Genomic DNA, 144,179 nt, shown 5'->3' on the forward strand with positions numbered 1-144,179 from the left:
GGTGTGCCAAGTCATTTATTTACTGTAATTTCGCATGCCAGTAATACATTTTACATTTACAGGAGCCAGCGTACAGAACCCCAGACTGGCAGCAGGCTGAATGGGACCAGCAGCCGGGACCCCAGCTAGCAGGGGCTGGCAGACAGAACCCCAGACCGGCAGCGCGGGCAGCAGATGGAACCCCAGACCGGCAGTGGGCTGAGCCACTCAACCTGCTGCCAGTCTGGGGTTCCATCCTCCGGCCCCGCTCAGCCTGCTGGCAGCCTAGGGTTCTGTCCATTCAGGCTGGCAGCAGGCTGAGCGGGGCCGGCGGCTGGGACCCCGGCTGGCAGCAGAGTGCCACTAACAATCAGCTCGCGTGTTGCAGGTTGCCGACCCCCCTCTAAACTCTCAACCCTATTAGACCGGGCAACATCTAGATTAAGCAGTTTTTCTCACCCCCCCCTTGTATATTGCAGTTCATAGTACACAGGTTCCACCCTTGAAACCTGGGCCAGGCCCCTCTGTTGGCGTCTTCAGTCTTCTCAGTGTCCTTGCTACTGGCAGCGTAGGTGGGGGAAGGAGAAAGACCAAGCATGGGGCCCCTGTGTTCTGTTTTATATCTTTAGTCCATGTGCTTGGAGAACACAAGTCCAGGGCCAGGCGTGCCTGGTGCGCATTGCTGAGTCCCCAGGCAAGGTTGAGCAATTCCCCTGGTGTGGCCTTATGCAGGTGAGTCATTGAATTGTAGCTCCCTTGCTGGACAATGGCTGTTTGACACCTGCCCAGGCGCTGGTTACTTTCCTTGCTGTTGTCTCTGGGGTGAGAATATCTGGCCGATTCCCCAACTTATGGAATGTGTTACTGACATCATACAACACAATCTCATAACTTCATGTGCACTGATGATATACATATTTAGATAGAACAGTGACGTTCAGCAGATCATAACCTTTCCCCTGATACCACACGTGGCAGGCTTTATATATAAGATCACAATTATATATAAATGAGGAATATGGAGGTTACAGTGAATATCATAATGCCACAATATAAGTCCATAGCATGCCCACACCTTGAATACTGTGTGCAGGTCTGGTCGCCCCATCTCACAGAGGATACATTAGAATATATCTTGGAAAAGACAGAGAAGGGCAACAACATTGATTAGGGGGATGGAACAGCTTCCAGACAAGGAGTTTAAAAAGACTGAGGCTGCTCAGCTTAGAAAAGAGATGCCTAAAGGCGGGATATGCTAGCGGGCTATAAAATCATGAATGGTATGGAGAACGTGATTATCTACCCCTTCACATAACACAAGAATCAGTGGAATTAATAAGCAGCAGATTTAAAACAAACAAAAGGAAGTGCTTGTTCACATAATACAAAGTCAACCTGTAGAACTCGTTGCCAGGGGATGTTGTGAAGGCCAAAATCATAATTGGGTTCAAAAAAAGAATTAGATACCTTCATGGAGGATAGGTCCATCAATGGCTATTAGCCAAGATGGTCAGGGACAAAACCCTGCGCTCTAGCTGTCCCTAAACCTCTGACTGCCAGTAGCTGGGACTGGACCACAGGGGATGGATCACTTGATAGTTGCCCTGTTCTGTTCATTCCCTCTGAAGTATCTGGCATTGGTCACTGTCGGCAGACAGGATACTGGGCTAGATGGACCACTGGCCTGACGCAGTACGGTCGTTCTTATGTTCATTTCTGTATAACTCTGTTGGTATCTTCCCAATGAAATTCTACAGTTCTTTTCCACATGGGGAACAAAGACACTAAATTAACCGGAAACAAATCATTCACTACAAGTTAATTACTCAGCTTTTGTGAGCTGGACACATCCCGCAGGAACAACTGAGCTGAGACCAACTACATTTCTGTATATACATCTTCTGTATAGTGAAGACTGTTTGTTACTATTGTACTGTCCTATATCTGAGCCTATGACCAAAATGTGAAAGCTTCTGTATCCTGGGCCATTAGTGATCCCCTGAGCAAGCATTTCATTTCCAGTTTGTGCTTCAATAGAGAGACCCTCCCCGCCCCCGGGAATGCAGCAGCCTTCAAGATAAATGTTGACTTAATTCCTCTTGTTATGGAGAGAGACTATTAGTTATGTTAAATGCCAGCATGATCTGCACTGTACAGGATGCAAAGACGGTACAAGGAGCTTACACTGACCAGCTGGAAGACGATTGCAACAGGGAGTGGGAGCCTTTCCTTTGGACTGGGAAAGAGCGCATGGATGTTGTCCACACAGGGGAAGTAAAACAGCCACTCACCCTGTGAAGACGTTAGGAGAAGAGGGTGGGAAAACAAAGTGCACCAGCTTCCCCAGGAAGAAGGCAGCTGCACACATGGGGTGGGTGTATGCTTGCATGGAAAGGGAGGCAGATTATCGGTGAAGAAGAATGGAATCTGGACTATTTCCACAGGGGCATGACCACACGCTGGGCCAGTTTAAGTGAACCTGGGTGAGTGAAACTAAGCTGGTGTTTCATACAGAGCTTCCATGCAGCAGCTGGGAATATGGAGTCTCGTCCCAGAAACGTTGAACACGTGCCCCCACAAGAGCAGAGATCTGCAATTTTCTGGAAAACAAAAGCATCTGCCTGAGTTGGGGAAGTGAACTTGGGACTCTTTGCTTCTCGGTACCTTTTACTTATGGCAGACTGGTCATTTCCTGCTGTGCGGGGCTTTCTACTCTAGTTCCATTACGTGTCCCAGGGATTTTGGAACAGGGGGAGACAGATTCTACCCTCCTCTCAAGCCTTGCTCATATATCCAAGAATTCATCCTCCATTTCCAAAGCCTTCGACAGTGTCGAGTAGCTGAGTCAAGTCATCAGTTTCTTCCAGAGGCACGTGCTAGGATGGGGCTGGCAATACCTTCTCACCCCCAGGATTCAGCAGCTGCTGCTTTTCATGTTTGACTTCATTTTTACTTTTAGGAGGGGCTGAGGGAGAAACAAGGTGGGAACGAGGAGGACAACTGTCCTTCCCTGCAGTGGGATATTGTCACTATTCTCTGTAGGGGGTAGGTTCTAAACATTTACCACCCACTGTGCCCTGCATACTGGCAATTTGCACTGGTGTACCTACCTCTGTGCAGTCACACCTGTACAGATGTGCTGCACTGGCAAAAAAAACCACAGGCCTACATCAGTGCAGCTTAAGCTGGTAACACGCCAAAGTAAACTGTATCAGTGTAAACTCTGGGGCAGCACGTCCACATCAGGGGGTTGCAGTAGTGTAATTACGTCAGTGGACATTTCCTTAAAGCAGATAGGGTCTTAGAGAGGGTCCTGGGAAAGCTGAGGTTCTGAAAGGCCTCTTTCCCTTTCACACCATCACAGAAGCGGCTATTGAAATGGGGGCGGGGGGGAAGAGGGGGCGAGAGAGAGAGAGAATGAGAATGTGGTTTACTGTTAGTTTGGAAAGCTCTCTAAACCAACATCATATCCTGAACACATTTGGTTCTGTCATCTGGAGCAGGAGAGTTAACTTGTGAAAAAGAAGAAAAACCCACCAACACTGACTGCTACTTTAAAAAGCAAACAGACAATATTTGAAACAAATCCAAAGTTTTATTTCATACACATACATTGACCACATGGGATGGCGTGTGCACTACATCACAACTTCAAGTTTCCCTGTTTAAAAAACAAAACACAAAACAGAAAAACCCACTGACATTTACACTGACCCTCTTCCTGAAAACAGATCGCTTCTTGGGTAGGAAGATGCATCCACCTATTTGGCTGATATGACATAATGTACATGTAGCAACTCACCACTGCTATGAACAAAGTTGGGGGGGGGGGGAAGGAAATCACATTCCCCTATATAGGATCTTTTTATTGGAAAAAACCTTCAGTATATCAAACAAATTTATACCATGTTGAATATATAGAATCAATATATTTTCAATATTGAAATATTTTACGTTTTTATGGGGGAAAATTTTCTTGGTAGGTAAAATTTCTACTTTGCTAGTGAAAGCGGGTCTGTGTAAATATAAATACAAAGGTGAGATTTTTCTGGTTGCGTCCCCAATTAAAAAGAATTTAAAAAAATCAGAAGTAGTAACTGTAACAAAAGAGATACTGAAAGAATGTTTTGGTGTAATTTAAAATTGCGTGTAGCATTCTTTTAAAGAATTTAAGTTGTAAAATATGTAAGTCATTAAAAAGTTATGATAAAATTTCATGCCAGGATTTGAGTACTGTTCCGGGATTAGTGAGATTTAGGGTCTTGACTAATTAAGCAGTGCTTCTTTGTCAGTTATAGCAGATCTTATTAAAAAAGAACAGTTGCAATATATTTACATTGTTTTACCAATACAAGTGAAAAGAGCTGTAGAGTTACTCATTGGTCAAATGAAACCTAAGCTAGTCAAACATACAGTATAAAGATTGAAATACAGGATCTCGTATTTGAAAGCTAGCAAGGCAAGTCATACACCATTTAGCTACTGGTTGTATTGTATAAATATTCCCAGATGTTGAGACTCAGAAAGAGAGAGAGAGAGCTCAGTGGTTTGAGCATAGGCCTGCTAAACTCAGGGTTGTGAGTTCAATACTTGAGGGAGCCACTTAGGGATCTGGGGCAAAATCAGTACTTGGCCCTGCTAGTGGAGGCGGGGGGTGGCTGGACTTGATGACCTTTTGGGGTAGATCTCTATATACATATACTTGCACTGTTACAATAAATGGTTTTTGCTACAGAAACCCTTCTGCCTGTATACAAGGATGTAAGAGTAGAAAAAAGTTAGTCAAAAAACATTTCCACTTTGTTATGGGCTGTAAGATTTTCTGACAGGTACCTTAAGACTCTGTTGTCCTTTTAAATACAAAAAATTGAACTCATCCCTGATTTAGAACATCATATTAACAGGGTTGCCATGGATCTGGAATTATCCTAAATGTATAGCTGCTGGGTTTTTGAGCAAAAATTAAAGTGTTCCAAGGGTTCAGAATAGCATGAAAAGCTAGAGCCACTCTCACCCCCACACCAGTGGCATGGGATCTTATGAACAGCTCCTCTCTGATTGATGTTTAGGTTTGAGGCATATTGGTGTCTTTGCAATCACAGCAGTCCTGCTTCAGGCCAAAGGCCAGAACAGAATTTTAAAAGCAGTAGAATCTCCTCAAGGTAGGCTTTGCCTTTCATGTTTGAAGTCACATACTGTACCTGATACTGTAACCTGTCTTTCTGAGCTCTTTATGGGGCCATTTCAGATGGTCTCAGCCTCCACCTGAAATATTAGGTTTTTATGGTCTTCAAATTGGTATGTTTGTAGCCTATGGGCTTGTCTTTTCGCTCTCCATCTGGTTAGGACAAGTTTCCTAAAGCTGATTAAACAAATTTGTCAATTTCAGGCTACATGTAAGCAAAGCACTGGGTGCTTCCACCAGCTTCCATTCTGATGGTTTGGCTTTGCCCTGATTAGCAGGGCTCATCCAATTGATTAGAGTCACCTCTCCATCTTTCTTAATGCCTCATTATCCAGCTTGGAGGCTTTAATGGAGGCACACCTGGAACAGCAACTCAAAACATGACGTTTACAAAGCAAGGAAGGTGCAAGCTTCTATCTTAAGCTGTTCGAGGTATGTCATGTCGATATACCACCCTGTAATTGGGTGCTCTATTTAAAGATGCACCCGATTTTCTTCACTCTCATTTTGTTTCATGATGGGATGTTAAAGTGGTAAGAAATACATGGTGAAAGCTCACAAAGGGCTGGATGGTTAGTGACCGGATAACGGGAGCCCAACACATTAACAAAAATTTCAGTGGTTGACAGATCACCCTTAGTCCGTCAGTATGGAGTCCTCTTGCTATTATAACCATATGCCCATTTGCATCCTGCATGTTGCCATTGTTTGGGTACAGAGTGCTATGGCCCTTCTGTTATTAAAAGCATGTTCTGAACAATGAGTGGGGAAGACGGGGTTGAAAACAGTGGTCAGATTCGATGGCAGAGGGAGTTTTGTAAACACTGGGGTTTCGAGCCAACAGATTTGGGAAAAGAGACCCAGCGAGGGCAGTATAGGGGAAGCAAAGAATTGCACAGGGGTGGACAAGCTTGCACTGCCTTCCATCTGAGGTCCCCTCTGAATCAAGCCGTGCTTGGATCAATCACTTAGCACAGTACAGCAGCAGGCCTGCTGGGTGCTGGTTCAGTCACGCTGCTTAAGGGACATGGTTCAGAGAAGACAAGCTTCTGTGAAACATTAATATAGATCAAGTGATACTAAAATCAAGAAATATGGGTAAAGAGAAGAGGCATAGAAGAGTAGGGGAGGACCAGAGAAAACTTGGGTCAACACAAATGTATATCATTTTTCTTCTTGGTTTTATCCTATGACCTCCAGGGATCTGAGTGACCCTAAACTCCCCGTATAAACTGTTCTGATTTCAGGAATAGCCTTCTCAGTAGCTGGCAACCCTACATAACATGAGAGGTATTTCAGGCACATCTAAGGCATTAGAGTAGTTTTCTCTTTGCTGTCAGAACATCTTTTGTTTTTTCTCTACAGCGTCTTCCACCAGCATGTGGCTCTAAACAATATAAGTTTCTAAATGGATTGAACACAGGGATATTTTCATGCACTATTACTTAAAAGTAGTCACAAAAATATGAAGCACCAATCACAACACCTGATTTACTTTTACTTGCAGAATTGAAGCTACCATATACAAGTGTTAGAAGTTGTGGTAATAGGTTGCAAGAAACACACAGACAGACAGTGTTCACACTGCAGATGTGAAGTATCACTGACTAAGCCCTTGCTAACCAGTTTAGTTTATCATCTTTTGAGGAATCCCATCCATCTCTGTGCTACTCTAATGCAAAAAAACAAACAAAAAAAAAAAAGCACAAGACTGAACGTTTAGTAATATAATAGTAATCTAGCCTGTTGCGATATTTGACAATTCAATTTAAATAAGAGCATTATTTGGAAAAACCCAACGATAATCATTCCAATGAGGTTATACAGAGCCTCAGCCTTTACCTTGCTCAGCACAAGTGTCTTTTTTAAATATGGATCAAACAAGGGTTTTTTGTTGGCTTTTCTATTTTTTTGTGAGCAGAAAAGTGACACACACAATCTTTATATATTTTTCTATCTCGATGACTCTGCAGATCTCAGATCTTCTAGCTCATGATGTAGATCTTATTCCCCCAAAAGGTGACCAGTTTCTTTAAACATGCACATCTCCGGATCTCCCAGCCTTGTTATTTTTTAAATTCTGTGGACTAGAAAGTTGTCCACATTGCTAAAAACGCTACATCAGTGTTCAGAGCGGGCTGAGTGCATGTCAGGCTCATGGAGGGCTTACAGAATTGCACAGAAGAACTTCTTCTCTCTAAAGGGGTTTTCTGAAGCTGGCACCGGGGTCAGTAGAGGGTCTTCCTTGGCATGGGCTTCGCAGTACGCCATCAAGTCTGCCGCTGCTTTTGACACCTGAAAATAAATGCACTCTGTATAAGCCTTGGATGAACTACGTTGTCTGGAGCTCCTCCACCTCAGAGCACACAAAGGAGGGAGCACTTCAGCAGTATGGAATTAAAGTAGGGTGACCAGATGTCCCGATTTTATAGGGACAGTCCCAAAGTTTGGGTCTTTTTCTTATATAGGCTCCTATTACCCCCACCCCATCCTGATTTTTCACATTTGCTGTCTGGTCACCCTAAATTAAAGCATCTTATTTGGCTGAATGGAAGATGGGAAGTTGCCTCAACTTCCCACTTGCTCCTTCACTGTACTCACTATCACTCGATGGACTTTCTAACTAGGCCTTACACCAATCACAGCACTGTCCTTGTTCACTACTTGGCATTCATATCGCCCCTTAGGTAAGAGTGACCGTAGAATGTAACTGGCTAGGAATTGGAAGTACCTCTGAACTCTAAGATGCATTTCAGAATGGTGCACCAACGGGGGAAGTTCCCCTTTAACTGCACGACTCTTCTACTTTGAAAAGGATTGTTCTCTAGCAGCTGTAATCACCGCCAAACTTTAGCGCCAAAGTGTTGTCCCAACTGCACCGGTCACTTAGGGCATGTCTACACGGCCATTAAACACCTGCGTCTGGCCCATGACAGCCGACTTGGACTCATGGGGCGCAGCCCAAGGGGCTGTTTAATTGCAGTGTAGACTTTCCGGCTCAGGCTGCAGCCAAGCGCTGGGACCCTTCCACCTCCCAGGGCCCTAGAGCCAGGGCTCTAGCCTGAACTGGACATCTACACTGCAATTAAGCAGCCCCAATCCAAGCCCCATGGGCCAGCTGCAGGTATCAAATTGCAGTGTAGACATACCCTTAGGGCCAAAGTGGAGATCTTTGCTCGGGTTTTCTTCAGTCCTTATTCATGCAAGTGGAATTTGCCTGACTAAAGACTGAGGGAAGACCTCCAAACAGGATATATAATGTAAACTGAACTTTCACCCTTCCTAGATAGCCTGTGCTGATAGCCTGTGCTGTAACAACTGGAACCTCCATTGTTTTTCTTCCCAGTATGGAGTATTTGCATTTACACTATGTTTGTGCCCAGTGAATAGAAGGACGTGGCTTCTTTCCAAGTGTAAAGAATGCCCTTACCAGGAAGGCAAGGAAGCGGAATTTGTCACTTCAAATGTTCTCTATTCTCTAAATACAGACCTTGGCTGGAGTGCCCCGCCCAGCTGAAGGCACATCATGACTTTGCTCACCTTCTGCTATAAGGCAACAAGTCCGCAGACCACTCTGAATGTCAAAGATCCTCTCCTGGGCTTATAAATGGGTTGGGCACCCCCTCAGCACTTGCACAGGTTCAGGGTCCCAAACTTTCATCTGCTCCCTGGAGATTTCCCAATTTAGTCTAAACTTAAGAACAATTGATGTAAATCTTTGCACAAGTCTCTTTGTAGGCGGGTTGTTACTATGGTTATTTTACCCTGCAAGACCTCCTGTCTCCTCTCCTAGCTCTTAGATTCCACCTGTTCTCTTCCATATTTGGAGGCTAGGGGACCCTCCACCTGATCTGATTGCCAGCTGAGTAGGCCTCCAACTCCTATAACCTGAAAACCTACTGCAAGGCCACTCTCCAGCCAACCCTCTATTGCTAGGAGCAGATACAGATTTTTGCACATGTAATCAATTCTGAAGCCCAGTTTATTTGCGTGTGTTTCAGGAACCTGATGATGTCAATAAGAGGTCAGGGCAGGCCAGCTGGGAGATTGGACATAGTAAAGAAGATCACCTGATCAAATGGTAACTTGCAGGTCTCTGTTTTATTCTTCAGTATTACACTGAAAGTACATTTTTGCTGTAGCATGTTTGATGTGCCATGTGTGCAAATCCCAAACTTACACACAATAAAAAGGCATTTATACATCAACTATACAAAGTGTGGTGTTGATTTCTTTTGCTGCTAAGATGGTTTTCATTTGCATCTCTTTCAGGCAATCCAGCCTTCTAGTTCGTTTCCCCCCCACCAAGCAGCCTCTTTTCAAGGCATTTAACAGCTAACACAAACCTATTAGCAAAGACTTTAGGAGAAAACCTATGCAGTCTGCAAATCCAGTTTTATCTCCATTTGGTTACAGGCAGGTTTTTGATCCATCAACACATTTTACCTGATTTGATCTTACAAACATCCACTCAATGCAGGACACACTCAACTGCAAATAGCTTGCAAGAATACATGGAACAATATTTATTCACGATTTAAGAAAGGGCAGTGCCACGTCATTTTTATATCATGTCGAACCCTTCCAGTGGAGGGTTGTGGTTGCTATGATAAATATTGGTGGAGTCACTGACTGTATACGGTTATCTATTAAGAACATGAAACTGGCTCAGTGGACGCTCTTGAGCAGCTAGGAGACATGATCAAATGCTGAAGTTCAGATATTGGTATGTCACACTTTGGAATCAGCTACGTTTCCCTTTAGCAAGCTGGAATGCTCCAAGACTCTGCTCTCAAAAGGTTCAGGTTTCTAGAGGCAACTTTCCGAGCCAACTCAAACACAGAACACAGTTTAAGCAGCAGAGATACATTACGTCTTTCAAAGCCTGCACGTATTTGGGGGACAAGATTCTTAATATTTACCTGAGCTGAGCATGAACAACATGCAGTTGCATGCATCAGAATGGTGCTTAAGCAGCAAAAGAAAATAAGTGCCTTAGCAGCATAATTACCCTTTTGTGCAGGCAGCTCTTTATCTGGCATGCACCATTACGTGTCTGTGCCCACACATTCAATACAGACACCCAGTTTGGGATGCTGGCCTTTAAAAAGGGAATCTGTCCATGATCACAATTGTAGCATTCATCATGTGCTACGGGCTTTCTGGACAAATCAAGAAGGGACAGCTCAACTCCTGAGGAGCTCACAGTTTAAGGACAGAACTTAGCAAATATTGGAGGGGCAGAGGCAGAATTGTGCCCACTTACTACAACTCAGATGGACAGTCTAGGGGCTCATTATTCCAGCGTAACAACATCCGGACCAGCACTAGAAGACCTATATGCAGCCAATGCAGAGGAATCCCTCCCCGAAGGGATCACTCTCCTTTTCATTGAGAAAGAGACTTGAAAGGATAACTTTGCTTTTTGTTTTGTTGTGTTTCTCTGAGCAAGTCTGGGTACACCACTGAGCCCAATTTCATGCATTAACCATGTTATCCAAAGAACAAAGTCTCTGAAATACATTAAATGAGACACTCAGCTGCAGTCATCTTCAAACAGTACCAATTCATCATGAAAGAGCGTCCTCCTGTTTCCTAAAAGGCCATATCATTAGGACTGGTTTAACAGAGTTTCCCAAACCTTCTAGTTTTCCCGTTGGGTACAGTTCATGGTCACACCAGCGAAGTATCCACCACCAAAAAAGAAAGCTAGGGAACTGTGTTACCATCACAGATTTGAAGACAGAAGGACTTGATCATAATGGTCCGAGATCCTATAGAACACAGGCCCAGATTTCATCCAGTGAGATTCCTGGATCTACCTGACATCATTTAGAAAAACCATTCAGTATAGAGTTAAAGCCTCCGTGATGGAGGATTTACCACACCCCTGGCTATGCCATTCCAGTGTTTAATTACCCTCACTATTAAAAATAAAAATTTCCAGTGTGAACTTGCTTACTTCGACTTCCAGCCATTGGATCATGCCTTTGCCAGATTAAAGAGCTCTCGAATATCAGATCTCTTCTCCCCGCGTAGGGTAATTGTAGACCATGATCAATTCAACTTAATATTTTGTTCAATAAGTTAAATACACGGAACTCTGGGACTTGAGGGACACGAGATCTCAAGTCTATAGCTTGTGTTTTATAGGAAGTCAGACTAAATGGCTCCAGCAGTCCTATCTGGCCTTAAAAATCAATGACTTGGAGTCTTAGCTGCAGAAGACTCATCATGGAACCACAAAGAACATGCTAGTTACCCAGTTGCCTTCCACCAGCTTTACCTTTATTCTGTCAATGTTGGCCTCCATTTTCAGCTGTTCCACCAGCTTCCTGGCTTGTGCTATGCTGGCAGTGTTGTTGCTGGCCATTTGAGTGCTGGTTGTGCTTTTCAGATGTGCTGTGGAAACAAAGTGAAATAAGTTAATACATCAGGGAACTACTAAACTGGATTTGCTGCTGTCATGGTATATTTCCCCAATCTGAATCTTAGAGTCCAAAAGTTGGGGTACCAGCATGAATTCCCCTAAGCTTAATTACCAGCTTAGATCTGATAAGCTGCCACCAACCAGGACTCTGACTGCCTGGTAAACTCTGCCCCCCCCCCAAACCCTTGCCCGGGGACCCCCAAGACCCAGACCCTCTGGATCTTAACACAAGGAAAGTAAACCCTTTCCCTCACCGTTGCCTCTCCCAGATTTCCCCTCCCTGGGTTACCCTGGAAGATTACTGTGATTCAAACTCCTTGAAACACAACACAGAGAAATCAGGTTTGTTCCCCCACCCCTTCTCTTCCCTCCAGGTGTTCCCTCCCTGGGTTCCTGGAAAGAGAGACAGATTCAAGCTCTGTGAATCTAAAACAAAGGGATTCCACCCTTCTCCCCTCCCTTCTCCTTCCCTGTTAAGTACAGACTCAATTCCCTTGAGCCTCAACAAGGGGAAAAAGTTAAACAGGTCTTAAAAAGCAAAAAACTTTTAGTAAAAAGAAAGAAAAAAGTAAGAGTTATCTCTGTAATTTAGATGGTAAAAGTTACAGGGTCTTACAGCTTATAGACACTAGAAAGAAGCCTCCTCCCAGCAAAAATACAATTTAAAATACTTCCAGCAAACTACACATTTGCAAATACAGAAAACAATTAAAAGACTATAACCGTCTTTTCTACTAAATACTCACTATTCTGAATATATAAGAGACTGTAGCATGGAGATTGGCAAGAAACCTGGTTGCATGTCTAGTCCCTTCCAGGACCCAGAGAGAACAAAGCAAAACCCAAAAAACACAAACAAAGGCTTCCCTCCACCGAGATTTGAAAGTATTTTGTTTCCTGATTGGTCCTCTGGTCAGGTGTCCAGTTCACTGTTTGTTAACCCTTTACAGGTAAGGGAGACATTAACCCTTAACTATCTGTTTATGACAGCTGCCCTGGCTCCGATGTGCACCACTGCCACCCAGAAGCTGCTCTAGGTAAGCGGCACTGGGCCAGAGCTCACACCCCAACTCCCTGCCCTGAGCCCCCTGCCGCATCCTGCACCCAGCTCCCTGCTGTACCGCGCACCCCTCCTGCACCCCAGCTCCCTGCCCTGAGCCCCCTGCCGCATCCTGCGCCCATCCAGCATCCAGCCCCCTGCCCTGAGCCCACTGCCGCATCCCTCCTGCACTCAGGTCCCTGCCCTGAGCCCCCTGCTGCACCCCACACCCCTCCTGCACTCAGGTCCCTGCCCTGAGCCCCCTGCTGCACCCCACACCCCTCCTGCGCTCAGGTCCCTGCCCTGAGCCCCCTGCTGCACCCCACACCCCTCCTGCGCTCAGGTCCCTGCCCTGAGCCCCCTGCTGCACCCCACACCCCTCCTGCGCTCAGGTCCCTGCCCTGAGCCCCCTGCTGCACTCCTCTTGCACCCCACACACCAACTCCCTGCCCTGAGCCCCTGCCACACCCTGCATCCCTCCTGCAACCTCCGGTGACAGAGAAGGGTCAGTGTTGGGGAGTGGACTTTGGGGAAGGGGATAGAAAGGGGCAGGGAAGGGGTGGGAAAGGGGCAGGACCTCATAGAAGGGGTGGAGTGGGGGCAGAGCTGGGGGCAGCGAGGGTGGGGGTGTCAGTGATGCGGTCCTTGGGCCAATGCACTATACCTCATGTGGTCTTTGTGGTCATTTGAGTTTGAGACCCCTGGTCAAGACAGTATTTGGTCCTGCCATGAGGGCAGGGGACTGGACTCGATGACCTCTCGAGGTCCCTTCCAGTCCTAGAGTCTATGAAAACCACTATGACACCAAACCAAGTTAAATCTGGATTTGCCAGTTGGCGTTAAGTGAGAGAAGCAGGCCCACTGTTTATATCCTTACTTGGACGGTGATTGGAAAGGGAAGAAGATTTGGGGTTGGAGGCAGGTGGGAACATACTTTAGTTTTACAGCTCTGCTGGGGCTGTCTCTTCAGTGCTGTAAACATCAATCACCTTGTTGTTCCCCAGGGTAGATTTTTAAACTGCACTTAGCACTAAGTTGTGCTGTTAACCCTGCTCTTTTGGCTAGTGCTGTTGTCCTGATGCAGATCAGCTGTGAAGCCAAAGGTGTTTTCACTGTTTGTGCATGCAGCAAGCTTTGTAGAGAGCAGATTGTTTAATCAGTAATTAAGATTTTCACTTCCAGGTGGGTAGGAGAGAGAAGCATCACTACTAATGGAGAAACTTCTCTTATTACCTTCCCAATCAAAACAACAACGCTATAATTATGCACGGAATGCAAGCAAGCATTTCCTCCAGTCTTGGAACAAAATAGCACCTACTATAAAAGCCCCTCTCAGTTTCAACTTCACACGACAGCAAACGGATGTTTTCAACAAGTTCTCTAGTCGACAGCTTGAAGTGTCTTTCAAGTTGCCTGTAGCAGTAATATCAGTCATTATAGGTTCATTACACTGTACTGAAATACCAAGCTTTACTATAAAATAATTAGGAAATATACATCCGTGCATTTAAGTAGCTGACTATAATATAGTGATTTCTAGAGACCGACACGGTGCATTGGTCTAGCATTGCATTGTCCGCACAACGAGTGAGCATTTAGATGCAAAACAGGATATTGTCACTTCCTGTTTCTTTAGGGTTTCCTACAAAAGGATAACTGCACTTGTTCATTATGTTGCCAAGTCTACACTGTCTCTATGAAGCATGCTTTTCTAAGCTGGCTCTGCTCACACTGGGCAGAAAAACGGTGTCTGTGTCTTTCCAGCAAGGGCCCCATTTAAGCACGATTAGTACTTTTCAAGAACATGATCAATGTAAGAGATGGGACACAGCTGAAGTGCATTGGGCTATCCCAGGCGGAGCTAGGAGAATAAACCGACTTTTCAGATTTCTGGCAGTTCCAAAAAAAAAAAACAAAAAAAAAAAACCCCACAATCAGTGTGTGTCCAACTGAAACTGAAGTTCTTGGAGAACTGAAAGATTTCATTTCAGGTATTTTAATAAAAATGAAGGGCTCAATTCACAAAAGCTGAGCAGGAGGAGGAGGAAAGGCCACCCTTTAGCCCAGTGGTGAGAGCACTCACCTGGGATGTGAGAAAGCCAAGTTCAAATCTCTGCTCCTGCCCCCCCTGAGGTGTGTGCCCAAACCACCAGGCTATTGACTATTCTGAGCTGTCTCTCTCAAGCTCACAAGCTGAAAATGTTCCACTTGGTCTAAACAAACAGTCACTGGAGCTGGGATTGGAACCCAGATGTCTCCCAGCTAGAGACAGAGTGAGAATGCCGGACTCTCTCCTAGCCAGGTATTTTATCCTGTCTCCGTGGACACACTCACCAGGAGTCTAGAAGGAAGGCATTCTTGTCTATGAATTTCTAGGCTAGAAAGACCAACCTAAAGTCAGCTCCGTATTCTCTGCGGCCCATATTCTCCTTCGGAGAGATAATGAGTAAGGGGCAGAGAGGCATTTCTTCAAAACATCACCCCTCAAGGGGTCTCCCGCTGGCTCTGAAAACTGCCAGCAGGTCTAGTTTTGGCCATTTAGCCTGAGCCAGCTTAAAGGGGAGGATCCAAGTGTGCTCACACTACAGCACTTGTGTTCAATCCTTCAACTGAGGAACTCATCTTGGGGCCTGCTCAGAGACACCCAGAGCCCAACATGAAGCCGCTGCAGTGCAGTTCCCATTCAGGCCTGCCCGGCTAGGATACGCTGGGGTAGCAACCAGGAGCAAGCAGCAAAGAAAGCTCATATTGGGTTTGGGAAATGGGCGGGCTTAAGCCCACCCACAGCTAAATGACCCTCCCCCAGCCTATGCTGAGGATCCACCGAGTCCAGGACTCAGGCTGGTAGGCAGGATGCATGTTTCAAGGAAACAAACTGCGAGGAACAGCTCTCCACAAAAACCCCTCATGATCCCCAGGCCATCTCCCCATCCAATCTATCCTTTGCACTTAGAATTAAGTAACGAAGTGTTTTACCAAAACGGTCTTTTCCGTGAGTTGCTTCTCTAGCGGAAGGTCTGCTGATCTTCAATAGTCAATACCTTTAAGGGGAAAAAGAGAGAGAGAGAGAGAGAGAGAGAGAGAGAGAGAGAGAGAGAGAGAAACAATTTATTAGACTGACACTTTCCATTAGATCCATGTCACTGAATGACTAATGGTACAGAAGTTAATTGGAAACCAAGACACGTCAAAATATCATTCAGAGGCTCAGCAAGCTTAAAAACTCAGTTCAGAAAGGCAGAATGTACAGGGGGGTGGGGGTTATTGCAAGACACTTGGCGAGATGACGTATTGATTTTTATTCTATTCACTTTTCCATACCGCACCAGGGGTGAGACTAGGAGGGCAGAGTTTCAGGATTTCAGACAGAAATTCCTTCCACTTGCCTCATGCCTCACATAAACATGCCTGATCTAGTCATAAGCATCAGAGGATGATTGATAGGTACACTGACCAATCAAATACAGATTCCAATTCACTAGACTAGGAAGAAAGTTCACTACATTTACCTTATTTACAAGGCTTTTGAATTCACTTGAGTCAGGAACGGACTGAGAAACGTTGCAAGAGGAAAAAAAATATTTAAAAATGAAGGAGATCTATTACATGTACATTCAATTGATATTACACTGAATACATGACGGGGATCTGGTATAACCTTGTCAGTGGCCTCAGCTGGGAAAGCCTGCATAGCTCAATTATGCAACCACACTCCTGCTATTAGAACTGTAATATCATGCTACAGCACCCCATCGTATATTCTATTTTATCTATATTGTGTGATATGCACACAGATTAGAGAGAGACACACACAGAGCTGTATAAGGAAATTATAAGACGACATTTTAGGAAGCAAGATAGACTTCTGAGATTTAATGTAAGTTGTTAAGCCCCTTTAGACAATACTTTATACAGAGTTACAACAGCAGTTGGACTCTTCCTCACTGAATTGCAGAGTGCATTCAATTCTATTAGACTTGTAGCTGAAAGATGGCTTGTTGGAGATCTGCTTGGAGAAGTGAGCCCTTTAAGGACCAGTGCCCCCCCTAGTTTCCCCATTTCACTGCGTCCTGCCACGCCCTGGAGCAAGCACTGCTTACACTTTACCTCCTCTGTTGATTTAGGAGCCTGGAATGCTGGAAGGAGTTCTCGGTTACAGAGTCTGCCTTTCGTACAAAAGTCAGCGTTTACACTAGCTAATCTATGTGTACACTGACAAATGTTGTTGCTTTGTGGTTAGCAGTGCACGCTGTGACAGAGAAATACAGACAAGAGATGGGAGGAAACAAGATCCCTTTCCTGTGTAGCTGTCTGCGGAGTTCAGAGCACAGGGCAAGTTCATTTAAACTTTAGACTTTCTTCTCTGACAGAACTCCAGGTTTGTAAGGAGGAGCAAGTGCTTGGCCAATGTAGATAAATGGATGATAAAAATGAACTAATTGGCCACCGATGCGTTCCTATGTGCCATTCTATACAGTGCAATAGGCTGTACAGGGCAGGCTTTTTTAAGCCAATGAACATTGGCTGGGATCTATTTTGGATAAAATTGCCCAGTATCATTGTGACAAGTTTTTCATCAGCTGCTAACATTTGAATGCCGTGTTCCCTAGCGGAACCTGCACTACAGTGGTGGGAGAAGCCATTCCTGTCTATCCCACAGGGAAGACCAAGTCATTTCTACTGCAGTTGCATCTAAAGGTCCCAACCAAGCTCAGGTTCCCCTTGTTCTAGATCCTGTCCAAACAAGCAGCAGCAGCATAGTGGCTATATTTCCAATATCTGAAAACCAGACCTCACATGCCACCTCTTGTCCCCAAGGGCCCACTCGCACCTCTCCCCACATACCCCACCCCCAACTCCAGCGTGAGGAGCCCCAAGGGACTTGTGAACCCCAGATCCAGCAGGCTGCCTGGGAGTAAAGGTGAGAAGAGTGCTGCAGCCACACAGGAGCAGCCCAGCAGCCCCCTTCCCAGCGCCGCTCTGTGCTGCCCACCCAGCAGCTCCCTTCCCCGTCCCTCTCCGTGCTGTCTGTCCCAGAGCTGTCTGAGAGCACAGCCAGAAAAAGCTGTGAGGGAGGGGCAGCTCGCCTCCCTCCTGGGGAACGTTCCCAGCCGCGAGAGCTCCTTACCCCACTCGCCATGGGCCCCTGCACTCTGTTGTCCGCTGTAGTCCTGCAAACCATGCTTCTCAAAGGGGCTACCTGCTGCCCAAGCTGTGGCATGCATCCTGCCAAAGGAGCTGCCACTTCAGGATTGAGCAACAGGCTGCTACTATTCCCCCGCCCATAGTAACCAGACTTTTAGTGTCCGGTCAGTACAGCTGACCGGACACTGCTAGGTTCCCTTTTCAACCAGACTTTCTGGTAAAAAACTAGACATCAGATAACTCTAAACAGGAGGCCCTTCCTAGCCCAGTGAATTTACAGTCTGAAGACACAAAGGTAGAAGCAAAAAAAACACACAGAGGCACAGAGAAAGTGACTTGACCAAGGTCACACAGCAGCTCAGGGCAGAGTTGAAGTCAGGTCTGACTCCCAGTCCAGTGATCTAGCCACTCCCTCCCAAGCACCCTGAGCACCTCAGATGAGAAGTGTTCCTGTAGACACACACAGAGTATTATTACAGCAGTTCCTTCACAGCACAGCGGGCCGCTGAGGGTTACAAAACAGATTCAGTTACAACCCAGCTGGCTCATAGGATCTTACCTCTGCTAAGAACTCACCAGACAGGCAGATGTTCTCCACAGATGCTTGGTCTAAGAGAATCCCTTTGAGCAAAGTCCCTTTTCACTATTCTTGAGTTGGGAATATGAGATATTTACTTTCCACACCATGAAAAACTATACACCCCTACTCCCTTTAAAGAGGGGAGAAAGGAGACTTGGAACTTGGCATGTAAATAGTCCTCACTGAGAAACAAGCTGGAAGGCAGAGGTCACCTCAGGTGGGCCACAAAAGGAAGGCAGGTTTGTTAAACCAGGCAAGTAAAATAAGCAGCAAAGTGCCCTTGCCTGTGTTGTCTACAGTCTGGGGACAGAACTAGAGGGAAAAATATCTCTGTCTATGCCATCCCCTAGGGAGACCTGCACAGTCTCCCCAACTCACAGGGTGATCACGCTGTGATCACAATCCCCTCCCAAGCTGCAGCTTCCCCTCAGTAGGGCAACCTCCTCCCTTTATATCATTTACTGCAGCTGGAGGACCCTCCATCCAGGTCTGATGCTTCTGCCATTAACCCCTTGCTGCCCTCACCCAAGGCAGAGTTTGTGCATTTCATCACAGTCCATAGCTAGGTATGGGGTGGGGGACAAGCGTGCACAGAGAGCAGAAAGCATTAGCTTGCACTTCAAGATACACACCCTTGAAAGTGCAGACTGCTGAGAATGTGCAATAGCCACAGATTGGTGCCAGCTTGCTCTACCTTTGAATGTCTTTTCTCATTATTTTTTTCCTTTCCACTTTGGGGGCTGCTCCTGGCAGTAGAGTCCAGGGGGTGCAGAAGTGCACGATAGTAAAGTTAAAGTACTTTTGTAAGTGTTTGCGAGATTGGGGGCTGCTGTCGCAAAGTCAATCAGAAAAAAATTAAGGGACCACGTTAATTCAAATTTCCACAGCCGTGCTCATTTAGCTGTGTTGCATTTTTATTCTTCCCTTCCCCCTTCTGAAATATGTAGGTGAGCATGTTACTGTTTGAGTTGCTAAAGTGAAGAGCCTGGCTTTGCAATGCTCTGACTGGTTTCCCTAAGAAAACAGCAATGTTAGAGGGCCAAACCTTGCTGGCCCTACTCCCTGAAAAGCCCCATTGGATTCAGAGCGGTTACACAGGCGAAGGTGAGTAGGGTCTGCTAGAGAAAAAGAATTTTATTTGAAGAAGCTCATAGCTCAGTGATCAAGGAGGCATCAGAAGTAAAAAAAAGAGTGACAGAAAATCAATGTATTCTGTACACTATTAAAGAGCTGATCACCATGCGTGAATGCCATTTCTCATTTGATGGCACATAAAAAGGCCTTGCTGTTGAACTAAAGCTCTCACCTCCGCCTTCATCATCCCACCCTGATCCTTCAATTTAAAATGCAGGCAGACCCCAGCTGCAGGCAGAGGCTGCGCGGAATCCCAAGAGACGATGGCCAACCAGAGAGTGGGGCTGATGGCGGGAATGGGGGTAGGAAATGTCTAGAACTACAACTAGTATAAGGGACGGTAACATCTCAGGCAGAAACAGGGATTAACGTTGACTTGAAACTAAACAACATGGTTCATTTTGATTTTCCTGCCTGAAAATTCCAGACATCAAGTTCTTTCCATAGAAAACTTTTATTTCAATGAAATCCCATTTCCCAATGTGAAAATGTTTAGTTTGACATTTTTCTTCCAGCCCCAATTGTAAATTGCAGGACTGGGGCTTCAGATAGGACACTAACATGAGCATTTTTAATTTGAGACCATTACCGACATGCCTTTCAAAGTGTATGACTAGAGATGAAATTAAAAATTTAGCAGTTGGTAGAAATGTACTTCTGCGCAGAGGCTATAAACCAGAGACTGGGGCGGAGAGGGAGAATTGCAAAGAAGTTAAGTGAAAGAGCTCCCTGTTGCAGGGAGCAAAATTGTGATCTGAATTAAAAGCAAACAGAAAAACCCACTATTTCCATTCCCGGGATCTTCCAAAGCTAGCAGTGACCCTATTCCTCAATTAGGAAAATTTACAAATTTTGCAGCAAGCGATGCTTTCATTCACTTTTTTCTTAACAAGTATGAGCATGCAAAAGCAGGGCATTCTAGGCAATTCCCAGCTTTTGCGCTCATCAGTTTCCTCAATGCTTAGATAGAGATTTACCATTTGAAACAACACCATCCTTAGCCCATGAGGGGAGGGATAGCTCAGTGGTTTGAGCATTAGCCTGCTAAACCAAGGGTTGTGAGTTCAATCCTTGAGGAGGCCATTTAGGGAATTGGGGTAAAACAAACAAAAAACTGTTAAGGACAGTACTGGTCCTGCTAGTCAAGGCAGTGGACTGAACTCCCTGACCTTTCAAGGTCCCTTCCAGCTCTATGAGAGAGATTATATATATATAGATGTTATGTAGCTGGGGAGGTACTGCCCAAAGCATTCTCCAAGGCTTTATGGTATGTGGACTGCAGGCTAAGTAAGGATGAGGTATAAACTATTTACTTGCAATATTGTCATTTGGCCACTAGACGTCTCTGTATGCCTTGCCAGGGTGCAGTCCCTGGTAAACAGAGGACACACAACTAGAGCTCAACCTATGTGGAAGCCTGTGTGTCTGTAGTTTGCAGTTGCTTTGCTCAATAAATGCATCATGTTGAAGATGGACTATGACTGTGTATCTTGCCAAGAAGAATTTGGGATGGTGCAGCAGCTAAGGAAGATACCTTAGCACTAATTACTTCCCAGTATGAAACTCCATCAAACACAGCACATATACTGAAGTCGTGCACTGGGGCTGGGATTTTGCTCTCAGTAATTCATCTTCCCAGCAAATTTTTGAGATTACAAGTTTTTAAGCACTAATCATATACAACCCAACATGTTTAAATACCCATCTTTTCAACCACAATTTGCAATGTACACTTTTCATCTTATACTACTTGGATTTAAATTGCTATTTTGACAATACCAACTGTACTTTTGCAAAGCTTTTCATTCTTATCAGTTCAGGTTCACTTTAGAGCTTTTCCAAATATAAGTTTGTACATTATTTTCAAACCAACCAATCACACAACTATGCACAAGCATACACCTCTAGGAAACCATGGACAATCCTTGGTCAACAAGAAGTTCAGATACAAGAGCGCTCAATGAAATTAAAAGGCAACAAAGTACAGCTGAAGAAAAATGCATAATTACCCTGTGGAACTCATTATTGCTAGATACTGAGAGCAAGAGCTTAGTTAATTAAAAAAGAATAGACATTTATACAGATAAGAGCCTGTACAGTCACATTAGACAAAGAATATTCCAACTCATGAGTGTTTGGAAGAAACTTCTCCGAACATCAGGTTATTTCATAATTATCCACTTAAGATTTTTGGCACCTTCCTCTGAAACATCTGGTGCTGGCCACTTTCAGAGACAGGATGTTGAACTAGTTGGACCATTGGTTTGATCCAAAGATGGTCCAAATACAGTGCTATGTCAGCCGCCACTGGGTGGATTTGCAAGTAGATTTGTGCAGAAACAATAACACAGAGATTAATATTGCACAATGTGTGTGCATGCGTGAGTAGTCAGGTATCCCATTTGTGTTACTGGGATTTGCCAATATCACTTCCCTGCTTGTAGTTTGACAATACACCCCACCCATTATCTCTAATAAGATTCTCATAGCACAAATGGAGTAATTATGCAGGACAGCATTTCTAGTGGTAAATTGGGACCAATTTAATCACAGCCAAAGGGGAGTCAAGAGAAAATCCAAGACCAATAGTTTACCTGAATCTTAAGAAAACATATTAAGAAGCAACTTAACTTTACAGCAGTTCCTGAATCCCAATGTGGAATGAACTTTTTTATATCTAATATAAATAATAAAACCACATTAAAATATAGTAATATCTACTATATAACAAAGAAAGGAATTTTTCTTCTTTGCAGGGAAAAGAAAGCTTTTAGTGAAATTCACAATGGAATACAGACAGCCTCTTATAGCTGCAGTTTAATGAGGCACACGTTTTGGATAATGGGGTTCTTGCCTTGGAGACCGCAGGTTAATGAGTGAGGATACTGTTTATTTCCATGATAATGATGTTTATAAAGTATAGTATATAGGTACTATGTCCCTGTGGTATTACACTTTAATTACAGCTGTGTATTTCTCAGGATTGTTTTGTTCCTTATCCTACGTACACAGGGATTGTGGATTATTTATGGCATTTTGTAATGGGCTGGATTCGTCTGACAAGCAAAACACAAAAAACTCAGACACTTCTCCAGGCCCTAAAACTTTCCAGCTGGGTTAGCCTCCCCAGTGCCTACAATCAGAAGAGCTAACCGATTCATCTGAATTTTCCAGTTTTTAAAAAAGGAATAAGGAAGCTTTGTAGACTTGAGCAATATTTTCCCTTTTGATGCTTTTTTGGCTCCAGAACTGCAGACTGACCACTTGTGTTCAGAGGAAAAATACTTCCATCTGAACAGAAAAACTAAGACTTCCCCCCCCAAACTACAGTAGCTGGAGATCCTAAGCCAGGCTTGATTCATTTGACTCCTACGTTTCTGAATTTATTTCATACCATACTTTAGAGTTTGAAAATACCCGGTACTTAAAATGGTGCTGTCTACCAACACCTTTCATGTTGTTCATTATCCTCAGGGTAACACCCTTATTCGGCCATTTACACTTGTTGCCTTCAAATTTAAAAACTACGTTAACACTTTGTCATTGCCTTTTAAAGCCCCGATCCTGCAAATAAGCCATGCGGAGCCCTACAGGAGTCAGCGGGTCTTAGCCCAGGTGAAGGGGTCCACCTGCATGAATCCCATAGGCACTGACTTCCCCCTACCTTCGCCCCAGGCCCACCCCCACTTCACTCCTTCCTCCAAGCCCCACCTCTGCCCCTGCTCCGCCCCAGACCCTGCCCCCACCCCACTCTTTCCCCCAAGGCCCCTCCCCTGCCCCACCTCTTTTGTCCCTGATCTGCCCCCTCCCTGCTTCTTCCCCTGAGCGCACCCTGTAGCTGTTCCAGTCTTCCCTCTCCCTCCCAGCATCTCCTGCATGCCACAGAACAGCTGATTGCAGCAGGTGGGAGGCGCTGGGAGGGAGAAGAGTTGACCAGCGGGGCTCCGCTGGATGGGAGGCGATAGGAAGGGAAGGGGAGATGTTGACCAGAGGGGCACTGGCGGATGGGAGGCACTGGTAGGGTAGGGGAGGAGTTGACCAGTCGGGCGCCTGCTGTGGGGGAGGCGCTGGGAGGGAAGGGGAGGCGTTGACCAGCAGGGCACCGGCAGATGGGAGGTGCTGGTAGGGCAGGGGAGGAGTTGACCAGTTGGGCACCGGCTCACGAGGGAGAGGGGAGCTCGCTGCCATTGGGTGCTAAGAACCCACTCATTTTTTTTCCATGGGTGCTCCAGGGCTGGAGTACCCATGGAGTCGGCGCCTATGATGGCTCCTATTGCAGGATCATGACCCAATGCTTCAATTCAGCAAGGCACTTAAACCCATGACATCATTGGCAATATTCATGTTTTAGACTCTGATTCAGCAAGTTCTTAGAACTTGGATAGCATTTTACCTACGGGAGATGATGATTAGGGCAGCCCTCAGAGTGAGCATTAAACATGGGGCCCATCACTTACTCTGTTTATCCATCTTTGCTATGTAGCCGTCCAGCAGATCAAGCTGTTGTCCCTTTGGAAGTGCCTTGGCTTGATTCTCCCTTCCTCAGAAGACATTTGTACTCAGTCCATCATTTTAGGACTAACGCAGAAAACCTATTTTCCCCCATAATAATTGTGAATTGTTTGTTTCCGCCTTTGTTTCATATTGCACTGATGGCCCGTATCTCCTCCCAGCTGGATGGTGGTTGTAGCCTAATGCATCTTTTCTGAACGTTAATCAACACTACATTCCGTCATGGGATGGGAACATACTGCAGGCGCAGAACAGAAAGTCTAATTTCATTTTGATCCCAAACCACTGGAGACTTTTTAAAATCAATGGTAGATTAATTTACGAAGTTGCCTGCTACTCCCTATCCAATACAAGTCTGTAGAGTGTTAAGATTCACTGAGCTACTCTAGCCAATAAGAACCATGCCTTTCTCTGCATCTTCCCCTCTAGAAGAACTCAGAGATGGCAAAGAGAAATGTAAATAGGTCATAAAGTCAATGGTGCTATGCTCATTTACATCAGCTGAGGATCAGGCCCCTGTGAGTTGACCGAGTTCGTAATCGAGTTTCACCAACTTCCCCACCTCCAAGAGATGGTGCCAGAGATACTCCGGGGTGGGCAAGGCCACCACAGCCCACACTAGGCAGAGACTCATGGGAATACATGCGGAAGGCAGTACCCCAAGTGCTGAGATGCTATCTGCTTTTGTGCTCCCTCCAGTCCCCCTGTAGCAAAGGGGCCACGGCTAGCAGTGCCATTAACCTGCCTCCCGCTCAGCTCCCACCCATCACTCCTCTGCAGGCTCAGAGCTGCAGCAAGGTGACTTCATGGTGCATTTTACAGCGCAAACTCTACTGTTCTGAGAGGTGAACGTGCTACATCGACCAGCTATTCCTTTGACTCCTGCCCTCTTCCCCGGCCCTGTAGAGCAGATCTGCCCCAAAGGAGGTGGAGAGAGGCAGTTACTAGATGAAATGCTATCACACAGCTCCTTTTCCCTCGCCTGGGAGAGCAGGCTCTCCTCCGCACAGAGTGAATGGGTGGGAAAACATGGATCGCCTGACTTTAAAGTGTCTTGGAACTGGTGGGGTTTGGACTGCGCCATATCCTGGGTACTGCCCAGAAAGGACAGGTGGCTTGGTCTCTCCCACCAAGGGACAGTCACTCCAGATTTCCTTTCCTGCTCAGTACTTGGAGGGTGGTGAAGCACTGGAATGGGTTACCTAGGGAGGTGGTGGAATCTCCATCCTTAGTGGTTTTTAAGGTCAGGCTTGACGAATCCCTGCCTGGGATGATTTAGTTGGGGATGGGTCCTGCTTTGAGCAGAGGGTGGGACTAGCTGACCTCCTGAGGTCCTTCCATCCCATATCTTCTATGATTCTATACTCAGGGAGGATCTGTAGCTTCCTTCCCGGCAAGGCCCAGGGCTGTTTCCTTTCTAGCTCCTTGTTGGCCATGGGCTTATTTTTGTGGCTGTGGATAGTTACAAAGTCTTATTCATTGTATGCAGGGTTGGGTCCTTGACAAACTTTGGCTTTATGAGTCAGCCTTGCCACTCAGTTACTCTCTGGACTGACATCTGTATCTCCACTGCAACAAGTAGATACACTCTGGATTTACACCTATGTAAATGAGTTCAATACCATGCTGTACGGAGAGTCCAACGGTAACTATGTTTGGAAGGTTTTCTCCCAGAATTCCAGGTTCCAGCCCCCATCTTCTAAGGACTGGCTCAGCTTACCCAGAAACCACCTTACCTGTTGTGATCAGGTCTAGAGAGGAAGGAGAGCCCAATGGTTAGGGTGCCAGCAATTTCCTACTCCTGTATGATCCTGGCAAAGTTAGGACCAGGTTGATTTCAATGGGAGCGAGGAGCCTAGATGCTTTTAAAAATCTCACTAGGTACCTGCCTGCGGCTTTTGGTGCCTAAATACCTTGGCAAACCCAACCTTCAGATGTTTCTGCACACAGACGTTTTCTATACATTAGAGGTGTTTACAGCAGCATAGTTCTATTCCTGCAAGGAGGGATCCACACTCAGGGTCATAGGGGTATAACGACTTCGGTAACGGGAAAAGCCACATTTCACAGAAATGGCACTGTTATCCTCAAGAGGGAGCTTCGTGACAGAGAGATGGCACCTTCTCAGATACCGCCCCCACACTCCACAGGATCAGGTGTGACCATGAAACTCAGGAACCTCAGAGCAAAAAGCAAATCCCAGTTCCCAAGCCTAGTTCACAATATGACCACAACCACTGCCCAAAGTCCAGTCCCTGCCCGTCAGAGATGAGAGAAGTAAAGATACCCAGAGTAACCAGCCTAATTTTACGGGGAGCTTGGAAACTGTGGTGATGAGTCTAGTGTAAGAACACAAACTGACAGATTTGACAGGGCAGCTATAAATTAGTAACTATTTTTTCCCCATCTACATAATTTCCCCCGCTATTATCTCTTTCAGCCGTGGGAATCTCTCTGTGATGGCTGGTTGGGGTTTTTTTCGGTAATATTGTTGCTTCTGAAAAGGTTTCCCTCTAAAATAAGCCACCTGTAGTTTGAAAACAATTTTTATTAACCCCCCTCCAAAAACCTACACTGACCAAACAAAGAAAGCAAGGGGCCAAATCTCCAGCTGGAGTAATTCGGTGCAGTTCTATAGACCTCAAGACAGCTGCCAATCTGGTCCCAGGTCTGAAAGAGATTTTATGATGTCCAAGCTACACACATTTCATTCTTTTCTTAACAACGGAAAATAAAATGAACCAAATTAAAATTGTGCCTAGGGGCTTCCTTAACCGGAACAAAGATTTTGATTCATAAATCAGGGTTAGCGTTCATGCACTTCAGGTTGCTTTCTTTTGAATGCATACTGGATTTGTGTGTGATTTATGAAGCCATTCACAAATTGGAGGGGAGCCAACAGAGAGGAGTGGTCATGAGGGAGTTTCCATAGAAACGGGTTCATTATCATGCTAGCATCAGATACCTTCTGAGAGCAGGAAAGCGGGGTCTGATAGACTGCAGTTCAGCTGCTCCCGGGAAAAGTCAGTTTATCACCACATAGGTCTTTAAAAACCAAGAATGTTGGTTTTATTGCTGAGCCTCATTCCCGGACAAGTCTTCCACTTGGGCTGGATTTTTTGGCACGGTGATCGTGCAAACAGTTGCGTAAAGGAGGCCAAAGGGCACTGGATGGGACATTTTGGCCCCGAGTCCCCTGCGAACAAGGACGTGCAGCTATTTCAGAGCAAGCTGGGATTTGTGCCAGTTCGGTGAGCAGTCCCAGCGCCTCACTGAATGTCACTGAAAAGAAAAGCTCTTAAAGCGAGTCCAAGTGGATTGTTTTTAAAGGGCGTCAAAAGCATTTGAGGGTACACCCCATGGTAGGATTTAAAAGAGAATAGTGACTAAACGTTCGGCCTTTCGCTTGAAGGTGTAGTTAGCACGCAGTACAGAGAGAGATTTGCTTGTCGAGGTTGGGACTGGTATCATTCAAGTTAGAAAATCAGCAAAGAGTCCTGTGGCACCTTATAGACTAAAAGACGTATTGGAGCATGAGCTTTCATGGGTGAATACCCACTTCGTCAGATGCAGTGGGTATTCACCCATGAAAGCTCATGCTCCAATACGTCTTTTAGTCTATAAGGTGCCACAGGACTCTTTGCTGCTTTTACAGATCCAGACTAACACAGCTACCCCTCTGAAGTTAGAAAATGACGAATTACTGGTTTGGGAGAGAGACAAACTCAGACAGCTGGGTTAACTTCAGCAACGGTGGTGCATACAATGCAGCCACTGGGCCCCACGAGAAATGCATCCCTAAGGAAGGCAGATGTGTTTTGGTCTCTGCTGTGCCTCAGGGATGGGCTGTGGGATTGGACAGGTGAAGCAGCTCTTCCTTTACACTGGGGCCACCCAGGAGGAACTCTTTCACAGGGACAGCAATGTAAGTTTCTTCCACCCTGGCAACGCCCCTTTCTGCATCAGCGACCCCCACTTAGGTTGCTATCCATAAGGGGGAGAGAGACACTTTCCCTGGGATGCCCATATCCTCAGATGGCGTTCCTATTTGCAAGACCTCTATGTACGCTGGGTAAGGCAGCATAACTCCTTCCAGGGGCATTTATGCAGCAGTGACATACTGTCTGTCTACACACAAAGGTTGCATCACTTTGACTATAGATAAAGCAGAACAACCACCATAGCATAGACACAGTTATATTGGTATAAAGGGGCTTATTCCCATATGGGAAGCATCTCAGCATACGCCACTTTCACACTGGTATAATCGCACCCATACTAGGGATTTTACTGGTATAATGCTTTTGGTAAAAAATAATCACACCCTTAACTGATAGTCACACTGGTACAAAAATTGTGTGTCCACCAGGTCGTGGGGCTGTTAACAGATAGAAGCAGCAGGCAAAGTTCTCAAGGATTATTACAGAAATGATGGGTGGCTGGGAGTGGACATAACCAAGGACAGTTTAATACTTTGTTCCAGCACATAAGACACCAGAGTTGGTGTTTTTAAAAGGTGCTTAACTCCTTTAGACTCTAAATCCCATTGAAAGTCAATGGAAGTCGGGCATGCAGGGTATGTCTACACTGAGACAAAAGACCCATAGCATGGACGTGGCTGATAGGTGCCAATTCTGTAGGTGCTCTGGGGCTGGAGCACTCATGGAAAAAAAAACAGTGGGTGCTCTACACCCACTGGCAGTTCCCCCCTTCCCCCCAGCACCTCCCAGCCACCAGTGATCAGCTGTTCAGTGGTGTGCGGGAGGTGCTGCGGGGTCGGGTGGGGGGGAAGCAGGGGCAGGAAGAGGCAGAGAAGTGGGAGGGAAGAGATGGAGTGAAGGCAGAGTCTGGAATGGAGTGGGGGTCCAGCACCCCCTGGGAACTCAGGAATTTGGTGCCTCTGCTGGCTGGCCCAGGTCACCTGACTCAGGCTTGCAGGTTCAGACCCTGCCCAAGCATTTTTTTTTTCCAATTTCATCAATTAAAATTTTCACAGTTGCATAAAATGATAGGCTTTAATTTTTTTTACTGATTTAAATTTTAATAGTTGTGGGAAATTATTGGGGGGGGGGAGTCAGACAATAATTATTTAATAACCAGACATTAAGATTCAAAAAGTGAAAGTGTTATAACCGTTAAAACACACAATTGTCAACATCAGGTCAACATGTACAAAGTAAATATCATTAAATCAAGCTCTAAGAAGTTCTCAAGCTGCATTTTTCTTATGTTGCTTATCTGTAAATTTTGATTATTATCTATGGAAATATTTTTTTGGTGGTCTGGGTGTGTGTAAGGTGAAACCGACGTTCACCAACTTTTACGGATAAAAATCTAATCCTTCCAAGCATAGTCATAAGTAGGTAACCAGTGTTGGAACAAACTACCAATGAAACAGAGTTATTTTTATTTTGAGTTCACATATTTTCTCTCAAATGCTGGCAGGCAGCAAAGATTTCAGCAAGCACATCACTAAAACATCCTTCCTGTAGCCACACGAGCAAAGGCATAGAAATGGCAATGGTATTAAAATAATCAAGGTAACAATGCATTTTTATTATTTACAGTCAAGTAGCAGCAACTGGCACCAATTAGGGCCCCACTTTGCAAGGTGTTAAACAAAAGACATTCCCAGACCTGAATTATCAATGAGCAGCAATATACAAATCTATAGAATACTCCTCTATCTTTCTACCTTTGAAAGTACCTTCACAAGCAGAAGATATCTGATTTTAGGAGGTTCTTAATCTAGCAGGAAAAAGTCTAATGGTTAGAAGTTGAAGTTAGAACATTTCTAACGGGAAATAAAAACATATGTTTCAAATGGCGAAGCAAAATAAAAGGTGCATTTGGAGTCTTTAAATCCAGATGGGATGAATATGTTCCAAGCTACAGACATGCTCCAATTCAACCAGAAGTTATTGGGCTTGATATTGTTCCTTTACGTCATGGTAAAGAATAAATAATTCCTTCTCCTATGGCGATTGCTGGGTGAAATTCTGTAACCTGGGTTATTGCAGGAGGTCAGGCTAGATGATCAGCGTCGTCCCTTCTGGCTGAAAATATCTATGAATCTATATGGCCCTGAGAGGCAGAGTGGAAAAATTCTGAGGAAATTAAGGAGTTCTGAGAGCTCTCTCGTATGGCAGAAAAGAATACACAGAACACGGCTCCAGGAGACTCATGCCAGTATGAAATATACAAACAAATCAGGTCAGAGGAATCAACACTATAAAGACCTGAAAAAGAATGAAAGAAAACAAGGCATACAGATAGAACAAAAACCCAACAATAATTCTAATGTAGTCATAGGTGTGCATGGGACTTTGGAGATGAAATAGAAAGAAAAGGCATCTGAGGTGGAGAGTTTACAATTTCCATGGTGCAAATGTCACGATTTTATTTTCCTAAAGCCCCAGCTCCCGGAGTTGGATGAATGTGAGAGAAAAAGCTTGTGTGACCTGAATCCTCCTGAAGGCAAAAAGAACCCACCATTTATTCAATTTTTAAAATCTCACAATTTCTCAGCCAGTCTCAAGATTCTGGGGCAGGCCTAACACATGATTTTTTAAACACTTAAGGTGGGCAAAAGTCCAATCTCAAGTTAGACCAAAGACAGAAAACAAACTGATGACACACACAGGAAAGTAAAAACCTTAGAATCGAAAGACACAGTTAAGCCCTTGGAGACATACAGACCCACAGTGACGGAGACAGCTGGTTACAGCTTGAATTTCAGTTATACTCAAACTACCTTGGGCCTCAGATTAAATCATCAGAAGTGCTTAAGTGATTTAGGAGCCTGCATCCCATTTTCAAAATGGATTTAGGCCCCTACGTCTCATTGACGAATGGGATTTATGCTCCTCCACACCTGTGTCTGCACACCAAAGTTTCACTAGTTTAAACTTAATTTGCTTAGTTTCACATTCTTATTTCAGTTTAGCTTAAACTGGTTCCCAACTGCCATAAGCTAAATACATATAAATCAGGTTTATATCCTTTTGGCGGAGTGTTGAGTACATACCCATGTAGATGTATAAATAGCAGTAAAGAGGGTGAGGCGTGGTTTTACTCACCCAAGCCGCGCCGCACCATCTACAGTGCTACAAGGAGCAGTTGTCTCACTTCCTCTTGGCTACCAGAGCCATTTCCCTTCTTGGGAAAACGCTCCCGCAGCGAGGAAAGGCTCTGGCAGGAGAAGGCAGCTTTCCCCATTGCTTCCCCTGCCAGAGCCTTTCACTGACACGTGTAGCTACACAATGCAGTTTGGATGCGGCAGGCTTTTCACTGCAGCGTGTAGCTACATGTACCTTACATGTCGCCACTACTGGTGTGTAATGTGGACATAAGCCAAGAGTGTCCACACTGCCTTTTGCACCAGTTTGACTAAATCGATGTTAACTCGCACCTTTAGTTAAACGAGTGCAACTTTACATCTAGACAAGTCGCTAGGCTCACACCCACCTACTCAGCTCCTCCAGATTTGGCCTAGGGAACCACATGCAAATGGTCTCAAGACGAGCATAGCAGGAAAAGCCACGAACGAAATGGGAAAGTTAAGGGTAACATACAGCAGGGAATGGAGAGAAAGAGCAGCTACGGCACTAGCTTGGGACTTGGGAGATCAGAGATCAGTTCCCAGTCTCTCCCCAAACACCGTGTCCCCCCTTGGGCAAGCCACTTAGTCTCTCTGTGTCTCAGCTCCCCATCTGTAGGTGTGCTACTTCCAGGGGCTTTTGTGAGTAGAAATACATTAAAAGACTGAGAGGTTACTATGGAAACAGGCCATATAAGTATGGTAGATAGACTTGGGCTGGCTATCGAATAACTACAAATACCACCACCAGTAGGCTAGTGGAAGTTTGGGTGGCTAAAAGAATTAACAATGCAGATAATACAATAATGTTCGTAGAATCTTTGTTTGTCTTCTCCAAACGCAAGGTTATAAAAATACAGACACGGACCCAGCGGAGCTGTCAACTGTGATTGCACTCGGATGGAGCGGGGCTGACACATCTGCCTGCAGTCTGACTCTCAACTACATCTGAACTCACAGATGAGAGGAGAGCTTTCAGAATAGGGCAGTGCAGCCACAATGCACAAACAGCACCTGCGGGGGTTTGCTCCAAGTTTGGTGTCAGCAGAGACATCTTAACGGGCAGGCCACTGTCACCACCCTGACAACAAACCTTTCCAGCTGTTCAGGAGAGTTCTAGAAACCCCTTTATTCTGATTTCTAAATGCCCCCTTCAGGGCCGGCTTTAGGCCGATTCGACCGATTCCGGGGAATCGGGCCCCGTGCCTAAGAGGGCCCCGCGCCTTAGGCACCTTTTTAATTGTTTTTTTTTTTTTAAACTTACCCCGGTCCCCCGGCTGCGGTCTGCTCCGGGGTCTTCCACGGTCCCGCTCCTTTGAGCGAAGCGCCGGCGGGAGCGCGGCGCAGCCCCGCTCTCCCAGCTAGAGCTCTGGCCGGTGCTCCAGCCGGGGAGAGCGGGGTGGCGGGGCTTTGCCGCGCTCCGGCCGGGAGAGCGAGGCCGCGAGGCTTGCCACGCTCCAGCCGGAGTGCGGAAATCCTGGCAGCTCCAGCTGGAGCGCGGCAAGCCCCGCGAGCCCGGCTGGAGCTCTGGGCCCTTTAAATAGCCCCCAGAGCCCTGGGGCAGTGAGGGGCTCCGGGGGCTATTTAAAGGGCCCGGGGCTCCAGATGCCTTTGCCACCCTGGTCCTTTAAATAGCCGCCAGAGCCCTGTCTCCCCCATGCATTCCCCAGCGCTCCCGCGGCTATTTAAAAGGTCCAGGGCGGGGTAGAAGGGGGTTTGGGGGCTACTTAAAGGGCTGGGGTTCCAGCTGCCTCTGCTGCACCCCCTGCCCTGCCCACACCAGTCTGGCCCCCCCGCCTGCAGCCAGCTCTGCACCCCGTGCCCACAGCCAGCCCCTGCCAAACCCAGTCCTGTCTCCAGCCAACCCCTGCCACACACCCCTGCAGCCCTGCCCAAAGCCAGCCAGCCCCACACACACTGTTGCCCGCACCAGCCCTGCACACCCTGCCCAGCCCACACCCTCTGCCCTGTCTCCAGTCAACCCCTGCTGCACCCCACTGCCTGAAGCCAGCCAGTTCCACACTCTGCTGTCTCCAGACCTGCAAACCCCTGCTGCACCCCCCTGCAGCCCTGCCTGAAGCCAGCCCACCCCACACCCCGTCTCCAACCAGCCCCACATCCGTTGCCCTGCCTGCAGCCAGACCCTACCTCCAGTCAGCCCCTGCCCTGCCTCCAGCCAGCCCCATGTCCACTGCTCCCCTGCAGTTCCCAGGGCAGTAACCTGCACACCTGCTTCAATGAGGGGGGCAGGGAGCAGCTGGGACCCACACATGTGCACACCCCCAGGGAGTGGCAGGGACCCACATATGTGAAATGGCGGTCATTAATAAGCAATCAACAGCATATATGATGCAACGTATATAATATATAATTTTATTATTCATATAGTTATGGAAAGTAAATAATACATGAAAGAAATGAAAGGCTTTTTTTCCCACTTTTTTTTAAAGTCATCCCTGCCAAGGCCCTGCCAAAAATGTTCGAATTGGGCCCCGCACTTCCTAAAGCCGGCCCTGGACCCCTTTACTAAATGTATGCTGAAAAGAAAACCACTCCAGAGAAAAAATATTATACACCTCTACCCCGATATAACCCGGTCCTTGGGAGACAAAAAAATCTCACTGCGTTATAAGTGAGACCGCGTTATATCAAACTTGCTTTGCCCAGGCCTGTTCCTTGTTCCCTGACTGCCCCCTCCAGAGAGCCCCATCCCTAACCACCCCCAGGACCGCACCCCCTACCCAACCCCTATTCCAACTGCTCCGACCCCTATCCACGTACACCCCCATCCCCTGACAGGCACTCACCGGCAGCGGCAGGAAGCGGAGGTTGGGGAAAGGATGCCCCCCCCCCACTCACGTGTGGCGGGAAGCGGAGCGACGCGGCCCCAGCCTACTCCACTTTCCTTGCCCCAGTCCCAGCCATGTTGCTGGGGGGTGGCTGGGGAAAGGTCCTGCACTCACCTGCCCGGCAGGAAGTGGAGCACCACGGCTGGGAGCTGGTGGAGTGGAGCTGGCTGAGGTCGTGTCGCTCCGCTTCCCGCCGCCGGTGAGTGCAGGCAGGTTGGGGAAAGGACGCTCCCCGCACTCACCGGCGGCGGGAAGTGGAGCATCACGGCTGGGAGCTGGTGGAGTGGAGCTGGCTGAGGTCGCGTCGCTCCGCTTCCCGCCGCCGGTGAGTGTGGGGAGGCTGGGGAAAGGACACCCCCTGTACTCACCTGTGGCGGGAAGCGGAGCGACACAGCCCCAGCCCACTCCACTCTGCCACCTCCCAGCCGCATCGCTCCACTTCCCACCGCCGGTGAGTGCAGGCAGGTTGGGGAAAGGACGCCCCCCGCACTCACCGGCGGCGGGAAGTGGAGCATCACGGCTGGGAGCTGGTGGAGTGGAGCTGGCTGAGGTCGCGTCGCTCCGCTTCCCGCTGCCGGTGAGTGTGGGGAGGCTGGGGAAAGGACGCCCCCTGTACTCACCTGCGGCGGGAAGCGGAGCGACACAGCCCCAGCCCACTCCACTCTGCCACCTCCCAGCCGCATTGCTCCGCTTCCCGCCATGGGTGAGTGCGAGGAGGTTGGGGAAAGGACGTCCCCCCCGTATTCACCAGCAACGGGAAGCGGAGCGCTGTGGCTGGGAGCTGGCAGAGTGGAGCGGGCTGGGGCCAGGCTGCTCCACTTCCGCCACTGCTGGTGAGTGCGGGGAGGATCCCTTCCCCCAAACCTCCTCCCTTGAGCGACGCAGCTGGGGCCGGGATGAGGGAAGCAGAGCAGGCTGCTCCTGGCCTTCCGCTAATCCCCTGGGCCACTCTGGGACTGCGGGGCCCCCAAAAGTGCCCTCCTACAGCTCCTGCCCCCCAGACTCTGGGGAGGCGGAGCCCCTGACCGCCCCCAAGGCCCTCTGCCCCTTATCGAACCCCTCGGCCCCCCAGCCTGGCCCAGCACCCTTAACACACTGCTCAGAGCAGCGTGTCAGAGCTTTACTGCCTTGTACGTGAACCCACCTTATATTGGGTCGTGTTATATCGGGGTAGAGGTGTATATAGTACATAATACCATCCCTTCCCTTTCCAAATATCACCCATGGGGAATAAACTGGGTTAGAAGATAACACATGCAGAATAGGTCGGGTGTAACTATTTGTTCTCAGCATTTTTAAGAATCTCATTCAGCAAAATACGTAAGCACATGTGCAACTTTTTAAGCATGTGCATCGTCCCACTGACATTCACATGGGCAGCAGTGAAGAGTGCTGCTAAATCATTACCCAAAATGTTTAAAAGCTTGAGTCAATTCTTCTTTATTTTTTGGAAAGGTGGGATGGAGCTTGAGAGAGACGGGTGTGAAAGCACATAGATGGGATACCTCAGCCCCAAGTGTTAATTTCATCTACTTGGTATTAAATGAGTGGGGCACGGGGCCCCTTTGAATTTAGGGAAATACAGATCCACAGCCAGACTTCATGGTTTAGCTCCATTTCTGCTCTGTATGTGCCATATTTCTGATGTGGTACGTATAGATTACAAATAGCTGCACTGTGTACAGTGGGAAACCAATCATTTGAGTGATATATCAGACAGTATGCTGCACATTTTAACATGATGCAATAGTTGCAGATGGCTTATTCTCACAGATACATATGCGTAATTCCAAGTGCGGAACATGTACTGGGGGAGACTCGACCTCCCCGCAGTGGTGGTGTTTTAGGACATTGACACATTTGTGAAATTAACTGAACTAAGCCAAGCCTGATTCTAGTCTCCATTTTGTTTGATGGGCTGGACAGAGAATAAAAATAACCAGAATTTCTTAATCTCACTCTCTCTTAGTGCCTTTGCCCTCTGGTCTAAGCTGTGGGAGCAAAGGAACCCCCCCACACACACATCCTCTCCACCCCAAAACATAAGGTCTTTGTGACAATTTCATCGAGGACACCATTGATTTAGGGGAGGAAAAGAAGCCACCCCGATCCTTTCTTAATGGAAAATGAAAATAACTGAAGGGACTTGTTTAAACCTAATCAAATGTTAAAACTTACCCAGAGGCAAACCAGTAAGTGAAGTGCTGAAATACCACTTCATTCTGCGAGAAACGAATAGTAGAAAGAATTAAGCCTCCTGCCCCAGAGGTTCCCAAATGGGAATGATGGCTCTTGTATTTAAATCAAAAGCTACAAGTACGTCTGAAAGTGAGCTGGTTGCAAAAAGGAAAAGAAAAGAAAAGGCAAATGAATATGAGACTCATGAATGTTATCTGCTTGCTGGAAGTTTTCCGTTGTTACTTGGTGCTCTTTAAGCAGTTACTCTGTGTGCTACAGTGGAGTACATCAGTGATTATCTCAAGGGAACAGGTCTTGAGTAAAACAGTATCTAGCTCTCTGGTGACGGAAAACTCCCACTAAGGGATATCTGCAGGGCTTACAGGACTAAGATTAAACCTCTCCTCTGGGTTTTCGGTTTGCTACTAAGTACTTCCATTCCTCTGTCAGACTGCTCCATTCTTGTGTGAAATAAACAAGGATTCTGATTTTAGGACATACGGGTAAGAAACCCAGCTCCCGGGTTTGTTGGTGGGTCATGCAACAGAGAAGGCAGATTGTCAGAGTGTTGCAACCTTTGCTCTGGGAACTTGGGAGACATTTCAGGATCAGGATGGGCTTGGGTTTCTTTTAATTATTTTTAAGGCTTATTAAATTGCAGTAAGCTTAGCAGCACCCCTTTAAAAAAGGAGAAATGTCTGGTTTTAGGTCTGGTACATGCCTGATACAGACGTACAGAGGACGGTGAGACTCGCAAACTCACTTTCTCAGAATGGGCTGTCTCACTTCTTAATGAGAAACGTGGGTGCTCACTCAGGCATGATCAGTGAGATTGGAGGGAACTTTACAGCTCCCAAAATACTCTAGTACCTTGCAGAACTGAGTTCCTCTGCAGTCACAGAACGGGCTTAACTTGTTCGGCCCTCATTAGGAACCACATATGCCCAGTGACAGCAGAACACCACCCCTCAGTATTCAAGCAGAATTTTCTTTTTCATAACAACTAAAAACAGTCCTGAAAAAGTCCCCAGAGTTAGTATTTGCTCTTAAGAGGAGAATTTTTTGGAGTATCAGACACACACTTGGATATGAATTACTGCCATCCCCCTGCAGAATTACACAAAAGGTAGGAAACAGACAAGAACTTTAGAATAGACACCAGTGTTCTCACCGGCACTGAAAACACCCCTAGGCTGTCCACACTGCAAAGCTGAGTACTCAGCCTCAAAATGCAGCGGGGCATGTACAAACGGCTCCAGGGTTGCCCTCCTGGTTGATATTATCCTCAGAACACTTGATAACACCACAGCCTTATAACTGGCACATGCTTTTTAAAAAAGTTAGCCACTGTTTAGAACTTAAAGGGGCCCCTAAAACTTTGCCCAGCTGAAGGCCACGCTAACAGCTAGCCAAGATCGCGTGTGTGAGATATGCTCCTTTTTTGTTGGGGAAAGAGTAAGCATCTCCTTCCCCACTGGCTGCACAATGCAGGATTTTGGCAAGTCATTAAACAATAGGGAAGGTCCCATGGATTAAGTCCAAAAAAGTGCATTGAACGTTTTCCTAACCCAGAGATAGCTGACATGCTCATTTCCTGCTCTGTGCCCTTCTACGACTTTAATAAAAGCCCACACGCATGAGACTGGGTTTAGCTTTGCGCATTGACAAAAAATGCCCTCTCAATCTAGGAGGCTTTTCCTGCAGCTCAAGGGCACAAGTGGGGCACTTTGGGGAAGGAACACGATCTAGCTGTTCGATCATGGAACTGGGAGCCAGGCCTCTTGAATCTGATTCTCAGCTCTCCTGCTGGCTCACTGCATAACCTGGGCCAAGGCACTTAGGCTCCGGTCCCGCAATGAGTGTCACATGGGCAGCCTGCTGCCCATTGTGGGCTCTGTCGGTGCCCGCACAGAGCTCATTGCCGGATTGAGACCTTCTGTCTAAACTGTCAAAAAAGAAGCAACTCATTTTGGGTGCCTCTCTCCTATTCTATAGACATTTTTATACCATGCCCATCCCCACTGTATCTGAGCATCTGACTGAAGTCACTCATGTCTATGTGATAGAGACAATGAAGGAAAGCCACAGATCCAGACAGACGGATGGCAGGAGAGGAAACTTCCCCCCCCCCCAGGATTTATCACCTTTTTAAGCTTGTGCCTTAGATTAGGTCAAGACTAAAGCCCATGGAAACTTTTCCATCAAATATATTTTAGACAAAAGGCAGCTTTTCAACAGTAATGGAAATTTCCTGTGGAGATTTTCATTTTGGTCAAAATTTTCTGGTTTTTCAGTGAAAGAATGAAAAATGTTCAGTTTTGAGTTCTCTCGCTCTTCTTTTCTCAGGATGGAAACAGCTGAAAACAGATTTCTGTTCTTTCGTTTTGTTTTCATTTAGGCAAAAAAGCAAAACTTCACGCTAAACAATTTTTTTTTGTTTCATTTGAAACATTTGCAGAAAATATACGTGACCAACTCCAGTCCTGACCCTTTTCCACGTGGCTATTTTTTTATGGCCTTTGTGCTGCTAAGGTAGTTCAGAAGACTCACAACTGAAGTTGCAGCCACCCTAGGTTCTGAGGATATTACAGAGCAAATGCAATGCCAGGGGATCTGGTTTGTATGATGTCCTGATTTAAAAATAAACCAATCAATTTTCTATATCCAACTGTTTTAAGAAATTAAAGACCACAATTCCATTAGCCATGACAGGAACACTTATGCAAATAACCGTCCGAATACTAAAAGTATTGGAAGGTCAATGGTGCGTTCAGCACCTCACACACAGAGTCAGTCCCCTGACTGGGGACTCTAAGCAGTCTTTCAGTACAAAGCCACAACAGCACCTGAATGACCTCCAGATCTTCCAGATGCAAAATTACACACTGAAATAAACACAGCGCTCTGGAATTTCTCTGTCATTTTTACAGTCCTTGAGCAGCGTGTCTGCTGATGTAGAAATGTGCTAAACAGAGTGGATGTAACATGTTGAGCTTGCAAATCTAGGCGTGCGCCTGTTTCTGATGAAGTAGTCATTCTCCTTGCCCTGCTGGCTCCATTTTCATACCCAAGGGTATCCTGGCCAATATTCGTTTCATTCAATGTTTTCGCTCATTTTGCTACATAATATGCAGCAGATTGTCAGGGAAATAATCACCCTATTTTATTAGCCCTTGGTAGAAAAATAGGTCGGGAAGGTGCTAAGTCCAGGACAAGGTTAAGTGTTGTACAGGAAAGGCTGGGATTCAATGATCAACCCCCCATTTTATTGCTGTTGGAAAAGCCTTCCACGGAGATGGGGTACACTGCACATATTGTACTCACCTAATGTGATCACACCATGAAATTCAGTAGGACCCTTACTTGGCCACATGCTCTAATTGGATGAATAAAAAGAGTGTGCTCTCTCTTGGGCCCACGGGTCACTGGTCGAGCTGGAATGCTGAACTGGGCTTCCCCTCTCCCTCCTTTTGAAACAAACATTGGTAGTCAACACCCAGAGCCGCTCTGCCAACAAAAGGTTATGACTTAACATTGGAATGTGTTCTTGACTGTTGCCCATCAAAAAAAGTGTTTCTGGGGCATTGCTCCCCTCTCAGTCCCATATCTCCTCTGGCTTATTAGAAAACAGCAGCTGTTTTCCCTATTGTCCTGACAACTTTTCCATCTTGCTGTGCCTGGCTGTTGGTTAGGAAATAGTTGGGTGGGGTGTGAAGGGGAAAAGAGCGCTTTCCTTCACGAGGAAAAAAAAAACAGTTTTGCTGCCCTCTGCGTATTGGTGGAGAAGTGATCTTGTTTTCCAGTGTCGGAGCACAAACAAAGCCTTCTTCACCGATCTTTAATACTCGCACTCCAGGGGAAATGCTATTTCAGCACATACGCCAGTGACCTGCATTAACAGCACAGTTATCACAGCAAAAGTTGACAGGGCCACGTCTGACTAGAAATGAGAAGACTCGACAGGCTCCAGTGGGGGAGTTGTGCAAGATCCTACAGTGAGTAGCTAGTCCAAGTGGGTCACCACAGCACTGGTAGTACAAGGGAATTTCAGCCAAGTCAGCTATTTACTTATGATTGTTTATTATGTGTATTATGGTGGCACCCAGGATCCCCAGTCATGGCTCAAGACCCTAGTGTGCCAGGTGCTGTACAAACCTATGACAGAACTTCCAGTTTGTGTATAAGATGAAAGACAACAGGTGGGTTCAACAAATTTACCTTCCCTTTCTCCCCTGAGCTGTTGTGTGAGGTTCCTGAGTGCGGTTAAACAACTGCCACAGAAGAGGTGCTGGAGTAACTCCTCCATACACAGTTCATAATGCACTTTGGAATTCTTCAGAGTAAGAGATGCTACAAAAGTGTCAAATAGCAACAAAACCTCAGTGAACTGGTCCTCTGAGTGACAGAACGCTGCAGCAGGCATGTTCCACACTGGCAATCATTTTGCTGATTTGCTTTCCTGGTTGCTCCCTCGCATTTCTTCTAGAACCCTTTTCCGGGTAATTGGCAGCCTGCATGAAAGCGGCTTGCCTGACAAATCTGGAGACTGAAGTCTACTTATCTACAGTAAAGGCAGATCATGGGCAGTGCCCTGCCTCCTGTCAATCATACTCGCCTGTTATCTTTCATCTTGTACTGTAAGCTCTTTGGGGCAGGGAGCACCTTTTTGCTAGGTGCATGTACAGCACCTAGCACAGCGGGGGCTTGATCTATGATCAGATGCTACCATTGTACAGATAAGTCATAGTAAACAATAATAATAAACATGGCAGTGCAAACCTCCCCACACTACCCAGCCCGTGTGCTTCAGCCCAACAATAAGTGTCAACTGTCGCAAGGCTTTTCCAAAGTGTCCATTTTCCCTACTGTGTCCTGGCAGGAGGTCACCAACATGTTTTTAATTGGTTACCAAAGAGTTACTCAGTGGTAATATTTTTGAATCACTTCCAATCTGGGATGGATCTGAACAGCCAGCTGAGCAGCGAGAGACCTGGTATGCTAATGACCACTCAGCTGAAAACTCCAACCTTGATTTTCTTTACTATGGTACATTGTAACCAAGGCTGTCAAGCGATTAAGAAAATTAATGGTAATTAATCACGTAATTAATATTTATTTAAATATTTTTGGATGTTTTCTACATTTTCAAATAGACTGATTTCAGTTACAACACAGAATACAAAATGTACGGTGCTCGCTCTACATTTATTTTTGATTACAAGTATTTGCACTGTAAAAAGCAAAAGAAATAGTATTTTTCAATTCACCTAATACAAATACTGTAGTGCAAACTCTTTGTCATGAAAATTGAACTTACAAATGTAGAATTACGTACAAAAAATAACTGCATTCAGAAATAAAACAATGTAAAACTTTAGAGCCTACAAGTCCACTGAGTCCTACTTCAGCCAAATCACTCAGACAAAAAAGTCTGGTTACAATTTGCAGGAGATCATTCTGCCCATGTCTTGTTTACAATGTCATCTGAAAGGGAGAACAGGTATTTGCATGGCACTCTAGTAGCCAGGGTCACAAGATATTTATGTGCCAGATGCACTAAAGATTCATATGTCCCTTCATGCTTCAACCACCATTCGGGAGGACGTGTGTCCACGCTGATGAGGGGTTTTGCTCAATAACATTCCAAAGCAGAGCGGACCGACATATGTTCATTTTCATCATCTGAGTCAGATGCCACCAAAAGAAGGTTGATTTTCTTTTTTGGTGGTTCAGGTTCTGTAGTTTCCGTATCTGAGCGTTGCTCTTTTAAGACTTCTGAAAGCATGCTCCACACCTCGTCCCTCTCAGATTTTGGATGGCACTTCAGATTCTTAAACCTTGGATTGAGTGCTGTAGCTATTTTTAGACATCTCACATTGGTACCTTCTTTGTGTTATGTCAAATCTGCTGTGCTGGGTCATCATCTGAGACTGCTATAACACGAAATATATGGCAGAAAGTGGATAAAACAGAACAAGAGACATACAATTCCACCCCCAAGGAGTTCAGTCAAAAATTTAATTAACACATTTTTTTAACAAGCATCATCAGCATAGAAGCATGTCCTCTGGAATGGTGGCCGAAGCATGGAGGAGTATATGAATGTTTAGCATATCTGGCACAAATGCCTTGCCGTGCCAACTACAAAAGTGCCACGCAAACACCTGTTCTCATTTTCAGATGACATTGTAAATAAGAAGCAGGCAGCATAAATGTCAACAAACTTGTCCATCTTAGCAATTAGCTGAACAAGAAGTAGGACTGAGTGGACCTGTGGGCTCTAAAGTTTTACATTGTTTTATTTTTGACTACAGTTATATAACAACAACAAAATCTATATTTGTAAGGTACATTTTCAAAATACGGAGATTGCATTACAGTACTTGTCTGAGGTGAACTGAAAAGTACTATTTCTTTTGTTTATATTATTTTTATTACAAATATTTGCACTGAAAAAATGATAAAAGTGAGCACCGTACACCTTGTATTCTGTGTTGTAATAGACATCAATATATTTGAAAATATAGAAAAACATTAAAAAATATTTAATAAATTTCCATTGGTATTCTACTGATTAACAGTGCAATTTTTTTTTTAATCACAATTTTTTTTTTGCAGTAAATCACGAGTTAACTGCAATTAATCGACAGCCCTAATTATAATTATGGTTCGTGTGTTGGTATAAGCTCATGAGAGCTGCGTGGGCTTTGCCAGGTTCCACAGGTCTGGAGAGGTCTTGTCAATTTGTACTTCCCAGCTGCTAGCAGAATGATCATACTTTTCCTGATAACTATTAATCCTGCCATCTTGATTTCTGTAAACCTCCTGAACAACTTCTGCAGGGAGAAACTGAAGTAATGAGCCTCATCCACAGTTTGTGAAAGGGCATCAATCACACTCATGCATACCACAAGTTTGAAATAAAAAATCTGGATTAAAAAATGCTAGAGCCAGATACTAGAGTGACATCCAGGGAAGTGACTGACAGAGGCAATGGAGCTATTAGTCAAGGACTGATAAAGTGGGTATGAAACATACCTGGAGCATCATTCTTCTAGCAAGGAATTGCAACTATGTATGAACGGTATTGCAGAACCCACTCTCTGTACTGGAACTGAGGGCCCAAAGCACAGCCCATACCCTGTGCAGCCAACAGGATAGAGAGAAATGCAGACTAAAAGGGAGTGTAGTGAAATAAATAAAGCACTGGACTGAAACTCTATTCCCAGCTCCGACCGGCTGAGTGACTTTGGGCAAGTCTATTGCCTCTATTTTCCTCAGCAGGAAAATATAAAAGCACAAACTCTGGCAAGCAAGTGTGAAAGTAGAATTAGGAAGGCCAAAAAAAACAAAATACAAAAACAAACAAACAATCTGAAGAGCAACTAGCCAAAGACACAAAAACTAATACAGCTCTACCCCGATATAACGCCACCCAATGTAACACAAATTCAGATATAATGCAGTAAAGCAGTGATCAGTTGGGGGGCAGGGGCTGTGTGCTCTGGCAGATCAAATCAAGCTCGATATAATGCAGTAAAATTTTTTGGTTCCCGAGGACAGCGTTATATCGAGGTAGAGGTGTAGTGTAAAAAAAAAGTTAAAATACGTCAGAAGTGAGAAGCCTGTCAAACAATCAGTGAGGCCACTGGACAAGCAAAGTGCTAAAGGAGCACTCAAGGAAGACAAGGTTGTTGCGGAGAAACTAAATTAATTTTTTGCATCGGTCTTCACTGCAGAGGATGTCAGGGAGATTCCCACACCTGAGCCATTCTTTTTAGGTGACAAATCTGAGGAACTGTCCCAGAATGAGGTGTCAGTAGAGGAGATTTTGGAACAATTGATAAATTAAACAGTAACAAGTCACCAGGACCAGATGGTATTCACCAAATAGTTCTGAAGGAACTCAGATATGGAACTGCAGAACTACCAACTATGGTATGTAACCAGTCACTTGAATCAACCTCTGTACAAGATGATTAGAGAATGACTAATGAAATGACCATTTTTTAGAAAGGCTCCAGAGGTGATCCTGGGAATTACAGGCCAGTAAGCCTAACTTGAGAACCAGGCAAATTGGCTGAAACTATAGTAAAGAACAGAATTATCAGACACATAGATGAACATGGGATGTTGGGGATGAGACATAGTTTTTGCAAATGGAAATCATGCTTCACCAAGCTATTAGAATTCTTTGAGGGGGTCAACAAACATGTGGACAAGGTGGAATCCAGTGGATATAGTGTACTTGGACTTTCAGAAAGCCTTAGACAAGGTCCCTCATCAAAGACTCTTAAGCAAGATAAGCAGTCATAAGACAAAAAGGAAGACCTTTAATGGATCTGTAACTGTTGAAAAGATAGGAAACAAAGGCTGGGAATAACTGGTCAGTTTTCACAATGGAGAGCGGTAAACAGCGGAGTCCTACTGGGACCTGTGCAGTTCAACATATTCATAAATGATCTGGAAAAGGGGGTAAACAGTGAGGTGGCAAAATTTGCAGACAAAAATACAAAATTACTCAAGATAGTTAAGTCCAAAGCTAGACTTTGAAGAGTTACAAAGGGATCTCACAAAACTGGGTGACTTGGCAACAAAATGGGAGATGATATTCAGTGCAGATCAGTGCAAAGTAATGCACACTGGAAAACATAATCTCAACTATAAGTATAAAATGATGGGGTCTAAATTAGCTGTTACCACTCAAGAAAGAGATCTTGGAGTCATTGTGCATAAGTTCTGAAAACATCCACTCAGTGTGTAGCGGCAGTCAAAAATGTGAACAGGATGTTAGGAACCATTAGGACAGGGATAGATAATAAGACAGCAAATATCATAATGCTACCAGTTCCCAGAAACCCAATAGATACTACAGTAGAACCTCAGAGTTATGGACACCAGAGTTACAAACTGACCGGTCAACCACACATCTAATTTGGAACTGGAAGTATGCAACCAGGCAGCAGCAGCAATGAAAAGTAGGGCTGTCAAACTATTAAAAAAAGTAATTGTGATTAATTGCACTCTTAAACAATAATAGAAAGTTGAACTTACAAATGTAGAATTATGTACAAAAAATAACTGCATTCAAAATTAAAAGCATGTAAAACTTTGAAGCCTACAAGTTCGCTCAGTCCCGCTTCAGCCAATCACTCACTCAGATAAACAAGTTTGGTTACGATTTGCAGGAGATGCTGCTCCCCGCTTCTTGTTTACAATGTCACCTGAAAGGGAGAACAGGCATTTGCATGGCACTGTTGTAGTCGGCGTGGCAAGATATTTACGTGCCAGATGCACTAAAGATTCATATGTCCCTTCATGCTTCCACCACCATTCCAGGGGACATGCTTCCATGCTGATGACGGGTTTTGATCGATAACAATCCAAAGTAGTGCAGACTGACGTATGTTCATTTTCATCATCTGAGTCAGATGCCACCAGCAGAAGGTTGATTATCTTTTTTGGCGATTCAGGTTCTGTAGTTTCTGCATCTGAGTGTTGCTCTTTTAAGACTTCAGAAAGCATAACCACACCTCAGCCCTCTCAGATTCTGGAAGGCACTTCAGATTCTTAAACCGTGGGTCGAGTGCTGTAGCTATTATTAGAAATCTCAATTTTTTTTTAATTTTGTCAAATCTGCTGTGAAAATGTTCTTAAAACGAATATGTACTGTGTCATGATCCAAGACTGCTATAACATTAAATATACAGCAGAATGTGCGTAAAACAGGAGACATACAATTCTTCCCCAAGGAGTTCAGTCACAAATTTAATTAACGCACTATTTTTTTAAAACGAGCATCATCAGCATGGAAGCATGTCCTCTGGAATGGTGAGCGAAGCATGAAGGGACATATGAATGTTTAGCATGTCTAGCACATAAATACCTTGTAAGCTTGTAAATCAGGAGCAGGCAGCAGTATCTCCTGTAAATGTAAAGAAACTTGTTTGTCTTGGCAATTAGCTGAAGAAGAAATAGGACTGAATGGACTTGTAGGCTCTAAAGTTTTACATTGTTTGTTACATAACTGCACTCAAAAACCAAACAAACAAAATCTATAACAAAATCATTTGTAAGGTACACTTTCACAATAAAGAGATTGCACTACAGTACTTGTATGAGGTGAACTGAAAAATACTATTTCTTTTGTTTATCATTTTTACGGTGCAAATATTTTACTAAGAAATAATAATACAAAGGGAGCACTGTACACTTTGTATTCTGTGTTGTAATAGAAATCAACATATTTGAAAATGTAGAAAAACATCCAAAATATTTAATAAATTTAAATTGGTATTCTATTGCTTAAAAGTGCGATTAAACACAATTAATTTTTTTTAATTGCGATACTTTTTTTGAGTTAATTGCGTGAGTTAACTGCAACTAATCGACAGCCCTATAAAAAGCAATACAGTACAGTCCTGTACAGTTAAACGAAAACTACTAAAATAAAGGGAAACTTTAAAAAAAGATTTGACAAGGTAAAGAAACTGTTTCTGTGCTAGCTTCATTTATATTAAGATGGTTAAAAGCAGCATTTTTTCTGCATAGTAAAGTTTCAAAGCTGTATTAAGTCAATGTTCAGTTGTAAACTTTTGGAAGACCAACCAGAATATTTGTTCAGAGTTACAAACATTTTAGAGTTATCAACAACCTCCATTCCCGAGGAGTTCACAACTCATAGACTCATAGACTCTAGGACTGGAAGGGACCTCGAGAGGTCATCGAGTCCAGTCCCCTGCCCTCATGGCAGGACCAAATACTGTCTAGACCATCCCTAATAGGCATTTATCTAACCTACTCTTAAATATCTCCAGAGATGGAGATTCCACAACTTCCCTAGGCAATTTATTCCAGTGTTTAACTACCCTGACAGTTAGGAACTTTTTCCTAATGTCCAACCTAAATCTCCCTTGCTGCAGTTTAAGCCCATTGCTTCTTGTTCTATCATTGGAGGCTAAGGTGAACAAGTTTTCTCCCTCCTCCTGATGACACCCTTTTAGATACCTGAAAACTGCTATCATGTCCCCTCTCAGTCTTCTCTTTTCCAAACTAAACAAACCCAATTCCTTCAGCCTTCCTTCATAGGTCATGTTCTCAAGACCTTTAATCATTCTTGTTGCTCTTCTCTGGACCCTCTCCAATTTCTCCACATCTTTCTTGAAATGCGGTGCCCAGAACTGGACACAATACTCCGGTTGAGGCCTAACCAGCACAGAGTAAAGCGGAAGAATGACTTCTCATATCTTGTTTACAACACACCTGTTAATGCATCCCAGAATCACGTTTGCTTTTTTTGCAACAGTATCACACTGTTGACTCATTTTAAGCTTGTGGTCCACTATGACCCCTAGATCTCTTTCTGCCATACTCCTTCCTAGACAGTCTCTTCCCATTCTGTATGTGTGAAACTGATTGTTCCTTCCTAAGTGGAGCACTTTGCATTTATCTTTATTAAACTTCATCCTGTTTACCTCAGACCATTTCTCCAATTTGTCCAGATCATTTTGAATTTTGACCCTGTCCTCCAAAGCAGTTGCAATCCCTCCCAGTTTGGTATCGTCCGCAAACTTAATAAGCGTACTTTCTATGCCAACATCTAAATCGTTGATGAAGACATTGAACAGAGCCGGTCCCAAAACATACCCCTGCGGAACCCCACTTGTTATACCTTTCCAGCAGGATTAGGAGCCATTAATAACTATTCTCTGAGTACGGTTATCCAGCCAGTTATGCACCCACCTTATAGTAACCCCATCTAAATTGTACTTTCCTAGTTTATCTATAAGAATATCCTGCGAGACCATATCAAATGCCTTACTAAAGTCTAGGTATATCACATCCACCGCTTCTCCCTTATCCACAAGGCTCGTTATCCTATCAAAGAATGTTATCAGATTAGTTTGACATGATTTGTTCTTTACAAATCCATGCTGGCTATTCCCTATCACCTTACCACCTTCCAAGTGTTTGCAGATGATTTCTTTAATTATCTGCTCCATTATCTTCCCTGGCACAGAAGTTAAACTAACTGGTCTGTAGTTTCCTGGGTTGTTTTTATTTCCCTTTTTATAGATGGGCACTATATTTGCCCCCTTCCAGTCTTCTGGAATCTCCCCCGTCTCCCATGATTTCCCAAAGATAATAGCTAGAGGCTCAGATACCTCCTCTATTAACTCCTTGAGTATGCTAGGATGCATTTCATCAGGCCCTGGTGACTTGCAGGCATCTAACTTTTCTAAGTGATTTTTTACTTGCTCTTTTTTTATTTTATCTTCTAAACCTACCCTCTTCCCGTAAGCATTCACTATACTAGACAATCCTTCAGACTTCTCAGTGAAGACCAAAACAAAGAAGTCATTAAGCATCTCTGCCATTTCCAAGTCTCCCGTTACTGTTTCCCCCTCCTCACTGAGCAGTGGGCCTACCCTGTCCTTGGTTTTCCTCTTGCTTCTAATGTATTGATAAAAAGTCTTCTTGTTTCCCTTTATTTCCATAGCTAGTTTGAGCTCATTTTGTGCCTTTGCCTTTCTAATCTTGCCTCTGCATTCCTGTGTTATTTGCCTATATTCGTCCTTTGTGATCTGACCTAGTTTCCATTTTTTATATGACGCCTTTTTATTTTGTAAGTCATGCAAGATCTCGTGGTTAAGCCAAGGTGGTCTTTTGCCACATTTTCTATCTTTCCTAACCATCGGAATAGCTTGCTTTTGGGCCCTTAATAGCGTCCCTTTGAAAAACTGCCAACTCTCCTCAGTTGTTTTTCCCCTCAGTCTTGATTCCCATGGGACCTTGTCTATCAGCTCTCTGAGCTTACCAAAATCCGCCTTCCTGAAATCCATTGTCTCTATTTTGCTGTACTCCCTTCTACCCTTCCTTAGAATTGCAAACTCTCAGGTTCTACTGTCTATAAATCCATGGTATGCCCACACACGTGCAGTTCTGGTCACCCCATCTCAAAAAAGATATTAGAACTGGAAAATGTACAGGCAAGGGCAACAAGACTGATTAGGGGAATGGAACAGCTTCCATATGAGGAGAGATTAAAAAGACGGGACTGTTCGTCTTAGAAAAGAGTTGACCAAAGGCTGATATGGTAGACATTTATAACATCATGAATGGTGAGGAGTAGGTGATTAAGAAGAAGTATCTACCCTTTCACATAACACAAGAATCAATGAAATTAAAAGGCAGCGGGTTTAAAACAAACAAAAGGAAGTACTTTTTCACATAACGCACAGTCAACCTGTGGAACCTGTTGCCAAGAGATGTTGTAAAGGCCAAAACTATAACTGGAGGATCTGTCCATCAGTGGTTATAAGGGAAGCAATCTGTGCTCTAAGTCTCTGAGTGCCAGAAGCTGGGACTGGACAACAGGAGATGATCACTCAATAATTGTCCTGCTCTGTTCATTCCCCCTGGGACACCGGGCACCTGCCACTGTCGAAGACAGGATACTGGGCGAGATGAACCAGTCGTCTGACCCAGTGTGGCCACTCCTATGCCTTAGTTTCCCCATCTGTAAAATGGGGATAATGATACCAACTGCCTTTGTAAATGCTTTAATGAAAAGTGCTATAGGAGAAATTGCTGTTGTTAATACTCCAATTCGCCAAATACAGGGCAGAGAGAGAAATTCCCTCTCACTACCGGGAATCATAAAAGACTTGGCATCAAAAAGCCATTAGGGAAAACTGTGCTTGACTTTAGGAGAAAGGTGAGAGATGGCACCATGCTACACTGCAAACCTTGCACTGGCTCAGGAGCGGACCCTGCTGACAAACGCACACAGAGGTTGACACTCCAAATATTGTGTGGCCCTTACCCATAACACAAACTTCCAAGGTCTGTCTCTCTCTTATTCTCAGGCAACATTAGCGGAGCCTGTCATGCCAACAACGTTGTATTGCACTGGAGGTAGCTCTAATCGTCTTGAAAAGCAGTGCCTGAAAGACCCCATGCGAAAGCTTATGGTGCATGAGCGTAACTGTATATGCAAACACAAGGGTCTGTAGGCATGGTTTGTGCACATGATCTTGGGGTGTACTATTTAAAATTCTGCCCCCTTGAATCTGCTGGTAGGAGTGGTAAAGGGTATGGACACTGCCTCCTCCACTTGGTCTGGACACTACCCGATTAAGCTAGAAGCACAAGCTGCTGTGTTGTCACAGGGTTTCCCAGCACAACCTTTCAAGGTTTCCATTTCTCCTTTTGCACAGTGGTTTTATTAAGGGATGACTGGGCATTTCATGTTCCAATGACGTTTTGTCTTTGTGGTGGTTAGACACATGGCCAAAGGCAGCATGATCATCAGACCAAAACACACAGCCTGGAACATCTCGTGATTCTGAGAAATGAATGGCTAAAAAATACATGTGACACGAGAAGCAATGTCTAAGAAACTGATCTGGAAAAAGTTTGGTGTAAGATCACACTGGAAAATGGTCACCATTAAGCCATTAATGTTTAAGACAATGTGTGTCAGAGATTACAGAGCACAGATCCTAGGGAAAACATGGAGGGCTTGCGGGCAGTGTGTGGAAGATGTTTAACTACATGCTCATCTTTAGCACCACATAGCAAGGTCGATGTGGGGGCAGGAGCAGGGTGGGGAGAATCGGACACAATTGGTTTCATTTAAAGAGAGTTTAGCTGTCAGGAGTTTGGGAAATGCTGAGTACGCGCTGGAGTGACTCATTGTTAAAGAGGAGCTTTACTACCACGGGAGGGTGTCAGCAACTGAGTTCCTGAAGCTGTTCCTGCCTCTCAGCCTCCTTTCTCACCGCTGCCAGGCAGCAAGGCAGACCAGGGGGAACACAGCCACTTCTGCATTCCAGCTCAAATGTAGCCCGATCCTGCCTGCCTTCTCCATCCGCTGGGATGCTTTTGATAAGTCAATGAATGCCATATAGAATAAGGAAAATTCAATACACAGTAAAAACATGAGCTCAAAACTCAAGATCAGCTGAGTGCAGGAGAGTGAGGGAAGGGAAGGGCTGGGGCAAGTTATACCTCCCAGATTCTCATGGTGCATTTGTGCCTGCCGGGCCCTCTGTCTGTAAATTAGAACAAGTTAGAGGCTGCTTTAACTTATGCCAACTGGTGACCACACACCATTGATTTCGGCATAGTGCAGGCATCTTCCACCCAGTACACCAGAGTGTGTGGGGTGAGGGGGGTGGGGTGCAGGAGGGGAAAACTGACATAGGAGCCAGCTATGCCACTTTATACCAGATGGGAACTCCTGGACCAAGGGACTTCTCAGCTGGCCAGTTAGGCTGAAATTCTGGGACAGGAGGGGGGAATCTGGGCCACCTCTGGAAGTCAATTATCTCACAATGAAAGTCAAACACTGGAATCTTTCAACAGAATTAATAACTGTTGGCATGGTAACAGAACAGGGACGCACAGGGAAAATAGCTTGGGAACCTAGACCTGAAGAGACCCTTGGATCCCTGCACAGCTGACAGCTTTGGACATGGAAATCAAACCCAAACTGCAATGCTCCTCACTCTTGTCCCATCACATTGGGATCGGTTAAGTTATATTTACAGCAGCTGAGAAAATGGAGGTAAAAGGAAGCAGGCAAAATCTGGAGGATAAATGATTATTTTTTAGTTGATAATTTTCTTTCACTAGTAAATGGACAGATCTGAAAGGAGATAAACGCAGGCATGGCACATTCATGTCCTGTCAGTGTGCAATAGCCTTTCAGAAAGAAGTGAACAGTTCCTGGTAACAGGAGCAATAGCACAGATGCTAAAATGTCTAATCACACCATCTCCCTGTGATAAAAGCTACATCCATAGGGGACAGTGCATGAGACCAACTGAAGGGAAATAAATGCAAAAACCACAAAAGGGAACGTTTCCCAGCATCTAAATAGTACGAGGGGACTGTTAAACCACACTGCAGATGGAATTTTTCAGTATATAAGTTCTGTATACTTGGACATCCATGTCCTGGGTATCTGACTGATGGACGGAAGTCCCCTCCCCTGGGACAGGCAGTGTTTGTGCCCAGTAGCTCCAGGGTTTGGCCTATCTTGGCTACATATATGGCCTCCAGCACCAGAGCAGTTTTTATGTATTTAGCCTCACAACCCCCCAGAAAGGCTCGGTGACTTGCCCAAGGTCACGCGGGAAGCCTGTGGCAGAGTAAGGACTTGAACTCTGCTCTACCAAGTCCTAGAGGAGTGCCCCAAGCACTGGACCAGCCTGCTCTGATAACCACATTTTGCTGCATCACAGTGAAGGTGAATTGGTGTTTCCTGCAATCCACCATCACCTGGGGGTCAGCTGCAAATGAAGGTCTAGATTGCGTCTCCTGCCTGCATGGGTGTGAGTTGCATCTTTTGCAGGGAGGCGAGAAAGAGGGTGCAAGGAGCCTTCCTCTCCCTTCCAAGCGGGTAGAGGGGCAACGCAATCTGTCCTGGAGGCTAGTATGCACAGGAGGGAAAGGGAGAAAAACAAGGTCATGGCCCCACCCAACACAGCTGAGCCATGGCTGGGGGGTTGGGGTCACTGTAGCTTGTGCTTCTTCAGAGCTGCTTCAGGAGCCGTTCCTGCTTCATGCACAACAAGAAAATGTATCTGCGTTTACCCGAGAATGTCCTTTCTTTGAGTAAAGATTTCCGCAGAGCCATTACAAGGGGAATGTCACTCAGCTTGCAGCTTAGGACGGGGGGGGGTGTGGGGGAGGAGGAGCAGACCTGTCAGTCATGGGCAGATCCCCTGAAATTCCCTCCAGCAGAGATCAATCCACGGTGAGATTCAGGCCCGTGTGCTTTCCTAAATTACAGCTTGTGCTACTCATGCTTTGAGGATGAAGCACAACAATTACTCGGGCTGCAGAGCTTGGGAAATTCCCCTCCAGTGACAACAAACCCAAATCCCAGGATTTCAATTTCTATCTGTATTCTGGAGCATGCATAGGTTTTCAGAATGGGCTGGATCAGTGGATCTTTTTACTCATAGAATGGACATTTTCAGGTGAGCCCAGATAATTTTTCACATTCTTCATGGCACCTAAGGCCACAGATCTATTACCAAGGATGTTTGTAGCAGTGTGCCTCTGGGCACCACAATCCTTTAAATATGGACATCCAAACCCAGGTATATTATATAGCTTTCATCTTCCCCTGGGCACCAAGGTGTGGAGAAGACTTCTGCCAAAAAAACAGCATTGGCTAAATAAAACATTGGATGAACAATATGCAGAGTCTGGTGAGCTTCTTATCAATGACAATCGAGGAGATCCATATCTCTGACGTGAGATTGTCAATGCTCCTTAGAACCAGACATAGCTGCTAGCCTGCTTAGCAGATGGAAGTCTTTACTTTGGGAATGATTGTATGATAGTTGTGAGGATCACCTGTCTGCATTAAAATCCTGGGTCTTGTTAGAGAAAGCTCCCAACTTCAAAATGTGTCTGATTGTAGATGGTAGCTATCAAGAGGCTGGCTAACTTTTGTGGATAAAAAGCCTAGCACCCAAATAGACCCCTTGAAAAATCAGATTTTGATTACAGTTTTCATCATATACCTAATAGCTAGATGCCTTCATAGAAAGAATATGTTTTACTGTACAATAAATTCACAAGTACACAGCTGGATCAGCAATCCCATTTTCCCCTCCCCCAGCGTCCCTGCAAAAGTCTTCGCTTGCTACATTGAAAGCAACGAGTTCCTATAACAGCAAAATAATTACAGCAATCTCTTTGTACAACTCCGAACCTCTGACCCTTAATTAATGGGAGCAGCCCAGAGCGCTTATTTTATGTTAATTAGCTGATCCTTTCTGGGGGGTTGTTTACAACATCTTGCTCTTAAATACTTGCTAGGCTCAAAGGATAGACGTTTGGCGAAGGTGTTCATTAAGAAAAATGAAAATGAATATGTTTTATGAAAAGAGCCACTTTATTGAAACCTGCAAAAGGAAACGGGTGTTCTTCATTATGTAAAGACCCAGGGCTAGTTCTGCGACACTGACACTGCTTCTCGGTGCAACAAACCCAAGGCAGGTCTACACGTGGAGTTGCACTGTTTTTAACTAAGTCGGTGCGACATCACACCTGCAGGCCAGGCCAACACATGCGAGGCTTTGCCGGTATCATTCTACTAGCACAGCACTCCTTGTGTAGATGCAGCTCATACCAGCAAAACTGCACTGGCAGAGTACCGGGCTTTTGCAGGTCTAGATCATTCCTACCCACCCCCACAGCAAAGTCAGCGATACCAGCAAAGGTACAGTTCTGCTGGTATAACCAAGTCTACAACGGGGGCTTTCGCTGGCACAGCTACAGCAGTCACAAGCCACGGCCCATCACACCCCTGACCGACAAAGTATGCCAGCAAAAGTCTGTAGCGTAAACCTGGATGAAGTTAAAACGGTGCAACTCTGTATGGGAACTAAGCCTAAGGCTTGCGTGTCATCTTGGGGCATGGGGGCCGGCGTTTCCCCTCTCACAAGGATACAAATCAAAAGTGCCTGCAGTCAAATTCTCTCATTCATTTCGAGAAGAGGACATGACTGACATCTGGGCCTCTTCTCTCTTGATTTCTGAGCCAGGGGCCAGTCCCAGGAGACTGGGACAGAGCAGAAAAGTGACAGACACAAAAGCAAAATTCTTAATCCTGTGCCAGGCCTGCCCTTGTTTAGAACTCACGGAGGGCTCCCTATCCCGGCTGCCGCTCACCTGAGAAAGGGGGGAGGGGTCGCTCAGTGGTTTGAGCATTGGCCCGCTAAACCCAGGGTTGTGAGTTCACTCCTTGAGGGAGACATTTAGGGATTTGGAGATGGGTCCTGCTTTGAGCAGGGGGTTGGACTAGATGATCTCTTGAGGTCCCTTCCAACCCTAATGATTCTATGATTTCTCTTTTTCTTCCCTGGTAAGTGATGCTTCAAGCAAAATGGAACCCCCTAGTGTATCATGAATTGCACTAAATCACTGGTTCCCAAACTGGGGGGCCAGCCCCCTGGAGTGGTGTGAAGAAATTCTAAGGGGGCGTGGCCCTTGAGCTCCAGGCTGGGGAGGTTAGCCCCCGGCCCCTCCCCTCCTGCCCACCCTCCCTTGCAGCCAGGCAGGGAGCATGGCTTGCACTCACCCCCTCCCAGGCTTTCCAATAAGCCAGTCCTGCCACTCTGAGCGGTCTGGTAAGGGGGCGAGGAGTGCAGGGGGAGGGGAAGTTGGATAAGGGGCAGGAGGTACTGGAGGGCAGTCAGGGGGCAGGGAGCGGTTGGATGGAGTGGAGGTTCTGGGGGGGTGGTCAGGAGACAGGGAGCAGAGGGTTTGGATAAGCATGGGAGTCGCAGGGGGCCTGTCAGGGGGTGGGGGTGTGGATAGGGGTCAGGGCAGTCAGGAGGGATTGGATAGGGGGTGGGGTTCCGGGGGGGGGGCAGTCAGGGGACAGGGAGCAGTTGGATAGGGCTGAGGTTCGGGGGGGGCACGGTCAGGAGACAAGGAGCGGGGAGGTTGGATGGGGGTGGGGTCCTGGGGAAGCAGTTAGGGGCATGGGATCCCAGGAGAGGGCGGTCAGGGGTACAAGGATCGGGGGGGTTGGACAGGGGGTAGGGTCCCAGGAGGGGTCAGGAGACAAGGAGCAGGGAGGGTTGGATAGGGCATGGGGTCCTGGGGGAGCGGTTAGGGGCGGGGGATCCCAGGACAGGGCGGTCAGGGGTACAAGGATCGGGGGGGTTGGACAGGGGGTGGGGTCCCAGGAGGGGTCAGGGGACAAGGAGCAGGGAGGGTTGGATAGGGCATGGGGTCCTGGGGGAGTGGTTAGGGGCATGGGATCCCAGGACAGGGTGGTCAGGGGTACAAGGATCGAGGGTTGGACAGGGGGTAGGGTCCCAGGGAAGCAGTTAGGGGCATGGGATCCCAGGACAGGGCGGTCAGGGGTACAAGGATCGGGGGGGTTGGACAGGGGGTAGGGTCCTAGGAGGGGTCAGGGGACAAGGAGCAGGGAGGGTTGGAAAGGGAATGGGGTCCTGGGGAGCGGTTAGGGGCAGGGGATCCCAGGACAGGGTGGTCAGGGATACAAGGATCGGTGGAAGTTGGATGATGACAAAGGAGAGGTGGGGGGCATGAGGGTTTCTCGAAAAGTAAAAAGGGGGCGTGATGCCAAAATGTTTGGGAACCACTGCACTAAACGTACAACTGTTAAGCAGACAGACGCTCTTATGCCACTCAGATACCTCAGATCTCATAGAGCAAAGGTTATTTTCCATATCTAACCGAGAACTGGCCACTTGATCATTAACCCTGTTTATCAACAAGTTGATCCATGGCAGATGCTCTTTGAAAGGGCTGTAAACATTTCCCTCCACAATCACCCGCTGCTGGATTCATTTCTTCTGTTCGCATCTTTTCTTTTACCACATCAATGAAAATCAAAAACAAACATTCTCCTCCTGCTCGTAGATGAGGCGTTTTGCATTTCCCTTTTGCAGCGCGTCAGTTACACATTGTATCACATCTTTCTTTTTCCCTAACGGAGTTTTGTCGTCTCTCAGATGATACCACCCAACTTGCACCTTCACCAGTGTCTCATTTTAAGTAACATTCAAACAAAGCCTAATAAACCGGCCCAGCCTGTGAGAATCAATCCAACAAGTTACATCAGAAAAGAAACAACCCTGTTCGCAGTCCCATTAGTTGAAGGTCTCAGAGGAGTTCTCTTAGACTGTTTTAATTAGGTATCCATCACACAAATGAATTAATTAATTAGTGATAAGCACCTGAAGCACATTACTCATAAGAATCTATTTTAAGCTTCAAATACACCTAACAGGTCACACTCCACTACTAAATCAAAGCAGAACAAAGCTTCAGTGTCTCAGGCCTGGTTTACACTAGAAAATTAAGTCAGCTTAACTACATTGCTCAGGGGTGTGAAAAATCCACGCTGCAGTTTGGTCACCTCTGGTCTGTACTCTTCGGGTGTCTACATTTTAAAACAGATACTGAAAAATTAGAGGAGGCAGAAAAGAGCCAGAAAAACAACACGAGGGGGCTGGAGAAAATCCCCTATAACCTGATGCCAGTGCACACAGACCTTCATGGGGAGAAAATATCAGTTACTAAAAGGCTCTTTAATCTAGCAGAGAAAGGCAGAAAAAGAACAATGGGTAGGAAGCTACAGCCAAATTCAAATCAGAAACAAGGCCCAGATATTTAATGGTTAATCACCTTCACCACTGGAACAAACTCCCAAGGGAAGTGATGGATTCTCCATCTCTCGATGTTTTCAGATCACCCCTGGATGCCAAACAAAGATCACTGGGCTCAATCTAGGGGTAACTGGATGAAATGTAACAGCCTGTGATACAGAGGAGGGACTGCAACCTCACAGTCCCTTTTGGCCTTAGAATCTATGCATAGGCAGTCATGCTATTTTATTCTATTCTACACAGGTTCTTATTCAGCCCTCATCACTGGAGTAGCCAAGCACCTGGCAGACGTGCATTAAGCGACGTGACTAACATCTGTCATGCGCGGTTTGTTCGTTTTCTCATCCATTATCTGATGATCATAATGGTCCCAGAGTTGACCATAAAAGTCACTGAGTTTATGAAACCAAGGCACTTCTGGCCACATTAGTTAAAAGAACATGCTTCCTGGAATTAATCAGTACATTGTTTAATCAATACCTTGAGGTTAAAATGCTTGGTGCACTAACCGAGACAGAGCGCTCCGTGTTTTAATCCGAGGACAGGCTCTCTTAGGAGTGAGTTATCACAGCACTGTGATGCATAATGCAGTCTCTGGTCGGTGAAAAGCCAGATCAGAGAGCACAAAACAAAGTCATGGTTCCTCCCCCCTCACCTGCTAAGACAAACAGAAAGTGGCACATTCCTGTAATCACTTTCTGTTCAGTATCTGAAAACCCTGCCTCAAATGAGTTAGTCACTGCCACAATTTGCAAGACTGAGCCATCTCCGCCCACACTGAACATGATCCCAGCCCTCTAATTCAGAATCAAAGCTCCGGGAGCAGCACACATGCACTAACTCCAGTTCGGAGGACGGTACTGCTGGGAAGAATAAATATGGGCAGAGGGAAAGCAGCTTTTCCCTGCTTCTCACGCTGGCCTTGGATATAGAAGGCAGAGCAATACAGATGAGAATAGGCAAGAAAAGGGCTGCACCAAAGGCAGAAGGGACAATTCCCCATCTATTTTAACTCTCTTCCCAACTGCAGATTCTCCTAAGCATCACACAGATGCCTCATTCCTACACGGAGAAAGATCATTAGGGGCCACAATGGGATTGACTGGGAACCCTCACTGCAGCCCTCCTGGAAAATGGGAAGGTCATCCACATACATGTTTTTCTGGTGGCCCCTATGGGTCAGCCCCACAGGCGCTTTCTTCTTTCTGGGTGGGTGCTCCACCCCTACTGTCCTGAGGCTCTGTCCCTTCTCCTAAGGCCCCACCCTCACTCTACCTCTTCCTGCCCCCACTCTGCCCCCTGCCTTGCCCCTGCCCCCCAAGGCCTCGCCTTCACTCCACCTCTTCATGCCCCCGCTCCCTCCCCCCACTGCCTCTTGCCTGCCACCAAACAGCTGATCAGCAGGGCCTGCTTTTTTCCCCCCCCATGGGTGTTCTAGCCCCAGAGCACCCACAGAGTCGGCACCTATGGTCAGCATGTGATGTTGCACTTCATAATGTGAATATGATGTAACTGGAATATGCTTTATGCAAAAGGTCTCTTCTAAGGTATCATAACAAAGGTTATAACCTACTGAATATCTTCCTCTTACTTGTATGCATGTATCACCTTTGTATCTGAAGCTAGAAATATGACATACAACTCTGAGGTCCTATTGTAATTATGCAAAGAGTGGGCCATTAATGGTGGTTTAGAATCTTGATGGTGCCCACTGACTAGGACAATTGGTTGTAAATTATTTGTTTACCTGCAAGCCTTCCTGTGTACTGTACACCAGCCCAGTGGGTAATAAAGAATGAGGTCTCACAGAACATGTGACCAGTCACATGATACTGGAATCCATCTTAAATTTGGTACTTTTCTATTTACAAGGAGGGGTGGGGACCCAGAGAGACAAAAGATTACTGCCTTGTGCCAAAGCTATAAAAGGGGGTGAAACAGGACAAAGAGGGTCCCAGTCATGAGAAAGCTCCTACTTTTCACCTAAGATGCCAGCTAGAACTAACAAGGACTGTACCAGAGGAAAGGATTGGGCCCAGTCTAGGAAGGAGTCTAGTCTGTGAAAGAAGTTTATTGGAACATCTCTGAGGATGAGATTTAACTGTAATCAGTTTCTTAATGTACTAGGCTTAGACTTGTGTGTTTTGTTTTATTTGCTTGGTAACTTACTTTGTTCTGTCTGTTATTACTTGGAACCACTTAAATCAGACTTTTTACACTTCATAAAATCACTTTTGTTTATTGATAAACCCAGAGTAAGTGATTAATACCTGGGGGAATCATACAGCTGTGCATCTCTCTCTATCCGTGTTATAGAGGGTGGACAATTTATGAGTTTACCCTGTATAAGCTTTATACAGAGTAAAACGGATTTATTTGGGGTTTGGATCACATTGGGAACTGTGTGTCTGGGTGCTGGAAATAGGTGAGCTGCTGAGTGGTTTTCACTTAAAGCCTGCAGCTTTGGGGGTGTGGTCCAGCCCCTGAGTCTGGGTTGCAGCAGGCTGGTGAGTCTGGCTCAACAAGACAGGGTTCTGGAGTCCCAAGCTGGCAGGGAAAACAGGCTCAGAGATAATCTCAGCACGTCAGGTGACAGTCCCAAGAGGGAGTCTCTGGGACTGAACCCATCACACAGCACCATTCAAGGCAGGTACCTGCTAGAAAAATAAAATGAAATAAAAATCCTTGGCCGTTGAAACATAATCCAGTTTACTCATCGGTCTGGTGGTAAAGAAACAGCAGTAAGCATGAGGGGGTGTTTGTTAATGCCTCTGAGAATTAAGTGGCTTTGATCTGATGTCATTATCACTGGGAGCTAAAGGCACATATCTACTGAACTGTATCATTTCAGGATACAGTGCGCCTCTGTCCATATCTAAACTACATAACCCACAGTCCAATGTAAACAACAGTAAAACTGCAACTTATGCAAGACGCCGGTAATATTACAGTTAGAGCTACATAGATAACTGATATTTCAGTTCAGTGATCATACAATAAATAAATACAATTCATTTCCAGTTGAGTGGAAATTAGATGTTTTTGAAATTTTCAGCTAACTGGAAAAGAAAATTTCATTCTGAATCAAACTGTTTAGCTTTCAAACTTTTAAAAAACTTTAAAAATAAAACTGAAGTCAATTTCAAAACAAAAAGTCACTTAGAATAAAAAATGTCAAAAGGTTTTGATCTTTTCTGATTATTTTTAAAGCTCCCCCTCCCCACCAGAAACAATTGGGTGACTTCAACAGAAGTTTATGAAATGTTCCCATCGACCCCAATCAGCATGTTTTGGTGAAAAAGGTTCAGTCAAATGTCTCCCAACTCTAGTCACAGTTCTAGGGAGAAGCAAAGCCCCAGGCTCACATTCCAACCTCATTCTGCCTGCCATGCCAAGAGCAGATGAGTACTGCTCTTTCCCCCAATTGTTTAACCAATGATGTTCAAACATGAACATTCTTACCCTGCAGTTGACTGGAAGGGCAGAGCTTAAATGAGCAAAATGTTCTGTATATTTCATGGGACTGATTTTACAGCCAATTATTGGTGATTCACGGGTCACTGACACAAAATGAACTGTATTGTATGAAATGTGAAATGACTGCGTAGGAAGGAATACACAGTGTAGCTGTAGCTGTGTCAGTCCCAGGATATTAGAGAGATAAGCTGGGTGGGGCCATATCCTCCGTGTAGCTCGAAAGCTTGTCCCTCTCACCAACAGAAGTTGGTCCAGTAAAAGATATTACTTCACCCACCTCGTCTCTCTAGGAAAGAGTCCTGCAGTAAAGGATCTGGGCGTCACAGTGAATTACAAACTAAATATGAGTCAACAGTGTAATACTGTTGCAAAAAAACCGAACATCATTCTGGGTTGTATCAGCAGGGGTGTTGTGATCAAGACATGAGAAGCAATTCTTCCGCTTTACTCAGCGCTGAGAAGGCCTCAGCTAGAGTCCTGTGTTCAGTTGTGGGTGCCACACTTCGGGCAAGATATGGACAAATTGGAGAAAGGCCAGAGAAGAGCAACAAAATGATAGCGTCTAGAAAACATGAAAATATTGGGTTTGTTTAGTCCGGAGAATAAAAGACTGAGGGGGGACATGAAGACACACTTCAAATACATAAAAGGTTGTTATAAAGAGGAGTGTGATAAATTATTCTTCTTATCCATGACGAACAGCACGAGAAGCAATGGGCTTAAACTGCAGCAAGGGATGTTTAGGTTAGATGTCAGGAAAAACTTCCTAACAATAAGGGTGGTTAAGCACTGGAACAAATTGCCTAGGGAGGTTGTGGAATCTACGTCATTGGAGATTTTTAAGAGCAGGTTAGACAAACACCTGTCAGGGACGGTCTAGATAATACTTCATCCTGCCTCAGTGCAAGGGACTGGACTAAATGACCTATTGAGGTCCCTTTTAGTCCTGAATGACCTACTGAGCATCCTTCTAGTCCTAAATGTCCATGCTTCTATGATGGATGTATGGGTTTTTTGGAGGAGGGGGAAAAGATGTAAATAAAAATGCTAATCAGGATAGTTTGTCAATGATCTAGATCAGGCAGAACTCATATTATCCTGACCTCCTGTTGTTATTATGTATTCATATTACAGAAGTGCCTAGAACCCATCCAAACATCAGGATCTCACTGTAGTAGGTGCAGTACAGACGACAGTCCCTGTCCCAGAAAGTTCTCAATCCAGGTGTCGGTCAAGAAGATCCTGCACAGATTTCAAAAGACACTGCCCAGCATCCACACAGTCTAGCTCTTTGCAAGGACAGTTGTCCAGCCACCCCTCAGGGCCAGGAAGGCAAAAGCTATTTAACCCCATGCAGGCATGTGAGAAGTTAACTGAAAGCACAATGGAACCGAGTTAACGTTTCCGGTTGTACTTACCAGGAACAGTCACTGCTGGAGGGCAGCCAGCAGCAGGAGGTGAAGGTTTGGGGAGCAGAACACGGTGGGGGCCTCGGGGAGGAAGGGATGCAAGAGGGAAGGGAGCTGGGGAAAGGAGTGGATCGGGAGCGGAACACACCTGAGCCTCGGGAAGGGGTCCATGTCTGTGGCTGCCCCTAGAAGAGAAAGTAAGAAGAAAGAAAAGGAGAAAGAAATGCAGCAAGAGAAAGGAGAGAGACTAAGGGTAGGTCTACACTGCAATGTAAGCCCAGGGTTAGTGAGACTCGAGTCAGCTCACTCGTGCTAGGGAACCCTGGACGCGAGCGTCCACGCTGTATTTTAACCCTAGGTTAAGAACTTTCTGACCCAGGCTCGAAGCCGTGCTCTGGCATCCACACTGTGGTGTGCACACCCGAGTCAAAGTACCCATATCTCAGAGTCCCTAGCACCTAGCCCCCCGCCAAAATGTGGACGCTCTAGCTCCTAGGAACATAGTGCACTGTGGGAAAACTTTACTGCCCACCCTGCATGTTACCAGGAAGCAGCTCGCTTTGCAAAAGGCTTCATCAGTTCGGTCTCCATTGCAAGATCTCGACTAGTGTGCTTGCTGATCGGTGACCAAAAGAGAATGATGGGTTAACGCTGACCTGAGCTGCGGCTGTTTGCCAAGAAGGTGCAGGATGGTTACAGTGGATTGCAGATTGTTGGGAGAGAGAAAGAGCGACTAAGGAAGTTGTCCCACAGAATTGTGGGACACTCCCAGATGACTCCTGGGACCTGAGTCAAGCCAGGCAGCATCTACACTGGGAAGCAATAGGGCTCGGACCCTGGATCCTGGTTTGACTCAAGCTCAGACCCTCCAGCTGTACAAGGTCCTGGGACCCTGGGGTATATGATAGAGGTATATAAAATCATGAGTGGTGTGGAGAAAGTGAATAAGGAAAAGTTATTTACTTGTTTTCATAATATCAGAACTAGGGGCCACCAAATAAAATTAATGGGCAACAGTTTTAAAATAAATAAAAGGAAGTTCTTCTTCATGCAGCGCACAGTCAACCTGTGGAACTCCTTGCCTGAGGAGGTTGTGAAGGCTGGGACTATAACAGGGTTTAGAAGAGAACTAGATAAATTCATGGAGGTTAAGTCCATTAACGGCTATTAGCCAGGATGGGTAAGGAAGGGTGTGCCTAGCCTCTGTTTGTCACAGGGTGGAGATGGATGGCAAGAGAGAGATCACTTGATCATTACCAGTTAGGTTCACTCCTTCTGGAGCACCTGGCATTGGCCACTGTCAGTAGCCAGGATACTTTACTGGTCGGGATGGACCTTTGGTCTGACCCAGTGTGGCCGTTCTTATGTTCTCATGACCCTGGGTCTGAGCCCTGGGTTAGCCCAGCTGCAGTGTAGACACAAAGGGGGTTAGCCTTGCAGCATGAGCCCAGGCTCAGTGTAGACATACCCTAAGATTATACACTGCTGGGGTCACTGTAGTGTTCTAGCAGCCCCAAGAAGCATTGCTAATGCCAAGGAAAGATCATATTTAGCCTTTCAAAAAACATGGTTGCAAAAGGCACTGACGGTTTGATTTTCCTAATACCCTGCAGGTAACATGCTGGAAGAGTTGTAAGACTTAGAAGAGGGGGCATTTGCCTCAGGCTACTCCCCCAGATCTACCTTTTATATTTTTTTAAGAAGTTACTTCCCTTTGTAGGCTCCCGGCGCAGCAAGCCGATTTTGGGAGGGCTAGGTAGAGAGAAGTAGGTTGCTCACACATGCCTCCCTGCTAATTCTCTGTGGGTGGGGTGACCCATATTATGGCAATTAAATTTCACTTCTGAGCCCCCCGGCTGTGTTCTCTCTCAGCGAAAGCCTTTTAGTTTAACGAAGAACCAGGTTATGGTGGCAGTTGGTGCACCTTGGGTCTTTCCTAATGCAATTAAAAGAACTGGGCGCTCACGCCTGCTGCAATTCTCATAGGCCCAGCCCACCAAATTGGGACAAGCAACTTTTAGCCTCATGAAGAAGTGTCTAGAAGGGCTCAGGCCTGGTCCATACTTAGGATTAACCCCGATTCAGCCGTCAGCAGCCAGCAATCAGCACCGCTGCACCAGTGATAAGCCCAAGCATAGACAAGGAAAACAGTGATGTGCATTGGTTGAGCTAATCCTGATTTCAAACCCAGGACCCATTCAGACAGTGCACAACCACCACTTTCTTCGCCTAGGCCAGGGCTTGCAATAGTGCAGCTACGCCAGTCACTGGCCGTCAAAGGATGAAACATGGATCCAGGCAAGGCCTAGGCTGCTCTGTCAACCACATGCTCCTTCGCATGCTGCACACCAAGCTCTCTGCCCATTCAGGCCCGGCAAGCTGTGCTCGTAACCCCCTCTGACAGTGGCTCGTTGGGTAACAGCCTGGTGGTTGGGGTGGTGGACGGAGTCCTGTGGCACTCCCTCTCCTCCTGGCGGCAGCGCTCTCATGAGAAAGGCACCTCTGCGGCGGTGACCGTTAAGCAGCAGGAGACAGTCCAAGTGGGAAACAGTGAAGATTTTCCCTGTGCCAGGCTCAGAGGAGTAGCTTACCAGGACCTACTTTCCAATTCGTACACAGAGGCAGATCATGCACATGTCTTAAATCAACACTTTATCTATCTGCTTCCACTAGGCTAGGCAGTCCCAAAACCAGACCTGCTGCTCCCCTTCCACGTCAGCTCCGCGTGCTATCTAGAACGCGCTGTACAGCATACTGAACAGGTCGGTCCATTCTCATTAAACATCCCAGGGCAGGACTCTTGAAGTCCTTAACAACAGGACAGGATCACAAAGCACCGTAAGGCTGATGGGGGGGAATTTCCATCCTCCCCGCCCCCCATCTCAGCTTGGCCTCTCATGCTGCAGCCACAGTACAATCTCCTTTCATTGTCCCGCTCCGTAGCGATGAATCCCTTTTCTGTGCCACTCTTGGAAAGCAGCCTCTGTGTTCTCATTAGACAGCTCAGTTTTAAAACTTCCCCTGCTGCTGCCTTGGACAAACGTGTAGGACTTGGCTGATAGAGAGCGGAATGACTTAGGAGGCGGGCAAAATATAACCAGCTGGGGCATGTGGTTTGCAGGCTAGTGTGACCCACTGTTAGCGAGACGAACAGCAACTAAAGTAGTTCCACCTCTACCGTTACGCTCTGTGCTTAATCTGTAATGAAAGAGGGGCCGGGGCTCAAGCAATCTTTTTACATTTATAACTGATGCAGCAAGCCCAGAGGGGCCGGGGCCAGGGCCGTCTTTAAGCCCATTCACCTGATTCCCCAGAAATCGGGCCTCGTGCCGAAGAGGGCCCCGTGCCTGCGCCTAAGGGGGCCCCGCTCCAGGGGGGGTTGACGGCATTTCGGTGATGGGGGTCCACTCCTCTGAGGGTCTTCAGTAGCATTTCGGTGGGGGGGGTCCTTCGGTGCCGTGGAAAACCCAGAGCAGGGCCCCCTTCCAATCGGGCCCTGTGGCCAGGGCTGTGAACTGCCGAGCCCAGAGAGTCCGGGGCTCAGCCCTGGCCCAAATGAAGCACTGAGTACGCTGTATGTTGCATTCTAGTTACAATGTGGAGCTCGTGCCATACAGAAGCAGTCATATGGGCTGCCTAGCCTTTGATTTAATTGCCCAGCACTGCCTCTGAGGAGACACTGAATCTGCCCCTGGCTCAGATACCCAGATTCACAGAAGGCTGTCATGGAATTCTCCTCTCTCAGCCAACTCAGAAGCAGATTTTGTTACAATCTTCTTGCCAGCTGGCAGCTTACCTGATGACACCCCATTTCCTTTTCCCATTACTCATAGCTGTAACTCTGCCACAGGTACCACCTACCCTGGTGGTCAATGGCAAGCCCTCCAGCCATCCTTCATAAACTCCTTTTTGCTTCATCATATGCCACTAAGTGACACTGTTCTTACAGGGCTGCATCACAATCACTGGCTGCCTGGGAGGCATGGTCCTTGGGCAGTCTTGCGTTGTATGGGTATGTTATGCACATCAGGTCCTGCCCAGCCTTGGACGCACCAGCACTGCACTTAGTTTAGGTTGCACTGACCCAGGGTTTTGATGACCATTTCATAGGTGTCCTTTACAGAGAGATGTGTACTTCAACGCCAGTTTTATGCCAGCCATGGAATAACACCCCAAACTCTAACTTTATACGCAAAACCTGTTAAGGGAATATCCATTAATTCACCCCTGCAGGCAACAGAGGTCGGGTAACGTACTATGGGGCCACATTCAGGACAAAACCATGACACCATTTCAGTTCCACTTACTGCGTATCAAATAGGAGTGACACACTCATTGGAGGGCTGGGGAGTGGGGGAGGTTTAAAAGATTTACAATTCACTTACAAGTCTTTGCTCCAGGTTGAAGCTCAACATTTAAGCTTTCATCTTAGTTATTTTGACTTTTCACTGAGCAGTGATTTCCCCCTCTCCACCCACAACTCTCATAAAAGATGGTGTGAATCTCATAGTTCCTAAAAAGAGAGTCTGACAGCACTGTTGGATGGCTCAGGCTTCCTCAGACGGCGGCGCCAGTACACCGCGTGGTAATCTGCAACACCCTGGTTATGCCTCTGCTAGACATTTCCTCAGCCACAAACTCAGTTGTGATGACAGGTGCTGTAACGGGGTGAAATACCTCCGAAGGACAAAGCAAGTTCTTCTGCTCTGACATCAAACCAGGTCGCCAGAGAGAAGATAACCGCCCCACCGCACCATCTGATCAACTGTACATTATTTTAATGCAGTGCCATCTAACCAACACTACATCATTTCCACGCTAGGCTTGGCAAGCCTATCAACTGATCGGTCAATTGTCTGCCTATTATTTGACCAAGGTCAAATACTGCCAAATACTCCAGGAAGAATGTCTTGATGTAGGTGGTAGCCTACCTTTTTTCACTGCATCATGGTGCTGTCAGCAAGTCTACTAAAACGTCTCAATCAATCACTGTACTTCATATAAAGTGGGGAAAACATGAAAGTTGAACAACATGATTGGCTGCCATCTCCCAGAACAAACATTATCTATAGATCTTTATTTATACACCAGGCCAGCAACAGACTGGGTGCTTTACAAGGCTAAAACAAGCTCAAAGTCCCTGCTTTGAAGAGCACAGAACCTAAACTGACTAGACAAACATACAGAAATTAACTCAGAAGGGAGTGAGCGAAGGAGAGAAAGGTTCAGAGTCAGTAAATCTCCTCCTGCAACACAGAGAGAATAGATGCGCAGTCATTAACCTGCTTGCAGAGGTGGTCTGCTGGACCACCGAGCATACGCACATTTAAAAATGGCTTTTTTTCTTTTATAGTTGCAATGTTTGTTTTATTGCTATTTAATTTGGTTTTTCTTTCCTTTTGTAACTGTTCTGTCTTGAAGAACACTCACATTTAAATGCCAACCAAACACTGCGAAAAAAGGTAATAATAATAATAATCCTTTCATTTTTTAGAACTTCATTTCATGGGGTTTTGCATTTTGCTGAGTTAAAATAACTCAGTTAAGTTATTTGTTGGTTTTTTTTAATTAGGCAGAACTGTCCATCCTTAGGCTAAGCATATCAGCGACCATAAAGTCTTACTCTTTTGTTACTGTTCTAACAAATTAGTGTTTTAAAAATTTTTGACCATTTTTGACAACAACATTTTATCAGTGTTTGGCCCATCAATTGACTAGTTATTTTCAGGGCTTTGGAGCGGAGCGCGGAGCAGTGGAGCTGCAGGTTTTTGCCTGGAGCTGGAGCAGAGCTGGAGCACAGCTTCAAAGCCCTGGTTATTTTTGGACTAGGCAAATGCCCAGCTCCATTCCATACAAAATGTATATAGGTCTGTATGCTGTAACAGTCCTCATTACAGACCGTTGTGGTATTAAATAAGAATTTAAAAAGCTAAAACTAAAATGGATCTATCAGAACAATAATCTATACATGCTTATGTTAGCCATTTTGCTATATACACCACTACCTCGATATAACGCCACCCGATATAACACAAATTCAGATATAACACGGTAAAGCAGTGCTCCAAGGGCGGCCACTCTGGTGGATCAAAGCAAGTTCAACATAAGACGGTTTCACCAGGGCCGGCTCCAGGCACCAGCTTATCAAGAAGGGGCTTAGGGCAGCAACTCCGGAGCAGGGCGGCACTTTCAGGTATTCGGTGACAATTCAGCGGAGGGTCCCTCACTCCCACTTGGAGCTAAGGACTTCCCGCTGAATTGCCGCAGAGCGCGATTGAGGCTTTTATTTATTTATTTTTTGGCTGCTTGGGGTGCAAACCCCCTGGAGCTGGCCTTGGTTTCACCTATAACGCGGTAAGATTTTTTGGCTCCCAAGGAGAGCGTTATATCCAGGTAGAGGTGTATATGCACACACACACCGGACCCTCGCTAGAACGCGTCTCTATATAGCACGAATTCGCATATTACGCGGTCACAGCCATGGATCCCAAACTTAATTACTTCAATTGCAATTCATTTTTCCACGGTCCCCGCTATAACCCGATACCGCGCATGGATCCCAAATCCCGCGTTCTTGCAAGGGTCTGGGGTGTGTGTGTATATATATATATATATATATATATATATATATATCTTGTAGATCAAAGATAATTTCTTTATCTAAGGCCAAAACCAACCAACCTTAGGTAACTTTAAAGTGCAGTTCAAGTATTTTTCCATACTTTTTATAACAAGTTATTCCAGACCCACAAACAGTTATTTAGAATAACCTAGTGGAAGTACATTAAAGCCTATGGTAGTTGATTTTATTTTAAAAAATAAAAATTGGATATTTAAAAATGGGATATTTTTTATTGTTATTTAAATTGCAACAACTTTTTCATTTTAAAAATAAACTGGTTTAAAATGAAATCTGAATTTAATACAACATATGTTAAGGCCCAAACATTATAATCTTTTAAAACATTTTAAATAAAAACTAACTATGCTGAATCCATGAGGCTCTATCAAAAACATGGAGTTAAAGGCTGCTTTTCTATATAAAGAAAATTGAGGTCAAGCTTTGTAAATATGGCAAAAAAAGTCACGTACTGTATTAAGGGCTTGATCCTGTGGGGGACTCAGAGGCTGTACTATGGATACAGGATTGTTCAACAAACATAAATTTTATATGCTGTTTTGTGTGTTTAATTAAATTCCTTCTACCATGTTACTGCAGCTTGACACAAATTATGACAAAAAGTTAATTAACTCATTAACAAGCAACATATCATTCACTATTTTCCAACACTCTAAAAATGTACAATTAATAAGAAAACATCAAGCTATATAAATAATAAATAATAATAATAATAATAATAAACACTAATAACTGTATTAGGTAGCAAAAAGATTTACCAAATCTGTCAAGGCTCTATTTAGTTGTAAATCAACATGTTTTAACGGTTATATAAACCAATGGGAATGCATCTTTCTTAGAAAATAACTGAAGTACAAATGGAAAAGTTGATAAAAATTGAAGATTTAAATTGAGGCTTTCCACTTGGTGATTTAAATCAATCTACCCTGGGTAGTTCCTCCCCTCTAGTTCCTGCTGAGTTGATGACAGTGAATTTAACTCTAAGAGTGTTGCTTAGAGAGTTAATTAACTGATTAAAGAAACAGAAGGTGATATTAAGAGGAACAGAAAATGGGTTAATACTATTCGCTATGCGGAGGACACAGTGCTGTTGGCCGATTCAGAAGAAGGGTCTGATGAACTTAGTGGAGATTATATATAAACATGGCAAAGAATATGGTCCAGAGCTAAACGTGGATGAGACAAAACCTATTGTGGTGTTCGCAAGGATCCTGGGAAAACAGGCAAGGTTCCAGTGAATGACACAGCCATACAGCAAGTGAGAAATAATTTCTCCTTAGGAGACATCAGATACTGAAGTCAGCACCAGAATTGCAAGAGCAAAGGAGACATTCTGGAAGAATAAACATCTGATGACAAGGAACATAAACCTAAATTCTGAGTCTTAAAAACTTACTTTTGGTCTGTGTGAAATTATGGCTGCGAAACATGGGACATTCAAACAATCAATAAAAAACCCACAGTCCTTCAAATTATGGTGTTATAGAGTAATTCTGAAAATACTACGGTAGACTGCATAACCAAGGGAAAAGTAGTGGAAATTATGGGATCTCTAGCAAAAGCTAGTCAGAGATTTTATGAAAAGGGCACATTTTAGGAGGTTCAGCGTGTGATACACGTCTATGGGCACCGGAAGGGAAAGTTGATGGCAGAAGAACACGAGGCAGATAAAAAAAGGATCTTGGATGGATGATGTTTTAGCCTGGGAGAATCAAAAGGATTATTCATCCACGAAGAGATTAGCAGATGACTGTACAGAATAGGCTGCCAAGGTTGCAAACCTCCAGTTATGGAGATGCCTCATCAGAATATTGCTTAGAACAAGCAAACAGTGTAAAATGACCTGGACTTCACAAACAGATGGGGGAGGAAAATATTTGAACATACCAGCCTCAACTCTGGCTACGTCTTCACTGCCTGCTGTATCGGCGGGTAGCAATCGATTGCTCGGGGATCGATATATCGCGTCTCATCTAGACGCGATATATCGATCCCTGAACGCGCTTATATTGATTCCGGAACTCCATCAACCCGAACGGAGTTGCGGAGTCGACATGGGGAGCCGCGGACATCGATCCTGTGCAGTGAGGACAGTGAGTAATTCGATCTTAGATACTTCGACTTCAGCTACGTTATTCACGTAGCTGAAGTTGCGTATCTGAGATCGATTTTTCCCCGTAGTGTAGACCAGCCCAATGTCTTTACAGTTGCGATACAAACCACAAGAGCAAAGAAACAAACATGTAAGGACAACATTCCGTATTTAAATCTCAATCCATAGTGCCTAATGACCAGCCTAGGATGGATTTGGAAATGTCAATTCACCTTTCTCTACGGACAATCAGCAAAGAGTCCTGTGGCACCTTATAGACTAACAGACATTTTGGAGCATGAGCTTTCGTGGGTGAATTCCCACTTCGTCAGATGCATCTGACGAAGTGGGAATTCACCCACGAAAGCTCATGCTCCAAAACGTCTGTTAGTCTATAAGGTGCCACAGGACTCTTTGCTGCTTTTACAGATCCAGACTAACACGGCTACCCCTCTGATACTCTACAGACAATGATGCAATTACCGTACTGTGTTTAAAGTTAGTTCACTCGAGGATCATGTCTTTCAGGCTGCCGTTCAGTAGTCCATTAACACACAGCTTAGGTGCACTGTGGATCGCCCAGGAGTGCTGTCTGCCAGCTAAAATGGATACTAATGGACCAACAGAGCACAGCCTCCAGCATCTCAATGCCACGAGACTTGTCAATATCATGTATTCTCACTCTCCCCGCCTCCCCCCTCCATTGTAAATGGTTTTTCCTTTTGTAGGCACAGTTCTTTACCTATACAACTACTAACACCAGAGGTGATTAAAACTGAAAGCCTATTGATGCCGTTTGGTAACTGCATTCTGCTGAGCTATGAAAATCACTCAAGTTCATTGCACTTTTGGGTGCAAGGGGTAGGATTAAAAACCACGGTGTATTGGTGTTTCTAAACAACGAATCGAAACATTTCTATTGGACTTCAATTCTGTGGCATCCCTCCCCTATCCAAAAAAAGACAAAACATTTCTGAATTTATCATTAGCTATTTTTTCCTCTCTGCTCTAGGTTTCGGCTTTAAGAGCAGCTTTCTCTCTCTCTACCATGATCTTGAGAAATTAGTCTTTTCATTGCGATCTGATGCATCCACAGCAACAGTTAGCACATCAACAAAGGAGAAGGATCCAAGAATGAAGGCAGGCAGGAAGGAGAGGGAGGAAAAATCCTCCTATCGGGCATTTATCTCTAAGCATTAGCCAGGAAGGGAGGGAAAGAGTGGACATACATTAAAAATGGGATCCTCTAAGAATAATGTATGAGTGACAATTATATTAGTCTTCTAATAAATATTGCATTTTATTTTTTATGGTACCAGCATTTCACAACCCTCTTGTGTCTCTACAACGGTAAACCAGACAATAGATGAAACGTGACATGATAAAAATCATTCAAATAATTGAAATGAAGGCCTGGCTAAAAACTGGCAAACGGGAAGATCTTTGCTCTTCTCTTAGAACAAGCAAAGCCCCCAGTTCTCCAGCTGGACCCCTGCAAGCAGACCCCCGTACCAGTATGATGTCCAGCTGAAGTCAAACAGATCCAGTGGTGGGGCCTAAATCTGTGGTACTTCCCAACTCCAGTAAGAAGGAACTGCACAGACCCTGGCTACTGAATCAGACGTGAGCTATGTCTGTTTTTCGACCCATGAGTCCGCAGGACCACTTCTGCCTTCTAAGGCAGGTGTGAGTTGAGAGAAGGAATACAGGATATTAGAACCTCAGCTGGATACTTGGGACTCTGGCTGTTTAAGGGTTTGTGAATTGTAACAAAAGCGTAACACTCAATCTGCTTCCCCAAAGGCAGCTGGTGCAGAACCCTCCACACCTGATTCCCATTGCCCTCCAGTCAGGGCAGTCATTTGTGCAAATGAGCACACAGGACGCAAGGCAGCAGAGCATCAGTTCCAGCCATTTAAAGTTCTGCAGACTTGAGAACGGTGCCATTTCAGAAAAACATCAGCTCCTTTGTTCTGGAAGGTTTTATTTCAAACCACTGAGCTTGAGCTGACGGGAGTTCTGCTGATCCCGCTAGGCACGGCCAATGCAGAAGCCACACGTTGCCCCAGCAAGCTTTCTGCATATAATCCAGCATTTGTGTGCGTCCGATACTGTGGATTTTACCACTGCATTTGCCTTTCATAGCCCTCTCTTACCATCCCGGAGCTCACTTCCTATCCAGACTCACCTGCTTCCATGGTCTTCTCTTCCCAGTCCTTCCTTAAAACACACCCTTCTCCCCAGAGACCCATAAACCTCTGCTCTCCCTTCAAAGACACGGATTCTTTTCATGTCAATTTGCTCATGTCTAACAGCTCTGGAATGAACGAGGCACATGATAAATTTCACTGGCCACGCACATTACTTCCTATTTTATCCCATCCTTCAATCTTCACCAATGAAGTGTCTACTCGGGGCATCTCCCACAAAGACATGAGATCATTTGGCAAGTACTTTGGGCAAGCTGCTTTCTGGTTTGTCTTGTCTTTTGGGGTAGTCTACACTGCAATCCATGGGGTGACTGCAGCATGGGAAGATACTCCTGTGTCAGCTTTACCCACACTACCTCAGCTGAAAATAGCAGCATAGAAGCCAGTGCCACTGTGTCTACATTGCTATATTAATTCATGCCACAGTCACGCCTCAGACTGCAGTGTAGACATACCCCTTAAATACTGAGCTCTTTGGAACAGGGACACAGTTTTCTGTAGAGTCCCGGGGATGTTTCAACACTTCCCCTCTTTTGGGTTCCTAGTTTTTAAGTATTAGAAGGTGATTGAGCCAGATTCTTAGATATGACAAGGCCTGGCCCCTTTACTCCCCTCTGGCTGCTAAATTAAGGCCCTAAATGGGGTAGAAACTATCCCAACTCACTGCCCTACTTTTCTAATCTCCTTTTTCACCTTTTGCTGTGATGGGGCATGTTCAGATTGGATATAAGCAGATGTAACTCCCATAGAAGTCTCTGGGACAAAGACAATGATACCATGTCCAGGGGTTTCCAGGTTTTTCCTTTGTGTTGAGTTGTTGAGGTAACTTTGATGGAACTCCATGGAAATGTATCCTGGGCGTAACTCCATGGAAGAGACGCCACACCACTGTAAGAATTTGGCTCAGTGTTTTTGAGGAAATAAGGTGACGCTCAGCAGCCAGCTTCTTCCAGCTCTGTTAGCCGGGGTGGATTTCAGCTTGTGCTGTAGGAGGCTCGCTGCAGGATTTAAGTCTCCTGGCAAGCCTAGTTGAATGGGGAGTGGCAACAATAGAGTAGCTGAGCAATGCGGGTTGGTCCAGTGGGAAATTCATGGCTAGATTTACAGTGCCTGGATCATAATCACTTAGCTGGACCTCCAGCATAATACAGGCAGAACGATAGCTCAGTGGTTTGAGCATTGGCCTGCTAAACCCAGGGTTGTGAGTTCAATCCTTGAGGGGGCCACTTAGGGATCTGGGGCTAGTGAAGGCAGCGGGCTGGACTCGATGACCTTTCAAGGTCCCTTCCAGTTCTATGAGGTAAGTATATCACCAACCTCACCTAGCAACTTCTGTATCAAGCTTATAACTCCCATTTGAACTAGGGTCCAGGATGCAGAACCTAGTAACTCTGCTAGGTTTTTCCAGGGGCTACTACTGTATAATCACATGTACCCACAATTGGAATGTTGTTTGTTTTCCAATAGGTTTCACCAGTAAAATTCAACCAAATGTCAAAAATCTTTGATATACCAAATGTGTCCTTAAATTACATACTGTGTCAAGATTATATACAGGACAATTTGAATAAATTATTCAACCACGATGGGAGGTAAATAATCAATAATTCTCTTATTAATTACTTCTGTGGATTCAGACAGGCCTGAAATACGTATCAAAAAGCATACAGCCTGTTACTTACCACCAGGCACTGCAGTCCATACAACGCATGTTTACCAAATAGCGATGTTTGTCTATGGAACCATTGTCAGCCTCAGTTTACTTTACATTAACGTTTCTGCGGGTGGCACTAGATCTTTGACAGGTTAGTAAATTACACGGTCCACACCACCACAATGAACAGTAATTGTGAAAGTGGTTTTTTCCCTCTCCTATAACGTTAACACCTGCCAGTTCCTTCAAAGAGCTAATCAAAAAGGCAATAAACTGGTTTAATTATAGGACTAAGTCAATATAACGGCTAGTTTCAAGATAAGTTGCTCATAAGGTGCAATTCCACATAATGGGCCACAGTGTTACGCCAATGAGGAATTTTCTTCCCACCTCACCCCACTTTGCTGTCTCTGGTACTTGGAGTCCAGCTCACTTGGAACTAAGGCGTCAGGACTCTGCATTAATCACCCTCCAGTGAGTCCGGATTCCACAGGAAACCCACCCAGCGAGCTAGGAACATGCAGATACGTGCACTGATCATCAGTAGAATAGTCTACGAATATCCCATGCACACACAGCATCTGGCACATCTCAATAGAACAGTCTCTGAAGTTTCCCGGCTCCCAAGGTCTCCCATCTGTCAGACATCCTTCCTCCTAATCTAGCATTCCTGTTTTTGCATTTTGCCACCTATCGAAAGGGCTGCGAAGAGTGTGAGCGTCAGAGGGCATCGCACCTTCTTCGGCCAGTGAGCTTCATTCACATATGCTAAGCCACAGCCGACATATTTCGAAAAGTCCTGCACCTGCTAAGAAAACAAGCCGTGAACGTGCCTAGCTGGGGCAATTTAATCACAAATGTTGGTAATTGTCTTATTAAAACTCATATCACTGGAACAGAAAATGAAGCCCAGACTTTTCCTCCATCCATTCTCTTTCCTGGCCTGTTTGGCAATTAGGATTCTGCTATTCCCAGACATACTCCGTTGGGAGGAGTAATTCACAACGGAAGGTTTGAGAGCCGGGTTGGTGTGCTGTTTAACATGGGTGTGTTCCACGGACATTTTGCTTGCTGACAATCAAGTTCTATATTTAGTGCCGAGAAACTTACTAGCGTAGGCGGTTGCATCGCTTCTTTTTTAATTAAGCCAGATTAAAGATCAAATGTGAAGCTCTGTAAAGGAAACAACTTCAGATGGATATGAAACAGTGCTGGGGGGGGGCACGAAGCTGTTCAGAAAACGGCATATGGCAAGAATGGGGCTGTCTGGTTAAAAGTGATAAACATCAGTGCGACATTTTCAGTTAGCTCTGCCTTGGTAGCATTAGGGTTTATTCCAGGAATATGCGGAGATTGCTCAGAACAGTAATAGCAACTATATGGAGGTTTAATTAACATAGTTACATCTTGCCAAACCATTATAGTACACCCCACCAGGGCAACAAGAGCGTTAGTTAATAGGGTGCAGCAATGAGCAAATGTGAAGGCAATAAATAGCCAATGCTACCTTGATAAAATTGAATACACTCTGGAGGGGCCATAGGATGGGGCATCCAAGTAGGGGGCCTGAGTCACTCCTCTGGCAAGGATATGCCACCCATGAGCCTACAGGTTTATTATTTGCAATGTGATAGCTCCCAGAGGCTGCCTCTGCCCATCATGCCAGGTGCTTTACAAACATAGTAAAGAAACAGTCCCTGCCCCAAAGTAAACCAGTGGGATTCCTTCCCCAAGCCTAGCTTCCCTGGAAGTAGAAGAAACAATCAAATCCCTTTCTTCAGGGCGAATGGGTTCTCTTCTTGTCTGCTGTAATTGTCTCCTGCTCCAAGGGTCCTTGAAGCGCTGATGTGCAACTCTTTATAAGAGCACAGATCCCAAAGCTTGGTGCTTAGAGAAGCCAGTGGCTGAAGTTAAGTTTAGCCAGGGCCCAGGATGACTCCCTACCTTAACACTGACTTGCCTGGCTTTGAGCTGTATTTGAGTTTGCCACTTGTGGGCTCGTTTTCACTGCAGAGTTAATTCGGATGTTACCCTGACAGAAGTCCTGTCCACACACAAAATCTCCTACGTGCGGTGGTGCTTTTAATTCTCATTGTGTGCCCGAGAAGAGCTACAGGCTAAAACTTGAGATCACACAACTTGTCAGCTGCTAACATGACCACTCTGTAGTAACACTCAAGTGTTGATAGTGCTCCAATGCCTTCCCACAATTCCCCCCATGTGCCCTAAAAGGACAGGTAAGCTCTCCCACAACTCTTTGGGAAAGAATTCCTAGAAGGGTTCAGCGCATGGCACTGCTAAGAACCATGGGCTGTGCTCCCAGAAGACAGCACCAGGCATACACAAGGAAGGGCAGCACCGGTGTGGACACAGCCATTCAAGTGTCAGAACGAGGCTCGGAAGGATTCAATTTTTAGTGTTGTCAGTCAACGCCAATTTCAATGAGGGCAACTGCACCTGTATTTCCTCCTCCGCGCCCAGCAAGGGCACCCTCGCTGAGCTCCTCTCTTGGGTAGAGAGGTGTCTCTCTCCCTCCTAACCGGGGGTTTTCCAAGCTGCACAGTTCCCTGCCTAGACTCTGATATTCCCAATAGGCCAGACTGCCTAAGCAGGCCTGCTTTGCTTTCTCTTCAGAGGCTATGCACAGCTGTGGTCGCTCCTGGTTTTCAGTTATCACACACCTCTTTCTAAGCAAGCACATTTATTCTTAAGGTAAAAGCGCTATAGAGAAAATATTAAGCACAGTAAAAGAACCTACATACATGCTAATGAGTTTACCAGTGATCACCCCCTCCCCTGCAATCTCCAAAAAGGGTTCTGGTCCTTTCAGTCCTTCCCCAAGGATTGGGGCCTCCCATGGACAGAGGGTCCTGCCCACTTGCTGGATCAGACAGCAGGTCCTGAGTCACTTTAAACACAGGCTATTTATCTAGAAGTCCTTTCTTTGCCTTTGCTCCTGGAGAATCCAGTTTGAAACAGTCTATGAGAGTGTCTCCGGGGGGTGGTCCCTCTCTTGAGGTGTTACATCCTGAGTGAATTTGCCTAATCATACCCCTTTGTTCTTAGTCCCGGGAGGGACTTTGGATACCCTTCCCCAAATTACATACAATCCACGGACCACAATGATACATACACTCAATACAAGAAGATCTATCAAAGAGATTGCAGGAAATTGCTAGTCTGTCACACGCACAGCAACTGATGAAAAAAATATTTTCACCGATGATGATAAAAATTTACAGAGCGAGAAAGTAAGAAAAATGCTACTTAAGAGTTTATTGGGGTTTGATTTAAGGATATTTACTTTGTAAATTTTGACATGCGATGTTGACAGTTTGTGGTTTTTTGAACTTCAATATCAGTTGTCATTAAATCATTACTGTTGCCCCCAACCCAGAATTTCCTGCAACTGTGAAAGTTTAAATAGATAAAAATAGGGGAAAACAATCCTTAAAAATAAATATAGAAACTATAATATTAAAATTCAATTCTACCAAACCTAGTTATATCCCACTGCGGCTTCACTGATTTGAGTTAAATCTACAATGAAGATACACACTGCCAGTCTGAGTATATTCACCTATTCTCCATCAATATTCACCTATTCTCCTTCCTCCCTAAATGATGCACCTTGCTGAAGGGTCTTGGAGCAAGGACCCAGTTTGCATCTGACTCGGGGAGGCTCGAATGGGGATTCTGGGAAAGTCAAACTGAAAGCTAAATTCTGGGAAAGAGACACGAGGGTTCAGAAGCAGTTCTGGGAAACTGAGCTGCTACAAAGGGCCTGGAGTTTTGCAATATTACTTCAGTTCCAGCATGAAAGTTTCTGCAGTACTGGGTGGACTCACCATTACCACACTGTGTTTTGTTTGTATTTCAGCTTCTCAAGCATTAGTCTTTTCATTGGCATGTTACCTCGGCTTTCAAAGGAAAACCTGAATTTATACTGACATGAAAATACCATGTCTAGGCAATTTCCCCATGAAGTCCTTAGCGAGGGCATTTTCAAAAATTATCTGAGCTTAGCTGAAGAGATCAGCTCCCTAATGCTGCCAATCAGAGGCAACTGCATAAAGCAGGACCACCTTTGACTTTGAAATTGGTATTTGCCCCTGGCTCTCGAGAGCTATATGACCCAGGAGATGGTTCTATTTAAAAATTCAAGAAGCATTTTCTCTCTCTTGTATGCAAAGGCTGCACTGAAAATGGGTTAGCCCTTCAATCTATTGGCTGGCTGCCTCCCTCCAGCAGGCTTTCGCCAGCAGTTTTCCCTCCTCATCTCTAAGACACACTATTTCTTTTTCTAAACTGTTGTAAGGCCAGGCTTCATTTGCAGTGAAGCCATTCCTAGCCGTGTCCAGATTTCCAATCCAAAGGCAAATATTCACTCCCTTCATAGTGTCTGCAGTTTGCTGGCTCCAGCTGTATCATCCCACTGCCAAGTCTTCCAGTGGTTTCAAAATGTAAGTGAATTTCTGCTAATCAGGCTTTAATGTTGTTCTTAAATAGGGCTAGGCTAGTGGAAAAATCCATCTGGGCCCAGCCTTTGTAGGCCTTATTCAGGAAAAACTCCCGCTGATGTAACAGGGTTGAGGAAAGAGCAGCTACACCCAAATGCAGGGACTGAGTCCTTGGCTTCAAGCAGGAATTGGTTCCACTTCAGCCAGGCATCAGACTTGGGGGAAAAAAAAATCAGTGTTGGTAGCCCCTCAGGCTCCACCCCCCACTAAAGCCCCACCCACCAATGATGCCAGAAGATTTTGCCTCTCATAATAGACTATGCAAATCTTCATATGATGACCATCCCTTTTCTTTCATGCATGCCTGGCTCAGCAGTGAAACAGACAAGGTTTAGATTTACACTGCAATCATTAGGCTTCAGAGTCATCTGCCCAATGTGATAAATGAAGCAGTAACATCTCTTAAAGTTCATCTTTTAGGCTGCCTGAAAACTTATGCAGATATTACTGCCTGGGTCCATATTCAGTAGATTATTTCTGCAACTATAAGGGTCAGACATTTGTATTTTTAAAACAAAATAAACAAACAGATTCTGGAACACAAGAGCTCTTTTACCAGGGAAAAGTACAGGATCACTGGGGGGGCCCGAATCTGACCTCTGATGTGACCTAAACCTGGGCATTGCAGTCTTGCATTTAGTGCTTTACATCACACAGAGCATTCACTTCAGGTAAAGACTGCATGGCAACCTCCTTACATTATGAATCTGAAAATATGTTTCTTTTGGCCTCTGCCACATGTACAATCTGTTCTGTGCCGAAAATTGAATACGTTTCATTATCGCACTCCTCTGCCCTTGTCTTTGACTAATACAAGGTAAAGTCAAAGAATCTGTACCAAAAATGAATTAAATGAATACTGAATATCTTACACCGGGTTATGACTGACACATTTAACTAGAACAAGGCAAGAGGCATAACCCAAAACACTTAGGGCTGGCAAAATGCATCAGACTGACAGCCTGTGCAAACGAACTCGTAGATCCATAGATCCTAAGGCCAGAAGGGAAGCTTAGGATCAACTTGTCTGCTCTCTATAGAGCACAGGCCATAAAATTTCACCATGTGGTTCACATTCCAAGCCCATAACTCCTGCTGAAGCTAGAGCCTGCCTTTGAGAAATACACCCAGTCCTGATTTAAAGGTTTCCTTCGACACAGAATCTACCACATCCCTGGGTAAGTTGTTCCAATGATTAATTACCCTCACTGTTAAAACTTACCTCTTGTTTCTAGCCTCAGTTTGTCTGGCTGCACTCTGTATGTGACCACATAGGTTTGAAAGAAACACAGGGGGGTTGTACAAAAGACAAACAAAGTGTATTTTTACAGGGAAAGCAATCCAGAACGTTTAATGCGTGATACCAAATCACACCTTGGAATCAGCATGTGTGAATCTTAGTACGATTGCTCCTGAAATACCATCGATGCACTGGACAATGGCCATCCCTTCAAACAAGGCACGCAGCATCAGCGTTAAGAGAACACCTGTAGGGGTGATATGGTGAGCCAGCTTCCATGCCCATTTAACACTTCTCTTCTCGGACATTTCCAGCAAGACTCATGTGCAAGGAGGCCCCTACTCCAAGAAGAACCGGAACGAAGCTCATTTCACGGCAGCTGCATAGCAGTGGTTGCTATTTTATTCAGGCTTTTATATTTTTTCACATCATCACCATGGTACCTGAGCAGTCTCCAGGGTTATGAATAAACAAGTGAAATGACTCAGCCTAGTGACTACCAACCTGGGCCAGAACAAGCCAATAACCTGGAGGTGAAAGATTCCTATCTCGTTACAAATCCCCCCACATCCAAGCAACCTAGCCCCTGAGATTCAAGAGAACCTGGATGGGTCAGTTCTTACGGTTTTTAATAGCTACCCCTACGTTTAGATAAGAAAGTGGCAAATCCCAGCTCCGTTATTCACCCGTTTTCTCCCAAATTGTCACAGTAAGTACGATGTGATACTGCCCTTTCCACATCTCGGGCCTCTTGTCCCAAATGCTGCTCCCTTGCTACTCTTTTCTTAGAACAATCCACCGTTGCCTTGCCTGAGCCAGGCACTTAACCCACATAATATCAAGCCGCAACAATGCTGGTCCAAAAACATAACAGCAGCTGCTTTGCAAATGTGAGTAGCTGCTCATTCTTATTCAGTCCTAGCAAGGGAGCCGAGAAACACACATTGGATGGCACAAGAGCTGGATTTAGCATCCAGGACACAATTCTCACATTGCAGTTATGAAATTGGAGCAACTGGAGGAGATGCACCAGCTGAACAAGCAACGCCGCTGCAACTTAATGTTATGCTTCACGGAAGAGCCAAACGAAACGGCCAGAAGTTGCCTTCAAGCCCCTTACTAAAGGGTGAGAGAAGCTGCCAAGTTCTATCCCCACTATGACCTCAAATCACGTTCCTGCAATGGCACCAGGCATAGGCGCCAACTTTTAGTATTCCCCGACGTGGGGGGCTCCACCCTGAGGCCCTGCCCCCACTCCGCCTCTTCCCACCCCTGCTCTGCCCCTTCCCCCAAGGCTTCACCCCGCCCCCTCCCTGAGGCTCCACCCTCGCTCCGCCTCCTTCAGCCCCCGCCCACCGCTGCTCTCCTCCTTCCCTCAAGCCCCTCCCCAAGCCACCAAACAGCTGTAGCTGGTGGGTGCTGAGAACCCACAATTTTTTCTCCCCATTGGTGCTCCTGCCCTAGAGCACCCATGGAATCGGTGCCTACGTCAGGCTTTGATGCCTCTTCCATTTGCTTCAGCGCATCAATAGCTCAACCTAGTGAAACAGACAATGGACCTCTCTGTTGACTACTTATTTCCACAAGGGTGCAAGATAACTGAATGCTTCACCACAGCTTGCTTTTGGAGCACAAACTCATCTTCCACCACTCGTTTCACTTGAAGAAGAAAACATCTCACCTGTGTCTCTCATCCATGCCCAGTTGCCATTCCCCCCCTCCCCCCGCCACTATAAACTCTGTTTTTCAGGAGGTTTAGGCATTTTGCCTTGTGCAGGTGTAACACTGACAGACCCCTCTTGTCAGCAGGCAGGACTGAACCTGGGTCCTCTGAAGCTTAATGTATGACATGACTATTAGCCACGGCTGTGGCAGACTCATCAATTTGTAGCTGGGGTAGGTGCCACTAGAGGGGGACAGAACACCACACCAAGCAACCATGGGTTACACAGGATTTATTCCTGAGTGCATTCTGCACCAAAAAAAGTAAAAAATCTGCACACACTATCTTAAAATTCTGCAAAATTCTGTAAATGTTATTTGTCAAATAAACGTGGAGGCTCCATCATGGCATTGGGGAACACAGGCCACTGGCTGCACAGAGATGGAAGATGATTCTGCAGCTTTCCCCCGCACCCCAGGGAGATGGACTCGGCAGCGAAGCTGCCCCCAACCCTGACAGCGCAAGGACCAGGCCTGCCCCAGAAACACCCCAGGCTCAGTCCAGCAGGATCCAAGTGTGGAGAGGCTCAGTGTGGGGGGATCCAGGTGTGGGTTGAGAGGGTTCTGCGTGGGGCAGCTCAGTGGGAGGATCCGGATGCACAGGAGCTTGTTGGGAGATTCTGGGTGCAATGGTAATGGGACTCTGCAGTGGGGGTCCAAGTGAAGGTGCTTGGGGCTCAGCCGGGGGGGGGGCGGGGAGGAGGGATAGGGTTTGGCAGGGGGGTCTGGGTATGGCGGGGTCCAGATGCTGGAGGAATGGGGCTTGGTGGGTCGGGGATCTGGGTGCAGATGGCTCATCGGGCTGGTCCAGATGCAGAAGGAGTGGGGCACATCAGGGGGGTTCAGAGTGCAAGAGAGGGTGAGGCTCGGCAGGAGGGTCTGGGTATGAGGGGGTCTGGATGCACAGGGGATGGGCAGATGTGGGAGCAGCTCCCCATACAGTGATCTCTCCCCCTGCAGCTGAGGAGAGATGGGTGCAGGAAGCAGGGGGTAGTTTGCAGAGCTTCCTGCAGTCTGGAGAGAAATCTCGAGGTGAGTCTGACCCGGCCCTGGATGCCGTGCAGGGGAAGAGGAAGTCCCGTCTTCCCCAGGCCAGCTGGGAATATCAGCTGAGGCCGGCACAGGATAAGAGCCACCAGTTGAGTCTTCCCCAGTCCCGCTACCTGCCCCACAGTGATTTACCTCTCCGCTGCCTGCCATGGGCACCAAAAACATACTGCTGGTGAAGGTCCCATGGCCGCTCTTGTGGCTTCCCTTTGCTTCCCCATCAGAAAGTCATTTTCCTGCAGTGAAGCAAAGAAATCTGCAGGGGACACGAATTCTGCACAGGAGTAAGGGTTGAAATACAGTGTAGAAATGTAACATTTGTTTTTATTATTTAAATCACTGTGGGCTTTACTTTTAAAGCAGTAAGACCCAGCTTTGACAGATTACATTGGGCACTTAGAATCTGAAATTCTTTTTTGACCCTTGGAATTTGTCAACAAATCTATCCCCAGCCAGGTCATTCTAAAGAGCTAGATAAATGTGCACCAGCAGTTTTTTAAAATTCTAGAACATAACACACGTAGTGGAGAGAAGGTTAAAAAAAAACCAATAAATTGATGACATTTTAAATTTTGAAATTTGGGGTGCAGTTGGGGAGGAAAAAAGATCAACATTTTTGGTAAATTCTCATTTCAGGGAAGAGGTTGGAATGGGGGCGGGGAAGGGGTGGGAAGAGGCAGGGCAGGGGCGAGGCCTCATGGAAGGGGTGGAGTGGGGGCAGGGACAAGGGCGGCGGGGGAAGGTGTCAGTAATGCAGCCCTTGCGGACATTTGAGTTTGAGACGCCTGGGTTACACAAGCACCTGTGAGGGATGGTCTAGAGCTAACACTCAGCCCTGCCTCAATGCAGAGGACTGCACTAGATGATTTATGTTCCTTTCCAGATCTACATTCCTACGATATCTATGATATTGTATCTACAGACCTCAACCAGATCAGGACCACAACGTACTAGACACTGGAGACTTATACAGTAAATGACCAATGGACTCAGAATTGCCACCCACAAGTGTTCAAAAATCATGAGTCAGGCTCCCCCCCCAAAAAAAAAAATAAAAAAAAAAATCATAAGATTGGCTTAAAAATCTGAATGATTTGGGAGTTATTTTATTTGCCTGTTTTTGAGCATTTGGGGTGCAGCAGGGTCACGTTTTCAAGCTTTACTCCCTGACCATGGTGGATAAAAACTTACTTAAAAAAACCCAGAAGCTTAGATTCTTTCCTAATCACGTGCCTCCAGGAGCTGGGGCTTTAAGAAAGCCCCCAAATATCACAAGACAGGCCATAAAATCCCAAGCATCGGCATCACTAAGGACTTAGCCTGCAAAATCATATGCACCACTTTCTGCGGAAGAGTAGAAAATGGGAGTTGCATACATAAATTGCCTGCAATAGGGAAAGAGGAAAATATGCCCTCGTCATTCCCAATTTTAAAATTCTCCGTTCTTTATCACTGTCCTCCTTATAAGAATTCCCATTCTTTTAAACATAGAAGAAGCTACATTCCCAAGAACAGTGCTATGCTACTGCCGGAGGAGTGTATATTTTGCAAGAAGCTAATGATTACATGGAAATGTATGACAGAGCTGGAAGGACCTTGCTATAATTAGCACAAACATTACTCTTACCCACTCCACTATTTTTCTCGAGGAGTCAGTCATTAGAAAAATGCTATGTGTCGCCTAGCTCCATCTGTGTAGGGAGGTTAAGAAGAGGAGCTCTTGTCTCTTACTGATCTCTAGAAGTGTTGTAAACACCGGAGATTCCATAATTAAACGTCTGTGTCTATTTGCAGAGGCACTTTGTGCTAACAGCTGCGCCTGCAGTGAGCACTAACCACTCCCTGCACATGGGGATGATATCCGTGGGTAATAAATTGTGATTTACAATGAACCTTAGATTTCTCTAACCTACACTCTGCCCACTAAGTGTATGTCTACACTGCAATTAAGACACCTGCAGCTGACCTATGCCAGCTCACTCAGGGCTGGTCCACACTAGGGGGGGGAAATCGATCTTAGATACGCAATGTCATTTACGTGAATAACGTAGCTGAAGTCGAATATCTAAGATCGGATTACTCACCCGTCCACACCGCGCGAGATCGATGTTCGCGGCTCTCCGTGTCGATTCCGGAACTCCGTTGGGGTTGATGGAGTTCCGGAATCGATATAAGCGCGCTCGGGGATCGATATATCGCGTCTAGATTAGACGCGATAAATCGATCCCTGAGCAATCGATTTTAACCCGTCGATACGGCGGGTAGTCTGGACGTGGCCCCAGTCTCAGGCTAAGGGGCTGTTTAACTGTGATGTAGACATTCAGGCTCAGGCTGCAGCCCAAGATCTGGGACCCTCCCGCCTTGCAGGGTCCTAGAGCCCAGGCTCTGGCCTGAGCTGGAACATCAGCACCAGTGGTTCTCAACCAGGGGTACACATACCCCTGGGGTACTCAATGATTTTCCAGGGGGTACATCAACACTTCTAGATATTTGCCTAGTTTTACAACAGGCTACATAAAAAGCACTAACAAAGTCAGTGCAAACTAAAATTTCATACAGACAACGACTTGTTTATACTATACACTGAAATGTAAATACAATATTTATATTCCAATTAATTTATTTTATAATTATATGGTAAAAATGAGAAAGTTAGCCATTGTTCAGGAATAGTGTGCTGTGACCCTTCGGTATTTTTATGCTTGATTTTTGTAAGCAGGTAGTTTTTCAGTGAGGTGAAACTTGGGGGTAGACAAGACAAATCAGACTCCTGAAAGGAGGACAGTCGTCTGGAAAGGTTGAGAGCCACTTGTCTACATCGCAGCTAAACAGCCCCTTAGCCCGAGTCAGCTGGCACGGGCCAGCTGTGGGTGTCTAACTGCACATTGACATATCCTAAAGACTTCCTTTAACATACCAAACCTCTGAGCAGCTTCATACAGCCACCATTCAGAAAAATACAAGCAGCCAGGCACAAAAATAGTCCCCCTTCCCCTAGTGTGGAACTTCCCCTCCCCCAGTATCACACCCCTTCTGAAGACCTATGCTAGCAATTGGTTGAAGGTCTGGTATCTAGCACTGCAGCAGAGCTAGAAACAGGAACTCGAACCATTTTAAGGGGAGGCTCCCAGCAAACCCCTGAGCCACTGTGTTTCTTTAAGCTCTGATGTTTTAATGTGCAGAAAAGCTATTTCAGGGGACATTTAGAGAGATTTTCAATGTATTCATTTAAATTTCTCTCCCTCTCCCCTCTGGTTTCACAGGTGGAGGGACACAAGAAATAGCCCCAATAAAAGTTTTTAGAACTCTAACATTTCTAAAGTGGGTTTTCTGTAACATCCCTGGGTATACACGGACGACCTCATGGTGTGCCATGAAAGGTTTATCAGCATGCGTTTGGAATAACCTGCATAACCTCACTCATGGCTTTGCCACACCCAGCTAACACCAATATCACTACTTCATGCCGCTAAAAGTTTTATGCCGCACTACTTCATTGTGCATTCCATATTCTATAGAATACTGCGTTAAAGGACCATTGCAAAGCCAAGCACTGAACATGCAGGAAACGCTACAATGAAGGATGCCTGCGCAGCTTAATTTGGCCCCTTAATTTGACCGTCATTAATTACATGATCACATATTATTTTATTCGCAGGGCCCCTGCCTCATTCAGTGCACTGGATGGACAGTGCTCGGTAACGAGCATCTATCCAGTGTTTTGTTTTCTCCTTGTTGTACAAAACATCCCAAGGCCTTGTTCACTGCACGCTACCCTGCTCTGAAATCAAAATTATTGGTTTCCCTCAGGGCTTATTTGCGGTCCTCATCACGACAGTACCCGAGTGCTTCACAAATATGGAAGGGATTTATTTTCACAGCACCCCTATGAGATCAGAGGGTATTTGCCCCATTTTACAGATGGGGAACTGAGGTACAAAGTTACAAGCCACTGAAAACAGGGTCTTGTAACTGGAAGTGTTGGACAACCTTAATAGCAGTGCTACAAGCTGTCATTATTACAGTAAGCTACCATGGGGTGTGAAAGTTACTCCTTAAGCTCAGGAGGTAGAGATACATGCTGGGGATCTGAAGGCCCAATATTTGAACTTTTCTGATAACAGATAACCCTTAAGCTTGCACATGACAGAACTCCTATTTGCAGCAACATAGTCTATGGGATGAGGCAGTAGGCTGGGAATCAGGAGGCTTGGGTTCAAATCCCAGTGCTACCCTTAGCCTGCTGCATGATCTTGACAATCTATTTCTGTGCCTGTATCCCATCCCACTCTTTATCTGTTCACACTGTAAGATCTTAGGGATGGGGACTGCCTCTTACTGGGTGTCTGTACACAGCCTAGCATTTTTCAAGCTAAAGTCTATGGTGAGTGCATCCATTTCCTCTCAGGGGATACATTCCAAACTGGAGGCTCACGGGTCAGATTTTTAACAGATTCTCAATGAATCAGAAAACTGGGGTAATAAAAGATAGCAAGACACTGGCAAACGCTAGAGAGCACAGCGCATCTGTTCATGGCTTGTGGGAACGTCTCCTCCCTGGGAAAGAGTAACTGAGCCCCAGGCTGCAGACAATACACAATTAATAGGCAAGTCACAGGTGTGAGTGACATTGCAATCTAGTGGCCGGACACAGAGAGGATGAGGGCCTTACTATTACGGGGTTCTCAATCTTTTTCCTTTCTGAGGCCTCCCTCAACATGCTATAAAGACTCCAGGGCACAGCATGGGATGAGGGAGGAAACTCAGGGCTCCAGGCCAGCGGTGGGACCCTTGGCATAGGTGTAGTTGGACTTCTATTTGGGTGCAATGGGGCGGGGGGGGGAGAATGCCCCGACTCACCTCAGCAGGCCACGCACCTGTCTGGGGCTGTGTGATGGTGGCTGCTGCCTGAGGGCTCTGCAGGTGCCAGAGCCGGGTCCCCGCCTGGGCAGCTCTGGTCAACTCTAGCCGACCGCATGAGCAATCAAAGGGGGCTGGGAGCTGAGGAGCAGCCGCAACCCCAGGCACCAGCAGCAGATGGGGGAATGCCACAGTTGCCCACTCCATGGCACCAGCACAGCCAGAGGAGCAGCTGCCTGGCTCTGGCTTCCCACCTAGGATCTGGCCAGAGGGGGGCTGATGGAGAGGAAGAGGTGGGGGGTGGAGCTGCCTCCAGGACAGCCCCACTCTGGGTAAGGCATTGCAGTTTGGGGGTGGCAACACCCTTGTGCCCCCTCAACTCTGCCTACGGGCTCAAGCCTTCAGCCCCATTCCTGGCTTCAGCAGGGGGTGGGAGGGGCGCTCAGGGTTTCAGCTGCTCCATTCCCAGCTTCAGCAGGGGGTGGGAGGGGAACTCGGGGCTTCAGCCCTGCATCATTCCCAGTTTCAGCTCTGTGGGGAGGTACCAGGGCTCAGGGTTTCAGCGGGGGGGGGGGGGGGAGAGGAGCAGGGCTCCCCCAAAAGGACACTCAGACCCCCACCTCTCAGTTGAGAGCTGCTGGTCTAGTGGACAGAGCACCGGACTGGGATGCAGGAGACGTGGGTTCTCTTCCCAGCTCCTCCACTGGCCTGCTGGGCGACAATGGGCAAGTTGCTCCACTGCTCAGTTCCCCCATGTGTAAAATGGAGATGATACTGACCTCCCTTGTAAAGCACTTTGAGATGTCCTGATGAAAAGGGGTTACATAAAAACTAGTTATTACTACTAGTAACTGCAGGAATTCTCCCTTAGCTCAACTGGCAGACCACCTATATTAATGGAGCTTAAAGAGAAGGGATCTAGTCCTGTTTACCCCTGGGTGCAGTGGGTGAAATCCTAGGCCCATTTAAGTCAATGGGCGTTTTTCCATGGACTTCAAGGAGGGATAGGATTCCATCTTGTCTATTGCTTGCAATATACAGATTCTCTACAGCAGGAAGGAAGATTTTTGTGGGGTGTGAAATGAGCAGCTTCAAAGAGAAACAAGAATCTCAAACTTTTTACTGGCCTTATATTTCTCAGTCTGACCTAGGCCCCAGAAACTATCAGAGACCATTAGGGTGACATCATGGAGGCACCTCAGAGGGAACTAAAAGTGGGACACGACGGGCAGAGAAGCAATGCAAACAGTTTCCTGGTTAGCGTTGAGCGTTAAACTGATTGAGTCAGTTTGTTTTTTTGGTTAGTTAATGTTAGTTTACTTCCTCACAGTGAATGAGCCTCTTTGAGGCTAGAAGTACAGGCCTGAGGACAGAGTTTGATTGTTAACAGTCCCTGCAGAGGTGGGAATGGGGAACGCAGCAGTACACAGACACAGAGTGAGAACCGTGAAAACCTGTCCTCATTGAAGTCCATGGCAAAACTCCCACTGACTTCAAAGGGGACACAATTTCATCCCTTCTTCCTTGATAAATCACACACAAGTCACCACTGGCTATGACATCTTCTTTAATTCCTCTCTGACACAGTGGTATTTTTTGACCAAGAACAGAATTTAGGACCCAGAGGAAACCCCTTTAAAGCACAAATTCTGGCCTTGATTCAAGAAAGCAGTCAACTGTATGCTTAAATCCATCTCTATTAAGAAAAGCACTTTCAGCACATGCTTAACTTGAAGCTTATGTCTAAATCCCATTGACTTCTATGGGACTTAAGCATGTGCTTCAGTGCTTTCCTGCATAGAGACACTATCTTGAATTGGGGCCCAAACGTTAATCAGAAAAAGACCCCAAAAGAGACATGCTGCGTTAGCCACCTGAAACTTAAGGGACACGGACAAGCTAAGAACTCCTTCTCTCCAGACGTTTTTAACACCCGAGCTGGCTATACATGAAAGAAATGAGAAACCATCACATTTTCCTTCCTCATCCCCCTTCTCCCCAGTTTATTCATTCTGCATTTGACAGCACTTTCGGCATAGACAGTTCATTCTGGAGGGGAAGCACCGAAGTAGGGGATCAGTTGGCTCTGCACAGATCTCTCGCAAAGCAACAGACTAAACAAAAGCACTTTAAAATAGGAAAATGTGATTGTAAGGCACAAGTCCTGGGAGAGGGACGCAGGGGGAGGAGGAGTATCTGACACCACTAGTTTTTTTTTTTTAACTGACTAAATTTCCAGTTGATGACGGTAACGGAGTCAACCGCCTCCTGAGACCCGCCCTGATGGCCAGGGGTGGCTCTGCCTCAGCTGCCTTCTGCTCAGTTCCCAGGAATAATCCACAAAGGCTTTCTGTCCAGTGACACCCCTCCTGGGGGTCTGAGTTTATGAACATAACAGTTTAAAACAATCTGGAAAGTCAAGTCTCAAAATAAGCTACACCCAGCCTTATTCTGTGGGAATTCTCCACAAGCCTCCCCCTGCCTTTTCCAGCCATCTGGCTCCACGTGGTAGCAAGCCAGCTGCCTTTGCTGCTCTCCCCCTGGTTTTTCAGGGTTCCTGCAGGAGCCTTGCTACTCCCTGCTTTTTCCATCAGCTGCTCCCAGGCCTCTGTCCTGCCTGATGAGAGAGTTAAACTCCCTGCCCCAAGAACTAGCCCAGGAGTCCGTCCCTTCCTCCCTTCTCTCTCCGGGCCTGGCCTGAGTTCATCACATGACCTCATTCATTCTTACCCACCTGGGGAGGTGAGCCCATCTAGTCACAGGTGGGGCGGAGGCTCCATTTACCCTTAAAGGGCCAGCCACCCTGTGACTCCTAAAACTACTTTGATTCCCATCTCTTTGCACCCAACCCCTCCTAGATCCCACAGCTGACAGGACAAGGCAGTGATTAAAACTCACATTCCTTAGGTGCTGCTGAATAATCTCGGCATTTTAAAGAGACTGAAGCACACTTTCCGGGACTGGCTTTGCTCCAGCAGAACATAGTTTCCAGAGAGTACTGAGAGGGCACAGTTTAATTTCAACGGTCTAGCAATAAGCCTCTTTGTCTAAATGCGCTGCACAGAGGGGGAAACCGTGGGAGAGGGAGATTCTCTCCTACTTCTGAGCAAAACCTAAATTACCTACAAACTACCCTCATCCTCTGACTTCAGAGTTGCACTAGGGGGATTGGGTGTCCAATTTCCATTATTTTAACCTTGTGTGATAGGTCGTTATGGGAACTGGATTCCAGATCCCACTGATGGCTGTGAAAATATTACTCACAAAGTCCGTGTCACATAGGAACATTTCTCCTTCCTTTTACTTCTCCACTGGATTTCATGCACTGGGTGTTTTATCACAGAGGGTAAAGCACCGCAAAGCTCTGCTAGTCCACTCTCTTCTTTGCTTGAAAATCTCCCCCAAAATCTTCCTGGTGCCTGGCCCTGCATGACCTCGCCCTGTACCTTTGGTGAGCAACACAGACTTCTACAGGACTCAGCATGGACACACAGGTGTATCCACACCCATCACAATGAAGGACTGGGGCTTGAGTGTAACCAACTACCTAGGAAATCAAGTGAGTTTCTGCTGCAGGGGAAAGGAGGACCCAGCTATTGGGGTAAAATAACACTTCCGTAACTGATGTTCAGATATCTCACTTGAATTTGGTGGTTGGCTTATATCCTCCTATTATCTCTTGTACTAGGTTTACTCTATCAGGACCTAGCTGTGGCCAGCAATTTTTCCAGCAAGAAAAACTGCTTTTAGTAACAATTACAGTAAATTTCCTTCCCTAAGGCTGTGGTGGTAGGACTACAGGACTGTTTGAGAAACCTATTTTACCAAGACCCCCCAAACAGCTAGAAGAGCTTATGGTACAAGTGTGAAAAGTTAGTACAGTATCTATCTCATCTGTTTGCTCCCTGCTTCCCAGTCCTGCAGCACCCATTCATGTTGCTGTCACACCGAATAAGTGGATCACAATAACCCATTTAAAGCTATACACTTAAATCCATTAAGGTGACTAGTGTAGCTGGATTGCTGTAAGTTCAGCCAGGATGGCAAACAGCATCTCTTTCACCATGACCTGCTCCAGGACTCGTTTCACTTTCAACTTCTCTGAGTCATCTAATCACTGGATAGTCAGTTGTTTGCTCCTGGCACCAGGAAGATATTGACATTTATGTACAAGTCTGATGCTAGTTATGACCAAGAAAACACTTCATTATAAGAGTCCCATTTCCAAGCACTTCGGGGGGACGAGGGGGGGAGAGAACCGCTCAGGCTTATACTTGTCTCAGTCTATTATTACTTATAATTATGTATTTGTATTGCTATAGCACCTAAAATCCCCAATCAGGGATCTGGGTCCCATTGTGCAGAGTGCTGTACCTGTGTAATAAAGAGACAGACCCTCCTTCAAAGAGCTCACCTCTGTACCAGAGGATTCATGGATTTTAAGGCCAGAAGAGATCATTATGATCATCGAGTCCGATCTGCATGACACAGGCCAGAGAACCTCAGCCAGTAACATCTGCATCAAGCCCATGACTTCAGTTTGAGCTAGAGCATCTCTTTTGGAAAGACATCCAGCCTTGATTTACAGACTGCAAGAGCTGGACAATCCACCACCTCCCTAGATAAATGGTTCCAGTGGTTAATTACCCACCACACCATTAAAAAATTGCACCTTATTTGTACTCTGAACTGGTCTCTCTTCAGCTTCCAACCGCTGCATTTTGTTACACCTTTTCCTGCTAGATTAAAGAGCCATCTTCTATCAGAAATCTCCTCCCCATGTAGGTAGTTGTAGACCATGGTCAAGTCACCTCTTGATCCTTTCTCGGACAAACTACATAGACCGAGCGACAGTGATGGTGAGAGATAACAAGTGAAGAAAATTAACGAGTGAGGAGCAAGGGGAGGACAAGACAAGGGTGAAAACTAATTTGATTTGGCTTAATAAGCAGCAGTCACAGTACATCCATTGCCCAGTCACTGTGGAGTGTTCTGCAGGCAGATGATTCATTTGTCTGTAAAGCTTAGAACAATTCCATTTGCTCATTTATTCGCTGAGGGGGGAGAAAGATGGGAGGAATGTATTTTTTCATGGCTAAAGTCAATCGTGAGAGAGACTCTCTTTGAATTCAGATATCTCCAAATAGATATCTATTTGAAATTTGCCATGGGACGCCCTGTGAACCTGGACATGTCTGAAGAGGTATGGTTAATAAAACAAAAGTGAGGGGCTGTCCAAGACTCAGACTGTGCTGCACACCGTTGGACACTAACTGCTTTACGGCGCAGCAAGTTGGGGAGCTCTGGATGGAACAGTGAACAAAACCAAAGTGGTTTTGGGTTTTTCAGACTTCATCAATTAGCCTTTGGCCTTGTAACCTAAACCCAGGAGTGGTTTGTCTCTGGCTCCTGCACTCTCCAAACCCTCAAAGCTTTGGAGAGAGCTCCACTTTCAAACAACCTTAATCTACTAATTATGGACTTCGACCAAAGCCCATCAAAGTCCATGGAAACGCTCCCAAGGACATCAGTGGATCAGACCCTCTACGCAGCTGGAGCCAGACCCTAGCTACAATAAATTAAGAGTTGTAATAAGTGTTTGGTGCATACATTTGAAGCTCACCTCACCCATCACAGATTGGCCTTTAGAAAAGGTAAGCGCCAAAAACTGTTAATGCAAAATGATGAGTGAGGTTTTCTGCACACCCGTCAGGAAATTCAAAATCTTGGTTCCCACAGCAACCATCACCTGATTCCCTTGGGTATATATAGTATTTGCATTAATAGTCATATTTTATATAAAGCCAGGCAAGTTAACAGCATACGAAGCAACACAAGGCCCAGGTTATGGTTGGCGTAGGAACCTTAACACTGTTTTTACTGATGCTTTGCTCACCACAATGTTGCACAAATGTAACTTTCCTCCCACATTGAGTATACGTTTCTCAGTCTTAAATAAAAGCACATTTTCGCTGGCAGAGTGCGCATTCTGGCTGGACCTGTTTTGGCCAACATGAACCCCAACAGCTGTTGCTTTAGCACAGCCACAGAGCACTTGCTTGCGAAGCAATAGTTCCACCTCTGACTTCTGCCAATGAATTAGATTTGTACGTACAGCTGCTGCTGCAGGATGCCCAATTTAAGGGGCATCCCCTACCCTGTGTGTTACACTCAGGGTAGGGGGAAGGGGGGAGATAGCTCAGTGGTTTAAGCATTGGCCTGCTAAACCCAGGGTTGTGAGTTCAATCCTTGAGGGGGCTACTTAGAGATTTGGTGCAAAAATCTGTCTGGGGATTTTGGGGGTTGGACTAGATGACCTCCTGAGGTCCCATCCAACCCTGATATTCTATGAAAGTAATCATGCATTTAAGCTGTCAGGCCTGGCTCTCAGCAGAGGTGACAGGGCTAGATTTCAAACATCCAGATTCTCATGGGCCACCCTCTGTCACAGGCTCTACCATCCTTTTTCCTAACAAAGTGCTGCATGCTCATTAGATCCGGCCTCAGCATTCACTGGCGACATCTCACCATTTCCCTCGGTTGCTGTTATTGGAGATGGGGACAAGAAGAAACTGACATAAATAAGGAACCAAAAAGGAGAAACGGCAGCAGCTAGAAAAGAGCAAAGGGTCTGAACATCTTCTTCCAGGCGCCTATTTGCTGCTCACGTGAATTTAAACTTTTACCTGACTTCCTGCTTCCAGCTATGTTAGGCTAAGAGCTGAAAGCTGGCCGGCTGTTTGCAAGTGCTGGAACGTTTCTCCTCAGACGAGCGGCGCTCCATCTGCAAAAGTTTAGCTGAAGGCAAGGTGTAAGATGCGACTGAAATGGAACTTTTCTCCACTCCATTGTAATGCACACCCTCCTTGCCAGTGCATCATATTTGTAATAGTTTGAAATGGACACATTTATATGAGTGGTGTCAAACTCATTCAGGGGAGAGGGTCAAATCCCATGTTTAACTTTGGCCCATGGGCAGGGGTATCAGTTTAGGGCTATATCCTAAAGCCTCCAGCAGATCTCCCACTGATGTCAATGAAAGGCTTCCCAGAGATCACGGCCTTCCTGGGGCAAATGAAATTTTAGTCTTCATCGTCTGGAATTAATTTTCAGGTTTCAGGCTATCTTCCGAATCTGGCAGACAGCACCATACTAGTCACATTCAAACAGGAACTTTCTTCACAACGCTGATGATTAAACATAGTGGAGGTTTTAAATGAAAGTTTAGATTCCCCAGAATTTGATACAATGCAAGTCACATCCAGATATCAAAGAGGCCGGGGATCCAGCCCAGGGACTAGGTGTACGAGACTTCTAGCCTACACAGATCCACTCTGCGAACGAGCCATTCTTTGCTGACATTCAGCATTTAAAGCACTAAAGCACACCTCCCTCCATTGACACAACGCAAGATCTTGTCCCTCTTGGGAGAGCTAGTAGAGAGAGGTGAACTTCAAAATCCTATTTGCTCGCAGTTCAGCAAAGCAACAGACTGAAGCAGAAGCGAGTAATGAGAAAACATCCAACGAGGTTTTAGGAAGTGGGGGAGGGGAGAGGAAATGCATTGAAGCAAGCTTCACCGAACTGATGAGCCAATCAGCAAAAAGATGAAAAGTGGAAGCAAGGAAGTGAAACAGACCTCATAAGGATGTAGTGAAAGAAGCAGAAGTAAGAATGAGCATTAGCCATGGCGGGAGAATCGCAGTCGGGCCTGAGGCATCACGTCTGCGCATTGTTTTGACTTTTTAAGCAAGCTCAGGGAATAGCCCTGAAAAACTTTCAAAGTGACAGTGGCAGCAAGCAGCAGTATTGGAGGGAAAATCCCTCCGACATGAGGTTGTGTCTCTGGGGTGGGTGGATACAGGCAGGGTAGCAGCCATCCCCTTCCAATCCTCTGGACATTCGTGGCTGTGTCCCATAGGCGTCAAGGCATCGCACTCCCAGATTTCCCAGCTTTGTGGCTTAGAAGCAAAGGGGTAGGGGTAGGACATCAGCCTCCAAAATGCCAACAGGTTGCTCTGTAACGGGGAGGGAAGAGCCAAAGCATAGGACACAGACCCTGCCCCTCTGCACAGAGGGCTTGAGAGCCAGAAGGATCCTGAGACACCACCTCCCACCTGCTCTCTGAAGAGGAGGAACCCGCTTCCCCCAGCCTGGCTCCTTGCTTCAGTGTTTCACCTCCTCGAGTAACTGACGCTCTCCCAAGAGGCGCGGGATGAAAAGGGGGCCTGTCTTCTTGAAAATCTTGGGACAACCAGCTCCAGGGCCCTGTGTGCTAGGAGACCTCAGGCAACAGTGGGTTTTGCAGCTGTGGAGTTGAGGGCAAAATTTACAACCATTCAGGTCTAGTTTCATGCTCTTCACAAAGGCAAAATTCCCACTACCTTCCTTGGGGACTTTCACCTAGGTGGGGCATACAGGATCGGGCCCACACAACATGTCTCTCAGCGAGAGAATTCAACGGGGATTTAACATGGCAGGATCAGCCATCTTGCCAGGCCTAATTACTATGGTAACCACATGTATTGGAGGTTGTTTCTCATGGAATGACTCATGGATTTTTAAAAAGAAGAACTAGTGCCTCTGCCACACTGTTTTTAGACTGACAATAGAACACACACACACACACACACCTTGCAGGAATACTGTCCCCTCAGTTATCATCCTTACGCACATCAGACACAGCTGCTGTGCTCTTTGGAGACAGAATCTGGGTCTGCCTTCCTCTTGGTGTGAATAGAGGGAAACAGTCCCTTGTCCGCTTCAGCCATCTACATAAATCCCAGCACTATAATCCAATTAATGTGACTTTGTCAATTGTTTGGAGATAAGTTATCTGCTTCTGTTGCAAATAGTTTGCAATGTCATGGTCCTATTTTAAAAGGTAGAACTAAAACAATCAAGAGAAGCAAGAACACTGTTTGCTAGTAGATTAGAGAATACAATGGAAGGAATTCTAACCTGATGGGGCAGATTCTCCACCTCACCCAAACTCAGCTAAATAGAGGAGGAACCCAGAAGGAACCTGGCTACAGTTCTCTAATCCTGATCACAAATGGCCCCAAGCACAAATTAAAGTTGACCAGGAGGTCCTGTGACTTTGTGGGGCCCCGGATAGGAAGTGCAGAAACAAGGAGGTGAGGGGAAAAGTGCAGCCAGAAACGCAACAGTATACTCCTGAGGAGCCGGTGTAGGGGCTGCAACCTGGCGCACTCTAAGTAAACGTGCGCCAGGGTTTCCCTCACACTGCAGAAGTGGCAGGTGTCTGGGACAGGAGTAAACCGCGGGCAGCAGAGTTTCCCTCCCTGCTCCCCAAACAATCCCCTTGTCCCCCCCAGTATGAAGAGTGAAGTGGGGGCAAAAAAAAAAAATCAGCTGCGCTGACTCCCCCAGCTTTTGGCAATCAGAGTTCCCCTGCTCAGAGCAAATTCTCCATGGGCCATCTCTGGTTGCTTCAAGGCCACTTTCCACTGCTTAGGGCCTCAGCAGCCCTGAGAACCCAGCCCACAGCATGCAGGAGGCATCCTCCAGGCCACTAGGCTCGGTTTATGTCCACACTGGCTCTCACTAGCCCCTTTTCAGCACTATTCGGTAGAAGCTCCCAGCTCTGTTCACCTGGCACTCAGTCCATTTTATTCACTTCTAATTCTATCTTCCCCCAGGCTAGAGTCAGCTGTTCTCCCATGCACCTGCAATTACTGTCCTCAGCTAACAAGAACCAAGGCCCATTGTCCACTGTCATCTAGGGAAAGCAGATTTCATTGGCAAATTAGGAAATACAGAGAAGAAATCATGAATCTTTCACCTAGACACACTATGGAAAGCTCTGCTGATCTTAAGTTACTGCAGGACCAAGTATGATTTAGAGCTTGCCAGAACAAACAAAGAAACCAACACTTTTCTTCTCTCACAGGCTAACCTCATCATCTTCCAAAATGAAACCAGAAGGTCACCCTGGCCTGAATCCAGCTGGAACGGCTGATGCTTCTTGCTACCCACCCTCTGCATTACATCTTCCACATCTTTGAAATCGGGTTTTCTTGGCAGCTAACTGGCTGGGTCCGTCTAGGCCAGGGGTCGGCAACCTTTCAGAAGTGGTATGCCGCGTCTTCATTTATTCATTCTAATTTAAGGTTTTGCGTGCCAGTAATACATGTTAACGTTTTTAGAAGATCTCTTTCGATAAGTCTAAAATATATAACTGAACTATTGTTGTATGTAAAGTAAATAAGGTTTTTAAAATGTTTAAGAAGCTTCATTTAAAATTAAATTAAATGCAGAGCCCCCCGGACTGGTGGCCAGGACCCAGGCAGTTTGAGTGCCACTGAAAATCAGCTTGTGTGCTGCCTTCGGCACACATGCCATAGGTTGCCTACCCCTGGTCTAGGCAAACAATTCGTAAACAAACAAAAATCCCTGCGGATTCTGCTCACTCTTCTTGGTAAACCAGTTCACAGGCCAGAAGCTAAGCAGACAAAAGGTATTGAGCTAGATCCTAAGCTCTGGCTAAGGAGTTCTCGGTGCAGCCGAGGAGGGGGTGTGCAGAAGCATGGGCTGCTCTTTATCAGGCCAGTGCCTGGCTATGGGTTAGGGTACTGTAACCCGTACCGGGGGAAGCAGTAACCTGTACCCCAAGAAGCTGTTATGATGGCTGGGGATCATTGGAGTGAAGGGGAGGCCTGACCGCCCCCCATCTTCCGGCCACATATCCTAGGCTGGCAGCTGAGTGGGCAGAGTCGTTGGCCTAAGAGCAGCTACGGTGACTCTACTGTACCCCAGGCTCCCCCTCCATGGGAAAGATTGCCAGATTTTGGCCACACTGCGGTGGCATGGGCATCTAAGCGAGGGAAGAATCGGACCCATCATCCAGAAGATGTTAAGATTGTATTGGCTGCTCGCATCGTCACTCACACACCCAGAGGTAGCGCCGTGCCACCAGGAAACGCACACACCAAAGTATTTAACAACAAGGAGGAAACTAGGTTTAGAACTTTCCCTGAAATTGAAATCCAATTACGAGCCAATTTCTCAAGGGTCAGCATGAGAAATGGATGGGAAACTTGTCTGAGGGGAAGGCATTGAGATGGATACTTGGGCACAGGCCGAGCCCGTCTGAGGTTAGCTACTTCGGTTGAATGGGCAGCCAAGGGAACTCTCAAGGTTTCCTTTAATGTAGGTCTCTGCAGACTGCCTGAGACAGAGCGGCAACCCTGTCTGGTCTGACCCGTGTTTTACAATCGCATTCTAATGTGACAGAGGTTTTCATTAAACAGGACTGACCCCTCCCCGGATCTTCCAGCTGGCATGGGGCGGAGGCTCCCAGACTCACTGAACTTGGAATGTGCACACAGCAGCGGCAGCCCACGAGGGCAATGCTTGCTCATGCCAAGATCTCCAGTGAGCCGATTTCTGCCGTGCGCTCTGCGTCTGGAGAACTAGTCTCAATATGTTCCGAACAAATTGCCGGCCCCAGTGAGATTGGGGAGTAAGAGCTGTGCCAGCAGGATTCCCTAGAGGTACCATGCCAGACTCTCACTAGGTCTGGAAACAACCTAATTGCTATACCTGCTCTCCCACATTTCAAGATAGTTCCCAAGCTGCAGGCAGCAAAACCCAATACCCGTTTTTTGGGGTTTTTTTGCTCAATTCTGTACTGCTTATAGTCCCAGACATCTTCTGGTTGAATTCGCTCTGTTCGTCACTCTGCTCAAGAAATGTACCATACCACCTTTCATACAGAATCACAGACTTTAAGGTCAGAAAGGACCATTATGATCATCTAGTCTCACCTCCTGCACAATGCAGGCCACAGAATCTCACACACCGACTCCTGTATCAAACTCCTAACCTATGTCTGAGTTACTGAAGTCCTCAAATCATGGTTTAAAGACTTCAAGGTGCAGAGAACCTTCCAGCAAGTGACCCATGCCCCAAGCTGCAGAGGAAGGTGAAAAACCCCCAGGGCTTCTGCCAATCTGCCCTGGAGGAAAATTCCTTCCTGACCCCAAATATGGCGATCAGCTAAACCCTGAGCATGTGGGCAAGACTCACCAGCCAGCAGCTAGGAAATAATTCTCTATAGTAACTCAGATCCCATCCCATCTAACATCCCATCACAAGCCATTGGGCATATTTACTGCTAGTAGTCAAAGGCAAATTAATTGCCAAAATTAGGCTACCCCATTATACTATCCCTTCCATAAACTTATCAAGCTTAGTCTTAAAGCCAGATATGTCTTTTGCCCCCACTACTCCCCTTGGAAGGCTGTTCCAGAACTTCACTCCTCTGATCGTTAGAAACCTTTATCTAATCTCAAGTCTAAACTTCCTGATAGCCAGTTTATATCCATTTGTTCTTGTGTCTACATTGGTACTGAGCTTAAATAATTCCTCTCCCTCCCTGGTATTTATTCCTCCGATATATTTAGAGAGAGCAATCAGATCGCCCCTCAGCCTTCTTTTGGTTAGGCTACACAAGCCAAGCTCGGAGTTTCCTTTCATAAGACAGGTTTTCCATTCCTCAGATCATCCTAGTAGCCCTTCTCTGAACCTGTTCCAGTTTGAATTCATCCTTCTTAAAACATGGGAGATCAGAACTGCACACAGTATTCCAGATGAAGTCTCATCAGTGCCTTGTATAACGGTACTAACACCTTGTTATCTCTACTGGAAATGCCTCGCTTGATGCATCCCAAGACCGCATTAGCTTTTTCCACAACCATATCACATTGGCAGCTCGTAGTCATCCTGTGATTGACCAATACTCCGAGGTCCTTCTCCTCCTGTTACTTCCAACTGATGCCTCCCCAGCTTATAACAATAGTTCTTGTTATTAATCCCTAAATGCATGACCTTGCACTTTTCACTATTAAATTTCATCCCATTACTATTACTTCAATTTACAAGGTCATCCAGATCTTCCTGTATGATATCCTGGTCCTTCTCTGTAGTGGAAATACCTCCCAGCTTTGTGCCATCCACAAACTTTATTAGCACATTCCCACTTTTTGTGCCAAGATCAGTAATAAAAAGATTAAATAAGATTGGTCCCCAAACCAATCCCTGAGGAACTCCACCAGCAACCTCCCTCCAGCCTGACAGTTCGCCTTTCAGTATGACCCGCTGTAGTCTCCCCTTTAACCAGTTTCTTATCCACCTTTCAGTTTTCATATTGATCCCCATCTTTTCCAATTTAGCTAATAATTCCCCATGTGGAACCTTATCAAATGCCTTACTGAAATCGAGGTAAATTAGATCCACTGCATTTCCTTTGTCTAAAGGAAATCTGTTACCTTCTCAAAGAAGGAGATCAGGTTGGTATATGATTGCCATACACTCCTGGATGTGCTACAGCACCTACACTGCCCCCAAAGGAGTAGGGAAAAGACTTCTCCTCAAACAAAGAGACATGACCACAGATATTTCTCACCTCCTGTGCACTGCGTGAAGACACATCCTCATCACATATGGGGGGGCTCAGTTGGCAGATATGGGAAATTAAATACACCATTGGCTTTTATTGGCGAACACAAGCAGAAGGAACACGCTGCAACTCCTGCAAGTAAAGTGGCCACTCCCATTAACACTCAGTCACCGGGATAACTGGGATGGAAAAGCACAGCGGCACGAAGCATGCCTTGGAGAGAAGCAGTCCAGCAAGAAACTCTCAGTGCCAGCCAAGTCATTCCTGAATGCTGCTTAGAAACCCTCCTAATGCAGCATTTAAAAGCAATTAGCAGCCCCAGTAAAGAAAATGGATCATTCTGTATCCAGTTCAAACTCCTCTCCAAGGCTCTGCACAGCCTGGCTCCTCCCTAGCTCTCCAGCCCGGTTTCCCACTATACCCCGCCACCCATGCATTATAATTGCCAACTCCTCCTGCGTTCTGAATGCTCTCCTTTCACACCCACACAATGTGGATGCACCATATTCCAGGATGCTCCTTACACTCAGAATGCCTTCCCTAAAGCAGGGCACCCTGCCTGCTCTTTCTTCCATCCTCTCCTTGCCTAAAGCACAACAGAAAATGCATCAGTGCAAGGGGAAAAAAATATACTGAAGAACCAATAGGACACGGGGTTACATGACCCAATCCCCCATTCAGAAAATACTCATTGGTTCCACACTTGTTTCTGATAGGCTCCTGGTACAGTAACTAATACTGTAATGAGCAGAAAAAATATGTTTAGTATGTAGACATGACTCCTTATTATGGTGACCAGACAGCAAATGTGAAAAATTGGGATGGGGGGGGGTAATAGGAGCCTACATAAGAAAAAGACCCCAAAATTGGGACTGTCCCTATAAAATTGGGACATCTGGTCACCCTACTCCTTATGCAGTTTGCATTGTTGTCATAGCTGCATGTGTCACAGGAGATTAGAGCGACAAGGTGGGTGAGGTAATATCTTTTATTGGACCAACTTCTGATGGGGAAAGAGACAAGCTTTCAAGCTGACACAGAGCTCTTTAAAAAGGGGGGAGGGGAAGTTTATTTTCTGGGGAAAACATAACAAAAGCAAACAAAAAAAACCCTAATATATTTTGGTCCCTTCTTGATTCCGGGCGAGGTGGTGGGGAGGAATCTCATCCAAACAGTACCATGACTGAGGCATTTACAAAACTGATCAGCAGCCTAGTGGTACTGATTTACGTCTATATTCATGGTGAACAATGGGGTTGGGAACGGACAGTACCAACCGCAACGCTGTGCTGAATTGAGTAATGCTATAATCAAAAGATTTGTGGTGTATTAGAAAAGACCTATTATAATCCTCTGAATAAGTGCTCCGACAGCCTGCATTCAGAGCCCTGCCTTAAATTAAACTCATCAAGAACCTCCGCGTGGCTCTATTACAGCATTAGAGATGCATTGAGTGCTTCTAACACACCAGATCTACTCAGGAGATGCGGGCAATGGAAAAAACACAAGGGCTTCACCCTAGTGCTTTCTATGGGATAATTAATTGAGTCATATTTCAGTTCATCCACTGGCCATATGGCAGAAAAGAGGATTAAAAATTTCAGTCTCACAATATATTCAGTGAAATCCAGTTAATACAGTCAAACTATAAAGGACCTCCCCCAAACAACACAAAATAAAACCCATTATTCCACTTTTTCCTTATACAGCATAGAAATACAGGCTAATCTTTTAGTCCAAGCTATCTGACAATTCAGAGGTTTGTTTACTGGGCAGAACTACAAGCTCTGCTTCTGTGTTGTCTTAGGGAGAGCAGTGGGAGGATCCTGATTGGGAGTTGGCCAGAAGATCAGTTTTATGCCAGTCTCTAGCTCCTTAAATAAAATATGGGAGCAATAAACGTAATTTTAAATGACTACAATGAGCTAGATACAACAGATACCACAGTATGAAAGTTATTTCTGTCCTATAAGTTAAGGATCATTACCTTTTAGTTGATTATTCTCTAATATCAGATTGGGGGTGGGGAGAGAGAGGTGGGGATTTTTGTTTATATATAAATCTATTTTCAATCAAGGTAACAAGAAAGATTCATATTCAAGGGATTCTCCTCTATCGATTCCATTATTTGAAAAATAAACCCAGGGAATTAAGTTTCCCAAGTTCATTTTTCCACCTGCCTCTGTATATCATTTATATAGTTTTGCATACATTTCTAACAGCAATGTAGGCAAAATACTCCTTTGCCATGGTTACTCCTCATTAAACCAGTATTTATTGTTAAATCCCAGTAATAAAAAAAATGTGTTTTGAAAAATAATCATCTGAACTCAAATCCTTTGTACAGATGATGCTTTGTGCTTTGTCCAACTGCTTCTGTATGAGGAGGTGGAGTAAGGGTGTGGATATTACTTTGGTATAAAATGATAACTTCAAGGGGTGGAAAGATTCTAATCCAAGGAGATAGGGAATTCGACATTTATGCACAATTGAAATTTTCAAGTTTGATTTTATACTGACTATTTCGGGGAGGAAGGTTAATTTCAGTTAAATGAAAATCCCTCCCCTTCCCTTCCCCAAATAAATAAATAAGTGGAACACTAGACCTCATTCATCCATGAAAAAGCTTTTCCTACAACAGCCAATCAGCTGATTAACTGAAGATCAACATTTCTAACTTAAATCTTTGTTTAGGAGATGGGACCTTTTACAAAGAGTCCAATTTTTATTGACAGTCTTTAACCCCCGATCTATTTTTCCATGCAAAATTTTCACAATCTGAATTCCCAAAACAATCCCTTCCCTGTATTCCGATTTGTGAATGGCACTGGGAAAGGGGTACAAGACACTGGTATTTTTTAATTAAAACGGACCTGCTATCATGCCCACATACGATCACTGCAGGAAATAGGGGGAAGCATTCTGCACTTTGTTTACTGGCTCCCATTCTGCTAAGAGACCAGCAATCTGCACTTCTGCTTTGGGTGCTCCATCTCACCTCCATCTGGTTGGATGCCACGGCCCATTTGGTCTAGAAGCTAAAATGAACACTCTGCAATGCTTGCAAAGGAGCATTTCCAGCTGAGACCAGCGCACCGTTACTATTTCTAACGAATCCCTTTCTTCCTTTGCTTTAGAGTAAACAACTTCAACGGTACATAAAACCTACCAGCGAAGAGTGGGGTGGTTTCCGTGGTTATCTGAGCAGGGTATGCATATCTAGCGGCCACTTTCCTGTGATCCTGAGTCCCTATTACCAGACCGTTTGCACACTGCAGACACACCAAGGATCTCTCGAGCCGGATTGCACCGATAGCTGTCAAGCAAAGCAATTTCCGCGCACGCTTTTAACAGTGATAATTGCAATTAACATCCTCCAGCGTCAGCCTCGCTCCACAGCCCCACAACCATGTAGCGTGTGTGAGCAAACGGGTTTACAAGAGCGACTGTACCAAGCCCCAGCGCCGGCTCAGGGTGAGCGATGCACACGCGCCGCCTGGCTCCGGCTGGTGGGGAACTGGGTGGAAACAGCGTCACGCCGCTTGCTTGCCCCAGTGTAAATGGGCTTGTTTAACAAAAAGCCCCGGTGGCTGAGCCTTGCCCCGCCCGCCCCCCTGCCTAGCCACAGCACCTGGGGCTGGAGCTGAACCGGACTCCCCCGAGACTGGTGCTTTTACCTTCCAGCTCCGTTCGCGGCTCGCCCGGGAGGACAGCTGGAGCTCGCCTTCTCCGGGCTGGGCTGGGCTGGGCGGGGCGGCGGGCTCAGCGGCAGCCCAGGGAGCGGCGTCCCCACCCAGCTTTGTCTGCGATCATCATCCTGGGCACAGGAAGCAGCGCGGCTCCGACTTCCTCCTCCCCGGCTCGGCAGCGCTGGCTCCGCGCTAGCCCAGCACAGGCTGCGTCCCCCGGTCCGCCCTCCCTGCCAGCCGCGCCCGCCCGCCGGCCCCCGCGCAGCCACCGCCCGCGGGCCCCCGAGCGGCCGGGCAGGAACCGCGGGCGGGTGCCTGCAGCTTCGCCCCTCGGGCCCCGCTCTCCCCCCCGCGGCCCCTACACACACACACACCCGCCCCACTCCCCCCTGGCCCCTACACACTCCTACTGCCCCCGCTGTGCCTCCACAACCCCTACACACACACACACACACACACACACACCGCTCTCCCTCCCACAACCCCTACACACACACACCCGCCCCACTCCCCCCTGGCCCCTACACACTCCTACCGCCCCCGCTGTGCCTCCACAACCCCTACACACACACACACACCGCTCTCCCTCCCACAACCCCTACACACACACACCCGCCCCACTCCCCCCTGGCCCCTACACACTCCTACCGCCCCTGCTGTGCCCCCACAACCCCTATACACACCCCGCTCTCCCTCCCACAACCCCTACACACACACACCCCCGCCCCACTCCCCCTGGCCCCTACACACTCCTACCGCCCCTGCTGTGCCCCCACAACCCCTACACACACACACACCCCGCTCTCCCTCCCACAACCCCTACACACACACACACACCCGCCCCGCTCCCCCCTGGCCCCTACACACTCCTACCGCCCCCGCTGTGCCCCCACAACCCCTATACACACACCCCGCTCTCCCTCCCACAACCCCTACACACACACACACACACACACCCGCCCCACTCCCCCTGGCCCCTACACACTCCTACCGCCCCTGCTGTGCCTCCACAACCCCTACACACACACACACCCCGCTCTCCCTCCCACAACCCCTACACACACACACACACCCGCCCCACTCCCCCTGGCCCCTACACACTCCTACCGCCCCCGCTGTGCCCCCACAACCCCTACACACACACACACACCGCTCCCCCCCAACCCCTATACACACACACCCGCCCCGCTCCCCCCTGGCCCCTACACACTCCTACCGCCCCCGCTGTGCCCCCACAACCCCTACACACACACACACACCGCTCCCCCCCAACCCCTATACACACACCCCGCTCTCCCTCCCACAATCCCTACACACACACACACCCCTGCCCCGCTCCCCCCTGGCCCCTACACACTCCTACCGCCCCTGCTGTGCCCCCACAACCCCTACACACACACACACCCCGCTCCCCCCCAACCCCTACACACACACACACCGCTCCCCCCAACCCCTATACACACACCCCGCTCTCCCTCCCACAATCCCTACACACACACACACACCCCTGCCCCGCTCCCCCCTGGCCCCTACACACTCCTACCGCCCCCGCTGTGCCCCCACAACCCCTACACACACACCCACACCCCGCTCTCCCTCCCACAACCCCTACACACACACACACCCGCCCCGCTCCCCCCTGGCCCCTACACACTCCTACCGCCCCCGCTGTGCCCCCACAACCCCTACACACACACACACCGCTCCCCCCCAACCCCTATACACACACCCCGCTCTCCCTCCCACAACCCCTACACACACACACACCCGCCCCACTCCCCCCTGGCCCCTACACACTCCTACCGCCCCTGCTGTGCCCCCACAACCCCTACACACACACACACCCCGCTCTCCCTCCCACAACCCCTACACACACACACACCCGCCCCGCTCCCCCCTGGCCCCTACACACTCCTACCGCCCCCGCTGTGCCCCCACAACCCCTACACACACACACACCGCTCCCCCCCAACCCCTATACACACACCCCGCTCTCCCTCCCACAATCCCTACACACACACACACCCCCGCCGCTCCCCCCTGGCCCCTACACACTCCTACCGCCCCTGCTGTGCCCCCCCAACCCCTACACACACACACACACCCCGCTCCCCCCCAACCCCTACACACACACACACACCCCACTCTCCCTCCCACAACCCCTACACACACACACCCCCGCCCCGCTCCCCCCTGGCCCCTACACACTCCTACCGCCCCCGCTGTGCCTCCCAACCCCTATACACACACCCCGCTCTCCCCCCCACCCACACACACCCCGCTCCCCCCTGGCCCCTACACACTCCTACCGCCCCTGCTGTGCCCCCACAACCCCTACACACACACACACACACACACACCCCGCTCTCCCTCCCACAACCCCTACACACACCCGCCCCGCTCCCCCCTGGCCCCTACACACTCCTACCGCCCCCGCTGTGCCCCCACAACTCCTACACACACACACACCCCGCTCTCCCTCCCACAACCCCTACACACACACACACCCCCGCCCCGCTCCCCCCTGGCCCCTACACACTCCTACCGCCCCTGCTGTGCCCCCACAACCCCTACACACTCCTACCGCCCCTGCTGTGCCCCCACAACCCCTACACACACACACACACACACCCCGCTCCCCCCCAACCCCTACACACACACCCCTCTCTCCTCCCCCACCCCTACACACACACACACACCCCGCTCTCCCTCCCACAACCCCTACACACACACACACCCGCCCCACTCCCCCCTGGCCCCTACACACTCCTACCGCCCCTGCTGTGCCCCCACAACCCCTACACACACACACACCCCGCTCTCCCTCCCACAACCCCTACACACACACACACCCGCCCCGCTCCCCCCCTGGCCCCTACACACTCCTACCGCCCCCGCTGTGCCCCCACAACCCCTACACACACACACACCGCTCCCCCCCAACCCCTATACACACACCCCGCTCTCCCTCCCACAATCCCTACACACACACACACACCCCTGCCCCGCTCCCCCCTGGCCCCTACACACTCCTACCGCCCCTGCTGTGCCCCCACAACCCCTACACACACACACACACACCCCGCTCCCCCCCAACCCCTACACACACACCCCGCTCTCCTCCCCCACCCCTACACACACACACACACCCCGCTCTCCCTCCCACAACCCCTACACACACACACCCCCGCCCCGCTCCCCCCTGGCCCCTACACACTCCTACCGCCCCCGCTGTGCCCCCCCAACCCCTATACACACACACACACACCCGCCCCACTCCCCCCTGACCCCTACACACTCCTACCGCCCCCGCTGTGCCTCCCAACCCCTATACACACACCCCGCTCTCCCCCCCACCCACACACACCCCGCTCCCCCTGGCCCCTACACACTCCTACCGCCCCTGCTGTGGCCCCCCAACCCCTACACACACACACCCCGCTCTCCTCCCCCACCCCTACACACACACCCTGCTCTCCCCCCCACAACCCCTCCACACACACACCCCGCCCCGCTCCCCCCAGCCCCTACACACACACCCCGCTCTCCCCCCCCGTGGCCCCTACACATTCCTGCCGCCCCCGCTGTGCCCCCCAACCCCTATACACACACCCCGCTCTCCCCCCCACCCCTACACACACACCCCGCTCACCCCCCCACCCCTACACACATCCCGCTCTCCCCTGGCCCCTACACACTCTTACCGCCCCTGCGGTGCCCCCACAACCCCTACACACAGACACACACACACCGCTCCCCCCAACCCCTACACACACACCCGCTCTCCCTCCCACAACCCCTACACACACACACACCCCTGCCCTGCTCCCCCTGAACCCCTACACACACACACCCCGCTCCCCCCTGGCCCCTACATACTCCTACCATCCCCGCTGTGCCCCCACAACCCCTACACACACACCCTGCCCCGCTCTCCCCCCCAGCCCCTACACACACACACACCCTGCCCCGCTCTCCCCCCCAGCCCCTACACACACACACACCCTGCCCCGCTCTCCCCCCCAGCCCCTACACACACACACACCCTGCCCCGCCCCCCCAACCCCTACACACACACCGCTCTCCCCCCCACCCCTACACACACCCCGCTGTGCCCCCCCACCCCTACACACACACACCCCGCCCCGCTCTCCCTTCAACCCCTACACACACACACACCGCTCCCCTCAGCCCCTACACACTCCTACCGCCCCCGCTGTGCCCCCAACCCCAATACACACACACACCCCGCTGTGCCCCCACAACCGCTACACACACACACACACCGCCCCGCTCTCCCCCCCAACCCCTACACACACCCACACACCCCGCTCCCGTCAGCCCCTACACACACACCCTGCTGTGCCCCCACAACCCCTACACACATACACATCCCGTCCCGCCCTCCCCCCCAGCCCCTACACACACACCCCGCTCTCCCCCCCACAACCCCTACACACACACACCCCGCTCCCCGCCAGCCCCTACACACACCCTGTCCTCCCCCCCCCACAACCCCTATACACACACACACACCGCCCCGTCAGCCCCTACACACACAACCCCGCCCCGGTCTCCTCCCTATCCCCTACACACACACACCCCGCTCCCCCCCAGCCCCTACAAACACACCCCGCTCTCCCTCCCCCCAGCCCCTACACACACACACCCTGCTCCCCCCCACAATCCCTACACACACACCCCGCTCTCCCCCCTACCCCTACACAAAAAACCACCCCTAGCCCCTACACACACACACACACCCCGCTCTCCCCCCCAGCCCCTACACACACACACACACCCCGCTCTCCCCCCCAGCCCCTACACACACACACACACACACCCCGCTCTCTCCCCCCAGCCCCTACACACACACCCCGCTCTCTCCCCCCAGCCCCTACACACACACCCCGCTCTCTCCCCCCAGCCCCTACACACACACCCCGCTCTCTCCCCCACAACACCTACACACACACACACACACCCCGCCTCGCTCCCTCCCTCCCCAACCCCCCCCGTTTTCCCCCCACAACCCCTACACACACATACCCCACCCTCCCCCCCACAACCCCTACACACACACACACCCCGCCCCGGTATCCCCCCAAGCCCTACACACACACACACACACACACACACACCGCCCCGCTCTCCCCCCCATATCCCCTACACACACACCCCACCCCACTCTCCCCCTATGGCCCCTACACACTCATATCGCCCCCGCTGTGCTCCCACAAGCCCTACACACACACACACACACACACCCCGCCCCACTCTCCTCCCCACACACAGCCCCTACACACGCACCCTGCCCTGCTCCCCACACACAGCCCCTACACACGCACCCTGCCCTGCTCTCCCCCCACATCCCCTACACACACACCCTGCCCCGCTCTCCCCCACGGCTCCCACACACACACCCCGCCCCCCCCTTTCCCCTCACGGCCGCTACACACACACACCCCGCCCCGCTGTCCCCCCATGGCCCCTGCACACACACCCTGTGCCCCACTGTCCCCCCATGGCCCCTGCACACACACCCTGTGCCCCACTGTCCCTGCACATCCCCCCACACCCCAATGTCCCCCCACAGCCCCTACACACCCGGCACCCCCCGCTGTCCTCCCATAACCCCTACACTCACCACCCTGGTGTCCCTTCACAGCCCCTACACACACTGCCCCCCTCTGCCCCACTGATATCCCCCCCGGCTGCCTCTACTTACACACTGCCCCCCCCGCTGTCTCCCCATATCCTCTGGCCTGACCCCCTCCACACACTACCCCACTGCTACCCCCCGGCCTCACCACCTACATACACTGCCCACCCGCTGCACCCCATATCCCCTAGCTGCCCCCTACACACTCTGACCCTGTACACACACTGCCCCCCTCACTGACCTCCTACACACACTACCCCACTGATATACCCCCGGCCCCACCCCCTACACACACTGCGCCCCTCTGATATCCCCACAGCTGCCCCTACTTACACACTGCCCCCCAGGCTGCCCCCCATATCCTGTAGCCTGACCCCAACACACTCTGCCCCACTGATCCACCCTGGCCTCACCCCCTATACACACACTGCCCCGCATATTGCCCCAGCTGCCCCTCCACACGCTGCCCCACTGATATCCCCCTGGCCTCCCTCCCTACACACACTGCCCCCACGCTGCCCCAAGCCAAGCAGGAAATCCTCTGTGGTGAGGTAACTGCAGGCCAGGCAGGTTTGTCCCAGTCTCCCTCTCCCATAGCAGACCAGTTGCTGAGTTGGGAATAGAATCCACATCATCTGAGTCCCAGACCAGTGCACCGTCCACTTGGCTACACTACCTTGTGTGCTGACAACTACATCTGTAAGGAGGCCACTTGAATATTTGGTCCCTGGTATCTTCTTTGATGTTATAAGAACACATATAACTCCATTTCTAATAATTCAATCTAAAATGTCCTGTAATGAGTCTGAAACCTTTAAAGGGGGCCATTTGGGAAGAAAACGACCATAGGGAAGCACTGAAACAGTTTTTGTTGCTGTTTTTCTGGTTTTTTTTTTTTTAAGATAGGTTGATTTTTTGCACCCAGTATTTGCACCAAAAATAACCACAGACACAATTTAGCTCATTTAGCTGTCATCACCTGATTAGACTTTTAAATATCTGATTTGTAGGTGTAAGTAGCCTAAATTGTACACCAGGATAATTATTTGCACCTGCAAAATTACAGGCATAGAGAGAGCAAAAGAAGTCTACAGTTGTTCTTTGCAGAAACCTATATACCCTGCAGATGGAATGAAATGCTTTAGCTACGCACAACGTTTTGATTTTTGCTGGACTTTGGCAGGTTTGGCTAGTTCAAAATGCTAATCTGAGCTGCTAAATACCGGCTCACCCAGGGGGCAGGGTGGCTGGCCAGCCAGCCTGAGCCTTTGCAAGGTCCGCATTGCTGTTTTTATTGAGTTAGCTTGAGCTCTGTTTGGGTGAGTCTAACTGCCCGGCCGGGCAGCTTGCTCCCTGCTGCAGTGTAGATGTGCCCTTGGGGGCTGGGAAGCAAGAGTCTCCATGGAATCAGGTGGCATTTTACATGTTGCTGCTTTATTAACATTCTTAATGAAAGCTATAATATTTTAATGGACTCCCTGTCTGGCTTGGCTCAAGCAGCTTAGGAGCTGCTTGTGTTTCTGACTAGCAGAAAAGATTGTAAAGAGAAGGAATTAGATGAGGGATTTGAAATCTTCAATCAATTGAAAACTATCGTGAATCCTCTCTAAGGCAGGGGTACAGGCCCCTAAGAATGTGGGAGACCACAGAGCTTTTGGCAAGCACCAGAGCTCTTTGAGTCAGAGACTCCTTTTATATGAACATAAGAACGGGCATACTGAGTTAAACCAATTGTCCATCTAGCCCAATATCCTGTCTTCCGACAGTGGCCAATGCCAGGTGCCCCAGAGGGAATGAACAGAACATGGCAACTATCAAGTGATCCATCCCCTGTCGTCCAGTCCCAGCTTCTGGCACTCAGAGATTATGGGGCACCCAGAGCATGGGGGTCGCATCCTTGACCGTCTTGGCTAATTGATTATCTATCCCAGTTATAACTTTGGCCTTCACAACGTCCCCTGGCAATGAGTTGCACAGGCTGACTGTGTGTTGTGTGAAAAAAATACTTCCTGTATTTTTTTAAACCTGCTGCCTATTCATTTCAGTGGCTGACTCCTGGTTCTTGTGTTAGGGGAAGGGGTAAATAATTCTTCCTTATTCCCTTTCTCCACTCTATTCACAATTTTATAGACCTCTATCATATCCCTCCTTAGTTGTCTCTCTTCTAAGCTGAACAATTCCTGCCTTTTTAATCTCTCCTCATATGGAAGCTGTTCCAGACCCGATCGAGTGCATAGTGCTTAGCACAACGGAGTCCTGATCGGGACCTCTAGGTGCTCTGGCAATACCCACCAATAATGATAACATGCATTTTACAAGAGACACACTTTATTAAGAGGATAAAAAGACAGGAATGTTCAGAAGTGGTCACTGGTTTGGGGAGCACATTTTCAGAGGCTCTGTGAGTCCCATGGGGACTGTCGAGCTGCATGAAATCCGCTGGAGGGGTGTTTACCAATAAGGGGACTTTCTAAGCCTGGATGCAGAGGCGGACCCATGACCAGTATCCTGTATCACCAAGAACTGACCCTTAAGCTTGAGCCTGGGTTTCTGAGGACACTCAGCAACATCTCCCACCTGGGTCAGAGCCTACCTCTGTAACCAAGCTAATGGCTTCCATTTCTACACACTCAGAATAGCCCAGTGTAATGCACTGGTTTAGTGCATGTCTCTCACTAGCAGCTACATCAACCTGCTGCTTACCGCGAACAGTCGCTCCTTTATCACAAGTAGAAGGACCCCGGGCCATTTGGTATGGCAGATCACAAATGTCATCCTTGTTGACAACTGTGATGTATGTATGCACGCCTGCAGCCCCAGCTTGCTATACAGGATCACCTGCAGAGACCGAGCTCAATGAGATGCCATTCTGGGTAGCGTGTTATAGTTGAATTTTCATGCATCATTTTGTAATTGTTAGTACAACTAACCCCTCCCTAAAGCATCCTTATCAGACCGATGCCACAGAACGGCTGGACTACATCTACCCGCCTTATGTACAATCTTAATGAAATAATGGCAACACTTAGCTTTTCTGAGAGAGCTTTTCACTTACGGAACTCAAAGCACTTTACACGCTTAATGGAAGAAGGCTCATAAAGCCTCACGGAAGTGGGTGAACTTTGTCATCCCCCTCTTACGGATGGGGATGTGGAGGTCGAGGGAAGTTAAAATACTGTGCACAAAGGAATAAAAGGGGCAGAGACAGGAATTGAACCCTGGTCTACTCCCACTCCATCTCCTTAACCACAAGACTTTCCTTTCCTTCCGTGATTTCTGGCAGTTCTCACATAGCAGCAAACAGACATCTCATATTAGCACAGATCTGAATAAAGAACAAGTAGCAATGTGGTAGGTGACTGATTTTTTAGTTGGTCTAATACAGGGGTGGGCAAACTTTGTGGCCCGAGGGCCTCATCTGGGTATGGAAATTATATGGCGGGCCATGAATGCTCACAAAATTGGGGGTTGAGGTGTGGGAGGGGGTGAGGTCTCTGTCTGGGGGTGCAGGCTCTGGGGTGGGGCCAGAAATGATGAGTTCAGGGTGCAGGAGGGGACTCCAGGCTGGGGCAGGAGGCTGGGGCGCAGGGGGTGTGATGCAGCTCCAGCTGTGGGTGTGGGCTCTGGGGTGGAGTTGGGGATGAAGGGTTGGGGGTGCAGGAGGGTTTTCTCGACTGGAACAGAAGGGTTTGGAGGGCTGGAGGGGGATAAGGGCTGGGACGGGGTTGGGGCATGGGAGGGGGTCAGGGTTTTAGACTCCAGGGGGGTGCATACTTCAAGCAGCTCCCAGAAGTGGCTGCACGTCCCCCCTCTGGCTCCTACGTGGAGGAGTGGCCAGGCAGCTCTGCGCGCCCCTCCGTCCACAGGCGCCACCCCTGCAGCTCCCATTGGCCGTGGTTCCTGGCCAATGGGAGCTGCGGGGGCAGCATGTGGAGCCCTCTGGCTGCCCCTACATGTAGGAGCCAGAGAGGAGACATGCTGCTGCTTCCAGGAGCCACGCCGAGCCATAGCATGTGCAGAGCGGGGCAAGCCCTGACCCCGCTCCCTGATTGGAGCGCCAGAGTGGGGCAAGCCCTGGACCCTGCTTCCCAGCAGGAGCTCAAGGGCCAGATTAAAACATCTGAAGGGCCGGATGCAGCCCCCAGGCTGTAGTTTGCCCATCCCTGGTCTCATAGAAAAATTCTGACTTTTTTTAATGCTCACAGGACCATATCCTCAACTTGTGGGGTAAATCGTTGTAGTGCCATTGAAGTCAATGGTGCAATGACAATTTACACCATCGTTTTTATTCTATATCTGCTGCACTGCCTGGGTTACACACTGTTGCTGTGACTTTTGCATCCTGTGACTTTGCCTGAGCATGGACCGGAAACAGACCACTTTTCAATTCAGTTAGAAACACTGTAACTGTGTATTCTAAATTAGACCACATGGGCCTGATATTGCACCATGGGTTTAGGGAAAAACCTCTGATGGAGAGCTCTCATTTGCAATTCTGTGATTAACTCTTGCATAAACACATGCTACAATCAGCTTGTCTTACTAGGGCATTTCATAAGAACTTTTGAGCTGCTTCCCCTTTTGCTTCTTGCATTCATCTAGAATTTCTGTAGATTTCCTGGAAAGGATGCAATGGACTGTGATAACACGGGTTTCCCCTCTAGTTACCATGGCAACACTGAATGACTGATTTCCTATGTTGCCATGCAAATACACTGGATGATGTTGGCCTTTGTGCAACACAGGGCATGCAGTAATTAAAAAAAAAAATCCACAAACAAAAAAGCCCCTCTCCCACAACCTGTAATCCTATTTCCTCAGACCCAAGAGAGGGAAAAAACATTCTCATTGTAAATCTTTTTCTGTCCCAGATTGGGGGTGGGGATCCTTTTCAATGAGGATGAGCCTGGATAGGAGAGGTGGGGGGGATATACACCTTTTGCCAGGCATATTGTGCAGATGACAGAAGAATTACACAGCTGCTTTTTTTTTTTTGGTGACTGTGATCCCACCAGACTGGAAGCCTTGATCATCCACTTTACTTCTAGCCACAGTGTCTCTCTCATGATTTTTCCTTTCATCTGATTCACAAGTTTTCATTTTTATTCAGTGCAGACGCACACAGCTGATCTGCGTCATAGGTCCTCTACTGCCAACAACTAATGGATACTCTCCATTAGCCCAGGAGGAAGGGGCTTGTGCTTCTGAAGCAGGAGGAGGTGTACACCATCCCCAATGTTGCTACCACGCCTGGTACTAAGAATTTCATAACTGGATTTGTTACATTTAATGGACCGAGCGTGACTACCATTGCCAGCCATCGGGATGTCATAGGATGACTCTATATAACTGCTGCACATACGACTTTCATAAACGCGCTCCCAGAACCCTACTCAACAGCCTTAGCGCATAGCAATAGTCTAACCAAAGCCAGTGGAGGAACAACACCTCCGACGCCAGAATCCCAACCAGTCAAGAGAGCTGCTTTGAAATCAAACTCTGAATTGTCAAATGATCTAAACTTGGGTTTCCTTCCCCCCAGTTTTCCTTTGTGCCTCTCCAGCCGACTGTATAACAAATAAACACACAGCAGGAATGAGGGACATGGGACTAAAGTCTCATGGACAAATGTCCTTTAACACAGCAGTTCCCTCCCCCCCCGCGGCGCCCCACTCACAGTGGTTGTCCTTGATCAACGAAGACCCAGAGTTCAGAGGTGCTGCTGCTGCTGCGGCCTCAGCTCTGCCCCTGGCTCACTGCTGCTGCTCCCCGCTGTTGTCTCTGCCACTGCCGACCGCCACCTCTGCTGCTGCTTGCCACTCACGGCCACTTTGGCAATGCCACGCTCCGAGGCTCCACCCCTCAGCCCAGTTCTTAGTGATGCCACTTTGGCTACCGCTGCTTCTTCTGCTGTTTGCTGCAACGCTGTCCCCACACCCCTAAACCAGCTCATGTGTGATTTCAGCTCTAGTCATCACGGATCAGAAACAAGGACTCTCCACTGAGTCCATTCAGTCCAGTCTTTAAACACTGGGGAGGGTCAAATGGCACCCAGGGACTTGGCTGCACTTCAGCTGCAGCAGTGCCACTGTAGCACTTCAGCGTAGACGCTACCTGTACTGAGAGGAGGGGTTCTCCCATTAGCACAGGTAATCCCCCCCCGACAGGCAGCAGCTAGATAAACAGAATTCTTCCATAGAACTGGAAGGGACCTCGAGAGGTCATCTAGTCCAGGCCCCTGCACTCAAGACAGGACGAAGTATTATCTAGACCATCCCTGACAGGTGTTTGTCGAACCTGCTCTTAAAAAATCCCCAATGATGGAGATTCCACAATTTCCCTAGGCAATTTTTTCCAGTGCTTAACCACCCTGACAGGAAGCTTTTCCTAATGTCCAACCTAAACCACCCTTGCTGCAATTTAAGCCCATTGCTTCTTGTTCTATCCTCAGAGGTTATGAACAACAATTTTTCTCCCTTCTCCTTGTAAAAACCTTTTACATATTTGAAAACTGTTATCATATCCCCTTTCAGTCTTCTCTTCTCCAGACTTAACAAACCTAATTTTTTCCAATCTTCCCTCATAGGTCATGTTTTCTAGACCTTTCATCATTTTTGTTGCTCTTCTCTGAACTCTCCAATTTGTCCACAGCTTTCCTGAAATGTGGTGCCCAGAACTGGACACAATACTCCTGTTGAGGCCTAATCAGCGCAGAGTATAGCAGAAGAATTACTTCTCGTGTCTTACTTACAATACTCCTGCTAATACATCCCAGAATGATGTTTGCTTTTTTGCAGCAGTGTTACACTGTTGACTCATATTTAACTTGTGGTCCACTATGACCCCTGGATCCCTTTCTGCAGTACTTCCTCCTAGGCAGTCATTTCCCATTTTGTATGTGTGAAACTGATTGTTTCTTCCTACGTGGAGTACTTTGCATTTGTCCTTACTGAATTTCATCCTATTTACTTCAAACCATTTCTCCAGTTTGTCCAGATCATTTTTAATTTTAATCCTATCTTCCAAAGCACTTGCAACCCCTCCCAGCTTGGTATCATCCGCAAACTTTATAAGTGTACTCTCTATGCCGTTATCTAAATCTGGATGAAGATATTGAACAGAACTGGACTCAGAACCGATCCCTGCAGGACACAACATGTTATGCCCTTCCAGCATGACTGTGAATGACTGATAACTACTCTCTGGGAACGATTTTCCAACCAGTTTTGCACCCACCTTATAGTAGCTCCATCTAGTTTGTATTTCCCTAGTTTGTTTATAAGAAGGTTATGCGAGACAGTATCAAAAGCCTTACTAAAGTCAAGATATATCACATCTACCACTTCCCCCACATCCACAAAGCTTGTTACCCTGTCAAAGAAAGCTATTAGGTTGGTTTTACACAATTTGTTCTCGACAAATCCATGCTGACTGTTATTATCACTTTATTATCTTCTAGGTGTTTACAAATTGATTTCTTAATTATTTGCTCCATCATCTTTCCAGGTACAGAAGTTAAGATGACTGATCTGTAATTCCCTGGGTTGTCCTTATTTCTCTTTTAATAGATGGGCACTAGATTTGCCCTTTTCCAGTCTTCCATGACTTTCAAAGATAATTGCTAATGGCTCAGAGATTTCCTCAGTCAGCTCCTTGAGTATTCTAGGATGTATTTCATCTGGCCCTGGTGGTTTGAAGACATCTAACTTGTCTCAGTAATTTTTTACTTGTTCTTTCCCTATTTTAAACTCTGATCCTACCTCATTTTCACTGGCATTCACTGCGTTAGACGTCCAATCGCCACCAACCTTCTTGAGGGCTGCTTGTTGTCACGTTATAAAAAGCCAGTTCAATTTACTGTGATTTTGCTAAGAGTCTCTATGGAATTATGATATCACACATACAAGAGACTGAAGCTTGAACAACTGAGAGTGGGAAGGTGTTTGGGGGTAACAAAACCCAAAGATCAGAGGGGTAGCCATGTTAGTCTGGATCTGTAAAAGCAGCAGAGTCCTGTGGCACCTTATAGCCTAACAGACGTACTGGAGCATGAGCTTTTGTGGGTGATGCATCTGACGAAGTGGGTATTCACCCATGAAAGCTCATGCTCCAATACGTCTGTTAGTCTATCAGGTGCCACAGGACTCTGTGCTGCTCTAAGAAAAACTGAAGAGTTTCTGTTTAACTTCTATATACTTCAAACTCCTGACAGCTAGTTGGGAGAAAAGCTCTCTTTGCTGAAGATTCAAGCACAGGCAAAGGCTGAGACTAGTCTTGCTTCAGTTCTCTAGTCCTCCTAGGAGTTCTCCAGTAAAAAACAGGGAATACATCTGTTAATAGTCCTGCTATTCCTATAGTATAAAACAAACAAAATTATTTTTTTCAGGCTTTCTTCTGAATCATAAAGCAGCAAAAGCAGAAACTCAGCAGAAACAGACTTCTCCTTTTCCATATCATTTGCAGAGCATTAATATTTGTATCAGCCAGCTCCAAGACCTCTTCTGCAGCTGCTCTGTAGTTTCCTTACTCCAATGCTGTTTTTACATTTATCTTCAGATAACTTTTGTTCTTAACTGAGCAAGCCCACATGCTTTCAGTTTATGCTTTACTGGCCTGAAGTGGCAAGCCTCATCTTCTGCTTTATAGGGGCGAGTCCTTTGCCATGGTGCCACTGGCAACTCATATTAGCAAAGCAGCAAGGGAAGAACTATGCAGTGGTCTGGAGAATCAAGAATACTTTGATACCTTTAACTTACGAGAAAATGTACTGATAGTGGAAAGAGTCACAGGGGATTTGCTATACCAAATGATACCAGTTCTAACTGCAGGTTCAGTGTTTCAATTTCCAACAGGTTTCCATGTCAGCTGCCTGTTGCAGAACCTGGAAAGGGGTCCTCAAGGTATTTGAAGCAACAGTTATACAAATCTTTTCCTGCTGGGTTAATTGCTCCCCACCCCTACCAAGTCAGTTTAGAGCTAGAACTCTTTTCTATGTCTAAGAACAAAGTAATACATTCGACGTTCACCATGCTCTGTGTTTGTAAAAGCAAAACAAGGTCAAAGAAGAGCTCCTAGCCAGTCCTCGTTGTATAGGGCATATGTCCCACCCCAAACAAACGTAGGCTGAGTTATTAGCCCAAACGACAGAAACCACAGCTCATATCAAGAGTGGGGCCCAGTTCTGATCTTACTCTGATTTTTCACTATTAAACCTTCACAGAGTTCAACAGCTTTACTGCTAATTCACACCAGCTGTGACCCAGGCCCAGGGCAATCCTCTCGCAGTGCCCAGAGTGTCTCTTCAATGCAGACCAGGAGCGGGGTGGGGAGGGGAAGTGTCACTGCCTGCCCTGCAACTCAGCCTTCAATGCTAGGCTGCTGAGGCTCACAGCCTGGGCATCAACCGCCAGCTCACACCTATGCAGGTCCCATCCTAGCTTCCACTGCCCAGTGAGTCTTTGCAGGGTGATCCCAATCCTCTCCCAGTCCCGAATTTCCCCAACTCTGGCTGCCAATGTGACAATCTGCTGAGGTGCTCAGAACTGCCAGTTGCCATGTTATCCCTCTCAGCCTCAGCAAATGAGAGTTTTGCTACTGCTCAGCTGCGTGACACCAGCCTGTCGGTCTTACCAGGAAACTTTTCAGGGCTTTGCCAGCCTAAACCTTGCCTTTCAGGCAACAAATCGTGAACCCCAACTCCTTAGTTCCCCAGACATCCCCCTGCAGTGTCCAGCCCTCTCCTGGAACACACACAGAAGTTATTGAGTTTGTTTTTCCTTTAAAGAGACCACACACTGCAGGCTCATCAATTTAACTGGCTTCGACAAACCCTCTTATTTCAAGCATCAGACTCATTTAATAGTAAAAGTATATTTAAGAAAAGGACATAGTATAAGGAATAAAGATAGAAAGGGTGGCAAGCAAACAAAACTTCTAAGACTAAAACTTCATTTTTGCACGTTACAATCTTTTCCTAAGCAGGTTTCTCACCTATATTCAGTTCCCGGAGACTTCAGCCCCCTTGGTTGAAGGAAAAGTTTATGGAGCATAGATTCATCAATGGCTATTCGCCAGGATAGACAGGGATGCAAAAACCATGCTCTGAAGCGTCCCTAGCTCCTGATTGCCGGAAGCTGGAAATGGGCAACAGAGGATGCATCTGTCACGTTATTGATTTGAACTGGGACCATATAGAACGTGGTTGCAACCAAGGTCCTGTAGTGGCACCAAATCTTGTCTAAAGGGGGTCAAATGAGGTGTCTAAGACCACATTATAGGTTGCTGGTTATGATTATGCTGTCTGTATGTCTGTATCAATTTTGTAGTTGCAGTTATGAATATTGGCTCTATACTGTCTGTATTTCAAACTTATGCTGTGCTTCTGGGTGACATCCCAGACAAGTTGGTCTTAGCTTTGCCTAGCCTGCTTGATGGCCCATTAAGGACCATCAGCTATACAACTGACCCATTGAGAGAAGGCAGATACGCCTTGTAATTCAGCAAAGTATGCAGGAACTTGCCCACGTGACTCCAGACTCCATTTTCCTGTAATTTTCCACAGTAAGAACGAAGAGGTGTTCTTACACCTGGAAAAGACTATAAAAGGCTGATGCCTCATCTCCATCTGGTCTTCAGTCCTGCTTCATACCCCTGGAGGGACTTTGCTACAAACAGAAGCACTGAACAAAGGACTGATGACCCATCCCCGCTGAGGCAGTACTCCAGAGACTTGATTTGAACCTGCAGTTTATTCTATCACTGCTACAAGTCTGAATCAAGAACTTGGCCATTACTGTGTGTAATTGATTCCATTTAACCAATTCTTCCTCTCATCTATATCTTTTTCCTTTTATGAATAAACCTTTAGATTTTAGAGTCTAAAGTATTGGCAACAGCATGATTTGTGGGTAAGATCTGATTTGTATATTGACCTGGGTCTGGGGCTTGGCTTTTGGGATCAGGAGAACCTTTTTTCATTTACCAGGGTATTGGTTTTTATAACCATTTGTCCCCATAACGAGTGGCACTGGTGGTGATACTGGGAAACTGGAGTGTCTAAGGGAATTGCTTGTGTGACTTGTGGTTAACCAGTGGGTTGAAACCAAAGTCTTCTTAGTCTGGCTGGTTTGGTTTGCCTTAGAGGTGGAACAACCCCAGCCTTGGGCTGTAACTGCCCTATTTTAAGCAATTTGTCCTGAATTGGCACTCTCAGTTGGATCCCGCTAGAACCAGCATCGTTACACTTACGCCACTGAAGATGTCCAATTGTAGGCCCTTCCCCAGTGACCTATGGCAGGGGTGTGTGTGTGTGGGAGAACCAGGTCCACCCACTACTCCAGGTCCCATCCCAGGAACCCTAAGAATAGTAGCCACTCACAGCTGTGTCCCTTTAGTAAAATTGTCTTCAGTTCCCTGGGCCACTTCCCTGTGGCCCCAGCCTTCATCAGTGTCTTACCCTTAGGCTCAGGGCTCTTCTACGCTCAAGCCCAGTAGCCAGCCAGGAACTCTTCCTTGCTCCCCTGGTCCTCACTAGCACTGGGCTGTCCATTGTGCTGCAGTTCCATCAGTCATCCACACTCCTCCAGCTCTAGCAAGGAACTGCACTCTCTCTCCACTCTGTAGATCCTTTATATAGGTCCCTCCTGGGTCCTGATTGGCTGTTTCCTCTGAGGCCCCTCTAGCCTGCTTGGAGAACCTCTCCACTGCTACTTACCTGGGAGGAGTGTGGCAGGACCCTGAGGCCTCCACCAGGGGGCCTCTGGGCCTAGTCCACCCTTCCACAGTGTCCATGCAAGGAGTGTTTGCGTTAAACAAATATGTTTATTGTCATTTGTAACTTTGCCGCCTGATAACAGCACACAAGCGAAAGCCTGCCCCTGGCTGCAGCCAGCTCTCTGCTCTGGGCAGCATTCACAGAGCCCTGCTGCATGGCCAGGTGACTCTTAGAATTGTCCACATCCTTACGCAGCAGTAGCAGCTGCAACCAGAAGTGTGACTGCAGCATGTGGAGGGGTACCCGTGCCAGCTTTGATCCAGCTCGTTCACTAAATACAGCGATGAAGATACAGCAGCATGGGCTCCAGCATGGGCTAGTGATGGGAGTTTGAACCCAGGTGGGCCAATACAGTCCACGCTGTTGCTGCTATTGGTTGCTGTTTTTAGCCAGGCTAGCTGGATCAAAGGTAGCATGGTTTGCATCTACACAAGCTGCAAATCACACCTCTGCATACCCAGGGGGGGTTTTAAAAGACTCTCAAACAGCCACTGCAGAGCGTGCAGTGCTACTCACGACAGCACAATCAGGGATCATTAAATACTGACTGTGTAGTGTGCAGGACAAGCCTGTCCCGCATGCCCCCTTGCGGCCTGCTGTGGCCCTGCAGGCATATTGTGTACAGTGCTGGTTGGGGACTGGTTTATTCACTCATTCTACAGAGGGAAACTCCAGTTCACACCCACTCTAGGCCCCTACAAGAATCTTGGTGAGTTGCCTCCCCCGTTCAGGCGGTCCCAGCCCTTCTCCTGGAGCTGGGCTGCATTTCACACAGTTCTTTTGCCCCTCTCCTTAAGACAGGGGCCTCCTAACTCTCCTTCCACATCTGGACTTGTACTTTAAGCCAGCTGTAGAGGCACGGGCAGCTGGCACTTTTCCCAGCCCATCCTTCTGCCCTCAGGTTGGGTGAGTTCAGTAACCAGACCTGCCCTGTCTTCTCTCAGCTAACGCAGGGCCCTGCAGCTGTCCTCTTACTCCCATGAGTGGCTCCAGGCATCTGCCCTGATACGGCGGAGGGTGAGATGGGAGCCCTGCCTTACCCTCTCTGCAAGGTCCAAGGTACAGTAACAGGAGCCCATCCAAATGCTACATCTGCCCAGGACCTCTATGCCCATATCTCCTCAGGCCTTGCGTATCAGACCATCTTCACCTCTTAAAGAGCCATGCCATGTGATGGAGAGGACTGACCTTAAGGGCCAGATGACTTGGTCACAGACCTCAAAGCACATTTTCAGAGTTGCTCTATCACCATTATATGTCTCTTGGCGCTGTGGGGTGGAGGGAACTATAGGTCGGACCCACAGCATCCACTGAAGTCAATAGAAAGATTCCTGTTGACTTCAGCTGGCAGGTGATTGAGGTCTCACCTTGGCGGTGACCAATAGGCCATTTTCCTAGGGATGCAGAGCCCAAGGGAAGGTCCTTGAACACTGCCGCTCCCAGTGCTTCACACGAGGGCCATGTCAGGACACTTCTGAGCCAGGATGTTGTGCAGTGCCCCTCTTTGGTTGGGCAGCAGCGTGTGGTGTTGGGGAGTGCAGGACTGGCTGGACTAGTGCCATTCCTTGCACGGTGGAGATTTTCAGAAGCTTTCAGCACTGGCCTACCTACCTCTGCCACCTCTGGAATCAATGGGAGGGTTACCACCAGCTTCAATGGGAGCAGAATTGGGCCATTGCTGAGCTCTTTGGAACACCCTAACCTACTTTTCTTTTCCCCAGACTTCAGAGGTGGCTCCCGGTGGTTGGGAAAAGGAGGCAGAGCAGGGCTGAAGGTTTGTGCACAGGGAACTATCAGATCATAATTTTAAACCATCTAAGTTTTCATCCGACTATAATAAAATCTGGAGGATATTCTTAGTAACAAACAACAATAAAAACCCCTCTGAGTCTGTTTCTCTCTCTCTCCTCCTGCCTCTGCCTCCCTGAGATGCAATTAGCTATACTCGGTATTTCCTGTTGCACTGGCAAATAGCAAGGAATGACTGTGAGCCGTTTGCCAACCCCTGAAGCCCACCTGTCATGGCTAGTGCCTCAATTGTCCGTCTTTGGACACATCTCTTCTTGGGGCCAGTTCTAGGCTTGGGGTACAGAAGGACAGCTCGTCAGCGGTAATTGTTTTAGGAAATCATAAATGAGGTGCACACCATTCTATGAAGTGCAGCATGGAGGTCCGGGGGGAAGATCACTCTTAACACCAGTGGGTTACAGAATTCCCAGGGGGTCAATTGTACAGCCAGAGGGGCGGGGGTGTGTGTGTGTGTAGGTTTCTAGTCAGCCTCTGTTTTGCAGAGTGTGTTTGTTTGTATTCTTAGAATTGCACAAATGTAGATGAAGTAATAGAAAGCTCCTCTTGCAGGACGCATCAGCCTACACTCAACCCCATTAAAAGGCAGGGTAGGAAAATCAACCGCTGTAGCTTTTGCATCCGAGAGTTCCTAAACTGCACATGCCCTCCACTGCACTGTGTGATTGTCTTACAAGAGGGCGCCAGGATCCCAATCAAGAGTCAAGCCCCTTTTGTGCTCGGTGCTGTTCTGACATGGAACAAAGCCAACAGTCGCTGTCTCAGCGAGCTCACAGGCTACACATCAGCTTGGCCACAACAGAGGCGTGAAATAGACCAATAGGGTGGGCTGGATGGAGCCAGGGGAAAGCTAAAACAAAGTTTAGCGGAGAGGTTACAGCTCACCCCCTGTCTTGCCAATGGCAGACGGGGAAGGGCCCAGGCTTCATGACAGAGGCAGGTTTTGAGGGGGGGTTAAAGGAGGACAGAGTGGCAGCTTTATGGCTCTTGACAGGGCTTTCCCCCCCCCATATCTGTGGTGGTTTTGTGGGGGAGGGAGATCGTTAGAAAGGTACTAGAGGAGAAGTGGACAGGCAGGTGGGACAGGCAGGTGGTTGAGGCGACCATCACGGGCAGAACAAAAGCCGGCGCTGATGGCTTAGTAAACTAGTAGATCGTATGGAGAAGGTGGGGTTGAATGGTAAGGGCTTTGTAGGCAAGGAGCCTGTGTTTGCTATAGCTGATGAGGAGGAGCCAGCAGAAGGACACAAAGAGGTGATGTGGCCAGAGCAATGAGCCAGGACTTGGATCCTGGCAGCAGCATTCTCAATGGGCTTGGAGTGCATGGGAGGAGGGGGCATCGTGGCTGGCAACAAGGCCAGGGATGAAGAGAGTGTAGTAGTCAAGCGGCACGTTGAGGCTCAGGATGATGACAAAGAACATAAGTAGCAACTGGAGATGGGCTCAAAGCATCACCAGGCCTGGAGCACCCCTGAATTCTAAAGACATTTGGATCTGGAGTGGGTGACACTGGCCCATCGCTTGTAGCTGTTTCCTACAGTCCATCGTCAGTCAGATGGCTGGCAGGATGAAAAAGTTGAAATGTAACCCACACACCTCCTGGGTGTGGTGTTCTGTCCCATCTAGTGGCACTGAGACCACTTAGAGAGAGATTAATGAGTCTGCTTTACAGACTTAGCTAAGGGCTATATGGCTTTTGGCTCATGCACTAAGCTCCAGCGGTCCCAGGTTCAATCCTACTTACCAGTGACCGGGGTCTGTTGGCATTACAGAAACAACCCTGTTAAAAGAGTAAAGTCTTGGATTCCCAGGTGGCCTCAGCTAAGCTCACCTGTGATCAACTGTCAGTCAATTACTGTTCAAATCCACTCAGTAACCCCCTTGAACCAGGCAGGCAAATCTCCTTCCTGAGTCATGTTGTACCCTTGAGTGAATGACATTTACATCTGCCTCCTTTGATCTGCTCCCCTTATCCAGCACTTGGCAAATGTTACCCTGCTGGCTAGCAGCAGGCTGTAGCCAGTCATCTGGCCTCAGACTGAATCTCCTCCCAGCAAGGGCAGCTGTATGCAAAGTGGCCTGGGGAGGACCAGAACAAGGCGATAGGAGGGAGAAAAGGCACCTGAATACTTCAAACCCAGTCCCATAAGGGAATCTTATTTCCGAGCTGCCTGGTCCATTGCAAAAGATCCTGGTTGTTTAGATGGGGGAGGTGCCAGAGCCCCTGGGGATGCTGGTCACATGCGGGTTTTGGTATCTGAGAGGCAGTTGGGTCTGATGTTTGAATCACTGCATCCCAAACAAGAGGATAGGCCCGTGAAGAATCCTGGGAAAAGAGGACCAGATGTCCAGTGTCTGTATTTTGATCCAGTTAAACACGCTGAGCAGGAGGAGGCTCAGTCGGTCTCATTCTCGTTGGTGCCCAGGCATTCTGCATTATGTGTAATATGCGTTTATACCAAAAGAACAGGCCCATGCCTGGGCAGCCGCACACAGCACGTAGCCCTTCGCTGGGGTTACAGCGGGTTGGGAATTTGCCAGCCAATATCCAACATGTTTTGATTTTCCAGTGGGAAAAACTGAAACAAAATCCCTCCATTCAATATGAACTGAAATATTCAGCATTACACCACCTTTTCCTGCGGGGCTGCACAGGCTTGTGGGAGTTGTAGTTCAGCTCCTCGAGGGGCTGAGCTCACTGGACTACATTGCCTCCATGCACCATGGGTCTCATTCCCCCCGACTGAGATGCATGGTGCATCCTGGGAGTCACATGAGTGCTTGAAGACTGATCTCTCAGCTTTGGGGTGCTGCCGTATCTGTAGAAACATCTCCCATTCCCCCCCACCATTCATCTCTCCACCCTTTATTGATCTCCAATCCAGCCATCCCCTTGGTCGCCCCCTCACTGCACAGTGACTCAAGTATTTCCCCCTATCTCCACTCTCTTGCTGCCTCCTCGCACTTGATTCCCAATCCCTCTATGCAGGGCAGGGCAATGTTGTCCAAATTGCAATTTTTAGGTCAATTAAAAAAAAAACAACAACAGGAAAAAATGAAGTGTTTGCAAATCCAACTCTACCCGCCATCTCTCTTGCCTTTTGCCTCAAGTTCTACTCTCTCCCACTCACCTTCAAACCCCAGTATATCTTTCTCCTCCACTCCCATGTCCCTTCTCCCACACAGACCTCTTCAACATCTCCTTTGCCTCTTCCTCCCACTCACATCTTGAGTCCTCCTGCCACACCACTCCCTGCTCTCAGAACTCCCTCCTGCACCCTGCATGCCCAACAACCATATGGATGCCCACTCAAGAAAGCAGAGGGGGCATCTGAGACTAGGCCTGCGTCTGGACTGCCACTGCTTCTTTGGGCGGGCACGGATCCTTCCTTTATGGTTCGGACAGCAGACTGCAGACGTAACCTCACCAGTACCGGGAGACAGATTTGCATGAACTTGTCCTGGCTCCCAAATTGAAACAAGACCCCTTTGATAGCCTCATGAGAACCACAGCTGCAGGAAGCTGAGGAGACGGTAGAATCACTTCTTCTGGCATGCCCAAGTGTGTGACTTCAAACCTTCCCCATACCTGCTGTAAACAGATGATCCTACAATCCTGTCCATCCATTGGCTCTTCCTATCCTGCCACCTACTGGTCCCCCCTCTTGCCCAAATTCTGTCTTTGTCCTGCAGTGTTGTTGGAAGCCCAGCTGGCCCATGACTCACTCTTAACTATTCAAATGCTGCTTCTGCTCCTGGCGTTCATTCGCAAGGCCAAGTGAAGTGCCAGGTGTTTCAGGCGGACAATAGGAAGAGAGCCCGGAATCCCCTGCGGAAAGCGGATATTTTTGGATGGCCGTTCAAGTGCATTTGACTCTGGCCGGATGCAGGAAGAAGAAAAACAAAAGAAAGCAAGAAAAGAAGAAATAAGACCAGGAAGCACATTCCGGAGAGGAAGCCAATGCCAAAGAAAAGATGTGGGGCATTGGCAGCAGGGCCGGCTTTAGGCCAATTCAACCAATTCCCCTGAATTGGGCCCCATCCCTAAGAGGGCCCTGCACCCAAGCCCCACTATGGAGTACCGACAAGAGCCGGTGCGCTGTACCGGAGTGGCCTGGCTTCCCCCGGGGCAATTTAAAGGGTTTGGGGCTCCCAGCAGGGAGTGGAGCCCCATGCCCTTTAAATTGCCACCAGAGCCCCACTGCTGGAGCACTGCGGTAGGGCTGCAGGGCTCCGGGGGCTATTTAAAGGGCCGGGGCTCTGCTGCTTCTGCCGCCCCGGTCCTTTAAATAGCCACTGAAGCCCTGCCACTTCCCTAGGCTCCCTCGGCTATTTAAAGGGGCGGAGCGATAGAAGCAGGGGAGCCTTTGGCCCTTTAAATAGCCCCCAAGCCCTGGGCTGCTGCTGATACCCTGGTGGGGGAGGGAGGAGGAGGGGGCACTCACTGTACAGGGTGGGCTGTACCCCCTGTACCCACATCCCCTACCCTGTCTCCAGCCAGCCCGTCACACCCCCCTGCCCTGCCTGCACCAGCTCTGCACACCCTGCCCTGCCCACACCCAGCTCCACAGCCCGTGCCCTGTCTCCAGCCAACCCCTCCCTGCTGCACCTCCCTGCCTGAAGCAGCCAGCCCACCCCAAACACCCCCTGTCTCCAGCCAGCCCCGCACCCCTTGCCCTGCCTGCAGCCAGATCCTATCTCCAGTCAGCCCCTGCCCTGCCTCCAGCCAGCCCCATGTCCACTGGTGGCCTGCAGTTCCCAGGGCAGTAACCCTGCACACCTGCTTCAATGAGGGGTGCAGGGAGCAGCTGGGACCCACACATGTGCACATCCTAGGGTGACCAGACAGCAAGTGTGAAAAATTAGGACAGAGGGTGGGGGGTGGGGGTAATAGGATCCTATATAAGAAAAAGACACCAAAATTGGGACTGTCCCTATAAAATCAGGACATCTGGTCACCCTAGCACACCCCCAGGGAGTGGCGGGGACCCACACATGCGAAACAGAGCTCATTTCTAGTTCAGGCCCATCTTTTTAAAAAAGAACTTTAGGTAGGGTTAACATACATCCGTATTTTCCCAGACAAGTCAGGCTTTTTGGTTCTTAAATTGCCATCCAGGAGGAAATTTTAAAATTTAAAAATTCCTCCTGTGAAAGTACGTACATATGGTAACCCTATTGGTACAAAAAAATGCATACTGTGGCACATCCCTAAAATTAGAACTTTTTATAGGGAACCGGTTGCTAAGAAATGAAAGGTTTCTTTTTACGTGTTTTTTTTTTTTTAGTCATCCCTGCCAGGGCCCCACCGAAAATGTTCGAATTGAGCCCCGCACTTCCTAAAGCCAGCCCTGATTGGCAGACTGGTCTCATTTGATTAGCCAAATAACTATGGAATGGCCACCATGCCACCCCCTTCCACTTCCCACAGGGGTAGTCAATAGGCAGACTGCAAGCCAAATCCAGACTCCCAGACACTTTTGAACAGACCCCAAAATCTTTTTATTTACTTATTATGTTTTGTATTATTTTCTTTGGAGTCTGGACTTTGAGTCTCCCTTAACCAAGAAATTTGGACCACCACAAAAATAATTAACTATCCCTTTCCTGAACCCTTATAAAGTGATGTTTCTGCAGTGGGCACCTGCACGTGGCAGCTAATCCAAAGTCTAGTTGAGTCAATGGAAGGGTTTTCATGGGCCTTGGATCAAGCCCTTGGTAACCAGTTCTGTTCTTTAACATGTTCCATCTTATCCTATGCCCCTGAGAGCCTTAAACTGCAGCCAGTATGGTGCACGGCTGGAGTTCAGAGAGAGCCTGGGCTTAAGATACAAGGGAAGCTTGGTTTCAGCAGCTAGGCAGCAGGCTGCTTGGTCTAAGCTCATAGGAAGGGTGCCAGATAGAAGATCTGCAACCTGTGAGTGCCTGCAGACCTAAGGAAGCATCAGGACGTGGGCTCTATGGGTTTGAAACACCTGGGGAGTCAATGGCAGGATCCTCTCACAGCCATCTAGTGAGTGGCCAAGGTGGGCGGTGCTCAGCTGGAGCTATGACAAGCAGATTCACCTTTGCTCTGCACGCTGGGCAGTTGTTAATAGCAGTGCAAGCGAGAAGAAAGATGGCCAAATGGTTAGGGCTCTAGCTGAGGTCTTGGGAGTCCTAGTGTGACGTTATTGACATGAACTGTAACCGTACAGATCATTGTTGCAATCATAGTCCTATAGTTGCACCAAATCTTGTACAAAGAAGGTCGAGTAAGGTGTCTGTGAAAAGGCTGTAATTTGCCGGTTATGTTTATGCTGTTTGTATGTGTGTATCATTTATGTATTTGAAGTTATGAGTATTGGTTATGTAGTTGTATCTCAATGTGTTTGATTCTAAGTCGCACCAGTGAAGCATTTGTCCATCTTATTGAGAAGGGACTCTTCAGATAAAGTGCACAATCAAGAAACACTTAACTGACAACGGACCTTGGGAGACTCCAAACCACATATGAAGAGCCTTCTTGGGAACATTCAAGGCAGCATGTGAGTGATGGCTGCACTACCTGTAAAGAACTGAGTCGTGCATGGACATGTGACTTGCCCATGTGACTCCAAACTCCATCTTGCTGCTGTGATTTTTCCACAGTAAGGACAAAGGGGTCCTTCCACATGGCAGAGGATATAAAAGGCCCTGGAAACCCCTCCATTTTGTCTTCAATCCTGCTTCTTACCTCTGAAGGAACTTTGCTACACTGAAGCTCTGAACAAAGGATTGAATGACCCATTCCAGCTGTGGATGGACTCCAGAGACTTGATTTGAGCCTGCAATTTATTCCATCACTGCTACAAGCCTGAACCAAGAATTTGGCCATTACTGTATGTAATTGATTCCATTTAATCAATTTTAGCTCTCATCTATATTTCTTTCTTTTATGAATAAATCTTTAGATTTTAGATTCTAAAGGATTGGCAACAGCGTGATTTGTGGGTAAGATCTGACTGGTATATTGACCTGAGTCTAGGGCTTGGTCCTTTGGGATCGGAAGAAGCTTTTTTCTTTTACTTGGGTATTGGTTTTCATAACCATTCAGCCCCATAAGGAGCGGTGCTGGTGGTGATACAAGGGAACTCGAGTGTCTGAGGGAATTGCTTGTTCTCAGAGAGGGGCCCACATGTACCCATAATGTGACGCTCCCAATGGTGACACAAAAGCTTGAATACCAACCTCAGGGCAGGCTGTTAGAATCCAGGGCACAAGCCCCACAGTGGCTGTGAGTTCTAAACTTCAATTTCACGAATCCACGGTACCAAGGGCAAACTCCTTGGGCCCTTTAACAGCCTTAATACAGAGGCTCAGACACTCCCCTTGGGTACATGGGTCTGTCTTGCTACCCAGGTGAGTGCGGCTCTGTGATAGCTGGGCTCTTACACCAACAATCACAGCAATATTCAGATGAGTCCTGATCCCAAAAGGCAGGTCAATTGCACTTTAGGTCTCACACCAAAGACAACGCTTGAAGCTAATCCTATAGCACCTATATAGGAAAAGGAAATTGGAGCATTATTTACAGGGTTAAAGCAAACCAATATAGACACATGACTGAGTTACCGTCAAACACTGCATCAGCACAGTTGCACTGATGTAGCTGCACCACTGTAACGCTTTAATGAAGATGCTCTAAGCAGACAGGAGAGAGCTCTTCCATGTCCTAGTTAACCCACCTCCCTGAGAAGCGGTAGCTATGGCAACAGGGGAAGCTTTCCCACTGACACAGCGATGTCTACCTGGAGGGATTAGGTCACTGTAACTATGTTGTTCGGGAGTGTGGATGTTTCACACCCCTAAGTAATGTAGTTCTACTGATTAAGGTCTGTAGTGTAGACCAGGCCTTAGGTTTCAAAAAGTAACATAGGCTTCAATAATCAGCAAGCTCTCTTTTTCCTTTAGGGCTACCTCAGGCTAAGCAGCTAGGGATCGCTTGCTTATGCCTAGAAACACCCTGCTCGCCCAGAGTCCAAGAGATCCTGAGCACCATTGGTCTGGAGTTTTTATCTCCCTCCTGACATGTGTGCTGAGCTGCACACTCAGCTGATGGCAGCAGTCCACTCACATGACTCTTCTTCATGGGGACGAGAGCAGAACAACAATAAGAGTCTTTAGTCCTGTCGTTGATGGTTTCTCAATCCGGATGCAGAGAGTTTCCAGTTGTAAGCTCCAGTGGTAGCCCATCTGGTATCAAGGGGTCTCGTCTTTCAGGCGGGGTGTGATGCTTTCTGCAGATGAGCAACTCCTCCCACTAATTAATGTCCCTCTCCTTTGTGGTGATTCGTACAGTCACATGACACCCGCTCCAGCATTAATTACTTTACTATATGGAGCACAGATATTACAAGTAAGATTTAACACAGGCAGCAACACGCAAGTATCCAACAGAGTCCAAACACTGAACACCTCCTTATCATTCTAACACCTACTGTATCACTATTAACCCACAGATGAGCCAGGCAGATTGCAGCTGTGTATCTGTTAGTGTCCAGCTGAGACCTTGGCATGAGATAGCCTGGGGCCTGCCAGCAGCACAGTCACTGTACATACATAATGGTTGGATTTCCTCACTGCTTAGTAATTGCATTCCCCAGCTGCACTGAAACTCTTGGTGACAGTGGCAAGACAATGGAAATGAGGACAGCTTAAATACATGGCTGCAGAGAGTGAAGCCAAGCGTGGAATGGGCGTGTAGGGGGATGGTCCTCTCCTCCAAGTGTTTTGTTGCTAAAGGAAGGCCGAGTACTTCTGGTATCTTAAGGATCACTGGCAGTGGGATGCAACACAGGTCCGGGGCCAGGGAATGATGATGGCTCTGGGATGGGGGTGTATAAACTCATCCTGCTGCACGTGCAAGTCATGCCAGGACTGGAAGGGGAGTTTAAAAGGAGCAAACACTGCTCAGTAGTGCTGTGAGCAGCCCTGGAGAGGGAGAAGGTTTCTGAGTTTTCCTGCTCTGCTCTGAGGAAGAGGGAACACAGATCCTCTGTCCCCAAAAAGTGGGAGGAGACTGTCTCGTAGAGCTTGTCCTGGTGTTGAGGTAAAATCTTGCTTTGGTACGTTTCTCCTCATATCTCCATCTTGTTCTGTAAAAACAACAAGTAGGACTCCATTTTGGACACCATCCTTCATGGAGAGCTTCCCGCCCCTCCCTTTGCCTTTTTCAAATTAGAGTGGGAAAGGCAGGGAGCGGTTAGGATCATGTGACTGCGTAGTCTGCCCAGCAACTGCAGACTAGGGGGCAGCCCCACTGCTGCTCGGGGCTGTCCATCCTAGAGGCAGCCAGTGTCTCCCACATTACCAGCCTGTGCAAGGAGTCCAGCTGGGCCAGGAGTATGGTGGCAGGTTCCAGCGGTGTCACCCTCTGCATGCACCCGTTTCCATTTCCACCGGCGAGTCCACACACTACCGCTCAGGACGACGCACAGGGGATGGAAGACAGAAGAAAGAAGACAAGCCACGTACCTGGTGATTGTCGCATCCTGTTCCAGCGTTCCGGTGGTCCAGCGTTTCCAGTTTTCACTGGTTCTGTCCAGGATTCCAAAACCATCCTCGCTGCGGCCTTGGGGTTCTTTCCGTGGGACAGTCAGGGTTCATCCCTTGGACGATCGGGGTTCAAGCCTAGGACAAGCAGAGAGATGGTACTATAGTTTCCTTTTATTGTCTTTTGGTTATCGCAGAGTATCAGGCTTGTGGGCTCCGGACTTCAAGTCCATTTGCTTCTGCTGTTAACAACCAAGCTATTTGTTATTACTTGTGCTTTTGTTATTTAGCTTTGTCACAAGGGTTTGGCTTGTAAGAGCACATAGGTCCAATAAATCTTGTATTTGCAGCTTACCTTGCTGGTTTTATTCTTAACTACCCTGGAGACAGATATGGGAGAGGGAAGGGCCTGATGCTTAGCCCATCTTCTGAGCGGCCGCAGAAAGTATACACCTTAAAATCTGTTTCGGGGTAACACTGGAGCCCCAGCAAGCTTTGGGGAGGCTATGACCCATCCAGGGCCCCTCTGAAGAATGAGAGGCCAAATATCCAGGCTAGACCTGCCTGCGGGCTTCTTTTGTCTTTTTCGCCTTCTTGTTTCATTCTTTTGCTGCCCTTGGATTGCTCGTTTGCTTCACTTAGGACCCTGAGAGGGGAGAGATAGTGAGATGCCCTTGGCGGGAGGGCGGAGAGCCTGTCATTGCTAGATTGATGGCGGTAGGGTGACCAGATGTCCTGATTTTATAGGGACAGTCCCGTTTTTTGGGTCTTTTTCTTATATAGGCTCCTATTACCTCCCACCTCCGTCCCGATTTTTCACATTTGCCATCTGGTCACCCTAGATGGTGGTAAGGATAAGGCCTTCTCCTGTAGCCATATTGTAAGGCCTAAGGCCTATGTTTGCAGCCACATTAGGAGAGCGGCAGCCATTAGCTGAGAAGCAGGAGGTCACATCTTCACATTCCGTCTAAATGACATTAAAACAAGGTAAGACCCGGCTGTGAAGAAGGCGATCCTGTCCTAATGGCACCCACTAGCACTAGATCAAGAAACAGATCTTAAGATGGTTAAAGAAAACTTAGTTTGACAGCATCCTGTCTGGCAAGGAACCACTTTTCAACCGTTGTGGTTGTGAAATCCTCATTTCTTTATTGTTTTGTCATTATGGTCCCCACTTCCCTATTGTTTGTCTGTATGATCTCTGTCTGGTTCTTTCATTGTTTCTGTCTGTTACATAATTAATTTTGTTAGGTGTAAATCAATTAAGGTGGTGGGGTAGGATTGGTTAGAGAGTTTTGTTACAATATGTTAGGATTGGTTAGTAAAATGATTGGTTAAGGTACAGCTAAGCAGGACTCAAGTGTCATTATATAAACTGGGGTCCCAAAGGAAGTTCTTTGGGAACCAGCTCCAGGACACAGCCCCAAGATCAGAGCTGCCAGACCTCAACCCTCTGCCAATGACACCATGCAGAAGCTGGAGTCCCCCAGATGACCCTGATCCTAACTGGCCGTCAAGAAAACTTTCTCTCTCTTATTGGGAGTGGTGAGCATTGTATATGTGCTGTGTGCAGTCTGTTTTGGTGATTGTTAATAAATAGAGGTTAAGTAGGATATTACTGTGTAAGTCTCTTTCACTGGTAAAAGAACCCATAAACCTGCACAAGATTAAGCCATGAGTCCAGAGGGAATGGGTGTTTGCTCTACGTCCAGAGGGAATGGGTGTTTACCCAGAGTGCAGAAGGAATGGGTGTTTGCTCTGAGTCCAGAGGGACTGGGTGTTTACCCAGAGCCCAGAGGAGTAGAGCCCACAGAGGGGTAAAGTTAGATGCCTAAATTAAGAGGGTTACCCCAGAGCCCTAGGAACAGGGTAAGGGTGGGTGCTCTAGAGTGTGCGAATAACAGAGAATTTTGTGTGGGTAAGACAGCGGCCGTGCGCTCCGAAAGGACTAGACTTGTATGAATGAACTTGCCATGTAGCATCTGATGGGGAGAGATCCCTGACAGGCTCTTGTGGTGCTAAATTCACACTCCCCTCCTACTCTCAGAGTTTAATCTACTCTCTCTCCCCTTCTTAAACCTGCTGTGAACCGCAGGCCAGATCCAACCTGCTTGTGTTCCAATGCAGGGATCTCGGCGCGAACCTTCCCGCATGGCTCTTCCAGCCCCATTTCCCAGTGGCTTGCTGGGGCTATTTTCGGCAGGTCGCCTTGCCATCGCAAGCTACCAGGTCGTGGGTTAATCAGCCTGCTGCAGCTGGTCTGAAACTCTGGCTAATAGCTCGCTGCTGCAGTGCCCATTACTCCCCTGCCTGCTTAATGGTTCTCGTGCGTCTAATCAGGCCTGTCAGAGGCTGTCAATTCGGGCAATGCTTCGTGCACGCCAGCTGCATTGGATTTGGGCAGACGTAGCACAGAACCCCAGCAACGAGCGCGGGCCGTTACTCTCCCTCTCAGAGGGAGCTTTGCACCCCGCGGTTAGGGAATAAACCCCGCATAGTGACATTTCTATTCACATGTTTAAAGTGGCCAGTTCTGTGGGTTTAAATCACCCTCCCTTTTTAACCGGAGGATAGTGCAATGGCTGGAACCCTGCCTGAGCGTTTCACGGACGTGCACAAGGCTCTTCGGGTCTGTCTACAGAGCAAAAAAAACCCCAACCGTCAGCAGCAGTGAGTCTCAGAGCCCAGGTCAACTGCGGGGCTAAAAGGAGTGCAGACGTTCAGGCTTGAGCTGGAGCCTGGACACTGAGCCCCTCCCCCTGCATCAGGCTCCAGCCGCAGCATCTGTACAGCTATAATAGCATGAGCCACCTGAGCTTGTGAGTTAGTTGAGCTGGACTTGGAGACTGGCTGCTGCGGGTCAGTTTTTTCTGCCTGTACCTGTTGTTTTCTAATTCTGCTGGGCGTGTCTCCAGCCTGGCGTGCAAAAATGGAGGCATTGGACACGTCGGAAAGCCTGGGCCTCTGCCACATGCCCCAGGTCCCAGAGAGCTAGCCATGCAACCCCCCATGATCGAGCTTGTCTGGCCCTGTGGTTTAACCAGAAGAGCATCCTTCCTCCCCTTCAAATGGCCATCAGCAGAACACTTCAGTTTAGTGCAAACAGAGAAAATCTCAGGTTGAATGGCTGAATATATCCCCCCGCACACATCGAAAAGAATTATTATATTTTATTTTGACACAGAAAAAATCAAAAGGATGCCGGTCAAAGACTCTACCAAGCAGCAGCCCACAATCCCGCACTGACATACCCATGTATCCCAAACTTGCCTACGGTGGGGTTTCCTGCAACTTCATCTGGAGCATCTGGTACCAGCCATCACTGGGACAGAACACTGGACTAGATGGATGAATGGGCCAATCCAATACAGCAGTTCCTATGGCCTATCAAGCTAGATGAAATGGACAATCCATCTCTCTGTTAAATGCCTGGGCACCAGGGCTGGCTTTAGGCTGATTCTCCTAATTCCCCGGAAACTGGCCATGCACCCGCACCCTAAGAGGACCCCGTGCCTGTGCCTAAGAGGACCCCATGCCTTAGGTGCTCTTTGAATGTTTTTTACTCACCTAGCAGTGGTCTGGGTCTTCGGTGGCACTTTGGCGGGGAGGGGGGCGGTAAGGAGGGGGAGTTCCTTCACTCACTCCAGGTCTTTGGAGGCATTTCAGTGGTGGGGGGTCTACGGAAGACCCGGAGCGAGGGAATGACCCCCCCCCCACTGCCGCCAAAGTGCCACCAAAGACCCGGACCACTGCTGGGTATTTGAATCAAGCGCCACAGTTCCTAAAGCCGACCCTGCTGGGCACAGCGAGTGAGGATGGAGACAATAATATTAAGGAAAAAGAGCAAAATACCCAGGCTTGCCCAACCACAGTCTGAGTGGAGTTCTGGTTGGGGATACATTGCTGGGCCCAGGAAACACACAGGGGCATTGCTCTTGAAAGCTTAAATAACCAGCATACTCCCTTTCCTCTGCACATACTCAGATTGAATATTACACAGAATCACAGAAATGTAAGGTTGGAAGGGACCTCGGAAAGTTACTCCAGTCCCCCCATCTGTACTGAGGCCACCCCTGACAAGTCTTTGTGTGACCTGTTCTTAAAATCCGCCAGTGATGGGGAATTCACAACCTCCCTTGGAAGCCTAGCCCAGTATTTAATTATTAAAAAGATTTTCCTAATATCTAACCCCAAATCTCCCTCATTGCAGATTAAGCCCATGACTTCTTGTCCTACCTTCAGTGGACATGGAGAACAATTGATCACTGTCCTCTCTATAACAGCCCTTCACATATTTGAAGACTGTTATCTGGGACCGTGTTCTTTTTCAAGGCAAAACAGACCCAGGCTTTTTTAGCCTTTCCTCAGAGGTCACCTTTTCTAAACCTTTTATCATTATTGCTCCTCTCTGGAGTCTAGCCAGTTTGTCCACAACTTTCTGAACGTGTGCTGCCCGGGCCTGGACACCATACTTCAGCTGAGGCCTCACAAGTATCAAGAAGAGCAGGATAATTACCTCCTATGTCTGACGGACAGCATTCTTGTTAATACACCCCAGAATTAGACTAGTTTTTTTTGTTTTTTTTGCAACTGCATCACATTGTTGACTCATGTTCACTTGGTGATCCACTATATGCCCCAGATCCTTTCCAGCAGTTCTACCACTTGGCCAGTTATTCCCCATCTTAATTGTGCATTTAATTTTTCTTTCCTAAGTGAAGTACTTTGCACCTGTCTTTATTGACTTTCATCTTGTTGATTTCAGACCAATTCTCCATTTTGTCAAGGTCATTTTGAATTCTTATCTTACCCTCCAAAGGGCTGGTGTAACCCACACACCTCCTGGAGGTGGTGCTCTGTCCCATCTAGTGGCACCGAGAAGAGCGAGAGAGATAAAATGAGTCTGCTCTAAGGCTGTTGTCTTTTAGTTCATGCTATAGAGGCTCATGCACTAAGCTCCAAAGGTCCCCAGTTCGATCCTGCCTGCCGACAACGAGAGTCTGTCGGTGTTACACTTGCATCCTTGCCCAGTTTGGTGTCAACCACAAATGTTATAAGCAAGCTCTCCAGCCCATTATCCAAGTCATTAATGAAAATATTGAATAGTGCCGGATCCAGGACAGACACTTATGGGGCCCCACTAGATATGTTCCCCTGTCTGACAGCAAACCACTGATAACTACTCCTGATTGTAATTTCATCTAGACCACATTTCCCTACTTTGCTTATGAGAATACCATGTGGAACTGTGTCCAAAGTCTTACTAAAATCAAGATCTATCACATGTACTGCCTCCCCTTAGCCACTAGGCCAGTAACTCCATCAGAGAAGGAAACTGGGTTGGGCTGGCATGATTTGTTCTTGACAAATCCATGCTGGCTGTTCCTTATAACCCTATTATCATCCAAGTGCTTACAAACTGATAGTTTAATAATTTGTTCCAGGTATCAAAGTTAGGGTAACTGGTCTATAGTTCCTGGGGTCCTCTTTGTTCCCCTTTTTAAAGACAGATACTGTTTGCCCTTCTCCTCTGGGACCTCAGCCAGCCTCCATGAGATTTCAAAGAGAATCACCAACGACTAGCTCAAGCTAGTTCCTTCAGGATTCTAGGATGAATTTCATCAGGCCCTGCTGACTTGAATACATCTAACATTTCTAAATGTTCTGTAACCGGTTCTTTCCCCGTGGTGGCTGGTGCCTTTCCCCCTGTTGTTAATATTCATTTTGTTAATTTTCTGGTCACAATTTACCTTTTTACAGGGAAGACTGAAGCATAATAGGTATCGATACCCTCAGTCTTCTTGCTGCCATCCGTTCTCAGCTCTCCTTCCTTGCCACGCAGAGGTCCTACACTTTCCTGCAGCTTTCTCCTGCTCCTAATGTATTTATAACATCTTTTCTTCCTGCTTTTTTACCCCTTGCTAGGTGTAACAAGGCTCCTTGTTGATTTCCAGGTTGTTAAAGAGCTCCTGATGGAGCCATTTCCCCCTCTAACTGTTCTTTCTCTCTGTCCTTCACATTGGGTTAATTTGATGTGGTGCCTTTAATATTGTCTTTGAGAACCTGTCAGCTCATTTGAACTCCTTTTCTCATTCAATTTTCTTCTTTCCGGGGACTTTACCTACCAGCAGTCTGAGTTGGTTAAAATCTGGTGGGTTTTTTTTTTTAAGTCCATTGTCCTTATTCTGCTTCTCTCACTCCTGCCTTTCCTAAGAATCAAGCCAGCTACCGTTTCATGCTCACTTTCACCCGTATTGCCTGCCACCTTCAGATTCACACCCACCTCCCCCTGTTGGTCAGAATCGAGTCTAAAATGGCTGCCCCCTGGTTACTTCCACCACTTTCTGAAACAAAAAGGTGTCCCCAACGTGTTCCAAGAACTCACTGGCCGTTCTGTGTTTTGCTGGTTTGTGTTTTACATGCATCACAAATGCAGGTTTCCAGTGTAGACACCGGGTCTCCTCCCATAGTAGGGAACAGTGAAAAGGGGTCAGCACAGGCCAGTGACTGCACATGCTACTCCTGGAAAACAAACACCTTCCCTCCACACATAAGACTGGGAGGATTTCATAACGCAGTACAGAGAACTGTCATCAACCCACGATAACGCTCCTGGCTGCTGCATTTGGAGCCCTCTAATTCTGCTGTCACAATCTCTTGACCTTGTCGGAGAGGAAAATCATTGCCAATCGCCTCAAGTCATATTTACGCCCAAAGAAAACGTTTTAAACATTAGCAATTGCTCCAAAGGCTTTGCCACCTCAAAGCAGATCAGAAAAAAAAAAATACTACGGACCAAGATTGTCCTTCATCCCCACTTTGTAGGGAGGGGCATCAGGGAACTCGGATCAAAATCATAGCCCGCTGGCTGGTATCCTCGGGTGAGGTGCACTGGGCCAATTAGTCTGTGCAAGCAGAAGCCCAGATTCTTTACTGTGCGCTGTCTCCGGGGGCTGACGGAGCTCTCTCAGCGGGTTACAGTGCTTGAGTCTCCGTTTGGTTTTTGTGCCAGTGGCAGCAGCCCAGGGCAATACAAATATTAAACCAGAATGAGACTGAAGACAGGATTTGGCCCGTTACACGTCATGGCAAGTCTACAGGAGATGAGGAATTGAGGACCCACACCACCTCTCCTTCCCCAGGCAGCTCACCCATTGCAAGGAACGGCACAAACGGCACATGCACAGTGCAGATTGCTGGTTACCATCTCCGGTAGCATTTAGCAGCTGCTCTGACGCAGGCTCCTGATGCATCTCCTGGTTCTGAGAATGCTGGTCACTTCTACCCAGAGGAGGAGAACTACATCTCATCTCACTTTAATAAGGCTGTTTGGACCTTCAGGCCAATGAGAATTAGGGCTGAATTTCTACCCATGCTGGAGTAGGAGGAGCACCCAATAATGGCCTGAGCAATGCCATTCCCAGCCTCTTTGCAAAGGGCAGGCATTTCAGCCAAGAGGCCTTCCCCTGTAGTCCAGAAATACTCATCATGCAGCAGCCAGGGGTGGGGGGACAGATTGGAGGCACACAACTGAGCACACAACTCCAGTCGGGGCCAGAGTCATCGCGCCTCTATGTTTTTTGCCACCCCAAACACAGCAGACAGATGGCTTTCCGCAGCACTCCTGCAGGAGGTCCACTGGTCACGCAGATTCAGCGGCGCGCCTGCAGGAGGTCCACTGGTCACGCGGATTCGGCGGTGTGCCTGCGGGAGGTCCACTGGTCACGCGGATTCAGCGGCGCGCCTGCAGGAGGTCCACTGGTCACGCGGATTCAGCGGTGTGCCTGCGGGAGGTCCGCCGGTGCCGTGCCATTGGCATCTCCATTGCTGAATTGCTGCCAAAGCTGTGGGACCAGCGGACCTCCTGCAGGCATGCCGCCCAAAGCCGCCTGCCTGCCGCCCTCACAGCGACCCTTGCACACGCTGGTGCCTGGAGCTGCCCCTGGCACCTCAGCACCTCTGCAAATCAAGTCCTTAGCCTCTAGCGCTAGCTTCTATCTGCTCAATCAGCTGCAGCCCCCCTCCCCCCAGCTCAGCCGGCAGGGTGACCAGCGCCACTGATGGAGCCTTATCTTTGCCTTCCCAGTCTTCTGCCCCTAAGACCCTGTTACTAGATCCATGATGGTGACAGGTTCTCTGTACATCCACTACCCTAGCACCTGTGGGGGGAGGGGGCAGAGGGGCAGCAGTAAATGCCATGGAGGGGGGTGCTGGTAGTAAACGCGACAGGATTTGGTGCTTACGCCAGCAGAATGGGGTGATGGTCCCAGATTTGGGGCGAGGAGCACAAACAAACCAGGTCACTTCCTTTGCAAGGGCCTGATTGTTTTTAGCCCCAGCTCTCCCTCTCCTGCCTCCCTTTACATTTGCCAATGTCCCGTACTAACTCACACTTCACTTCCATTTCAGCTTTCCCTTGCAGCCTAAGCAGTAGTGAAATGCCAGGCTCTCAGTTCGCTGCCGCCTTTCATCCGAGATCAGGGCCCCACTGCGCGAGGCGATGGGCACAAAGAGAGCCTTAGCACTTAGCAAAATGCAGTCTAATGGCACAAACAGCGGGTGAGGGGGGGAATTGCTTTGGCAAAGGTCACACAGCAGAGCTGCAAACAGAACTAGGGTTTTCAGAGCCCCGGTGTCCTACCCTTCTCACTGACGTTCATTATGTCTCACAATAGTTTGTATGACAGATGCTCAGAACTGAGCAGCGTTGGACTGTTGTGATCATCTAGTACCACAAGATGGCATCGGAGCCCTCTTTTTCTCTCGCCCCTTAGGGAAGGTGGAAGCAGTCAGCTTGCAATGGAAGGGATCCAATATTACAAGAACTCCAAGTAGGCGCCTGAGTCCAAGACGGCCTTTGTGGCATGATCAGCATGTGTTCGGTGGTGTCACTTCCCGGCTCGGCTGTGACGGGTTTGTCTGGCGCTCGGCGAGGCTGGATACACTAGGGCCGGTTTCTGTAGTTTATAAGTCTTAGTGGCATGGTTAAATGAGCATATGTGATACAACTAGTGTACGAAAGATCCTCTCGTCTTGTGCCCCCGATCCCCCGTGTCATGGTTATTTATGCTGCAGCATTTTTGCTGTCTAGTTCCTGTCCCACTTGCGTGTCTTTCCCATGAGCAACAGAGAATGAGGACATGTGAGAAACAGTGGGGTGATCTTCACAATTAGGCAAAAAAAAGATTTGCCTTGATTTAATTCTGAAAGGCTAGAATGAAGAAAGCAGTGTCTGGGGTCAGTCAGAACAGGAGATGGCCAGAGAAAAACAGCACCCAAGTTTGAGTGCAGGTATTAAAATGAGATAAATTCATGGGGGGACAGGTCAATCAATGGCTATTAGCCAAGATGGTCAGGGATGCAATCCCGTGGGCTGGGTGTCCCTCAACCTTGACTGCCAGAAGCTGGGACTGGACGATGGGATGGATCACTCGATAATTGCCCTGTTCTGTTCATTCCCTCGGAGCACCTGGCATTGGCCACTGTCAGAAGACAGGATACTGGGCTAGATGGCCTGATTCAGTGTGGCGGTTCTTATGTCATTGAAACACTGGGACAGCCAAGCTTCGTGTGCTGGGGCTAAACCTTGGAGGACTGCAGACTGAAGGCCCGGGATGGGAAACCTGAGCTTTGACTGTGTGGTTTTCTATTTGAAAAGCCTTGTGCACATCCTTTCCCAGCTCGAGGAGGAGGCTGAATAAAACTTTAGGCCTTGAGAGAGAGAGAAGTGCCTGTTCCTCAGCGTAATGAAAGCCAGACCCACTGCTCGAGCTGCAACTGGGTCAGTGTAGAAGAGGGGGGGAATCCTTTGTCCTTGGTCTGTCTAGGGACGTCCCTGGTCCTCACTGTCACATCGGCCGAGGCCTGCCCACTCCACAGTGGATTTATCCTGACGGCACCCATGGGAGCCGGCTGTGCTGTTAGCTGGATTCCGGTGGCACTGAGCACCCCTGAGATTCGCCAGGGTCACACAGAGAGCCTGGGCAGAGCAGGGACCTGAACCCAGGCCTCTCGAATCCCCAACCAGCGCCACACCTTACCTGTCCCAGCCCAACATTGGCTCCCTGTGCCCTTGACCCTCTAAGCCTGGATCAGCTGGGAAGGAAAAGCTCCAGCTCCCACGCCAGCAGCCTCTGAGCCTA

The 144,179-nt window shown here is 47.4% G+C and overlaps 1 protein-coding gene across 7 annotated transcripts; it reads right to left on the minus strand.

Annotated features, from left to right (window-relative positions):
* Positions 1 to 3,554: 3,554 nt before the first annotated feature.
* On the minus strand, positions 3,555 to 105,467 carry GNG2 (G protein subunit gamma 2). 7 transcript variants are annotated; one of them, XM_050954754.1, is made up of 6 exons: positions 105,272 to 105,467; positions 104,764 to 104,910; positions 62,335 to 62,371; positions 15,610 to 15,674; positions 11,451 to 11,566; positions 3,555 to 7,459 (listed from the first exon to the last, which is right to left on the minus strand). In XM_050954754.1, the coding sequence occupies exons 5-6, from the start codon at positions 11,535 to 11,537 to the stop codon at positions 7,331 to 7,333; spliced, it is 216 nt and encodes a 71-aa protein (XP_050810711.1). In that variant the 5' UTR covers positions 11,538 to 11,566; positions 15,610 to 15,674; positions 62,335 to 62,371; positions 104,764 to 104,910; positions 105,272 to 105,467; the 3' UTR covers positions 3,555 to 7,330. The 7 variants fall into 7 exon arrangements, with proteins under 7 accessions (XP_050810711.1, XP_050810709.1, XP_050810707.1 ...); XM_050954752.1 differs by lacking the exon at positions 62,335 to 62,371 and adding an exon at positions 101,601 to 101,726; XM_050954750.1 differs by lacking the exon at positions 62,335 to 62,371.
* Positions 105,468 to 144,179: the final 38,712 nt, after the last annotated feature.

Source organism: Gopherus flavomarginatus, chromosome 5 (genome assembly GCF_025201925.1).
Source record: "Gopherus flavomarginatus isolate rGopFla2 chromosome 5, rGopFla2.mat.asm, whole genome shotgun sequence".
In the NCBI taxonomy this organism is placed as follows: Eukaryota; Metazoa; Chordata; order Testudines; family Testudinidae; genus Gopherus; species Gopherus flavomarginatus.

Excerpts from the sequence above, each read along its gene's own strand:
- GNG2 (XM_050954750.1), bottom strand. The coding sequence starts at position 11,537 with ATGGCCAGCAACAACACTGCCAGCATAGCACAAGCCAGGAAGCTGGTG. Across the intron at positions 7,460-11,450 it reads CCAACATTGACAGAATAAAG|GTGTCAAAAGCAGCGGCAGA; the intron begins GTAAAGCTGGTG and ends ATTTATTTTCAG.